The 137,858-nt window shown below is 36.1% G+C and overlaps 1 protein-coding gene across 1 annotated transcript; it reads right to left on the bottom strand.

Annotated features, from left to right (window-relative positions):
• Positions 1-17,429: 17,429 nt before the first annotated feature.
• FGF10 (fibroblast growth factor 10) lies at positions 17,430-99,052 on the bottom strand. Its single transcript, XM_082455953.1, has 3 exons — positions 98,038-99,052; positions 24,596-24,699; positions 17,430-20,369 (listed from the first exon to the last, which is right to left on the bottom strand). Exons 1-3 carry the CDS (start codon positions 98,363-98,365, stop codon positions 20,172-20,174), a joined length of 630 nt encoding a protein of 209 aa, XP_082312079.1. The 5' UTR covers positions 98,366-99,052; the 3' UTR covers positions 17,430-20,171.
• Positions 99,053-137,858: the final 38,806 nt, after the last annotated feature.

Here is a 137,858-nt window from a genome sequence, read left to right as displayed (position 1 = left end):
GTAGTGGTAAGAATATAACTGTTCCCAAATGTTAAAGTTGTGAAGAACAAACAAAAGATTCTGATGGCTACACCATTAATTTTATTTTAAAATATGTCTTTAATAATAAAAATATCTATTGGCTTCTTGGACTCTGTGGATGTTAAAACATCTGAAGATTGTTTTTAAAATATAAATTCAAAATAACAGCATCCTACATAATTTTTATGTGATCAAAGAGTAGTGAGGAAAGGTGATAAACTAGAATATGATTGCATGAAAAAGGGAAGGAGGAAGTGATTGCAAGGATCGACCACAGTGGTTTAATGTCAATATTTTAAAAATAATTTTTTGTTATGTAGAGTCTAAATGGACCCAGAACCTGAAAGATGGGTTGGGGTGGAGGAATTAATAACAGAAAGTACTGCATATTTAAAGACCTGGAGGCGACAAAGTTCATGGCACCTTCAGAAACCTGGAATAAGTTCACTATGGCTAGAACCTATGTTTGATTTAACAGAACATCAGGGGCGATTCCACGTGGATATAGAGCAGGATATTATGACTGATTTATATGCATGATTTATAAACATGTGATCTGTAACTACATATTTCTTAAATAATTAGTAAATCTAATCTTACATTGCTTATCAAAGCTTAAGAAATTTAAGGGCAAGGTAATGTTATCTGGGCATTTCTATAGTTAGAAGCAAATATTCTTATAGATCCAGTATAAGTGATAAGGAAAAATCAGAGTTAAATAAGAAACATACCGTTCTACTTTGTTCCTACTGAATCAGCTACAACCCTAAAAGATACATAGCAACATTTTCCAAACATTAGTTTGGTTTTCAAAATTCTTGGCTCCCTAGGAAAAATAGATCTTGCTGTAACACTATTCACGATTTGATAGAATTCACATAATGCTGTTTGATTCTTCATTTATTCACTAATTTAAGAAATAGTTGTTGAGGACAGACCTTATGCCAAGTATGACCTATAGACATATAAAGTGCTCATCTTTATTAATAATCATGGAAATTATTTTCCATGATTATTAATAAATGGTAACAATGAGATACCATGTCACAGGACCAGGTTGCTAAAAATATTTTTTAAAGTTCTCAAAGTTCAAGGTGTTGGTGAGGATGTGTTGTGATGGGAACACTGTGGGAGTATAACTATTACCATACTGTGAAAAACCATTTAAATAGTAAATGTTCATACCCCAGCAATTCTGCTCTTAGGTGTGTGTATACTAGAAGATGTGTCTACAGGAGCAAAAGACAGAAACAAGCAAACAAACAAAACCAAATCCTTTACTACTCGAATAAATAAATAGTGATACCTTCATAAAACTATGCAACAATGGATATGAATTAACTGCAGCCAATTTATCAACATGGATGAGTTTCAAACCCCAATTTGGGGAAAAAAAGTAACAAAGTACATACCGTTTGGTTCCTTTCATAGAGAGTTCAAAAGTAAGCTTAACTAAACAATAAATTGCTTGGGCATACATCCATATGTGGTAAAACTATTGTGAAAAATGAGGCCTTGCTTATCCCAGCATTCCCTTCCCTTAGTATCTTGCTCCTCCTTCCTTTGATGGCACTGTTTATTCTTTTTGCCTCTCCTCTTTCTTCTCCTCTAATATTCATCTGTTCAAATCTTACCTGTTTGTAATATTCTTTCACCACGATCCTCTTCCAGAATTTACCCAGTCTTTTCTGTAATATGTCTTTATTAAAGTATTTGTCACATGATACCTTTTATAAGTTTATCTTCTTGTCTATGATTTCTTTTTTATATTGCTACCATCTCAAAGACAAAGATCATAAGGCCTTAATTTTTACAGCCTCACAGCCTTTAGCAAAGAATTGAGAATAAATACAAATTCTCACACATTTTTTATTGAATTATATTTTGACTAAAAGTCACTTTATTATAAAACCCTTAAAGAAAGCCTCATAATGAAGTTATAGGAAGAAAGAACTCTTTGATGTGTATCTTCAAATTTTAAAATACAAAGAGGAGGATTGTTTTAGAGGCAAAGGTTTGAAAATTAAAATAGTGAAAATGGCATTTAGGAAAAGGATTCACAGTGTGTGTGTGTCTATGCACATGGGCACAACTTGTTAGAGTTAAGCACAGAAATTTGAAGTTTTTTTTTTTTTTTTCACACACACACACTATATTTTATTTTTACAAGAGATAAATAGACTGACACCAGGCATTGTACATAGAAGTTTTATAAGTAATAAATATATGTTTCAACATAAAATCATGTGACAATAGAAATATCTCCAAGCCTCTATTTTCTAATGATTCTTACCACATAAGAAATATATTTACTTAAAAAGCTTTACTTTTCAAGCTCATTGATAAAACTTTACTTTGAAGAGATTTAAAAAAAAATTTTTTTCAGAAACTACATGCTAGTTTACCATGTCAGATTGGATTGCACTGTCCTTGTTTTTAACCTTTTGAGGAAGCTAAAGCTTGTTCAAGAGTAGAAGTGCAAGTTCTATTTTCTAGTTGTTTGTGATTCTATTAGTAATGTTATCTTTTTTTAAATAATTAATTAATTAATTAATTTTTGGCTGTGTTGGGTCTTCGTTTCTGTGCGAGGGCTTTCTCTAGTTGTGGCGAGTGGGGGCCACTCTTCATTGCGGTGCGCGGGCCTCTCACTATCGCGGCCTCTCTTGTTGCGGAGCACAGGCTCCAGATGCGCAGGCTCAGTAGTTGTGGCTCACGGGCCTAGTTGCTCTGCGGCATGTGGGATCTTCCCAGACCAGGGCTCGAACCCGTGTTGCCTGCATTGGCAGGCGGATTCTCAGCCACTGCGCCACCAGGGAAGCCCAGTAATGTTATCTTTATTCTGAAAATTTTATAGAAATCTTTTAAAACCATTTGTCCATCTTGTTAGAGTTAGTTTAATTAAAACTAGATAATATAACCTGTAAATCTAATTAATTGGCCACATGTAAATCCCACAGTATGCTAATATTTTAAAAGCAAATACATCACTGTCCACCTTCTTTCTCTGAGGGCACCTCACCTTGTAAGTGCTCATGGCCATTGGACAAAGGGCCTATGGGAGGTCAACAGTGTCTGTGTATGTTAGGTATTAGGAAAGCTTTGTTTCCGTTTTACTTTTTCATTTAAAAGATATAATATGCAACACACAGATCATTTTGTGGCTTGTATGCCCACTTTCTAGAGCCTATGAATTAATCTAGTGACTGTCAATGGAGGGTAGGGAGATGAAGAATCACCAAAGAAACTTTTTCACAATCAACATGTACATACTATTTCTCCACTACCCCTGGTGAGGATCGTGATACTAGATTCTAATGGCCTTTTACCCATATATAAAGAAAAAGAAAGTTCCATAAATGTAAAGACAACTGGCTGTCCAGAACTGAAGGTTATAAACGACAGTAATTCCCCCAGAAGAGTATTCTTTTTTTTGTGTTTCTTCAATTCCGTTTTTTTCTTCTCCCACTTCTTAAATCATAGGCTTTCAAAAAAAACCTTGTAAAATTTTGTGTGGGCTATAATTCCAATACGTGAGAAGAAATATCCATATGAAAAGAGTTGGGAGAAATAATACCAGAAAAATGAAAGTGCTAGGTCATAGAATTATGAATTTCATTTTTTATGAACTTTTTGTTATTACTTTAAAGCCAGGCTGCCAAGGTCTGATCCCCTCCATCACTTAATTTCTCAGGGCCTCTGTTTCACTATCTCTAAAACAAATGTTTTGAACAAGTTGATCTCTAAGGTATTCCTATGTTAACATTATGTAAGTTGTATGTGTCTGAAAAATTTAGGGGGCAAACTAATTTTTCACTTGAAACAAATACTGGTAAAATAAAACCTTTTAGGTGTTCTTCTCAGAGTTCAAATGATTTTGTATTTATTGAGCATTTTCCATAATCCAGAAGCTGTGCTAGGAGCTTTACATGTATTGTTTCCAATCTTTATAGCAATATTCAAGAAAAAAATTACAATCCCTCTTTTATTATAATTCATAGCTGACACTGAATTCAGCTAATAAATGACTGAGCTGGGATTTGAATGTACGTATGGCAGACTCTAATGTTTGTATTCTCTCTACTACATTGAGATTGTTGAGGCTAGTTCTTTAATAGACCTGTGAAATAGATTATGAAAACCTGTGTATTCTCTTGCTTTATCTTGGGTGTGTGTGTTGCCGGGGGGGGCAATAATGAGAAGAGGCAAAAAATGATAATGATTTTCATCATTGTATAGTATACTCCTATATTACTGAAAGGAATGGAAGATCGTTCTTTCTCAAACTTGGCCACTAAGTTTGGTTTTAGGCTGACCTGCATAACAAGTAACATGAAAAATATTTTCTACAGGTGTTTTTTATTTTCCTGTATCTTTGTAAACTATTGTGTATGTGTGTGTACACTATCATATATATTTATTCTTGAATGTAATTCCACATAGGTGGCAACAAGTCTGTTGCATATTTCATGCTCATTTAAAAAGAAATCTTACAAGATTTCCATGTATTATGGAAAGATCGACATCTGTCCCCTATTTAATTAGGTCCATCCTGGTTATGTTAAATGTGTTCTAGCTCCCGTTAAGAAAATTCTCTAAACATACATGAAGAAGAACCTTGTTAAAAATGAATTGTCAGCAAGAAACAGGAGAGATTTAAGCAAAGAAATTCCGAGGAAAGCTTAACAGAGAAATATCTCAAACCTGAATGCTTTGACTGAATAAAATAATAACCCTTCCCCTTCACCTCTCATGACTAATCCACACCAAAATGCAAATGTAACTTGAAACCAATTGTTTTGGAGGCTTCAGAAGTTTGGTTAATTTTTCCTTCCTGTTACTTTTCACTTTGAAACACCTTTTGGCTTCTGGGATCTGACTGGAGCCAGGAGGGGAAATGCCAAAATTCTATGGGGAAGGCTTGTTCTTAGGGTAATTTAGACCTAACTTGAGGAAGTCAACTCTTGCTAAAAATTTTATGTTAAAAAACTCTGAAATTTCCAGTGGGTTGAACAAATGCAAAAATTGCAGATAATAAAACAAAATTTAGATAATAATGCAAAAGTAAGGAATTGTCAGACACTTCATGGGGGTGAGGGGTGGAGTTTAAGCTTTAGATCTTGAAGCTTGGGCTCTCCCCTTTGTTTTACCATTAATTCAGTTATTGTTTTCAAACTTTTCCTCTAAATTTCCCTACCTTAAATATATGCAGCAGTAAGATCTCTTCATGCCCAATCATTAGGGATATACAAGCCTTCTAAGGGTGTGCAAATACTTTTTTTTCATTCACTCAGCAAATATTTGCTTGCCATCTACATGCCAGGACCTAGTCTAAGTTCTGGGTATATAACAGTGGAAAAACAAGAATCTGACCTATGTACCTTAAATTCCAGTGGGGATTAAACAAATAAATATATGTTAGATTGTATTAAGTGCCATGCAGAAAAATGAATCTATGTACAAAAATATTTTATATAGAGTGGTTGGGAAAGGTCTTTCTGAAAAGTGACCTTTAAGCAGAGACCTGATGGAAATGAGTGAGTGAGCCATGTAGATACCCTAGGGGAAGCGTCCCACAAAGTAGGACTAGAAAGTCTGAAAGTCCTATGTGCTTATGGGTTTGAGAAACTGTGAGAACAATGTGCTGGGGAGGAGTGAACATGGAGGAGAATGGTAAATGACATGTTCAGGGTATGAGCAGGAAAGAGATACTCAATTTTGAGTCTAGAGTACATGCTTATACAGAAAAGAAGCAGTAACCAGCACAGTCACTGAAATTGTTGCTGTTCTCCTGTGATTTAGGAGCACAATTGAAAGCGCTCTGCTACTTGAGTTTAGAATTTCAGTCTTCCCTTCACCAAATTTGTTAGGACAATTGGCAGGAATGTAATTTAAAAGGAGGAAACCTAAATACACAAGAAGAGGTAGAAAGCTTGTTTGAACAAGAGGAGGAGACAATTGGAAAAAATTAATTCCCCCCTAATTAAGCTATGAATTTTCAACAATTGAATCAAAATCCCAAAATGATGCTTCCAATTCCTCTTTTTCTTCTCTTCCCTTCCCTAACCTCCCTCCCTTGCCCCTCCTCACTTTCTATTTCCTCCCCTTCCAAAAGGTTACATGCTGTATGATTACATTATATAGCATTCTTGAAATGACAGAATTATAGAAATAGAGAACAGATCAGTGGTTGCCAGTTGTTAAGGAAGGGGTGTAGATGAGAAAAAGTGGGCGTGGCTATAAAAGGGCAAGATGAGGGATGTATATGGCAATAAAAATGTTCTCTCATATTGACTCTTTTAATTCCAGTATCCTGGTTGTGATATTTGTCCTATAGTTTTACAAGATACTACTATTTGGGAAAATTAGGTAAAGGGACACAGGATCTGTGTGTATTATTTTTTTACAACAGCATGTGAACCTACAAGTATCTGAAAATAAAAGTTTACAAATTTAAAATAATGAGCATCATGATGCTGGAGGACAACCGACACTCTTCCCCTAGCATCTTTCTGTTAAGGCTGCTCTGACACCAAATCTTCTACAGCATGTTTATCCCTTGGTGCAGTAAAGCAACATTATCCATAATTTAAATTCACTGGTACTCTCTTAGGCAAGCAAGCTGTGATGTACCCAGTTGAGAGTAGGAAAACCACCCAGAAGAGCCAAAATAGTTTTCAGAGGAGCAAGATAATCTGAAAATTCATATAGAAAAGGGCCACAAGGTACCTTGGAACATTTTTGATGAAGAAGAAGTTAAATAGATCTCTCTTTTCCCCCCTGTTTGCCAAGAGACCAGCAGAACATGAGATTTTCCATTTCACCAACTCTTCTTCAATACTTAGTGCTATCAGAATTTCGAATTTTTCCTAATTTGATGGGTGTGAAGTGGTCTCTTTTTGTTTTATTTTCTTAGAAATTTTTAGGAGTTCTTGATATATTCTGTGTACTAATCCTTCTCAATATTATGTGCTGCACATGTTTCTCAATCTGAAAACTTGAGATTATGTGAAATAGTTTCTATACTATAGATTTTGTCTTGTTTAAAATTTTGTTAAAACTTGCCTGAAAGTATCTGGCATTATAAACCTTTAATTATTACAACTGTGTGTTGCAGCTGTAGGAATAGACAAAAATTTTAACAGAGAAAACTAATCAAGAAATATACCCACACTTTGAATTTGATTTATGATTAAAATGGCTGTATGTCCCAGTTTGCATGGGACTATCCCTGGGACTTATGCCTGTTGTCCAAGCATAATTATTAATAATGCAATTTTCAGTTTCAAACACCTTTTGGTTTAGATGAAAAATATATACAGTCATCCTATATATATGAGAGAGGTGGACCTAGAAGTAAATAGAGATATCATTGGCTATCCATATTGAAGAGAATAAAATTTTATCTCTGTTCAACACTAACAAAAATACATTCTATATGAATTGAAAATATAAATATGAAAGAAATCTTCATAACTTTTAGAAATAATTATAAGAGAAAGCTTTACAACATTAAGATGGGGAAGAATATCTTTAAAATGACATTAAATCACAAACCACATTAAAAAAAAATTATCTTTTGGAGAAACTTTGGAGAACAACTTGACAATGTGTGCAGAAATTCAAAGATGCTCAAACGCATCTCTAGATACACAATGAAGAGACCTTTTGACCTTGTACACCAAGGGACGCGTATGAGACATTTACTGCGTCAGTGGTCATAAAAATTTAGAAACAACCTGTATGTGCAACAGTTTGAGGATGGATAAATAAATTGTGGTATTTTCATAAAATGGAATGCCATGTAGCAATTAAAACAAATGTACCAAGTAAAAATTTGCACAAAATTGTATAGGAGGAGTATCTTTGCCTTTCCTCTCCTAATTGACTCGCTCACTTGTTTTCTACATCTGCATCCCAAGGTTGCTGAAGACAAATGTGCACATCTCATCAAAGATTATTTTTGTGAAAGTGAGAAAAGAGGGACATTTTATACTTTTATATTTTAAGATTTATTAGCAAACTCAGAATTAAAAAAAAAAAACCTGTGTATAGCATGTTGTATTTTAGCCACCCAGTTATATCTTAGATATAACAAAGAACAAGATCTTCAAAAAAATTCAAGGGTGCATATTAAAACTTAAAACACTTCCAAAATTTTTAGCCTATCCTATGTTAAACTCATTAAGTAATATAAAAATATAGTAGTTCATATAATATTTTAGAGCCTCCATAAAAGAAACATTGCACATATAAGGTGATTTAAATATGTACTAAGTTTTCTTGGATCAAACTGTTAGTTGTACCCCATGACTACGTGTAAGACTTGCTTTAATCTAAGTTTATTTTTACATCAAAAGTCTTGTAATCCCTGTATCTATTTCTGACCTTTGGTTATTGAAATATTTCCTCTAATCCATTAAATGAATAAATCCATTAAAATAATATTTACCCTTGTCTCATGGAGGGTTGGGTATTTCCACTGGGCTTGAGGAGTGTTTCTATTTTTCATCTTTGGTTTCACTACTGGCCACTGTAACTTTACGTCTGTGTTAAAACTGGCTAAAGGAATTTCTGTCCTGAAGCAAATCATTTGCTTCCTGAAATTGGCAATTTGATGTTGAGGAACCAATCCAAGGAACTCCAAGGTCTGGGTCATAAATAGTATCTAAGGTGAAGGGGAATGGTGGTCTTGTTCTTTGCCAGCCCTAATTTTCTTCTTCATCTCTGAGCAGAATATCTGTCTCATATGTCCCCTTATTCCTCCTTTTGCCTCTTTTCATGCCTCACAGATGATAGAGTACTTAATGGGAGGGTGTTGGGGCAGGGATGATGGCAATGAGGGTTTTAGTAGAATAATTAAGGACCTATTCCCTTCTACTTCATATTTCAACGAGAATTGGGTTATATTGCTGATACTATGAGTTGTCCTATTTGAGACCTATTTGAATAATTTATTTAAACATGTCTTTCATAGAAATACCATACTTTGCATTTTATTCTGTATTTCTTCAGAGGTATTCAGGGTGTGCTCATCACAATATAAACTGACAAATACCAACATGCTAAATAACAGTGTGGAGTGCCCTTTGACTTGTGAGAAGCGCTGTACCTCATTTCTTTGACTGGCTTTTGCTGTGTGGTAATTGTCAGGGAAACATCTGGTTACTGTCACATATTTTAGTATCCGATCTCATTGCATGACATTTTGTTCTGCGACATTTAGTTCCCACTTGGGACTTGGAACTGGAAACCTAAAATTAAGTTTCATTTCCAACATAATAATAGGGAATTGTCCTGGTTAATGATGTTTGAGGTTCCCAGTAATGGAATTTCAACATAGCACATTGGACAAAATAATAGTAAATCGTTATCTGTGATTTTCTTTACAAAAATACAAATACTTAGACAGGTCCCAGAAGCTGGGAGGGGCTACTCTGGAACTTTTCTTAGTGTTGAGAATATTATCCTTTGCTTTTTAGACTCATGATAAATAGAAACAAACTCTCTTACAGTGAAGTTCATATGCCTACATATCTCTCATTTACCCTTTACATGGACATTTTTTATTCCTGTAAGGAAACATTTAGGAATATTCAATTTGAAATGTTTGAGTATACTTTTCTAGCTTAGGTTTTCCACAACAGAATTGTGTCTATCATGCATCCTCTCTGCTGGTTCTTTCATAAAATAAAAAGGAAAGATTTTAGACAAATTTCCATTTTGCCTCTGCTTGATTTTGGCCATTAGCTTAGTGTCCATGTGCCTCTAGTTCATATCCTGGACTAAATGGGAAACCCATTCTTACTTTCCTATGCTGTTGGCTCAAGCGAGTCCTAACAACTGCTGCTTCTCTCATCAATTTGTTCCTAGGAAGTGTTGTGTGTCCTTAGGTTTCTCTATTGGACTTATTAAACTCACATGTTATTTAAGTTAAAACTGATGCGACCGTCATGCAGAAGAAGGGGTAGCTGGTTTGTTACAGTTTTGTTGAATAGTCTCCACCTTAAAAACAAACAAACTGCACTTATAGGATGTTTTAGATCTAGTTCCAGAGGAAACAGACTCTGTGATGGAGATTTGCATGTAGGAAGTTTATTGGAGAGTGCTTTTGGGACATCTTTGAGGGGTGAAGGAAGCAGGGTTAGGCAGAGGAAAAAAAGTTGATCTGGGATGAAGTCTCAACAAATGTTTCAGCTGGTCCCACAGGGCTGACCCCCATTGAATTATTGGTAATTGAACAAGAGGACAAGGGTTTTATACGTGACAGTGAGCTGTCATTGGATGTGGCTGCCATAGAGGAGGGGCGTGCAACTTACTATCAGCATCTGGGGAATGAGTGCCCAGGTCCTGAGAAGGGTATCTGGGCAGTGCACCACCTGATAACTAGGCAGGATTCTAAAAGCTGAATTGTTGTCTTGGAAACAAAGATGATAGGCACATTTCCCCTCATTTCTCAGTTTATTTACAAACATATTAAGAATTTAGCAGGAGGTAGGTGGCTGCACAGTGCAGAATACGCAAGATATTTTTATCTGTTTTGTGTGTGTGTGTGTGTGTGTGTGTGTGTGTGCGCGCGCGCTCCCTGTTCCCCGTGTGTTTAACAGCTATCACTTTCACTTTCTATGAAAATGAGGCTTTGTTGGGGGGAAAAGAGCTGAAATATTGCTAAACCATTGCTATATTAAGACATATATAACTTTTCTAGAAACTATCATGCTTATAGTGTGTACCCTTAGTTTCAAGTGAATATTTTAAAACATCAGTCCCTCTTGGTTCTTAAACCAAACTTCCCACAGTGTCATCTCCATAACTGAAGTAAGAAAGCTATGTCCATTTGTAAGTTATCTTGGCCTCCTTCGTTCTGATGCCTCAGAAAGTCCATCTTTCCAGGGGAGAAAATTGAGGTTCAAAACCAAAATACCTCCTCATGAGCTTGCCTAGGACCCAGTAATCCACAGTGCTGAGAGAAGCATGATTTTAACATACATTGATGGTGTAGTCGATGGTCAGAAAAATGTTTCCTGGGAAGAAAGAAATAATACACAAACTGAGCCTGAAATCTGTGTAATGAAGTAATCTCTTGAGTGAATGTGGAGATTTTGAAGGTGACTCAGACATTATTTTAACACATTAGGAAATTTTTTATAAATATTTACCATCGACCAGCAAGAGGGCAGAAAATCAACATGTACTGAGTACTTACTGCTTGCCGGTCATTATACAAGACAGTTAACTAATATAGTAACATTCAATCCTTACTACTGTTGCAAGTGTTATGAATTATTATCTAAGCTTTTTGTTCATTCATTTTTTAAAAAAAATAAATTTATTTATTTATTTTTGGCTGTTTTGGGTCTTCGTTTCTGTGCGAGGGCTTTCTCTAGTTGTGGCGAGCGGGGGCCACTCTTCATCGCGGTGTGCGGGCCTCTCACTGTCGTGGCCTCTCTTGCTGCGGAGCACAGGCTCCAGACGCGCAGGCTCAGTAGTTGTGGCTCACAGGCCCAGTTGCTCCACGGCATGTGGGATCTTCCCAGACGAGGGTTCGAACCCGTGTCCCCTGCATTGGCAGGCAGATTCTCAACCACTGCGCCACCAGGGAAGCCCTGTTTCTGTTCATTCATTTTTATCTCAAAAGAGGTAACTTTTCTATGTTTGCACTGCTAAAAAGTGGCAGAGCCAGGATTGAAAGATAGTCTCTCTGATTGAAAAGTATATGCCATTCCTCCCAAAAGAGTATCTATGAAGAGAAACGTGTCATTTAAAATAAAACACTTTCATTATCCTTAGAATTACATTTCTGAAAAGAATTGAAAAAAAAATGGGGTTGTAAATGGTGTGGATCTGATTTTAAAAATTAATTTTTATTTTTTATTTTGGTAGAGTGCCCATATAATAGAGAGAAGAGTGATTTTGGAATCAGGAGATCTGCATTCATTTCCTGGCAGTGAGCTCTGGGAAAGAAAATGAACTTCAACTTTATCACTTACAAAATTAGGGTGTAAAAGTAGGATGTAAAAGTAGAATTTCAACTAATTTACTGCATTTCATACTGGAGACAAATCTGAACAAATCAGAACTATGTTGTGTCCCAGAACCAAACTGTGATATTTTGAATGTCAGGTACTCCTGTGGTTACATGAAACATTGGTTTAGCATTGGGTTATCCCAGAGTGATTTTATCTCTGTAGCAGACATCTATTTTTTTGAAGGCCTGTTAGCTTTTTGCTTGTTTATTGTACAAAAGAAGATGGAAGTTCAGATGGTAAAGAAAGGAGGATAAAACACTGAACACTGTAGAAATCCTGGATATTATTGGCTTCGCCAGTAAATGATCAGAGAAGGAGAAATAAACGAGGAAAGAAGGGTTGGCAAATGTGACTATAGTTACAAAATGTCCTTGTAGTTTTTTGGTACATAACACAAGAATTCCATTGTTTTATACATCATTGGTTCTGGATGGATTTACTAAAATTTTTGGAGAGGGCCCCCATTTTACCCACCCATCTTGTAGTTGCACACAGTAGGATGACAGGAACTTATTCAGTCGTGTATTTGGATTCAAAAGTTGACTCTGCAGTTCTACTGGGACGATTAAGATTTAAAAAATGGAAGCTAGGGTTATAAATTAGTGTGTGTCCAGGTAACTATCTCTGGTGTAAACTGCTATATATGGGATGAAACGGAAAGTCACTTGGATCAAAACATGCTTGGAAGGAGGTAAGAGCTGGGTAAGAGAGCAGCTGATTTCTAAGGTGAAGAATATTATTAATAAAAATATAGTCTCCTAATGTTCTACTCTGAAGTGAGCGATATTTATTTATATATATAAATTTTGATATGTTAGCCAATTCCATTTAACAGTCATGTCTCCTTTATAGTCTAATTCCAAATATTTTTGAAATAAATATAATTATTTAGATGTTAACTCATAAAAATTGTTATAAATTACCAGGAATTAATGGAGGCTACCATAAATAGGTTTATATTTGTATGTACTAGTTTGATTTTGTTTTTTGTTGTTTCTCTAGTTAACAGAGAAGGTCAACATTTAAAATTATAAGAACTCCCAATAGAATATCTATTCATCACTAAATTTTCTGGCCTACATAGAACTCATCTAAATTGCATATTGAGACTTAAGTCAGATGTAGTTATTTGATTTCTGTCATATTTGGGGTCATTGAGAAAACTGTAAAATAAATTTTTGTAGAAAAGTGTGACATGATTCTGGGTATATTACAAAAATCTATGGGTTGATTAAGTAGAGATTTATTAAGCAAAACTGTATATTGGATTTTGTGGTGACATGGCTTAGGAGTTTGTTGAGATTGCTTGATATGAAGGTTAGTGTCAAACAATTCTGTTGTATTGACAAGAAAGCCTTATGGTTCCAGATGTGCCAGAGCACCTCCTAAACTTGAGTTCTAAGGGTCTTAAGTTACAGACTCTGTATTAGTTTTCTTGGGCTACCGTAACAAAGTACCACCATCTGGTTGTATTAAGCAACAGAATTTCATTGTCTCACTGTGCTGAAGGCTAGAAGTCTGAAATCAAGGTATTGGCAGAGTTGATTCCTTCTGAGCACTGTGAGGGGGAATGGCTTCTAGTGACTTGCTGGCGATCATTGGTGTTTCTTGGCTTGTGGACTCATCACCCCAATCTCTGCTTTCATGTTCATATGGTGTTCTCCCTGTGTACATGTCTGTGTTCAAGTTTCCTGTTTTTATTAGGACATCGGTCATATTGGGTTAGATGTTCATCCTAGTCTAGTTTGACCTCATCTCAACTAATCACATCTGCAAGGACCCTATTTCCTAATAAGGCCACATTCTAAGAGACTGGGACGTCAAACCTTACTAGGGCCTATGTTTAAATTTTGTTTTAATTTTTTCCCAGTAGTAGGAATGAATAACTTAAATGATTTGGAACCATTAATTTTATCACTAGGGAATATTCATAAGCATGGAGAAAACATAACTTAAAAAAACCCACAGGAGTGTGCAACAATAATTTCAGGTACTCAATATTGTCTCCAACAATCTCTACTAATATTACTGTGGAGTCTATACTCATTTGATACAGCTGAAGTAGGTATTAGTTTAAATAAAGCCTATATTTTTCTTGTGAGTCTAATAAGGAAATAGATTTGACATAGCTATTTAATGTCACCGGGAGTCAAAATTTAGAAAGAAAGATAAAATCTTGCAGTTGAAATATGGTGATTTGACTATTTCTTAGGAGATCTTGGAGGATGGAATGCAGAACTCTCCTAGGGTAAGATGAGGAGGAAGGATCGCAGATACTGACTTTAAAATGCTAGTATTTTTTTTTTTTTTAAGAGCGTGTTTGTTTTTTTGTTTTTGTTTTTTTAAATTTATTTAGTTTATTTATTATTTTTGGCTGCGTTGGGTCTTCGTTGCTTTCTCTGGTTGCGGCAAGCGAGGGCTACTCCTCGCCGCAGTGCGCGGGACTCTCATTGCGGTGGCCTCTCTTGCTGCGGAGCACGGGCTCCAGGCGCGCGGGCTTCAGTAGTTGTGGCTCGCGGGCTCTAGAGCGCAGGCTCAGTAGTTGTGGTGCACGGGCCTGGTTGCTCCGCGGCATGTGGGATCTTCCCGGACCAGGGCTTGAACCTATGTCCCCTGCACTGGCAGGTGGATTCCTAACCACTGCACCACCAGGGAAGTCCCAAAAATATTAGTATTTTTTAAAAAATACTACTTAGTTTCATTTGTTTCCTACATGAGGATAAGCTTGCATTGTAAAATGCATTTTACATCCAATTTTCAATTTATCAGGAAAACAAGTAAGATGTTGTTTGTATCTTATTTGCAATACCATTTGTCAGTGTTTCTCATTTTTCTCAGTTGGAAAGCTCCCTAATAAACAGATATTTTTAATATCATTTTTATAGATATTGGCTTAAATATTATTGTTTAACATATTGATAGTGTCATGGAAAAAATGGCAATTGAAAAGTCTTTTAAATACCAGGTGTTTAAATACCAGATGTTAAAATATTTTTAATGTTGAATTGATAACCCTTAACCCAAATGCCTCCTGTAACCATAACAAGTAGTCTTTTTTTGATTTATAATATCTCACAAAACACTGATTTTAATTTACTGCTCTTTGAAAGACCTCTCTGAGAATATTTGTATTGTCAGCAGCTTAAATTGACCACAGAAATGATCACTAAGTAATTTCAAAAATTGTGAGATTATTTAAGCATTTAAGATGTGTATAAAGTAATTAAAACCAAACTTTAGGAGGGTTAAGGCCTTACCATAGTTGGTTATTCTACAACTGGGGTCACTGCCTAGGTTGTACGAAGGCCTATGCTCAATTTACAGTTGTAATGAGGAACATGGGATGTCTTGATTCTTCATTTGCTGTTCTCATCTCTAGAGGATGCAATTGCCTATATTAAAACATGAACATAGGCTCTTTTGTGGAGGATAATAAAAACATGTAAGGTAATACATGCCACATGCATAGATGGTTGGCATATGGCTTTTCTCTTTGACTATGGAATTGTTGCCCTTAGCTGCTATCATGGAACAGCCACATGGAAATGTTCATTATTAGTCACTTAGGAATGAGACCAGTTCCTTTGATCTCATTAGTTTGATCATGATTATTCCATTTTAACATGGTGTTTTGTAAAGGTGCTTTCAGTAGATTATTCACTTGCAAGGGCATTTTGTGTTTTATTATTTTCTAATCATCCGAAGAAAAGAGATATTGATGTTATAAAGTTTTTTTTCTCTCATACTGAATATATACAAGACATAGTGAGAGACATAGAGCACATTTTCACTTTTTCTTTTTTATTTTCCAATTTAAAAAAAAAACAAATGGCATTTGAGTTTCAGATTTTTCTCTTCACGTTGATATATTTGAAAATACTAGTACATACTCTTGGGATAAATATAAAGAAATACTTATAATGTCATGTTGTGATATAGACTGATATTTAGTATGAGAACCACCTTTTGATTCAGTGCAAACTTGCATTCATCTCAATGACCAGTTTGCAGAATTATAGTGACCGTGCCTGTATTCAGGGCCCTATTCTTGGCTTTAATACAAAACAAAATGAATACAATCTCTCCCTTTTAAAAAATGCCTTTAAAAATCTTGATCTCTCTGATTTGAAGAAAAAGATGACGCCTAATTAGAATTAGCAAAAAATGCAAGATTGTCAGTAGTCTCATTTATATAGATGTAGCTAAGAACTGTTTTTGTTTTTACACCTGCCCCGCACCGCCCTTTCCTTGGTACACTGTTATTCACCAGTTCCAGTGGTATGGGCTGCCAAAATCCCCGCGGTGTAGCTCTGGATCATGTAACTGAAGCTTGGCCAACCATAGTGCCCATATGCCTTGTCCTGCTGTTTCCTCTGAAAGTTGGTATCTTATCCAAACTTGGCCAATAAGAGGCATACCTTGGATGTTTCCGTTTTGGAATCTTGAGAAAAGGAGGTATGAGGTTTTGGGCTTTGGAGTTGGAAGAAATGAATTGGAGGCAAGCGGTAGCCAAGCAAATAAAGCCAATCAGAGGTAAGAGTGCCGGAGAGGAAGAGGATTTTAGTTGCTTCATGTCTCAGTTCTGGTGGAACTCAGAATTGCCCTTTTCCTTCCAGTATCTTTCCAAAATACCCCTCTTTTTTTCTTACAGCTTAATTTAAGTTTAAAAAGTCCTGTCTAGTGAAATAGACAAGAATCCTTAATCAACAGGATACTTGTTTGCATGTGAATGTGTTACTTCTAATGCTCTAGATATCTTCTCTTAAATATTTCATGGCTTCCTACAAATATCTTTATTTAAACAAAGTTTGGATCAGCTAAAACATTCCCTGATAAGGCAAAGGTAATTTTTATTTTTGCTGAATAATCATAAAACCTGAATTAAGAAACATCCAAATTATTAGAACTGTGCATATTAATGATGATCTATTTAAATAGTGTCCACAACCTTGCTTGGACCCTGGACCCAACTTGCATTATTATGTATTTTTTTCTCTCTACTTTTCAAATCAAACTCATTGGCTTACTTTATCCCCTTGAAATCAGATTTTGCAGCCTCCTGGCTTTCCTCCAAAAGTCTTTCATTGTTTCACAAGCCATCCTTGTTTTTAATTCATCCTTCTTTATCCACTGTGCAAACTAGGTGGACCTGAATACTTAAGGAAAAATTGAAAGCATTTGTTTGTTATTAGAGTACGGATAGCTGACTCACACATGTAAAACATTAAAGAAACCTTACAAATGTTTGAGTGATTTTTTTTTCTGTTGTTGTTGTTTGGGCCTGTGGGGCATTTAACCACATCCTGCCAAGCACACAACGCATGAGCTTCTCTCTTTATTACCAGGTATAGTTTTAGGCTAATAAAACAAACAAGGCCAATATTTTCATTTTCTTTTCCCAGCATTTTTATTGATTCACTTAAATGTAACATACTATACACTGTTCAGCCTTTTGGGAGGTAGGAGGAGGGAGGGAATCTATATCTTTATGAGGAGTCTCCTCGAAATCAACACTCAGATGGGCAAACATTTGTGGCTGACACACCTTGACACTGTAGCCAAGGGTCACACTTCCTACAGAGACAGAACTCCCAAAATGATGATTTTCTTTTTAAACATATGACATTTAGGACTGGAGCTGCTTTTCCTTCGGTAGCACAATCCAGCTGCAAAGAGGACCAGAATTCTATCCCAATACCAAGCAAAGATGCCATTTTTAAATTCGGAGAATCTCATTACTCCTTACCAAACGGTTTCTGTCTTTCTCTCTGTCAATGTGTGTGTTTTGGGGGTGAGTCAGGGGAGAGGTGAAGGAAATGTTTTCTATTTTTGGCTTCTGCAAGCTTTGATACATTTTGCTAGAAGCTGTTTTACTGTTTTGAGTACTATAATGATGACTGTTTACACATAGTCTTTTGGTAATCTAAATGGCTATGTGAAATACGAATCCAGTGTGTGCCCTATTTGCTGTTACCATGGTCATCTAATACTGTATTTGTCTCACCAAACATTTAATTTTGGTTGTGGGTGGTCCATGTTCATGTGTCAGGTGCAATTATTATTTTAAAATAAAACATTAAAGATAATCTAGTTCTCATAGGAATGCATTACATTATAGCTCTCAGACTCAGTTACCAATTAAATTTTAACATACAGATTCCAACCACAAAATTAAACATTTTTAGAATCCCATTTGTCAAAAAGCAAGTTGGAAGCCAAGTACCATAAAATGCAACTTTAGCCATAAGGCAAAACACTCTGCCTCAAATGCATTTCCTTTGAAATCCCAACTTTTTAAGGAATGAGAAAAATATGACCTTTTATGGGATTACTTTATGGGAAAGTTTCTTAATAAAGCTAATTCTTAAATAACAGATTAACTGGAAGTGCTGGTTAAGCATTGACACAATTAAGTTATTAGAGAGGATCACAAAACACCAGCCTTTCTAGAGGTTAAACTTTAGTAAAAAGACACATTTAGTGAGTCTTTCCTTTGTACCAAAATACTGTGTCCAAACAATAAAAATAAACAGACCTTTTCAAAACAAGAAATATGAAGATAAAACTGCAGCATCAATATAATCTTATAGTTATCACTTAAAGTATTTAGAGCAAATAGTATTTTTCTACACTTTTAAAAATCACTACAGACACTGCAAATAAGGCTTATGTATTTATTTAGTGGAATACTATGTGACGATGACTGGTACGCTCTTATGTACTGTTTTCTATACCTGCTCTAACAAAGTGAATTTCAATAAGGTTACATTATGGAACCTTCCAAAGCTCTTTAAATTTACAGAAAATAAGTTTTATTGGGTTTTGTAAAGACTAGATCATACAGCTTGAACAGCTTGAACAGGTTTCAGTATATGGTTACACATATACCAGAATATATTTGCTCAGTTTAAGCCCCTTGGAGGGTTGCACTTCATACCAAATTCTTTGATAGTTCCTTTGGGGGAGATTCACTATGTGAGACTTATAAAGTGTTCTTATATATGCAGACAGCCTCTTCATCACTTACCACTGTGACATATGGCCAAAAATCATTAGTAAATAATGAGGCTAGGCTACTAAAATGTATGTAACAATTAATTTTCCTTCTTTTAATATCTTGGAGACCCACTGATGTATTGAAAGAGAAGAATTTGGCCTTCTGGTCTATTTCTTAGGAAAGGAAGCCTTAGGAGTGATGTATGCTTTTAAATGATGGCAAACATCTCTCACTCAAGCCATGCCATAGCACTGTCATATTTATTGTTGATGGTTCTTATGGCAGAAGTGCAGATTAAGCCAACTGATAGCACATGGGGCACTCACACTTTTTCCCCGATTTTATCTCCTACTCTTGAAGTGTTTGCCAAGTTTTAAAAACACTTTGCCATGAACATGCATGTGGTGTGCTAAAGAAAAAGAAAAGGTAAATCAGAGGGCAGCTGATGAGGATACTCTTTAAAACCCCAAAAGATATTTAACATCCTATTAAATAAATAACTTAGAAAGAAATAGAAAGGGATGAAGGCAGAATGCACAAGCATACCATACTATTTGTTTTGTTAGAACAGTTTTACACTACCATGTTTATATTTTTTAATCCTACCAATTCTTCCATGATGCCACGCCCAAAGCTCCTTTGGTTGTGCATATGATATGACCCAAGTGCTTTCCAGTAAATGCTTGCGTGTCTTACTGCTCATTGAATCATTAGGCTTGAATGAGCAATGAAAGTCTTTGATATGAGTTCGTATTCCATAAATAACTTTCCCGAAGATCATTCAACAGACTGTTCCTTGTCCTTTAAGTTCTATCTCAGAGGTTAAAAACAAAAACATAAACAAAAACTTAACCCAAAAACTCAGCCACAATATTGTTCACTTAGGAATAACTTCCATCCCATTTGATCTGCTTATATCTCAATTACAAAGCAGGACACAGAACTAATTAAGAGAACATCATATGTCAGCAGAGAGTACAAAAACCTTCCAAAGCCTTCCTTTCTTTCAACCAAGCAGATACTTGCACTGTGTCTTTTCCTTCTGAGCTACTATCTTCACAAAGAATACCAACTATGCCCGGTAAAAGAGCCTTTGGTTATACTGCATCCACAAACATTGCCTTCCTCTATGAGTGTACCACCATTGGAAGAAAATGAGCTGAGGTGTTTTTCCTTCGTGTTTTCTGTCCTCTCCTGGGAACTCCTTTTCCATTCAATGCCACATACATTTGCCTCCCATTGTGCTGCCAGTTAAAGGATGCATAGGTATTGTATCCGTTTTCCTCAATCCTCTCCTTCAGCTTACAGTCATTGTTAAATTCTTTCTGCAAGGGAAAAACAAAATCTTTTATTCCTATGGTGATGATACTTGATTCTATTTCACACAAACCATCCAGAGAACTCCAGTTCCTGGGCTTTATTTACTGTTGCCATTTGTACATAAGTTGTGCACTCAATACAAAACGTCAACAACAGAAGAGTAAAACTCATAAAGACAAAACAGATTCTACATTAGAAGGCATGTGATTTATTTTAATCTGTCATCATAACCACATATTAGGGCCCTTTTAAAAAGCTGATGGGCTTTGAACATGACATGTTTAAGTGCCTAGAATGATTGTTAAGAAGCAAGCATTCCAGTAACAATATTTGTGATGAGCCAATGATAAAGAATGTTGTTATAATCCTTTTTTTCAGACTAATAACTGGGATTCCATGGGAAAAACAGAATTACAGGAAAAAAGTGGGCTTATCAAGTTTGCAAATGTTATCTACCTATAAATCCACAATAAATACACACACGTTGATAAGAAAGCAGATCTTAAAGCAAAACCATAATAGCTCTAGATAACCAAGAGGCCCTGGGAGTGAGGGATGTCCCTCTCTTCCAAATACCAGATTTCTCAATTTTGTAAATTATTTACAATTTTCCGTAACTTGGAATTTTGACCAATTTTACTCTGAGGTTTAGGAATAGTTGAACAGTAGGACATGAGACAACCTTGCTTTGTGAATTTCCATGTCAAAGAAACTATAAATCTGGTGACTAGCACTGCTTATATTGTATAAGCCTGAAGACTTGGATCCTGGGAAATTCCACTTTACAGACAGTCCTTTGGCTTTGTTTCAAGTGGCCAAGTTTTTTAAGGGGATCTTTTGTGACAAAGATTGATAACTCATTCATTTTAGAAATCCAGATTCTCACTCTGGAGTTAATAACAAAGAGGAGATACCTCACTAATCTCAAAACTCTGACTTCAGAAATATCCCTTTCCCCTTATACCCAAACTAAAGCAGTTAAAAAGCTAAGGAATTGGGGCTTTTGCTCTTCTGGGTCTATCTTCTCTATGCAAACCAAGGGCATTGTAAGCATCTTTCAGCTGAAACTTCTACTAGGCAGTTCAGTTTTTCTCACCTCAGCACTTTTGGGAATTTTGACTAAATTCCCAATTCCTGAATGTGTGTATATTTAAATATCCAGGTTTCTGCAGGCTAGATCCTAATTTTGAACATTATCACAACTGTAATGAGCAGGTATATTTTATGTTAATGTTACCAGTTTAAGCTTTGTTTTCTGGAATTTATTTATCTTCTGTGCTTCTCTTCTATAAAGAATATTTAAATGTAATGTTCAAGTAACGACTTATTTGGTTGAAAGTAAGAAGAAAAGGTAAATTATTTAAGGTAATGATTTTAAAATAAAAATTACGCCTTAGAGAAGATTTGAATCCTTAATTTGAGTTTATTTTTTTTCTATTTATTCATCCTAGTCTGTCTAAAACTGTATGGTTTTCAAAGCAGAGAGGGTTTTACTTACATGAATAATTGTATTTTTTTCAATAAAGAAGGCGTATTTTAGAGACTACAGAAGGATTGAGGTTATTTTAGCTGATTTTATATTTGAAAGGGAGCTATGTATTAAAAAGGTAGGAATGGATGCTAAATTATTTTTCCCCCCAAAAATTAATTTATAGAACAATGTTTCTGAAAGTGAATTACACCTGTATCAGACTCCTCATCTCAGGTGTTTTGAATATTTAGACCACTGGTCAAATTTTTGTATCAGAATCTCTGGAGGAGACCTAGGAATCTATTGTTTACAGCATTTAGGTGAATCATAAATATTAAAGTTTAAAATAAAATCTAGGCTAGAGCAAGATCTCAAAAGTAGGGTTTTGGTAGTTTAGAAAAAGGTTTTGGATTTCCTCAGGATACCAGGGAAATTTCTTCGGTTTTTAAACCATGCCCTACAAGGGCTTGTCCTCTATACTTCAGTTTTATAATCTATTTACTTAATTCCATCTGTCAGAAGAAAACTCAGAACTCAGTATACAATAGTATACAATAGACACATTGCTCAGAGGGTGAATAATGAAAATACAAGAGAGAGAAGTTTCCCAAAAGGGAATCAAGGAAAATATTCAAGAGAATAGAATATACAGCGTTGGTTTAATCAGTCCCTCTGGGTTTTTGCCTAATTGCTATTTTCAAGAAGGCTATGGAATCAATGGAAATTATCTGAAAAAAAAATAGGAATTACAAGAGTTGTCAACTGATACACAGAATATATAGGATGTATACTCATGAATTTTTTTTTTTTTGGTATACCCTTTAAATGCAAAGTTCCTGGTCCTATTCTGCTCTAAATAGGACACTGAATTTGAGTAGATTTTTAATTTAATTTTGAACAAGCCATACTTTTTTACTCTTCCTGGTGGTAATGCAAAATTACAATAACAGTACACTATGGTTAGAGAATGAGCTTCTTTCTGAGACAGGCTGAAAGTGGAGTGCATCGGCTACGATGGGCTGAGCTACTTGGAAAGGTAGTTAGGTTAATGCATTGCGCTATTGCGTGCTGAAGAAATCATGTGGGACAAGGCAAACCCTGTCCTCTTGAAGTCCACAGTCTACTGGGAGAAGACAGTCAACAACCAACACATTATTGAGAGAAATATCTGATAAATGCCATTGTAGATCATTAAAATGGTATGATGTGATAGAAAGCAACTGAGCATCTACATAAGAAATAGAGAGAGAATGAAATAATTCGTAGGCCTTAGAGCTCAAGAAGAAGAATAGGCACAGTGTGTGAGCTATGTTGGGTTAGAAGAAAAAAGTGGGGGAATGGAAGGAAAAGTATTAAATATTTTTATGACAGTTCATTTGAGAGCTATCCATTTTCCCTTGATGTCACCTTTTTAAAGAAATATACTTTATCAATTAAAAATTATTTCAATATTTTATTGCAATTAAAACTTTTACATTTTCTCTCTCAATCTAAATTTTTATTAGATTTTACTTTAAAGCATTGGTTTTGACTATGCATCAGTATCTCTTCAAAGAATATGTGCCTGGACCTCTTACTCAGTAATTCTTATATAAGAATTAGGGAGGGAAGGGACCTCAGCATGTTTATTGAAAAGAAAAACAAAAAAATGTCTCTAAAGTGGTTATGCTGTGAACTCCCAAATGGAACCACTTTTTAAAATGGTCCATTACTCTTCTAGGCTCATTAGTAGAGCTACCTATAATGGAAAAATTTAACTAAAAATTTTCTGACCCCTTCACCCAAAAAGCATTTATCCTAGTCGAAGAGGCTCACCCAAGGTATGCCTGACTCCCCAATTATAAGTGGATCTGATATGAATGAAATACAAGGCTATTGTATGTCCAGACCAATGATGGAATCAATTTCCAGTGACTCTCAAATTGTGGGTACCATACCAGGAGCATTAGGGAAACCTGGGACCTTGTTAGAAATGCAAAGTCTTACAGATTTGACTGAATCAGAAAATCTGGGAGTGTGTTTTAACAAATCCACTGAGTGATTCTGACACTTACTTAAGTTTGAAAGCTGCTTGCCCTAGGCAGGCACTGCAATCATCCTTATATAATCAACACAATAAGTTTATTTACACATTTTAAAGTGATATTCCCTGATACTTGCTATGGAACACAGGGATGTATGTACTCAAAGCGCTGGCTGGGTACCAGCTCCGTAACTGAATTAATCATTATTGTTTAGGTAAATAAAATTCTGGAGTTGATTGAACAGCACAGAAGATGTGGAATTTCCTGACGTGTCTCCCCATTTCAGATTTTAACGGAATACAAAACACCCATGCCCTCGTTTTATCTTCAGCTATAACACATACACACAGAGTATGTGGTTTTCTACTCAATCCAAGATCTTTGTTTTCAATGATCCTTCCCCAAGTTGTCTGCAGCAACCATGACAATCTGACCAGGTGCTTCCGTGAGAGTCTGACTGGTTAGCTCAGAGCATTCAGAATATTAGCATTCAGAGCACTGACTGATGAATGCCAGCAACAGTCTGCGTGGTAGACTAATGGGTGAACAACAGAGGAGATTACAGAGTTGGAAGAGCTGCCTTGCCAGCCCTTGAAACGCTGGTGACCAGCCCTCTGTGGTTCTATTTACTAGCAATAGAATGATAACAAAACAATTTAATATCTGGGGGAAACATTGCAAAACTGTGGTAATAATTTACTGAAGTGGATTTTTCAAATAAAAGCAGAATACTTACTGAGCCATAGAGTTTCCCCTTCTTGTTCATGGCTAAATAATAGTTGCTGTTAATGGCTTTGACGGCAACAACTCCAATTTCCACTGAAGTTATCTCCAAGATACCTAAAACATACAATTTAAAAAGGCTAAACTTAAAGAGTCACATAAATTTAGTTGAAAGAAAGAAAAATCAGAAGAAATTATTGTTTATTTTTTGATGCCTCCAAAATCAAAAATTAAGATAATTGGGGGAAAAAACCCCAGCCTTTTCCACTGTGCCTAAAAACACAGCAACAATATGGAAAAAAAATAGTAAGTCTTTAAATGAATTCCCTTGCGTTTTACTCTGTGCATATAGGGAAAATATTGTTTTAATTAAAATGCTTCCTTTGCTAACTCTGCATTTTCAACCCCATAAATATTGAAACAGCTCTGCTCATCTTAGCCTAGGTTTCACAAAAACTTATCAGAGCACACATCTGTACTATGGTATTAAATTAAACCTATAGCATATGTCAATAATATGTCAGATTTACTTCAACCTGTAAAAACAGTGGTAAACTGTTTCTTCTTTGTAGGACTCTTAGATAAACTAAATCTCTTGGCTACATTTAAATTTATAAATTTATTTTTGGCAAATGTGTTGACATTCTGAAATACGGAGAGACTAATCCCAATATACACATTGTCTTTAAAATAGCAGAATCACTACTCTGGGTTGGGAGAAAATCCATTAGTATTTTTTAAAGTTTTAGTTTCTTGTTTCCTAGAAGGAATGAAAAACTAAGGGAATTAGGAACAGATAGACAAGAGATCTTTTCCCCTAATAGACAAGTTTTGGTTGGTGCATCTAAAGATAATTTTCTCTGAAAAGTTGGTAGGTAAACTATCTACTTAAAATGCCCACCTAGTTTAGGTTAAGGAGACCTCAGGTCCTAAACCTACTTCTTATTTTTAAACCCTTGGGAAAGCTTTCTCAGGGCAGAGAAGCAGCACTGTGGTTAGCAAAGGTCTCTGAATCCAGACTGAATTTGAATCCTGGCTTTGCATTTAGTAGTGAATGACCACAGAAGTCACTGAACTGCTTATGTCTCAATTTCATTTGCAAAATGAGGAGCATATTAGTATCTCCCTTATAGTTTTGTGATGATTAAATGAGATAGTACATATAAAATAATTAGAAATTGCCTAGAGCTTACTGCCTCCTTAATTATTACGAGAGGAAAGTTTTCCTCCAACAGTTACAGAGTTTGAAGCTTCTTCAACAAACTGTGTAAATCCTGAACAGAACATACAAATTCCCACTGGCTTAGCCCATAAAATCTGAAAGCCAATATACGTTATCATTTATCCTGTACTTACTATCGTAAAAAACACCATCCTAAATGTGGTCCACAAATTATGTTTATACTCTCCCTAGAGGGAAAGAGTGTCTTGTTCTTAAGACATGGACACCTTCTTTCCTTTCTTCACAGGTTGACAAGCCATGTCATGGCCAATAGAAATGCTTTCATGCCCCCAAAGCAAAGCTGACATCACTAGAGAGACTTGTGCCAGAACTACATGCCATAGAACATTCTGTTCTTATATCCTACAGCAAGCCTGTGACCTAACACAGCATACCTCCTCATTAATAGAGTGAGACAGATCTCATTTGGCAAGCTTAAACAAGGAAAGATTGTGAAGAGTGAGGGAGACAGTATCTGTATTTTTTTTTGTTTTGTTTTATTGGAGTATAGTTGATTTACAATGTTGTGTTAGTTTCAGGTATACAGCAAAGTGATTCAATTATATGTATGTCTGTGTGTCTGTGTCTGTGTATATGTTCTTTTTCAGATTCTTTTCAGTTACAGGTTATTACAAGATATTGAATCAGTATCTGTACTTTAAACATCCCTTTTCCTTATACTGGTAGTTGCCCTCAAGGTACAAACACATACACACATTTATTTGCACATTTTAAAAAGTACTTTCTTGTACTTTAGTTCTTTAATTCTCCTAACAGTCATCTAAGGAGGTATGATTATTCTCAATTACAGATGAAAAAATGGATGATACTGAGGTTTTGTAACTCACAAGGTGATAAAGTGACATAGGTCTGTAACGAGGGACCGAACACCTAAGCCTCTCACTTTCAGACTATTTTGCTCTCCATCTCTGACTATTTTGCCTCTCCATCATATCTCCCGCTTCTTTCCCATTTACACAAAGGAATTCTGCTAGAAAACCAACTGACGTAATGACTCATCGAGATAATAGTCTTTAACAAACTAATATGCTTTTCCTCCCAAGGATCTGGCAGGCCACAGAGGATGATGCCCGAGTCTCAAAGAAGGAAATCTAATATACTTTATTTATGTCACAAGCAGAGGATATAGAACAAGGTAGTGATAAGAATCTGGGGCAAAATATTTAGGCTGCTATTTGCTTTGCCTGCCAAAAAGGCAAGTAAGTACTATCAGTAAATTATAAGGTGTTCCCTATGTATGCTTTTGCAACTGGAAATTGTTAGAATGAAAAAGGTGGATTTCAGCAAAGAAAGATTTTTGAATGTGAACGAGAAGTAGTGGGATTAAGCTATAGTAACAGACTGAGTTGGCAGAAGCAAAAATGTTCTGGTGTAATAAATATTACCGAATCTTTGATTGATTATTTCTGAGAGTGCGCTGCACATGGTAGATCATATTTATGCTCAGAAACCCTTGGGTTTCTTTCTGCTTTGCACAAAATAGGAACACAATATTCAAAGAATTCATCAATCAATTAACCATTTTTCTTACTCTGCAATCAGTTAAAGCTAGCTTGGAAAAGTTCAGTATGCTTCAAAATAGAAAGAGGAAGACCTGGATGATTTAAGTCCTTTTGAGTCCTGAAGATGAACTTTTGGATACACCATATGTCAGTAAGTCATAATTTGATAATCTCGTGGGTAATGGACAATGACATGTCTTTATTGTAAATATCTGTGAATGTGTGACTTTGTAAGGAACTCAAGTCTAAAGGACTTGCCTATTTTTTCATGAAGAATCTCTCCCATATTCTCTGTTCTTCGGTGAGGATGATCAAGTTTGCCTATAAAAGTATTTTTGGAAAGTATGTTTGACAGTTGTTGGATTAATAACTTATAGTTCTATGGGTATATAATTTGATGCAAAATTGAATGCCAACTGAAGCAAAGCCTGCCAGGGGAAAGTGAGGAACAAGGCAGGAAGTTGTCAGAAGTAAGGTTGGGGAGTTGTCAGTCTCAAGTTATCAACCATCTTCTACAGACTCTAAGGATTTTGGCAAATATGAAATATTTTATCTAAAAATATATAACTTTTAAAAGAACATATTAGAAAAAGCCAATTTTCAAAGCAAATTCCTTTAATAATAGCAATATATTAAGTTTATTTTGAATTATATTTGAAATCTTAAATAATAAAGTTTGATGATCAATATAACAAAAGTGATTGTGACAAAAATCAGCTCCTGTTAATTGGCAAATTCTACCTAATGAGGTAGCATCACCATAGTAATGGGGAGGATTTTGCAAACTGATGAACTCCAAATGGAAATAACCTAGACATCACAATTTTCATGTAAATCAGTTTTTCTTTTAACTTTAGGGCAAGAGTTATGTTTTGATGAACCACTGAGTTGTCAGTCTGAGGACGTAGCCATTCAAAAGCATTTTTCTCAGTTTATGCCTCTCATCCTTCTCCAGAAGAGAAGCATCTGACCTGTTTTCTCTCCAGCAATTACATTTGACCAAGACTACTCTTTTTGGGCTATGATAATAAACAAGCTATTGGCCTAGATGGTAACTTTCTCCTTAAATACCTTTTCATGGATATAACAGGAGAAAGAAAGTAAAAGTCATTTAAGAAAATGGATATATACAGGGGGGAAGTTAGATGTAAAAAATAAATGCAAAATCCCATTATCCTCTCCTAGATAAGCAGAACAGGAATATATAAATAAATCCTGGAGATTATTTGAGTAAATTAATTCTGCTAGCATGTACCTAGCACCAATGTGCAAGGCTGTGTTAACTCTCACGATGGAGGATGAAAAAACAAACGAGACACCATCTTTACCTTCCAGGAGTTTTAAAACTGGGTAGCATAAAGACAGGAATAATTTAAGTAATTACAGCACAAAGAAAATATATTAAGTGCTCTATTAGAAATAAAATATGTTGCCATGGCTTTAAGTAGTAAAGAAGTCATCCTGAAGAAGGTGGTTGGTATTTGAGGTGAAACTTTCAGGGGGTAGGATTTTAATAGGTGGGAACTGAAAAGTCGAGGGGAACATTTTAGGTAGAGAAAAATGAAAGAGTAATGAAAGGCATGGAGGAGGGGAAAGAGCTCATTATGTGCCCGAGCCACTGTTGGCTCTCCCCACCGATTGCACTTTGTGGAGAACACTCAGTAAAAGTAAGGGTTCTGCTTCATTGAGTAGCAGTGATGCTCTCCCAGGTGAGAAATGTACTTTTTTTAAAAAAATTAATTAATTAATTTATTTATTTGGCTGCATTGGGTCTTCGTTGCTGTGCACGGGCTTTCTCTAGTTGTGGCGAGCAGGGGCTACTCTTCATTGCAGTGCGCGGGCTTCTCATTGCGGTGGCTTCTCTTGTTGCGGAGCATGGAGTCCAGGTGCGCGGGCTTCAGTAGTTGTGGCTCGTGGGCTCTAGAGTTCAGGCTCAGTAGTTGTGGCGCACGGGCTTAGTTTCTCCGCGGCATGTGGGATCTTCCCGGACCAGGGCTGGAACCCGTGTCCGCTGCATTGGCAGGCGGATTCTTAACCACTGTGCCACCAGGGAAGTCCTGAGGAATATACTTTTCAAAAAATTTATTGTGAAACTTGGAAGCATCTCAATAAATGTCAGAGCCTTATGAATTCAGAATCAGTCACATCTTACTTTTGTCTAAACATTTTAACTCAAAGTAGATATTAATGCTATATATAGTTTGATAGTTTTAGTCAATGTGCTGAAACATATCATGACTAGTATAAGATGATACACAAATCCTGTCCTCTCTAATCTAAGTCTCTTTCTCCCCCATGAATTGTTCAGTGGCCCGAATAGTTCTATTATATACTAATATAGAAAGACCTACGGAGTGCCTTGGCTTGTTGTCATATTTACACCGTATACCTCTGAGATTCTGTGGCCATACCCAATAGTGAGGGGCTAAATGGCTCCAAATATGGTATTCAGTTTAGAATCACTGTGGGTCTATCTCCTTAATTGTGTATCTTTCTCAAAGAACTGTAGTAATCATAGTGGTCTTTTTAAGAAAATTATTAGAACAGTGCATAGTTCATAATATGTGCTCAATATGTTTTTATTGAATGAACAAATGAATCGTAAGTGGTCAGTCCAATGACTGGCTGAGGAAAGAAAAACTGGGTATTCATTAAATAATTTTTTTTTCTTTTGACGGTAATCATCTTTGTAAAATCTTGAGATGAATTAGCAATTCCACATCCAAATAAAATGAAATTAAAGTTAGAGGAAATGCCAAAATGTGTGCTTCAAATGAAAAGTTGGTGAATTATAAAATATAAATGCTTATTATTCCTTTTAGGTAAATTATAACAAAGGCAATGATAAGGATTGTTTTACCTATTTAAATACTTTTCTCCAAAGTACTATTCTATTCTCAAAGTACTATACTATTCTAGCAAACACTGATTTTTAGATTTCAAAGGTATTTTAGAGAAGTATACATTTTAGTCCACACAAAGGGATTCACTTCCATACAGACTAATTTTCTAGGTAGCTAAAGTTTTTCAGCTCTCAGACTTTATTTATTAAAAAAAAAAATAACTTGGCTCCTAAATCTTCAAGTTCACTCATTTCCTTGTTCATATATGGAGATTACTAGTCACAAGTTTGTTTTTCTTGATGACATTAGCACTGATGGCTTTCTCTGCTGTGAAAGTACATTGCTCTCATGAGCTTCTACATTAAACTGCTAAATTAATATGTGATCTTGTTAAAATTGAATGAAAAATATGAGCAAGGTTTGGAGATTTTCTTTTCTGAGTACAGGACATGAGGCTTTATGTAGAAACCTTAGTATTTCTTTTTGATAGGCTCTCAGTTATATTCTGGAGAGTGGATATCTACACATGTGTAATGTTAAAATTCTGGGGTAAACATAAAATATATAGCTTTAAGTCTAGAACAAACTGCATTTGTTTCATTATAGACATAAGATTAGATATTTTTATGTCTACGATGAAACACATGTAATTTTTCTTATGTAGTGAAAATTATAACAGCTAATTCACAAATAACTTAATGGAGCATAATTTTGCTTTATAAACACTAGTGTTGAAAAAATTATACAGAAATTATTTCAGCTGGTAGTTCATTTACACCCTGGAATTTGTTGACAACTTGATTCCACTCATGGTTCTTGAGCATAAAATGCTACTTTAGATCTAGAAAGTCCAACAGAGTCTAGGTCTGTATGATCATGTCCAGAAAAAATACACGGAGGTTTTCAATAGCTAAATAATTGTCATCATATTAATTAGAAATATTTCAAATAATGTTTTCTCCTCTCTTTAATGTGAAACAGAGCTAAATTAAGTGAAGCCTCAACACATTATGTGAACTGTTGAACTCCCGCACAGCACAAAGGACTTTCCTGAGCACTGTGCTAAGATACTCAGTCAAACTTTACCCTGGCTTCCAACCTCACTAGGCTGTGTCCCTAAAGGTGACTCCAGCCACCATGCTTAAGAAAATGCAATGCTGCCAAACTGAATTGTTCCAGCCCCCCTTGCCAAACTATTTTCAGTAATTCTCCATTCCACTCCCTTCTGTAATGTTCCATTTCCACATAGCCACTAGTCTCTTTTTTGTCCCCCCTTTATCACTTCCCCATAATCCCTTTTTGTTCCCTCTCTGTTCTCCCTTAAAAACTTCAGTCATCTTTGTCTTAGTTGGAGTTGAGCTCAGTTAATACTCTAGTCTCTCTCCCTTACTGCAGTAGTCTAAATAAAATCTGTCTTGTAACCTTTAACAAGTGTCTGGTGCTGGATTTTTTTGTTTGTTAGTTGGTTGGTTTGACAGTTATGTGAGATTAAAAAAAATCTCACAAGGATTATGGAGTAGAAAACTGTCACCAAAGTCAGGGGTAGCATGTGCAAGCAAAATAGTTCACAACTGGTAAGTGTAAAAGGGAAGAAAAGTATGGTTTTTTGAAAACTGGGAGAGGAAAGCACCTAGCTGAAAGGTAACAGAACTATGTTAGTATCTCTTAGCTTAAGGGTCCACATGCTTTACACTTGTTTGGGATTGCATATTTGCTTGGAGACCCTAGCTTAACTGTACTGAAAGAATGTCAAAATGTACCTGAGTAATTGCTGTATATTGAGAGTAACTGGAACAACAGCAACATTTGTGATATTAATTTTTATCTTGTATCAGCTACTTATTTTCCCATGTCATTTCTCTCCATATACACCCCCTTCTCCCTCTCCATCCTATCCTCTCTCTGTCTCTGTCTCTCTTACACACACACACACACACACACACACACACAAACATAATAGGCAGCTAATAACCACACACACAAACACACGTTTTTAAAAGGATATAGCAAAGTCACGTTTCATGTGATGAAATTAATAGAGGAGACACAGGTGTAAATGAGAGGGAAATATTGGAAGCTCTAAAAAGCAGAAGAACTTGGCTTAATAGCTCTGCTTCTTAACTAGCTGTGTGACCTTGGATAAGTCAAGACTCAGAGTCTTGGTTTCCTCATTTGCAAGTTGGGGCTAACTGCCTACAGCTCATAGGATTGCGTAGAGTCTCAGACAGTGGATATTGAATAGATATTTACTGTCTGCTGAGTCAGAATGGTGTCAAGTTTACCAGTCTTCTACACCAGTGGTTCTAAAACTTGATCATGCACCAGAATCATCTGGAAGGCTTGTTTAAACAGATTGCTTGGATTTTTGATTTGGTAGACCTGGGGTAGGGCCAGAGAATTTAAATTTCTAGCAATTTCCTAGGCAGTGCTGATTCTGCTGGTCCAAGGACCACACAGTGTTCTATACACTACATTCAGAGACAGAGCAGGCCTTTGATATAAAAAAGCATTGACAGAAACATGTGCAAAGAAGCAAAACCACAAACTGGAATAGATGCAAATAATGGTAGCAACTTAACATCAAAGGAAAATTGTTAAAGAATGTGGAAAGAAGTACTGGGTTTTTCTTTTGCTTGTTTTTGATAGGTGTGGGATTCAACATATGCATAACTGAGATAATGTGGATTTGGAATTCATGTACAAGTATAGTACATTGTTGTCTATAGTCAGTTTTTTGAAGACTTGCAATAAGGTTATTATCAGAATCTTTATTTTCTTCTCCTCAATAAGGGTGTGGAAATGCTGGTGGAAATGTAAGTGCCTTCAGCTACCCCTAAAGAAGTATTTTATAGGCATTCTCATAGGGCTAATTGTGTTGACACTCTAAGAATTAAATGACTGTATGGCTCCCTTAAAATTATGCCGATGGCCAAGAAATTGCTACAGACCTGTAGGGATTCACTTGATCTTCCACCCTCTAGAATAATCTCACTACCTTTAAAGGGAAGATTCCAGAGTGGGCTAATCATTGATCTAGATCTGGTCCACCTTGTACTATTATAGACTCTGGCTGCCTTTTCAGCATAATGCAATAGAGCTATTTAGTTTTTCTATCAGCCACAGTTCTTTCAGATATCCTTGACATTCATTTAGAATTGCAGACAGAAACAGGACCTACATTAGCAGAAAATCTTTACCATCCCTATATAAGGAGATATATCTTTGGCAATTTGCTACAGTACAAAATGACCTTTTACATTCTCACCTGGTACTTCAAGTCATAGGATAAGCTCAGTGACTAGCTTGGTCTTATTGATGAGTATGGTGGCAAATTCTAAAACATTTCTCAATTTAAGGCTATATTTTAATTGACCAATACTGTATGTAATTTAACCATTGTCATTGACCTAACATTAAAAGTATCAGAAGCAACACAATCTTCATCTCATTATTGTATTTTTATTACAAATGAAATGTGACTCTGAGATCTTCCACGATGATCATTAGTCAATAAATATTTGCAGATGACCATCTAATGTGGCTCTTCATGACACTGTACTAGATCAATAGATTTAGTAAACTTAGTATTTTCTAAGTTTTTTCCCTCACTAGCAGAGTTTTTTTGGTTGTTCATTTAACTTTATTGCGCTGTGTCAGGACATAGACAATTACTAATATTGTGACAGTGCTGTGTTTTCAGACATTACTTCTGTGTTCTCAGGGTAGACTCACAATGAGACATAAATTACATGTTTCTAAGAATAAGAATTTATTTGAAATTCTTGAGAATTTTCCATAGTAAGTACTGATATAAATTTAATTTGAAAAATGAGAAAAAATTGTAAGCCTAATTTTGCATGAAATAAAGACCTAGAAAAGCTTGTGTGACTCTGGAGATAGGAACCCTCGCTGTACTTCCAACTAACAGTAATCCTGGAAAAAGAACACTGGAAATACTTACATGTTTGAGTCGTTTGCTGTGACCCAAGATAATTGACATTGGATCCCATTTTACAATGGAATAAATGGTGGAAAATATCATAAAACAGAAAGAGAGGCTGAAGATACCCTCAGAAAAGCCCAGCACGATGCATTTGAATGGTAGGTAATAAGGCCATAATAAGGCAGAGAGTAAATACGGAAAATATTTCTTCTTGAAAGGTAAAGTTATTTCTGTGTCAGAAAATATATTTATATATAAAGTTTTATAAAGCTATTTCCCCCCCCCCCCATTTCCTTTAGTAAACAAGTTCTTCAAAAAATTCTAAAATGTTAGAATTCCTGATTTCTTGCCTGGGCATCCAGCCACACCCCACTTTGGCCCTACTCTTATTATGTCTCCTGTATTTCACATTTGGGGAAGAAGCCTGAGGGAATCCTTATGTGGTTTATGTCTCCTCACTGAGCATTGGAGGGAAGGAAATTTTCTTTCTTTCTTTCTTTCTGCTATTCTGTGTAGAAAGGTTGGTCTAAATATCAACCATGTGAAAATAAGGGACAATCACTGCAATCTTATTGCTGCTGGAAAAATCTACAGACAATGCAAAATAATACTAGAAATGTGTTATGTACTAGAAAAAGCCAACCAACTCTCTAAATTAGATCTATCAAGATAAGGAGGCTTTGGTAAGCATATCAATTGTGATATTCCTCTTCCCCACCCCCCAAAATGAGTCATCATAGATTATTTTGAGAAATATTCTTGGTTCAAACAAAACTTCTGATCAGTCTAATTTAAAGCACAGATTTTAAAGCCTCAAAATCAACTAAAATTACAAAATAAGAAAACTTCATGTCATTTATTTTAGTGAGAAAAGTTCAGGTCATTTAAGGCTTAAGAAAAAGCTGGGTCTTAGCAAATTGTAGAGTCAGAGAAGAGCTTGATGAAATCTAGAGATTGTCTGGTTTATCTCTTTCCCTTCTGTAATAGATGACACCAGGGGACCTAGGGATATCCAGGGACTTATCCAAGCACCTCTAAAAGATTACTTAGAGCCTGAAATAAATAGTTAGTACATGTTCTTTCTACTACAACATGAGCCTCCTATAAACATTTAAAAACTGTTGGCAGCCAGGCAAAAGTTTTCTATCTACTTAATGTTTTATAGGCTAATTTATCTTGCTCGTTACACAGAAACAATTCATTCTAGTTGAGCTTGACCACTGTATATTTTATTTATAAAGGAAGAAAAAATTTAAAAGCCAACATAAAGGGTTAGAGGAATTATTTCATGACATATTTTGCTAAATGATCACCAAGTCAATATATTTACTCTAAAGTTATTCTTATAAAATGTCTATAACATTTACTAAAGTTTTAATGAATTTCTTTAATACAACTAAATGTAATATAGAATATCTTCTCTCCTCAATTTAACGAAAAGCAGAAAATGGGTCAGTAGAGCACATCTTTTTTTTTTTTGAATTTCTGAATTTTATTTTATTTATTTTTTATACAGCAGGTTCTTATTAGTTATCTATTTCATACATATTAGTGTATATATGTCAGTCCCAATCTCCCAATTCATCCCACAGTAGAGCACATCTTGATGTTGGATTTCTAATAAGAAAAAGTCTTACTTGATGCATTGAAGTGTTCACAATGTTAACTAAGCATGAACAGCCCTGAGTAGTTTAAAATACTTAATGTAGAACATATTTTAGAGTTCAAGCTCAAGGCTCACTTTGAACATGTATTTTGTAAATTTATAAAGCTTTTAGCACGATAGGGAATGGTATATAATTAGTTTCTTTACTCTTTCAAAGATTTTTCCCATAGTTACTTGGGTAGTGGATAATTATAATACTAAGATATATAAACACAACTATTTAGTAAGTGTATTTTTATTTGATTATGCACAAAGACAATTTACCTATTTATATATCCTTGTCAAATTGAAACATTTGTTCATTTGCCATACATAGAATTATATATTGCAATAAGGAATTCTGACTTCTGCTGAAAAGGCGAAGTTTAATCAAGATACTCAGGGAAGGTCATAGCTCTCTGGACACTGACCAAAAGGATGTCTTTTTTTAGTCAAACACCAAGGTAGAAGTGATTTTGTCTCCAAAGTTCATGAAAATGCCCTGCCATTTGCCACACAACTGGCAAAGAAAACAGATCTCTTAGGTTGGAAATAGAAGACAGCATCACACATTCATTTCGAGTCACTAGTAAAGCACACAGTGCAGAGTACACTGGAGGGAATACTTTCATAGAAATTAATATAAGGGATTTTCCTGGTACTTAAAAAGAGTATTTTGAGACAGCATAAAAATTAAAATTAAAACTTAGTGTAAAAGTCAGACACAACATGGGAAAAGCAACATTGGGCTAGGAAGAGATGTTTTAAGAACAGATGTGCCTTAACCATGGGCAGCAGAAGAGTATTGCTCCTTTAGTGAGATGCAACTGATGATTGATATTAGAACCCAACGTATATCCTTTATTATTCTTTGTAATTATACATGGGAAATGAAATATTATGTATGGTTTTCTAACTCTCACTGACTATTTTTGTTGTTTCACTGTCTTGAGTTGACAAGCTATAAAGAAATTACTAGACAGGATGAATTCTACCTGACACATGATTTATCTTTTCCCATGGTTGACAAAGACCAGGAATTATCTTAATATAACATCTCATTTAAAAATCAGTGCTTAAATTGGTTTAAAATAGTATACTTTTGAGAAAGAACACACACCCTTTAAGAAAAAACACAATCTATTTGACCCAAGTTTGAAAGTGAAAACTGATGGATAAGAGAACGTTATATGTAGGTGCTGGTTCCAAATAATCAACAGGACCATATAAGAGAGCTTTAAAAACTGCCGAGAGGCAAATAAGTAGAGTAATATATAATGTGTGTGTGTTTATAATATATATGTATTTCAGACAAGTGTTATTTCATACTCATCTTGATGCAAGTCTTAGTAAACTGTTATGAATAAAACATGCTGAACATTCAGCATTTGAGAGTAGAAAATAGATTATAACTACTATGTACTTGAGTTCTCATGCATATAAGACATGCTTTCTGGTATCCAGATTACAGGGGAAAAAACAGAGAGAGGAAACCAAAAACTAAAAGTTAACAGAGAAGAACCACAGAATTAAAATTATTTTACCGACTTGATTTTGTATATCTTGCATTAAAATACATATCCAAAACATGCTAATTGCAAATGGCTCACTGTATTCAATTAAATTTTATTCAAAATTATTAAAATCTTTAAAAATTTGGAAAAAATATTCAAAGAAAAGTTATCTTAAACTTCTTTGTAGTATACTTCAGTTCAGCTGGATAAAACTCCATATATTATATTTTGAAGAACTGTTTCCACTTACGTTTATTTGTCAAAATCTGAAAGCATTTCCCCTAAAAGAAAAACTCTCAATATTATTTAATTCATATACTCAATTGCAAGAAAGTATTTGAATTGATTTGCTCAATTCTGACTCGCTTGTTTTGTCAAATAATTATTAAATTCAACTGAAATAAAATAACTAATTTATAAAATTTATGATGAGTAAAATTTTAGTGCATGGATATAAGGTAGAGAAAAACAGAAGCTGAAAAGGACAATACAAATTTGAAAATAATTTGTCAAATTGTCATCAGATTGGCAAAACACATTTAGGTAAAGTGGTTGGTTGGTTTTTTTAGCAAGTCAGGTTAATAAACTACTGGAAACATCTATAAAGAAGAATGAGCAACATTCAACAGTTTCATACCATTCAATTTCTATTGTAAATGTTTCTTCTCCCACTAATTCTAGTAGGTCAGAAAAAAATTGTGATTGTAATACAATTGGATTTAGTACAAACGTTGAAATATTTCAGTGTATATTATTCTTGGGTAAAATTCAAAGTAAACCTTGTTTATTTGTTTTCATGTAAGAATCTTTACAAATAGATGTCAAATATAGTGTCATAATTTAAGAAGGGTATATATTTGATGCCTTCATATTTTACCAACACAGATTCAGAAATTCAAGACCCATGAGATGACATACATTTCATAGTTACTGTTATTAAATAGATAGATGAATAGAAACATGTACATCTATCTTACATAAACAAACCAGTGAGAAAAACAATTTTTTAAATTTCAAAAAACTAAAACAAAAATAGACATGCTCTTAAAAAGCTTGAAAAGTTTGATTAAATTATGGCAGAACATGGAAATGGAACTCAGGGTTAGAACTCTCAAGAAATTTTTACTTATGGATAAGTTACAGCTGTCATGTAGCGAACTTATTTCTTTATGCATTTTGATACAAGGACTAGGCATATTTTTATGTCAAGGAGAAGTTCAGTATGTAGATGAGAACTATGGTGAAGAAAGAGGAGAGTGCCTTTGGCTGGAGGTAGGAAGAGCCTCAAGTTGCCCTTAGTTTATTGAAAGCATGACTCTTCTATTTCTCCAAATGGGCCACATCTGTGCTGTCAGCACCTAGCCCATAGCAGGTACCAGACATATAATCATGGAACAAATTAGTAATTCATCTGAAGGAACTCATGTGCAAAGTACCAGTTTCAACTTATTTTCCTCTGGAAAGAGGAAAGGAAAGCTCTTCTCCATTGGCAGGTATTTGAGTGTGCCAACTCTACCCAGAGTACTCAGTGGGGTAAAATCAAAAGCCAGTTCATCTTCACCTTCCATGGCAGGAATATAGAGGAACATACCACCCTCTGCATCCCCCATCCTGTCCCAATTTGTCTTCTAACCTCAAACGTTATTTTATGGATATACATTCAACTCGAAGGAAAGCACAGGTATCTTGAGGGACTGATTATCAAATGCGACCCTATGAAAATCACATTGACAAATATTTGATGCTTTCTGTGTATGAAAGCCACCTACTGAGCATAAAACGAACCACTGTGACATGTGTGTTATAGGAAGAGAAAGAATAAAATGGAGTCCCAAGCCTAAATTATTCTGCTCAGTCTTTTCCTACTAAATTCTACTCGCTTCAACCACAGCAAAAGCCAAGAACCACTCTATTCCCTTTCCTTTCATAGGTGTACAATCATGGGAACCTGTTTTAAAAGGTTCAAAAAAGAAGTTTCCTAACCACAAAGTCCAGTATCTCAGTCCACAACCTGGATGTTTTTTGCCTCAGAAACTTAGTCAAGGATGTTAAGGTAATGAGGTCTGCTGCAAATGTCCAAATATAAACAATTGCTTGCTGACTCTAAAACCCTGAGTGTTTTCATCTTGAGTGCTTAACTGCTTTCTGACGTGGTGGGAGATCCTATCTTTATTCTTCTAGCCAACAAAAAGCCTTCTCATCCCTCTTTGCCTTCTCAGTCAACACTTTAAGTCTGGAGGTTTGACAAAGTCTTTATGTGGAAAGTTAAAAGCTACTGAGAAGAGTACAACCATTTCACGCCCTTCCTCTTTCATCATCATCAGCTCCTCTTTTTATTGTTTCTCTAACATGCCAGTTGACAAAAACAGCCGCTAATAATTATGTTTGCAGTACTAGGCTATGTGATCTAATTGCACAGACTTGTGCCACATGTCTTGTCCAGTTACACAAACTTGATTTCCAGAAAGACAGCTTCAGAGACACTTTCGTAGCTGTCTTCCCACTCACAAACTTCAAGGGATGTGCACACTATACTGTTAAATGGCTGTACCTGAAAACTGTTTTCATGTTTTTTTCTTTCACCTTCATTCAACCCCTCCAAGAATACTGACGTTTCTGTAGAGTGAGCAGTGTACTACTCTTTGGAATCTGATAGTTTTCTTTTTTAATTGCCCTTGCTAGCTAACTACTTTGTAAGGTAATCACATGAAAAGTCAGAGATATTTTTGACCTTTAAATTGAAGCAAAATATCAACACACTAACTTTTTTGGTAGACAAGATTTTCTGGCAAATTTAGTACAGGCAGAAAAAATATATAATAAGTTACTTGCTTTGCAAGATACTTTTTCAGATTCTTTACATTTCCCTTATTCCTTACTATAACCTGAAAATCTCACTATGTTAATAAATAATTTTTAAAATATAAGGAAAAAGCCATATAAGGAAAATTATCTCAAGTAGATTTCTACCGAGAATAACTTGACTTATTTGAAGAACTGATATTATTGATGAAGATTTTGCTCTTACTGTTGGCAAATAAGTGCACCAGATTGATTTCTTATGACTTGGACCAAGTCTAGTTTTCATTGTTTGTTGAAGCAGATCTTTTCCTAATTGGCTGACATATTTTGATCATAGGCTTTTAGCTTGACATCACTGTCTTCTACTTCGACACCACTGATCTAAACCAGCACCCATTCCACATGATAATCCAAATGAAAAATATCACAAAATGAGCATGTATCCAATATCAGAAACATTTGCTTTGACATTTATGGCTCAGACCTTCTAAGTAGTTCTGGCATGGTCTAAACTAGACCATCTAGTTTCCAACACAAAACAGCTGGTTTAGGTGGCAAAATCTTGTCAAGTTAAAGCACCCAACCCTTAAGAATGAATAATTGGCAAGATCTTGTTCCAATTCATCTTTCGTCTCTACTGAGTCTGGAAATTTGCGCCAAATTCCTCTTCCTAAAATGGGCAGCCTGGCTTCCCACGGAGACATAGAGATTCAGAGCATTAGTGTCCCCAGGGTATCTGTCAGTACAAAGCTGGTCTAGGATAAGCCACGTTAATAGCAGTTTCCTCTTGTCATTCTTAAGCTGTCTTTTTATATTTATGAGCTCATCCATATGAGTTAAATGTTTCACATTTTTTTTTGCTACTTCAATATTTATCTGGTACTTATTCAAAAGCTGTAAGTTTTTTCATCCTTTAGTAAATAGCATTTCAACATTTCCCAAAGTATTGGATTTTCAAAAGAAAGTTGGCTAAAAGAGCATTATAAACAAGGTGCAAGGAGACACTGGTAGTTGATACTTCTCTTTCTCAACATATGGCTTATGTTACAACTGAGCAGGTTCCCAGCTTTTATTTCTGGGAGCTGTGAAGTTGACTGCTTATAAGGTCTCATTGTCTAATTAATCCTTACTTAAAATTCACCTAAGTAAGTCTAACATGGATAGGAAGTTGGTTTCTGTTACTTGTTCCACCTTTCACCCTACCACACATCTGGGAAATATTCAGTTTAAGATCAGGTCCAAGCCTTTTGGCATTAACTACCTCAAAACATTAAGATATCACCAGCAATTTGCCTCTGCATCAGAAAATTAAAAGCATATTTGAGATATAAACATGAGTATGCCACTAATATTACTGGCAATAATTGAGAGCTGTTCTTTTATTATAATGTAAAAAAAAAGAATATTCTCAGATAAAATAAGTAAATTAAGTCCAAATGGTAATATTAACCTCCTAAAATAACTGCATATACGCTTTTATATGAATGCTAAAAAATAGTTTATTAAATGCTACTGTTTTTCTTTATTGTTGTACTGTTAATGGTAGAGAAAACACATATCTTATACAAATAGTATATAATTGGTTTATCCCTTAGGAAAATCAAAATTACAATTTAAGTTGTTTAAATTATAGATTATGGATTACTAGCTCAGTTGATCAGACATCATTCTTTTCCTAAGATTATTTCCTTTTTAGTTTAAAATGGGAAAGTCAAAACCTACTTCGACCTTTTACTTTAGACTCTGCTCCAATCTTAGCAGCTGTGTTTTGTATTTATATTCTTGATAATTAAAGTGAGCTTGTGGGTAACTCATTATAAACAATTATGATGTAAAATTATGACAGTGGATTAGGACATCATTTATACACTGCAGCTAAAGGTAAGAGGAGAGATGGGTAAATCAGGACTCTGAAAAATTTATTCGGGAGCTAGATTTAAATTTCTTTGTGAAGCTAGAAATTGAGCAAGATTAGATATTCCTTCAGGGAGATGAGCTCCGTGCTTTGTGACCACCTAGAAGGGTGGGATAGGGAGGGTGGGAGGGAGACGCAAGAGGGAAGAGATATGGAGATATATGTATATGTATAACTGATTCACTTTGTTATAAAGCAGAAACTAACACACCATTGTGAAGCAATTATACTCCAATAAAGATGTTAAAAAAAAAGTAGATACTCCTTAAAAAATTTATGCTCTTATTTTTGGAGCATTTTTGTTGCTGGGGTCACTCCACCAAAACTTTGCTTCACATTTTTTTATCCTGGACCTTTGCTCAAAAACTGGAGCTCTGTCTAAGAAACTGCTTGTATGATATCCATCAACATTCAAATGCTTATGCCTAACTAATTTTATGTGATTTTAGTTTTTATTAAATAATTGCATTGACAAGTTAGAGAAAGAGAAAAGGAAGAGGAAATTGAAAATGTGGCTCTTTGTGCCTTTAATTGGAGATTCAGAAATTCTTCTCATGCGATTTCCATGTTTGGCTCAATGTTTTCTAAAAAGGCATTGATATTTAAAGCATTCTTTAAAAGGTCATTTTGAAGACATGTGAACAAGTTGTACTGAGGGTGTTATATGTGCAATTAGGGTTCATTTTTCTGTAAAGCCTTTCCAGCTTCTTAGATGAATAAGGATCTGCCAGCTCAGTTTTCATTGCCTTCTGTATGTTTTGGTCTGACATAATGTTGATCTCATTTTGCATGCAAAAAACATATGGGGGTTGAGAATTAAAAGCAGTTACCAGCCAAGCTATTATAACACACATAACTAAAGACCACCAAGAGCAGAAATCATGCTAGCATCATGCTAAAAGGAATATGAAACAGTACCATGAATATTATGATTACTTAATACTTAGTGATTGGTTGATATTTACATGTGGACACTTATGGGACTGGAGCTAGAGATATCTATGCTGTGCTTTTTGTTTGTTTTTTTTTTTTTTTGATGTGGGCCATTTTTAAAGTCTTTATTGAATTTGTTACAGTATTGCTTCTGTTTTACATTTTGGCCCTTTTGGCCCCGAGGCATGTGGGAGCCTAGCTCCCCGACCAGGGATCGAACCCATACCCCCTGCATTGGAAGGTGAAATCTTAAACGCTGGACTGCCAGGGACGTCCCTATGCTGTGTTCTGACGGTAATACAACTGAGTATAAGTAAGTGAAGGAAAAAAAAGACAAATGCCTCCGTTGCTATCTCCTCCCTCTCAGGAAAAAACTAACAATATTAAACCCATCATCTGTGTAAAGCACAAGTATGAACTCCATTTACCATGAATACTACAGAGATTTGTTTAGCATCTTGTTAAAATCTTTTTACTCTTGGTAGGGAGTCTGTTGGTAGTAGTTCCAGCTTTGGCTTGGCAAACTGTGAGCTGTATGAATTTGAAAGGGGCAGTTAACCTCTCAGAGTCTCCTTCCTCATCTGTAAAATAAGGAGGTTGCCCCAGAGGTGATTATCAAAGCCTTTTCCAGCTTTACAATTCTATAGTCTATGAACAAGAGCCAACATTACAATTCAGGATTTGGCACCTGATTTTATACTATGCTAGTGCCATGGAACTGCTTATTTCATTAATCTCACATGTTGAATTTCTCTATGTAACCTGGTTTGACTTTGTTGTTTTTCCTTTAAAGGAACTAAGCATACTATCCCTTTGGCAACTGTGGGTAATTATAAGAATTTTTAATCATACTTGGGAAAAACATGCAGTGCCTAGTGGTGCACATGTCCTACTGCCCTCTAGTGGGTGAAACCATATCTTCCCTAGATTACCTACAAGACTGGCTAAGATAGAGCTGCTCAAGCTTTATTCAAATCACCTGAGGTGGGGTCCCAGTTTCTGCAACTCCCAAGTAATTTCACTGCTGCCGGTCTTAGGACTACACTTTGAGTAGCAAGAATTTAAGTGACTAGTGTTCTTTGGCACATACTTGGTTGAAGTAAGGAAGGAAGCATATTCAGCATGGGCTAAGAAGTATGTTTCTAGCTAGTAGAAGAGGAAGGAGGAGGAGAAAAAGGAGGAGGAAAGAGAAGGGCAGGAGGATAAGAAGAAAAGAGGAGGAGGAGGAGGAAATCAATCCACCAGACTGAAAGGGCTCCTGTGGCAAAGCCTCATTCCTCTTGCTCACTAGCCATCTCTAGGAAGTGTCTAAGTCTTAATACGACAGTATATGCGTTTGGACTTACATAGTCTCCTTCTAATATTTTATTATATTTTCGTTAATTAACAGATAGGCCTGCAAAATAATTAGAACTAGTTGAACCTGTCAGGATTTTATGACTATAGTTATGTAAAAACACACATTAAAGCCAATCTAGATAGAAAATATTCACCATATTTGTGTAACTTATTACATAAGTAGGCTGTATTGATGAAACAACGAGTACATACGGCCAGATGCACTGAACTCTTGCATAGTGGGATTTCTTTCCAGAAAGCAGTGGTCTAAGTTTAGCAGCAAAAAACTATCTATCTATGTTCAAAGCACCGTCCTAGGTACTAAGGGTATAGAGCTGAACAAGGAGGACAACAGTGGTCATGAGTTCATTTCACAGAAGGGAAGAGAGAAAATGAACATATAACTATGATAAAAGTTAAAACTTATAGCTCCAATTTATAGGTATCCCTATGTACTTGACCCTATGCTTAGAACACTGTGGTCATTAACATTGATGGCTGCATTATATGTCCCATTATGTACATAAGGAAGCTAAAACTGAAAGAGCTCAGCGTTAAGGTCCAAACTCTTATATGACATCAAATGTGCAGGCTCTTAAGCACTAAATGATGTTGCATTTCATTGGTTTTCAAAATGTTAACTAACCAACTCCCTCTGTGTGATTTGATTTCCATATTCTCAACAGCTGCCTCTTTAGTCTGTTAGCAATGGAAGGAGATAATGCTGAGGCTGCCAGTTTGAATAATAAAAGACGTGTGTTGGATCCCACTATCTCTGTGTTTGTATTCTATGTGTTGGGCATGTTATTGTAGGAAGAGGGAGGAGCTGGCAGGAGGAGGGAAGGCAGAGCCTGACACTCTCATCTGTATTTTAGATCTGGTTTCCTACTCCATCAGAGCTTTCCTTCTCTTACACCAAGTCTTCTGGGCCTCGCTCTTTTTTTTTTTTTTTTTTTTCAGAAACAAATGGTCACCTGGTGCAAAGGTGATTCTCATCTCTCTTGCTCCTACAACTAGCAAGGGCAACACTTCTGTTCAATAATAGTAAATGTTACTTCCAATTTTTCTTACCAGTATTCCGCTTTCAGTAAACCTCAGTTACTTGTAACTTTGTGATGCCCTAAATCATTTTTCTCAATGAGGATATAAATGCCTTATCACTTTAGTCTTTGCATCTTCTCCCGTTTTACCTTATTATCCCTGCATTCTAGAGTGAGAATCTATTTGAAAAATACTGCTTTCACTGGCCCTTTCCTCAAGTGTGTTTGGAATATTTTTAGGCCACCTCTACAAAAATTTCTTGAAACCCAAAAAGAACATAAGTTTTCTCCCAATTCACTAAAAAGAAATGCCTGTCACTGCCTCACCCCAACTACAGAGGGGAATATGGCCACTTCATACAAGAAGAACTGAATTCAGAAATGCTTTAGAAGCTTATCAATACACATGTTATTAGAAGTCATATTAAAGAATGTCAATCATTTGGATTAGGCAGAATGACAGAATGGTTAAATGAATTACTTGGCTTTATACAACTGGTGGTTCGCCCAGCTTAAATTCCAATGCAAGTTTTTTCAATCCCAGCCAAATGTTCTTTCCACTAGCTCTAGAAAAAAGGTGCTCTGCAAGGTAGTTACCATATGAGGTGGTAATGCCTGGCAAACAGGAGTGCTGATGCCTGGTATTGCTTAGTTGGTTGGAAAATAAAGATACTGGTCATAAACCCAGGGAAAGCTCAGTGGAAATTGATCATAAATGCTGGGGAGTAAATCATAACTGACCATGAGAAAAATCCCCATAAAAAGACCTTTTCTTTCTCTCTCCTAATCATTCTCACTTGCACATTCCCCCTGTTAATGCTGTAAGACTTTTAATAATATAATATTGTATTTGGTTTAATTTAATCCCTTCCACATAGTGCCAGACTCAGAATTTAACTTCAACGTAAAGAATGGTGAATAATAGCACGGGGATAAGTTAAAAATCTAAATACCTTCTATTTTTCTAACCATAAGTTATAAGAACTTATGCCTACAGGTGGGAATATGTAGATCACAACATGACAAGGATATTCATAACAATGGTCACTCACCAGGAGACACTCATGCATCTTAATGATGAGAGGAGATGACCTACTCCACTTTCCCTTAAGCAAGTGCTATTTGATTGGAAAAGTCTCCAGATTTCTTTTTTGTATCAAGAAATGTTGATAATTTTGATAATTGAAAAGCTTCCATTTTGGCTGTGTCTCCAATCCTGTTCATATCTAGTGTTCTACTTAGTACATATCTTAGTATATAATAAAAACTCTCTTTTTATATTAAGGACACTTTATCAAAATAAAAGAATATTTAAACGAAAGTCTTCTTGGGAATTCTACTGGGAAGAAACATTTAGATTTTATGATCCCAAAGCTACAGGCCACATACAACTTTTGGCATGCTAAATTTATTCAGTGATTTACATCTTGAACATCGTTAATGGAGATCAATGAAGTTCTATTTAGGTCACTATTTTAATTCATTTTGTAATACAAGCTAATCATAGAAAACAAGTCCTCTATACAAATTCACATAGTAGTTAAGTTATATGCTTAGACTTTTCTTGTATGTTTAGCTTTAATTTACTGTTTTCTTCCCTATTGACTATACATATCAGAAGAGTACAAGTTGTGAAAATGGAAAAAAAATTCTGTAAACAAACTCTAGAGAATATTCTATATTACATATGCATACCCATTTTAAGAACTCATATAACTATTCATATTCTTGAATATTAAAAGCAACAGAATATAATTAATGAATGTTAATAATGATAATGACTTCAACACCAAAGGTGACCCTCAAACATCCTTAGAACCTATATTCTTCATTACTTGATTCAAACTGAGAAAAAGGTCTCCTTTTAATGAGATAAAATACTACCATTACTACCACTACTATTGTAAAACAATTTCTCCAATCCTAAAAATGGCTCTAGGAACCAGTGGTTATACTTGTGAAAGTTATTATATATTCTAAAACAGGTGAACCCATGCTGTGTTAATAATTCCAATTTATTTTGCCAAAAAGCATACCTCTGACACTGAAATATGATATAGTACAAAGAAACCTACCATTGAATCCTAAATAAACTACTAATTAGTTGATTTCAATAGCACAGTATAGGAAGATGCCATTATGATCAAGTGAGATTTATCCAGCAATTCAAATATAGTTTGATATTAGGTAAACTACACCCATTGACAGAACTAGTATTTAACATTAACCAAGAAGTTCAGGTCAATGCAATACAGCAAAATTAGACGAAGATTAGAAGAATATGTATTGAAAAGAATAAGCAACACAGTTATTACCTTTGAGTGATAGGATTAGCTACCTTAAATGGCAAAATAATCTACTGAAAACCTTAATAGTTCCTTACTTTGGACAATTATAGGATATTTAAAATTAATAGCTTTTTAAAAATATGCCAACCACCATCAGAAAAGAAAATGAAAATAATCCCCTTGTAAAATCATGAGAAAAAAAGCAAGAAATAATCATAAGAGAAATATGGAGCACTTATAAGAAGAAACATAAAATTTTGAGAGATATAGAAGAAAGATGAGTATAAAGAGATAAAATATTGTAAACATTTCAGTTTTTCATTTATTATGTGCTTAATACAATTTCAATCACAATTTCAACATTTTAATTTGGCAAAGTGGTCTTATACTTCATTAGGAAAAATAGTTAAAAATAGTCAAATTTTCCTTTAAAATATGTAATTTTGATAACATTTTACTTTCAGATAATAAAATATATTTTATAGATACAATAATTTAATCAATGTGAGAAAAGTACAGTGAGATTGATGGATGGAATAAATGGCTCAGACACTAATTATCCTATGTATAAAAATTTCCTCCAAGCAGAGGATGAGTGGACTTCCATTCAGAAACTTGACATGACCTTTTGACACTCTTCTATTTGCTCAAGAAGATGTCAGTTCTACCCTAACTCTTCAAATTGTTAATACTTGTTCTGCCCTCAGCTGGCTGCATTCATTAGTGGCCCCCCTGAGGTTGAATATTCTTGAATTTATGCCTACTCAATATCTTTCAAAAGCTTGTATAAGAGTAACAGTAATTATGAGGGATATGCAATACATTCTTAGGAATATTTTTAAAACTATACTTGAATTAAACTCATCAGAAAACTAAAGCCATGGGCTTGAAAATAGCAGGTTAATACAATGGAATTTTTAGTGTTGTTCTGTTTGTCATAAAGATATAGTAAAAAATATATTTCACCATAGTACATAGTGTTCTTCTTTATGGTTTCACTGGGCAGAAAATTTGTGATTTTTTAAAATTTGTGATTTTTAAGAGCATTAGCTTTTTATATCTGTGAATTCTGAATCCCATAACACACTAAACTTGCCTTTTCTCCCTAACTTTTTGAAAACCTAAGGGGCACTATTTATGGCCTATTCTTTGCATAGGTATAACATTTGAAGGCAGAAAATTTGTGTTAACTCATTCTTGACTCTATCTACAATTTCAATTATTATTTTTTCTTTGCTTCGTTTTACTTATTTTGCCTTTGTTTTATCCTTTATATGTTTTCTTAAGTAATTTGGAACTAGACATAGTGTAAATAAATGATAAATAATAACAGTATGTCAAATATAGTTTACAATTAAGATAGCATAAAAATTAGAAATAGAGTCACTATAGGGTGCTGGATAATTACCTATTTGGGCAAAAAGGGGAGTTATTGGATCCTTTTCTCAAGTCAATAATAAACTCCAAGTTAATGAAAACATTACCAAGAAAAACAATACCATAATATGATCAGAAGTAAAAATATAGGGAAGTAGTCTAATCTCAGGGTATGAAAAACATAAAACACATTGACAAACTGTCAAAGTGAAAATTATGGATTTGAATATTAAAAAAGTTAATGATTCTGTACATCAAAATACATAATAAAAAGAAAAGGTTTTAAAAAAGAGAATATTCTCTACCACAAATTTGACAAGGGAACTAACCTAAGTCTTTAAGAGCTCACAAAAATTGATAAAAAAATGGTAAACTAAAACTCGAGAAAATTGAGCAAATAATATAAATATATAATTCAAAAGAAGAAAAATACAGGTTTTAAGCATATAAAATATTTAGTCCTCTAGTTAGTAAAATAAATCCAGGTTAAAACAAGGTAAAATATTTTGCTTATCAAATTAGCTAAGATGAAAAAAATATAATAGCCAGTGTTGGTATTGGTTTGGTGAATTGCCGATAGGCCTGTAAACTGGAACATTTTTAAAGCAATTAAGCACTTGCTAGAATAGCCTTCAAACTGTTATGACCTTAACCAAATAATTTCAGTTTTAGAAATCTATGCCGAAGAAATGGTTACAATTGCCAAAACCAGATTTATGTATTAAATGTACATTGAAATTATTACGTAATACTGACAAAACAATCTAAAGTCCAACTAAAAGTGTTAGATAAATCATTCTTCTAACTTATGATTACATATTTTATTTCCACTAGCAATCATAGAAAATGCCAGAAACATGTTAGAAATAACATTATTTAATGATCTGAGGAATTGCTAATAATGTAAGCTTTAAACATGGTACTGTATGATCACAATTCCATAAAAATGACAATTCGACATATATAGTTATATATCAGAAAGGAGGAAGATAATCTAAAATAACAGTGATTATTTCTGAGTGTTGGCTTTATTGGTGATTTTTATTTTTCTTTATAATCTTCTGTATTTTCTACAACCAGTATTTAGAACCTTTTTCCCAAGCATAGAATTGACTTTTGGAAAAGATGACTTAACAAAGTTGAGTGATACTAAAAGAAACAGAAATTATGAACTTCCATGTAGACCTTGTAGAGTCCCTGCAGTGACAGGACCTCCTGTCTGCCATTTAGAGGAGATAAATGCTATATCTCCATAGGAAGATGGGGCACAGATAATTCAGATTGACAAAAGCATCTGTCCAGCATGCTTAGCTTCCTAAGGCTTTGATGTGTTTAAAAGATCAGCAAAGCTTTCCCTTTGCCTTCCCTCACTACAGCACAAGTTCAAAGAAACATTTATTATGAAGAGGCTAAATTGTTACAGAAGCTTCTCTCTAGCTTTGAATTACAATGTAAACTTTATCTATAACTTTATATCAGAAATGCCCCAACAGCTGAGTTAAAGTACTCTATTAATTTTCATTAGCGGTTTGTGATTTATATGTTCTGTTTCAAGTATCAAAGACAAATAATAGAGACATTTTATTGTTCTTCAGTGAGGAATGCAAGAAGATAACATAGAGAATTAATGTAGAAAAGCAAGCTATATTTAGGTTGAGATTGTCTAACCATCTACTTAATAATAAATTTAAAGCATGTTAAGAATGTCAATTAGAATTTGGATAGCTGTTCATGTAAAGCCAAATCAATGAATCTAATTTCCTGTTCTTTTAGGGCCAAATATATTTAATTTTAAAAAGCCCCTTTCTGTTTACTATTTTCCTTTCTAAAAGTGACCAAAGAAAACAATGAATATGATTTAAATATGGTATTTTTGAAAATTTCCAAAATATCTAAAGTCTCAAAACAGAGATTAAAATCCAAGCACAAAGAACATTTAAAAAATCTGATTATTTTTATTTGAAGCCTGTACATCTAAGGTTCTAAATGTTGTAAAGTGATGGTCGGAATAGATAAATCATTTTAGAATTCAGTAATACAAGTAAATGTAGATTAACCCACCCCTCAAATATGTTACACATAATTTAAGTAGGGTTTAACTTCTAAATGTACAAGTGATTCTGCCCTTAAAATATATTGAAGAAATGTGAGGTTGGGGAAAATAGAAAAACAAAACACAAAATAAAAATTTAGTATAAAGTATTCTATTATGGAAATTATCTTTTTTTTTATACAAATGGCTTGTGCTCTGCTCTAGCAAGAGAATTTTCCATGTCGTGTATTTGCAAATTATCTAAAATGCAGTGATAACCTCCTATCAACACTCTATATGTGAAACTGTAACCTATTCGGCCCATGCTGAGAAATTCCACTTATTTCTTCCTTTTTCACTTTGAAATTCTTTGAAAGGTGTCCTCTTATCTGAAAGGTCTCCTCTGGCCATTTGACCCCTATCTTTAATATCTTGCTTTCTGCTCTTTGTTCTTCAGCACCTCACTTTCTCACTTTTGACTGCATTCTCCCCCTCTTACAGACTCCTTATTATTTTGAACAAAGGATACCACTTCAGGCCATCTGCCCCCATTCTTTTTACTCTCCTATCAACACCCACCTTTTGCCTCTGAAGACTCAGGTCTCCACCTCTTTAAAATAAGGTACAACCTTGCTCATTTCCCTCAACTTTACAGGTCTTTCTCCACTATTTGGTTAAGAGGACAGAAAATGGTAAGAAATAAGAATTCATGGGAGACTGGGAGTGAGAGATTTTAGAATGCAGTCATATCTTTGCCCCACTCACCAATTGCTGGTCTTGCCAAAGTGACCATGAAATTTTCCACTTCACACACATCTACCACTTTGGACAATTAAGGAGGAGTGGCAATAAAGATGAGAAGGATATATTAAAAATGACATTAGCAGTTGAGACCAAAAGAGTAGGTGCAGGGAAAAAGCAGAACTATGCACCAACACAGAACTGGAAGGTGAAATGAGAGTGGCCCAAAGAACAGGAGTGACATGCCTTAGATTTGCTTCTTTTCCAATTTCCTCAAGGATTGCCTGAGAGTTATAAACTTGAGTGAGAGTCATTAACCTTTGAAATCTACCCTCTACCCATACAGTTCTCAGCTCTTAGGTTTTTGGTAATCCCCTTTAACTCTTTAAAAAAACACACCCCACTGACATAATATTAAAATATTATGAAACAATAAAATATTGAAAGTTTAAGAACATGGCATATACAGGCATTAAGACAAGGAGTGTTAACCCCAGGACACAGTTAAATGTTTCTTTATCATGATGGCTATAGGTATTATCTTTTGTCAAAGAGATAGTTTTTCTTTTCATTATTCCAACAATAGTAATATATAGATTGCTAGCCTGTAGTGTTCACTTTATCACTGGAGAGTGTTACCAAACATGAAATTCATTTGGGCTCCAATGGAATAGCTGTCCTATTTCTAGGATTTTGGATCTACCACCTTGAATAAATTCAGAAATACAGAAAAGAAAATAGAATTAGGATTTTATGTATTCTCCCTTACCCAAAAGGGAAAAAAAAAGACATGGAAGTCAAAGGTAGAATCAGCCCAGGAAGAAGAAAATGCACTTCTCTATATAAATCCTAGAAGTTAACATGAGAACCATCCAAATGGGTTTACACGATGATCTGAAATATATCTTCTATCTAATACGAGAAAAATTTATTCTAATCAGTTCTTCCTTTGTTCTTATTTTTCAGCATCTCTGGGGTCTGTCTGATCTATAAGGTTCCAGAGTAAAAGGTTGCACATGAGTTCTAGGTGAAATAAATGGCATTAAATGTTTGTTAATATAATAACTATTATAGTACAATGTTTTATAATGGAATTTACTTTTTTCCTATTTATATTATACAGATTCATTGAACATGTGTTCTTGGAAATTTAATATATGTAGTAAATACTGGGCTAGATAAAAATTGGTTGGATTTAGCTTTTAAGGAATTCTTAGAAAGAAGAATTTAAAAAAAATAGAACTACATCACTCAATTCTACTTCATTAGGTTATGGATCTGATTTACTGAATAAGTGAAAGACCAACAACATAGTCCATTATTTTACATATGCAGGTAGGTATATGAATTATAGATAGCTAGTCTCAGCTACTCATCATTAGAAAACAATGGCACAACATTTATCAGAGTTTACAAGTAAGTGAGTTATTTTAAAACTCAAGACATTGGACGAAACAATGCAAGTTCGATAATGTCCACATTATAGACCACCCCCACTATAAGGGAGTCATCTTGGAAGGGATTTTACACCATTATTTGAAGACCTAAATCAACTAGGGAACCGTTAGTGTTGCTCAGTACAGTCAGCAGCATGGTGGATCGGCTCCAGGAACCGTTGTAGATACTGGAATCTGTGGGTGATCAAGTCACATAGTTGGCCCTGACAGTTGGTTGGAGCTGACTGTCCTGCTATTATAGGACCCAAATGTAAGAACAGAAACATTTGTGAATATGAGCTGCAGTGACTGGGGGGAAATCATGGGACAGTGGATTGAGCACAGAATTTAAAACCAGATAGACCTGTCTGCCTTCTATTATTATTTGGGGTGATATTAAACAACCCTACTTCATAGGGTTTATATAAGAGAATAAATTATTTAATGCATGGAAAGTGTTCAACAAATAATGGATATTCTTATTTCTATATTCTAACTGATCCAGCAGGCTTTGCAAAAATACCTTTGGTGATGACGAAGGCAGAGCTGGGAAGGCAGCATTGTCTAACATAAGCTTTAAAAACTAGGCACGTATTCCTTAATAACCCCATTATACCTTTAATATTTGTGAATTTAATCCTATTTGGAAGTTAGTGAACTTATACTTTCAGTGGATACCATCTCTTGTTAGTTATGCCTTAGTTAACTGTCTCCTCTATAAAGTTATATTATTTTAGTCTTAAATTTGATATTCATAAGCATCACAGACAAATCAATGACCACTTGTGAAGTACCACATATGTATTATTTACTACAGGATACAAGGAAGTGGAAGTCACACTCTAGCATCTAGATCTTACTTTTAATTAAGCCACTCAAATTCACTGAACCCTGTATTAGGCACATTCTATCAAGGGGCAAAAGAATGTTTGAAAAGTTAATAAATATTAGATACAGATGTCCATATGTAATATATATGATGCCAAGTAAATTGCATAAAGAAGAACTTCAACAGGAGTTCAAGAGAACAAGGATTTTGGATTAGGAAGGTTATGGAAGGTTTTATGGGAAAAACAGAATCCATTATTCAGAGTATTTACTGACTGCCAGCTTTAGGTCAAGCACTCTAGTAAAACACAGGCAGAAGGAGGGAGGCAAGGGACCCTTATGGTAAAGGAAATGAAAATATGATGACATTCTTTATAACCTCGCCCATGTTAAAGTTCATCTACATTTTAAGCAAATCAATTACATACTTTGAGATATTTCAAGAATTTTAGGTTGGGGAATGTTTCTCCTTAGAGGAGTTCAGTGATGTCTGCAGACTGAATGACGTCACTCTTTACTCTCCAAGAGTAAAAATGCTGCTGCGTGCAGACAGATCAAGGCAAGGCTATGACCAAGGAATCATGGAGGTGGAAAGATATAAATCCAGACATAGGACCAAGAGGACAAGCTAAGTTGGATGGTCAGAAATCTGGACAGAGAGCAAAGGGACATCTAAAGAGAACAATGAGAGAGGTGAACATGACAGCACAGAACAGGTATCAGCTCTGAGGCTGAGGGAAGCTGCTTTCTCAGCCTAAGTACTTCAATGCATTCCACTGTCATAGTCCAGTTTTGAGGCTTAACCCAACTTCATCCCTGCGTGGTGATAAATTCAGGTAGATAATTACACCATGTGCAATTAAAGACTAACCATTAGCAGAATAGCATTTGGAAAAATTGTACTTCACACTAGGTTTGCTATAAAACCAAAGGATATATGATTTGAAATTGTTTTAAATATTCAATGAATGGTTTTTGTTTCCTAAATTTAAAACACTGTAAAAATGACAGATTTAAGCTGAGTGATATCTTGGGTAAAAGTTCATTTTTTTCTTTTTAGCAAAATTAGGGTTTTATAGTTTTGTTTTGTTTTTTAAACAACTCCCTGACTGATTTCTTCCTGGGACAAATATTTTGTATTTTCAATACTTAGGATTGAGAGATTACAAATTTTCTTTTAAGATGACTTTCTTTGAAACATTTGCTAATAATAACAGTAAGTTTCAGCATTGTTCTAATTTTATGGTATGTGCTGGGTCAGTGGTTTTTAGGGGTCAGTAGAGGAAAGGATGTGTTTGGACTTTCAAAGGATTTCATTTGAAAAATAACTTTTTGAATTTGGATAAAAGCACTCATATATTCCTAGTAACTTTCCGGATTCAGGCTACAGTAGTATATACAATTATTTGTTGGCTTCTTTTCATATTGTATATGGACCTCCCTCCAATCTGCATGCCTAAAGGATCTCAGTTATTATGATCAATGGTCCCCTTGCTCATTGTCTGTAACCTGAATAAGCATCGTATCTAATGAATATACACTATTTCTCAATAATTGTGGAAATTTTGTAGTGATACAATTGATTTTAAAGCATTTTGTAGTGATGAAATTTATTTTAAAGCATACCTACTAGCCTTCCATCATTAGGTAGTTATAAGATTTCATATGGGAGTCTAAAAATATATTAACCTTAAACAGAGTCTGCAAATGTTAAAAGGTTGTGAATTACAGTATATTATTTGATTATAGAAAAATAATAAATGATAGAATGAGAAAATTTGATTTGAGAATACTTTTGGGAAAAATAAGCAAAGTTAAACTGAACTAAGATTATAGTGCCTGAGAATATCAGATTTCAACCAGATTTTTTTTAGTCTTCTGTTTATAAGAATATTAATACATTAAAATTTTGCATTATCAAAAATTTTTGCATTATCTTTGAACTTCTGTTCATCTTAGCTCAAGCAAATGACCATTACCATCATCAGTGTCTGCCCCAGTACAGGATCATTCTCTACAGTATGTCTGGGTATTGCTAATCTTCAAACATTCCTTTGACCTCAAGCTTTTCTCCAATTTTTCTCCATTTTTTTCTCCCCTTCTCAGCAAAGCATAAGTTGTCTACACATACCCATTTTTCACTTTTCATTCTCTTCCTCAGCTCAGTGAAACTGGGCTTCATCTTGGCACCCTTTCATCAGGCACCAACAAATTCCATGCTGCTAAGTTCTGGTGGTCTCTTCTAGTCTTACCCCAACTCCCGTGGCATTTGAAATCACTGTTCTTCCACACTTCTAGAAACAATTTTCACACTTGCCTTCTGAGAATTCGCTCTTTGGATTGTTCTCCTATCTCTTTGGTACTCTTTCTAAGTCATTCTTCTATCCTCTCCCCTTGCTCTACTGAATATGGAGATAATTGGGTTGACTTTGGACTCAGACCCAGCCAGGTATTCTACACTGTCTCCACAAGGATCTCTCAGTTTCATGACTTTAAATTCCATACATATGATGATGATACCCAAACATACATCTCCAGCCCTGACTTCTTTCCTAAACTCATAAACCTCTAACTACTTGCCAGCTGCTCTTAAATTTTAATAGTGATCTTAATATCTCCAAAATTAAACAACTGATTTTTCCTCCCAAAGCTGTTCCTTGCCCCCGCAGATTTCTTCATCTCAGTACAAAGCAATATCATTCACTCTTTTTCTCATCTCTTCACCTCCCACCCCCATTTACTGTCAAACATAAAGATTTGTTTGTTCTGCCTCCAAATTGTGTCTGGACCCTACTATTTCTCTACAGCTCTGTTGTTAGTGCAATCCAAAGCACTAACATTTTTTTCTACCAGCATAATGCTTTCATTTTCCCTCCAACTATCTCTTGTCCACAAATAAAGTGATTAAAAAAAAAAACAAAACATAAATCCCATGATGTCATTCATATATATTAATTCCTTCATTGGCTTCCTATTAAGTTAGAATAATTGTCAGACTCCCGAGTATGGGCCTCGGGAACCACAATCTGCTTTTTAAACTTCTCCCACCATTCTCTCCTTCACACACCATTCTCCAGCCCCTCTGGCTTTCTCTCTCTTTCTTGAAAATATTGATTTCATTCTTCAGGACTCTTGCACTTGTGTCCTCTGCCTGAGCTTTATTTCCCCTGATGTTGACATGGCTGACTCTATCCCATCATTCAGGTTTCAGTACAAGTATCATTTCCTCATAGATAAATACTTTTATATAAAGAATCTATCTTAAAGTAGCTCCATCCTGAATTTCTGCAGTGACAGAAATGTTTGATAATCTGTGTTGTCCAATATATAATTACTGAGCACTTAACATGGGGCTGGTGATAATCAGAAACTGAATAATTTAATTTTCATTAATTAAATTAATCTAAATTAAAATAGCTACTTGTGGTTAGCAGCCACCGTATTGATTAGTGCAGTTCTAGCACAGCACTTCATTCTGTTTCTTAAAAATATAATTTAAAATCATAGTATCATTTTTAAATTTGTTGATATACTTTTGAAAAAATATTTTTCTTCTCTACAGTATAAGCTTCATAGAATAGGAACATTTTTGTCTGTTTGCTTCTATGTACTCAGAACCCAGAAGAGGGCCTAGCACATAGTAGGTACTCAATAAATATTTGCAGAAAAAATAGATAAATGAATGAATGGATGAACCCATCCCCTCTGTTTCTGGCTGAAGTCAGGCTGGTGTTGTAGTATCTTTAGTTCAGACTATTGATAATAGTTTCCTCCCTGGATGACCTCATCCTACTTCTGCCTCACTCAAATCTCTCCTTCATGTCACTAAGTGAAGATTTTGAGTTACTTCTGTGATCAAGTGACACACTCCTGCTTAAAACACTTTGGTGTAGGTCACTATCATGAGCATCCCTAAATGATATGGTGACTTCTGCATAGATGGCTCTCCCCACCTCTCATCTTACACTCAAGCAATACTGAGGTACTAGCAGTTTTCACACATCTTAGGCTGGTGGGAACAACCCTTCCTCTTCATGTTTGGCAAATCCTCATGTATCCTTCAAAAACCCAAAGAAATGTTTTGTATGATGATTCACCCACAGCAAATCTTCCTTCTCTTGCTGAGGATAGCCCCTTTGTGTGTGTACATTTAATACCTTATTCATACTTTGATGGCCACATGAATATATTGTACTTGGTTTCAGGGACTGTGGTTTACTTTTATAACCTTAGCACAGAGCAAAATTCTAGATGTAGCACTTAGTAAGTGCTCCGTTGATAATTGTTAATTAAATTCAGCTCATGTCCTTATAGCAGGGTTCCATTGTACTGATGGATGGGACCCAGTGGGTCTGGCTCAAGGCTTTTATTTTTCTTACAGAAAAGTAATTATTTTCTTCCATTTTTACTACATAGAACAATTGTTTTTAGTGTCTGAGTAATATGATTTTTATTTATGTTGGGGCCATATTATACTTCTATTGAATTTAGAAGGTAAATATAGGAGTCCTCCATACAACCATTCTGCAATATGTCATTTTTCTTAAGACTGTCAGATTTTGGTGTAAAATGTGTATAGAACCTGTCAAAGTGAAAATATTTTACAACTATGAGGATAGTTAGAAGATCTCAAGGATTCTACTTGCCTTCTAGCTATACCATGGATGAGGTGGTTAGTAAGGCATAGCTAGTCTTGCAACATTTCTTTAAGGAAATGGGTGAACTATTCCAAAGAGTTGTGCATTTAAAGGCGGGCCAGCAGTGAGCTATTAAAAATGTAATTTTCTTATATGAAACCACTGATGATAGTAGGATGAAATATTCTATAAGTATTAAACAAAGCTAATGCTAATAAAACGTACTAATGGAATAATCCTACCACAACAGGAGCAGAACTAGAGACAGAAAAAAGGACACTGTTTTATTCTAGCCGGGCTGCTAACAAAACACTACAGACCAGATGGCATATAAACAGCAGAAATTTGCTGCTCACAGTTCTGGAAGCTGTATATCTGAGATCCGGGTGCTAGTGTGGCCAGATGAGGGCCCTCTTTTCAGGTCACAAACTTCTCATGTCCTAACAGCGCACAAGGAGCTAGGGAGTTTCTTAGGATCTCTTCTATAAGAGCACTAATCACATTTATGAGGGTGCCGCCCTCATGACCCAGTCACCTCCCAAAGACCCCACCTACTAATACCATCACCTTAGGGGCTTAGGATTTCAACATATGAATTTTGAGGAGATACATTCAGATCATAGCAAGCACTTAACATGGGATCTGTACTTCATAATAATTCTGACACTAACTATGCATATTTGTTTTTGCCCTATCCTCTAAATTGTAAAGAAAATTCAGCACAAATTTCTATCACTCCTGTCCCAGATAAGGCGGAACCTGTCATCCTTCCTGTTATCTCTGGAGGTTATTAGGAGTAAGTTGCAGATTTAGTAAATAAAAATACAGAATGCGTAATTAAATTTGAATTTCAGATAAACAATGAATGACTTTTTTAGTGTAAACATATCCCATGCAATATTTAAGACACATTACCTATGGCTCTAAATTCTTGTTTGCACTAAACTCTCAATCTTATGTGCCCACTAAAAGTTCAACCACACTTTCCATGAATCTTCTCTTCTTTATGCTCACACTGCTTGTGTGAGCTGTTTCGCACTGTGAAACAGGGCTTCTTTTCTGTAATGTTCCTCTAAACTCATTCAAGGCCTTTGTGTATATAGTGGGCTTCACTTAACATTTACGTTTGAAACTAGGGAGAGGATACAGGTCATAGCGGTTTAAATAATTTAAGATTAAATAAAAGATGTGTTTATTTTCTAGCATACTTTAATCACACTCCCTACCCCCTTCCTACTTTTCACTATGACCAGTTGCTCACTACCCACTTGTCACCATAGTCTTTTGTCTCCTATTTTGTTTCACCTCCTCTTTTTTTTTTTTTAATTTTAAAAAATTTTATTTATTTATTTATTTATTTATTTATGGTTGTGTTGGGTCTTCGTTTCTGTGCGTGGGCTTTCTCTAGTTGCGGCAAGTGGGGGCCACTCTTCATCGCGGTGCGCGGGCCTCTCACTATCGTGGCCTCTCTTGTTGCGGAGCACAGGCTCCAGACGCGCAGGCTCAGTAATTGTGGCTCACGGGCCCAGTTGCTCTGCGGCATGTGGGATCTTCCCAGACCAGCGCTCGAATCCGTGTCTCCTGCATTAGCAGGCAGATTCTCAACCACTGCGCCACCAGGGAAGCCCTCACCTCCACTTTAATTTCTTCAACCTTCTCTCCTGTCTTGCTACTCAGCCCAGTAGCGGTTTCTAAGTTCACATGCAATGCAATTTCGCCATCTTATCTTCTTCACCATCACTTTATAGATCACTTCTTCATGGCCTTAATTTTTTAACAAATAGCAGTTCTTCCCTAAGAGCTACCATACACACACACACACACACACAAACACACACACGCACCTTTGGCAAAAATCACTTTATTTCCCTTGCTGGAATGTAGTCTCTTTATTTTGAAATCAAATTAGACTTGGCCTAGGTGTATATGTCATACCAGTTTGACTCATACTAGGTTTTGAAAATAGTTTAATATTCTAATTTTACTCAGGTTAAATATCTTGAGAAAAAACTGAAAAGCTGTTTGGGAATATGTGTTGGTAACTTTAAAAATTTGAATACTCCTTGACCTAAAAAGTTGGCTTCTACGAAATCATTTGAAGACAGTGAAGCTGAGTGGCTAAGAGCATTGTGTTTTGAATCATACGGACAATCCTTGTTTTGTCATCTACTAGCTATGGAAAATCTAAGTCATGTTTATCTGAGAGATTGGGATAACAAGAATATTAAACTAATCAGATTATTTTGAATATTTTAACTATTGACATATATATTTCCTAAATATATATCTAATAAATATATATTATATGTAAATAGGTAAACTATGATATAGATATGTCAGAATCTTATAGGAGTCTTAAACTAATATTTATGAATATTTTTAATAATATGAAAAAGTGTCCAAGAAGAAACAAAGTTATAACCAGGATAAAATATAGTATGTACAGTATGATATCCACTAGGAATATCTGCATAATATAGAATTATATAATCATAGATACAGAGAAAGGAATGAAAGGAAATTGACCAAAATAAAACAGCAGTCACCTCTGGGTAGTGAAATTATGAGGAATTATTATTTTAATAACTCCTTATCTTATATATTTCTAACAATGGACATGCAATAATAATAGCAATAAGAAAATCATATATGTGTATATATAAACACATGCATAACACATACATATGTAACATGAGTATATATAATATATATGCTCTTAAATTATATATAAGAAATATATTCAGTTTAAAATCATCAATAATAATTTTTGAAAGAAGATTATTTTTATTCTATCCATGGTTCATTACTTGAAAAAAAAATCAGTATCTATGTTTAGCAAATAGCTTATTAAATAACTATATTAATTCTTGGTTTTGATTCATGCTTTAGATGGCAATGCAGTTATATATATTTTTTTTTTAGGAGAACGTTTTTAGTAGCTTACATGTTGAGAAAACTTGTTTATATTTGCATCATTAGGTAGCTTAGAAAATAATGCTAAATGAAAACTGTTATATGTATTACATTGCCCCTAAGAATTTTAAAAGTACCTAAGTAAATATTGAAATTAATATTGAAAATTAATCTTCTCAGGTCAGATTGCTTACTCTGGTTGTTAAATTAATAAAAAATAAGCTAATTCAATTTAGCCCATGTTGAAATTTGAATTCTCTTGGATTTTAAGTACTCCTATTCTATCTTGAGAGAAGATAATCCATGATATGAGTTTCTTATTTACTGACTCCAAATACACTAATCAGCTGCACAAGGCATGCTTTAAAGACATGACAGTGTCTATGAATATTCTTACATAAAAGACTGGCTTAAATTATCATCCAATGATAGACAGATTAGATAGAGAGATAGAGAGATGGATAACAGATAAAATGAGTTAGGGATTTGTTCTTATATTTGTAATGCTTAGAGTCTATGCTCAATGAAAGATAGTCTCTGATTTATTCCATTTGATATGATCTAACTTGTTTGTAAAGTTAAGTGGTTTTCCAAGTATTTAAAAACAAAAATCTTTTAAGAATTGAGACCTATAGTTAAAATTTGAATTAGAGAATCACAAATACCGTGTGCACTTAATTAAACAGAGATAACATGCTACAATGTATGCTTCCCTTCTGAAAACCAGAAGTATGTAATTTCCAGGCCAGCTCATCGTTGGAATCTCATCTTCTCGAGGAAAGATGGCTTCCAGGTTACCAATGGCTAAATTTCTATACCATTTCTATTGATATTTTGCTACTACCAATAGTTTGGTATTTTGCAGATACTAGACTGAATTGTGTAAATTTCCATTTTTTTACATAAGATTTGGAAGAATATAGTCAATAATACATGATTCAACCTAACAATCTGTGCCAAAAGATGCACAATGGGTGTATTGCTTTCTTCAAATTAAAAGACACACACCATTCACACACATACATAATCTAGAGTTAAATATTTATTGATTTATGTCATTTTTTTTTTTTTTTTACTTTAAGGTGTGAATTTTCCAATAACTAGGAAACTGTGTTTTAATATTAATTCAGTGGTAAAAATTTAGAAGCTAGTGGATATTTGTAGAATCAATCAATTATTTTATTATTACTGATGCCATCTCAGGCTAAGGAGGGCCAGAACTTATAGTCCACATAAGAGGAGCACATTTGGGGTACACTGACATGTGGGAGGGTAACTGTCATTCAGCCCTGGCCACAACATCGGGCTTGATGAACAAAAAGAACACCATGCTACTGACCCACTTAGCAGGTGAGGGCTTTGGCTTTTAGGAGCTTTTCTGAAGTTTCTGATGCACAAGTGCAGGATGTGTTGGAATCTACTGTCGGAACTCAAGGGTTCAGTAAAAGAACTACCTGTATACAATGCAAAACCTGCCACAGAGGAAACTCATGCCTGACACTCCATGCCCCCATGCAGCAACAATGCAGAGGTGGCATGGCCCTTACCTGGGCCAGGGTACAAGCCAGGCTCTTTGGTTTTGGAAACAAAGTATCAACTGTAGGAACTCTACCTGACTCCTACCAAGCTCCTATCAGAACTTTGATTGAGATAACTGATTTTTGAAATCGGTAGTCTGAAGTCCAGGAGTATCTATCAAGGTATTCTAAGACCCATCCCTGCATTAATTCAGATCACCAGGAGTATATGATTTGGACATTACCCAGGAAAGTTCTAGGTTCTGTAATTATGGGAACCTAGGCCAGTTGATCCCTCTGTGACTCCTTTTCCTCATCCGTAAAATAGGGATATTAATAGTATCTAACACAAGGATTTTTCTCAGGTTCAAATGAGTTAATGTATAGTATGTGCTCAATAAATGCTTGCATAAGTTGTTACTATTAAAAATAAATTCTCAGACTTCTTACTTAGGCTTGTTACAAGAATGGATAAGAGAAACTTTCTTAGCAAAAACGTTTTGGAGTTAAAAAAATTTACCCTTAATATGACATAGTGCCATGTGTAGGTAGAATGAAACTGCATAACTCAGTGTTTTCATTTTTCTCATGGAGATAATACTAACTCACCTCCTAGAGATCTTGTGATGATTATAAATTAGATTATGTGGATACAGTATCTAGAACAGTGTCTGGTCAATAGTCTTTTCTCGGTTAACATTAGTTTCCATATCTGTAATCCATCCTCCCTCTTCAGTATCCACAAAAGAATCCAATGCCAAGAAATATTTTTATTGTCCAGATGACCTCTCTGTTATTGTTGTTGTGGTAGTGGTTGTTCATTTTTGCTCTGTTCATTTTACTTTGGCTTTTTGTTGAGAACTATGTGCTTTGTTCTGTGTTTTCTTTTTTCTTTACATTTTAATAAGTTTAGAGCTAAATGTTATGCTCAATAGCAAGCCCAAACATAGTTTCTAATAAAACTATTGCAACTAAGCCCTTATTATATAATCCCTATATATTCTTATTTCCTTATTTTAATGGTTTTGTTTTGCATTTGTATTTTATTTTAAATTGCTTTGAATCCTTTGGCAATTAGGTAGAAATAATAAAAGAATTCCTGAGGGTACTTTTCAAATATCATAATGAGAGCTTCTCAGATACCTTCTAAATTGGAAGATTCTGTTCGTAAAATTGGATGTATCTGGAAAATTTTTCTTTGGTAGAAGAAGCTGAGGGGTAAGGAATTTGTGGAGGCTCTACAATCTCATCCTATTAGCTTTAGGATTAAGTGAACTGTCTTCTAAGTCATCATTGGGGGAGGAAACTCAGTAATTTATCATGAAGAAAAAGGCTCTTATTTTCCTTGCTAGAATGCAGCTAAGCTTGAAAGGGTACTTTTCAAGTTTATCCAGCTAACTCATATGTTTCCATTTCTAAAATGAAATGAAATTGTAACAAATGCACTTATTCCATAAATAATTTGAGGATTTTTCCCTCTATCTTTGTCTCTCATACTAGAGCAGTACAACTAAGTAATAAAATAAAGAATAAAATAAGATGGTGAATAACAAGCTATAACTCTCTGGGATTCTTTTCTTAGTTTAGGTGGATTAGAGTATGTTGGATCTACCTTACTTATTAAATGTTAGAAAGTTCCCTTTTCTTAGGGGAATACAAAAAAAAAAAAAAAAGAAAAGAAACAGACTGCTTAACAAAGAACATACAAGATTCTTAAATTGCATCTCTAGTAACATTTAAATCTTTTCAAGTAAACCTCGTAAAGGGTGATGTGTTAAATGTCTGTGTTCTCAGTTCTTACATGTTTTTGTCTAGCATGCATGTTACCTTAATATTGTAATGAATGGCATTTCTCAGAATGGCTGAGGAAGGTACACTTTTAATTAGAAGTGCTTATTAAATATAAATTTAATGTAATCTGTACTATATTATATTTAATATATCTTCCCTGACTCCAACTACCTCACACTAAAGTGCAATTACATTGACTTTTATAAGTCAAATAATTAATTTGCTCTTAAGTCTAATTGTATCTGAAGACCTTAAGAGCCCTCAAATTTTGTTCATTGTCCTTGCAGAGCTGTAAACATCACCTAATGGATGGATGTATCTAAACTTTTCATTCCTTTCAGAAGGTATCCAAGTAGACCCCGGTCTTCATATAATATTAAAATCTCTAACAGTGGTAGTATGTTTGGTTATAGCACCAGGTTGTGTATGGGGATCTGTTGCATTAGAAAAGTTATATGCAGCTGGTGTTTTAATACTAAATCTGTGATGGATAAAACCCAGGGCTACTGGTTTGGCTACTGCCTGCCCTGAGTCACACTATCTCCTCTCCAAAACACATGTAACACATTAACAATCTGATAATTAGTGCACATTCCTGCCTGCTCCTTAAAACCTCACTCCCAGATGCAGCTTTGGTCGGATCTTGTTTTTATTAGCTTTCATGATTCACTACTGTTGTAATACTAGTTCCCTTTTCCATTCATTAGGTTTTCTATCTGGCTAGGCAGTGTTGATGTAAACTCAGGTCTTAAAAAGGCAATGACTTCATCTTCTTTGCATGTACCCAGTCTCCACATTATGTGTCCATATAGTGTGGAACTATGGTCTGTCTCAATGGCATGAAAAGGAAAATAGGACTTACAAGAACATTTATTTCACTTGTATTTAGAGTTGGAAAAATGGTGTAGGGAAGGAGACAATTGATTCAAGAAGAACAGCCATTGTCTACTGGACTCTTCAGCATGTGTAAAGCCTCATCCTACCAAAACACTCTCATGTATGTGGCCCCAACCTAATATTACAAATGATCTTCTATGGGGGCATTTATAGAAAAGTCAAAGTATATTCCCTTTCTACATGGGATAATAATGTATTTGTTGTAGACATACTAAAAGGTTGAACAGAAAGAGAAAACAACTTACAAGGATCTGACATGAATAGAATCAAGTAGAACAGGAAACTTGCTAAGGACTCAAAAGTGTGGGATATTCTGGTATATATTTACAATCTACATTAAAGTGGTACCATTTACTAAGAAAGAGAGAACTAACAAGCATCTCAGATTCCTGAGCTCAAAACAAAGAATGACTTATTAGGTATTAGTGCACAAAGGTATCATAAAAACAAGGAGAGTCCAATGGCCCATATTTTTCTGCAATACTTTAGCAACACTAAAATGATAACAGTAAGTACAACATAGCATAGAAGAGAAAACTTCTTATATATGCCTCCATGTGGCTATTTTGAGATTAGGGTGTGCTTATATTTAAAGCATCATGATTCTGTTTTCCTAATCTGAATTTTATAAGTAGGATAAATTGAGATAAATTATCTTAAGTGGTACTTCGGGCCAAATATGCAAAGCACATCACTGCTTCTCCCAGGAGGCTTGAACCACTAATGCTTTAACAAGGGAATGCTGATCATACAACTCTCGGCGTCAGAAAAGGGTGGGAGGTGAAGCTGTTACAATCTCCCTTAGGAAATCAATGATTGGAATCTAAGGATTTAATTTCATCTCCATTCCCTAACTTTTACCAACTCCTTTCTAGCTCAGAGTCCATAGGTCAGCCAACGGGACAATAAAGAATATTTTTTGCCAACTTCATTTTAACAAATTTGAGAATCAAAATCAATTAGATAGATGACCATCAGCAATTCAGTTGAGATTGGCTAATTTCTCCCACTGCAAAGGAGTGTTTCTCATGGGCAACATCTAGGTAAGAGATCTCACCGTCTATTATCAACAAAAAGTTGAGTATGTTTCAGTTTATTGAAAAATCAACTCTCTTTGTCCCCTTTGGGGGAGAGAATTAGACCCAAATTCAACTCTGATTTAAGTCTAAAGTAATTTTATTAGCTGATCTACCTAACACTTTATTACACTATGCATTCAGTGTTGTAAACATGATTTTTGGCAATCTCTTACTTTAGCTCAAGAACTGAGTTGGAAAACACTGGACAACATTTGGATAATGACAATCTCATCTTGTCTTCTTTGGAGAGTAATAATGTAAACAAAATGAGCTTTTCGCTGGCAGCCAAATGCAGTGGAGCTTGTGTCTGTTCCTTTTCTAATATCAATGTCTCAGGGATATTTTCTGAGCATGTTTCTGGAGACAGAAATGTTCCATGTCTTTATTCAGTAAGGGGATCTTATATGGCATTATCAACTGTTTCTCAGTCAGACTCTTCTAGTGAAAAGAATTTCTCAAGAAAATCATTAATATATCTGCTATTTTTAAAAGCAGTTCTAAAGTTCTCTGATACTTTAATGGAGGGAGTGTCCATGAAAAGGTGTCCAGGATGGTTTTAGTTGTTAGGAAGGGCAAGAGAGCCTTATCAAACTGATGCAATATTACTCAACTGCTACTCTGAAGAAGCAAGAATGAGGTGAGAGAGAAAAGAATTACACACTTCAGACTAACCGGGTGACCTTATAACCCTTTCCCTGCAATATACTTTGCTTTCAAAAATCTAATGTTTCACTTCTTCCTGCTCCAACTGCCAAAACTTTTAGAAAAAGGATTGTTACAAAGAAAAAAATGTATGTGCGTGTAGGTGAGGGATGCCATTTAGATCACTAACACTTATCTGTAATTTCCTAAGATTTTATGAAAAAACAAACATTCTGATGCAATTTGGAAACATGATGAGTTATTTTGGCTGGACAACAACAAATCTCTTGAGTTGGAGTAATTGGATGTTAGACCTGAAAGGGGCTATAGACGTAATCTACTTCAACCTCCTCATTTTACAGCTGAGGAAACCTGAACCTCAAAAGACCAAGTAATTGCATAGTCACACAGCGCGCCAGTGCTGGGATAGGGCAAAAACTTCTACATCTTGTCATCTGTGTGTGTTTCTTTTCTCACTAGTTTACAGATGTAAAAATTGATCTATATGTGAATTCTAACAGTGAACTTGATATCAGAGAAGTGGATGAAATTAAAAATTTCCAGTTGCAATTCTGTTTAAAGCGTACCAGGTAATACAGATCAAGTCATTTAACCATCTAACAGCCCTATGAGAGAGATACTATTAGTATCCTATTTTACTGAAAGATAACAGGCACCTGAGGTTCAGTAACGTGCCTGAGGTCACATACCTCATTAAGGTGAAGCCAGGATTCAAACTCAACATCAAATCCAGTGTCCTTGCTCTTAATCTTATGGTATTTCACCTCTCTTTATAAGGTGTTTAAGTAGCTTAATGACAAAGATGCCAATTTGGGACAAAATTCTCCTGCTTTCTCAACATCTTGGTGAATATAGGTTTCTTTTTATAGCTAAGTACAGTCTCTTTTTCCTCACAAGCTACCCAATTTTTTTTTTCTGCCATGGAGGTTCTTAGGAAGACCTGTAGGAATTATATATTTCCCTCTATTGCCTTCAGAACTTATCATACCCACCAAATTATAAGATAATGAAACAGGCCATGCAAGGAAAAGTGGAACTGGTGTACCCCAGAGTCTGAGTGACTTCAAAAACAGGAGGCTTGATGGAAGACAATTGTATTTCCAGGTCAAATTAGACTATTGGGTCCCCAGGTTTTCTTTGTTTGTTTGTTTGTTTTTTTACCCTTCCTTTGTTTAAGAACTGAAAGAGTGTTACAGATAAGAGGATTGTGACTCACTGAGAATTAGGAAGCTTCTACATGGCAGAAATTCCAATAGATAAGGCAGAACATACTCAAGGGAGAAGATCTTTAACTTATGCTTGTTGGCTAACTTCTTTATAAAACTCCTGCAGGTAAGGAAGGCTCTCAGCACTACACTATGTACTTTCAAGTTTTGGGTCAACACTGGAATTCTTTCCCTGTGGTGCAGTGGACTGCTGTCCTGGGGCACATAATCTTAAATTAACAACTGTTCCTTGAGATAGAGAATTTATATTCAAGGTTTTGATCCTCTTGGCTCTTCATTATTTGGCTTAATAAAGCATACATTAAGCAAACAGAAAGGCTATTTGAGTCAGAAGCTCTGAAAAACAAAAGGACATTATAGAACACAGACAGCTAGCTGCTTTCTTGCTCTGTTAATAAAGGACTCCGTCCAGATTGTTTATTTAGTGAGCACAGAGTGTCAACTGATGTGAATTGTCCTGGAAACTTTCAGATGTAATTAACCTCAGTAGCCTCATAATGCAGTTTCACCTATAATCCACAGCCCAGTATGTACCCCAGAAGAATCTCACAGCTAACTCACCCCAGGATTGCAACATTTCATGAAGAATTTGTGATTAAAGCCAGACATATAGACAGTAAGAAACCATGTGGTGCATATTATCTCCACACATCAATTTTAATGGTACATGCTCTACCCATGACAACACTAAAAGTTAGTACATTGTATCTTAAATTGATGTATCTATTTTTAAAGCCATGAAAAATGGAAATTATATAATTAATAGATTTAGCTCCCCAAAATAGAAAATTTCAGAATGATATTCTCCAAGAGCAACTCTGTTTTTGCATACATTTGTTTTTCGTGTGATGCAATACACACAACCCCAAATGTCCAAACCTCAGTGTGCACAAAGGCTCAAGCCTTTCACCAGTTGATTATATGCAGTCTTATTATATCCCAATGAGAGCCTCCTACTAAGATTTGAAATCTTGTAAAGGTCGGGGTGGGGGGCGTGGTACCATCTTACACTGCTTTTGAACCATCCACAGTACCTTGCAGAGTGCTTATATCTAGTTTATGTGCTAGTAGAGTCTTGAGATTTTCTCCCTGCTATTAGGTATGTTCTGAACCTGCACATTTTTACATAAAGGATCTTGCAAGGAAAAATTATATTGAAATACATTGGCAAGATAGTATTAAAAATCAGATGCATATTCAAAGACAATGACATATGATATTCTGGATCTCCTAGGGAAAATAATCCTTAATTATTCTACGTGGCATTGTGCAGCTTTCCAAGGAAATCACAAAACCTTCCACATTACCTGGGAGAGGGGAATTCCATATTAGATAAGCCTCTTTTGGGCCAGTCCTGCAGACTGAATCAAAGCGAGGGTGTTGTTCATTGGACTTTTCAGTAGAGACCTATCCAACAGCACATGTAATCATTTGCATATGGCAGATACTCTTTAATCGTTGGTTACTTTGCCCCTTGGTTCCCAAGGTAGCTTGTGCTGGCTAAGTAATGGTGGTCTAATTTGACTAGACTGGAAAACCTAACTCCATCTTGAAAATTTGTGATCTGTGTTTAAACCTGTGATTGTTTAGAAAGTGCCACCTTCCTGGACTGAATCCCCTTCTTGGAATACCTGCACCCTTCTATGAACCCTAAGAATTTCCCCTTTCAAATCATCCCAATCCTCACAGTCCTGAAAACCACAAAAAGGCTTTGCATTGACAAGTGTTCATTTGATGCTTTGGCTCATAGTGACATATAAAACTTCATGGGATGATGTTTGTCAAGACACATTTGGAGAATTTTGAAGTCCAAATGTTACAATTCATTGTTCCACTATAAAATGACATAATCTTAATCACATAAGGATCATCTTTAAAACAGATTCCATATAATTGTTTAAAATTCTCCATCAAGAAGTTTTGAAGGGTAAGACATTTAGTGTGTTGATTGAACTTTCCTACTTAACCTTACATTTGAGTTTCTCTAATGGCTCTTGACATGCCCATTTAGCTTTTCCTGCCAATCTCCCACACTCTCTTCCCTGTGGCAACCATTCATTCTCCTACAAGCGTCTGTCCTTGATCCCTGAGCATACTTGGCCACATTTCTCATTTAGGCCATGGCCACCACCTTGAGTTCCTTGCCATCTCAGACACTTGTCTAGATCGCATATTTCCTTCAAAGAGCACCTCTCAAGTGTCTGCCTCTATGGCTTCTTCATGCCTGCCTCTCTATTGATTTTATATACCATTCCTTTTGTACTCAGTAATTAGGAATTTTTATAGGTACTTATTACATTACCAACTTCAATCTTATAAACTAGATTGAAGACTTAAGCTTGGGGGCTGGAATATTATGCCTGTTTATGTTATGCCTGCAATCATTATTATCACTGCCATTAAAAGTAGCAAGACACCTCTAGCAACCCTATCACCAATTGACTGATTGTCAAAGAATATTAAGGGTATGACTTTCTCTGGAAAATATACTATCTTAATGATATTTCAAGATTTGGGTCTTCTAAGGAGGCCTGGCACTGATGAAAACATAGGTGAATTCCTAATTTTTTTCTAGTTTAAACTTCCAACTCTTTCTGAATAAATGTCCTCCTAGTTATCTCAGTGGCCCAGTATAGAACACAAACCCAAGTGCCCTGAAATATCTATATTAAAAGGTATTCTATGGACTTACGAGCAATAATAAAAATTTTAAATGGGAAGACTTGCCTTGCAGAGGCAACTCTGTGTCAAGATTATTCTTCAGTGTTGAAATCTTGACTGGAATGATGACAATCAGAGTTTGCTAGTTCAGCTAAAAACAGCTTCTGCTGTCCCACAGAAGCTCTATGGGCCTTCTTAGCTTGTAGTTTATTGCTTTCTGAGTTCAAAATTTTTTTTTAATTTGGAGAAATAACAGCTGAGATTTTTCAGACACTCACAAGAGACTTCTATTTTAATACTGAGGCATTTGAAGGCCACTCAAGGGGTCCACCCAACCCTATCCTCCCCAGAGGCAGTGTCATAGATTTGAGAATCTGACAGTCTCCAAGAACTACTGGGTGCATGGAGATGACCCATAGTGTTAATTAGGAGAGTAGAGCTTGGTGCATCACTCTGAAAACCCAATGAAGAGTAAGAGTTCCACTCCAGATGACTGTTCATCAAATAAGAATTTGGAAGGGGTCAAAGCATCTGGAATTATCTCTCCAGATAATAGCTCTGTTTAGGAGCTGAGCCAGGGAGGAGAGAGAAGTCTGTCTTGCATAGTCTGGCAAGACTTAGAAATGTTGGGCTTCTACAGATTCTTTGTGCCTTACAAACTCATTATTATGTAGCACTTAATAAATCTGCATTTGATATTTTCTGTAAGTTTACTTGAAAATTTTCACTGATTTTGGTTTGTCTGCTCAGCAGTTTTGTAATTTCCATTTCCGAAGCACCTAGATACAATTTCTCATTCCCTTTCATCTGCATTTGCAAAAAGTGTCTCAAATATACCTACACACAAAGCCACCTCCTACCACTCTCTCAGTTGCTCCCTTTACCAGAAAGGTGATCTGTATTTATTTTGTCCAAACAAATCCTATGCTTTTATACCTTCTGCTTCCATTTATTTTAGGTCCCTTGAGAAGGCTATAATCTCTAAAAAATCTTACTAAATCAGGTAACGCACATAGAAGAAGGACAGTATTCCATAGTGGTTGGATTCATGCAGATCCGGCTTGACATCATGGCTCTGCTACTCATTGTCCTCATCAACTTTCACAAGTGATCCTTTAATTCTTCTGAAAAATGGGAAAATATCAACTGTTCCATGTATTTTTTTATAGAATTAACCTAGACATATGTAGAGTTCCTGTAACCCAGCATACAGCATAGCAGCTCTTCTTATATTTCCTCATATTTGATAACATTAATATTATTCACAGTAGCCGATCCTGTAAACTTTTTGTCATATCCTCTGTCCTACGTAGAGATATCAGAGTATCAATGGATGCTATGTGCTAGAGGATAAATATTGGTAATAAGTAAGGCATTTTTAATTTTCCTAAATATGACGAATTGTTTCAATCCTATCTGCCCTTATATGTGCTATTCTCCCTCTATTTACAATGCTCCTAATATCTTGGAGATATTCTATATATGCTTTATCCTCTGCTGAAGAGTTTCTCCCTGGAGAAACTTGAATTGACATTACTCATTTCTGAGTGTTCCCGCCCAAAACGCTCTGAGGCAAAGTTAACTCTTCCCTCTTTTTGTGCCTCCACTGCACTGTTCTTTTGCACTAACTGTATTATATGATTATGTGTTTATGTGTCTATCCCTGGTTCTAGACTGTGAGTTCCATGTGGGAGACAGCAGTGACTAATTTTGTTGTCCCCAAAATATTTCACAGGACTTGGAATGTAATAGGTAGTCAATAAATGTTTGTTGAATAATGAATGTATTCCTGAATAAGTGTGCTCTGTGACTTTTCCAATTGTCCATGACAATATTAATTTTCCTGGACTTCATTTTGGGGAAAAACAACAGATGAATATAATTTACCTAAAAATTACATGTTATAAAAAAATATGTAATTTTGTTTCACTTGCCTCAGATCTCTAAATGCCCATCATTTAATGCACTATTAATACAGTTTTAACTTGCAATACAAAAGATAATGGCTCTTCAAGTGAAAACTTGCATTAAAATAACTGGTGTATCTCAGTTAAACATAATTCTCATTTAATAGCTAATTGTGAATGTCATCAGGACACTTAGATAAGTAGAAGTAATGAAATCGGTATTTAACCTTTCATAAGGATGTAAATTATTACTTACAGTGAACCAGCAAGACTTAGCCGTTAGGCATTCTTGAAATCAATAGCAAGTTAAAAAATATAGATTGGAAGCTTTTTAAGACATCTCAAATAAAGCTTGACCACTCTAAATTTTCTGTGAGAACCTTGGACCAAGCACGTTTCACAGAGCTTGGACTTTCACACCAATGATCTTATACACCCAAGGAGCACCAAAAAAAGATGTTTGTTGAAAAGTGAAAAATGAACATAAAGGGTTTGTGACTTTCCAATGAGGTTATTGACAATATCTTTCCAATGAGGTTATTGACAGTATCTTTCTTCATTGATTAATGAGACCCTCTTTACAATATAAAGGAAATAATTTTTGGCAACCTGGTATTCGTTCTTTATAATTAGAAAATTTGTTATTAACTTAGAAGGTAGAGTGTCACTGACTACATATTCACTTGAAATCACTCATAATTTATATACACTTGTGGTCTATGGGAAATCTTAATTATTCTTTTTGCTTTCATTAGTTATTTTCTAGGTCACCCCAGATAAATTTTTCCTTCGTAGTTTGTCTCTTCAGCTCTTTCATATGCCCCCACTTACACAAGTAAGATAGCCCTGGATCACATAGTAATGAGGCAACAAATTAGCAACTGGTAATAAACACAACTTCTTTATATTTGAATTGAGCTGTAGAATTCACTATACATGTCAGAAACTGATAGCTTCAGAGAGTACTGCAAAAAGGAAAGAACACTTCAGGGCTCAGATCTTGGCTATAGACTGAGAACTTGGGCTTTGGAGGCTAAGAGACTTCCAAACTCATCTGAGTTACATCTCCTTCTTTTGTAGTTTAAACTTCTTTTAAGAAAAAAAAAAAAAACCTTTTTGAAGAAAAAATAGTTTACTGTGACTCTTTCCAAAGTAAAGATGGAAAATTGTGACGGGAAGCTAAAAGCTTTATAAGTATTAAGGGAAGGTACTAGATTATATCCTCTGTGAGTGGACAGGCACTCATTAACAAAAGATGACAACACAACAATCCTATGAATATTAATAGAAAGATACACATCTTATATTTGGGGAATTTAATGATATCTAACAGTAATTGAATACAGTTATTCTCCAGATAGGATCAGACTGTCAGTCTCCCAGCCCATGGACTATGGCAATGACAATTTCTGGTTGTCACAAGTGGGAGAGGACTGTTACTAGCGTCCAATGGGAAGAGGTCATGGGTACTGCTATACATCCTACAACTCATCGGGCAGCCTAGCACAGCAAAGAATTATCCCACCCAAAATGTCAGAAGTGCTGTGGCTAGGAAACCCTATTCCAGGAGAAATATAATAGTACAGTGGAAAGATTATTAATTAGTAACCAAAGGAAGAGAATTCTAGCTTAAGTGCAATATGATTAGTTTTTTCACATATATAATGAAGATATTACCACCTACCCTGCCTAATTCAAAGAGCTATTGTGAAAACCAAATAAGATTATATATATGAAAGAGTCCTGTAAAACAAATAAAGTATCTGAATGAATTCAGCCACAGTATAACTCCTTTTGATTCAAGGAAATCAAGATAGAAATGTGGCAAAATAATCTTTGTGGATGGTCTCCTATGGATGGTTTTTACAATGAAAATGTAAAGGTACAGGATACAAAACCAACATACAAAAATCAGTTGCATTTCTATACACTATCAACCAACTATCTGAAAAAGAAATAAAACGATCCCATTAACAATAGTATCAAAAACAATAAAATGCTTAAGAATAAATTTAACCAAGGAGATGATAGACCTGTACACTGACAATGATAAAACATTAATGAAAGAATTGAAGACACAAATAAATGGAAAATGTAAAGATTTTAAGTAGGTCATTATAAAGATATTAAGTAGGTTACTCAGTTATCTCTCATGCTCACTGAGAAACCAAGACATAATGAGCTAAAATTAGAGAACCAGAGCTTTAAGATAAATTTTTAATATACATCCAGATATTGTATCCAAACACTAGAATTGGCTATTAATGAGTGTCGTAGATTCTCCGATTATGATGATTATTGTCAAATACCAGTATGGGCTTGATATGTCTAAAACGACATAGAGTGGGTTTTGTGGAGGGAGAGTGGAGGTGATGTAAATGGCCTCTGAAAGCTTCTTCCATACCTCCAACCTTCACTCAGACTTTATACCCCAAGATTAGCTGTCAGCAGGCTCTAGCATATTGTCCTGTAGGATTCCAGACATTGCCACATTAAGGAGCTCTTCAATCAATTGCCTCCTTTTCGCCTCTTCATGCTCCTTTCCTGGTGGTCAATCCAGTTCTCAAATTATTGGCCAAAAGAAAAAGCTTTCTTCTTGTTATTGTCTTCCTTTCTTCATAAATCATGATTCTGTAATGTTATTTTAAAAATACATTTGGAAGGAAACTCAAAACCTTCTTTTTGCACCTCCCCCTTCTTGCTCCATGAAATTCCCACTCCTCTGAGCCATGACTAACATGTACAGCATGCTTGCAATGAAAATTGTTTTTTCCCCCTAAATGTCCTAACTCCAGATTTTTATTCTTATGACTCTAAGCCTTGATTAAGACATATGTTAAAAGTAAAACTCTGTTTCATCCTAGGAAGTTTTCATCCCATTCCTAGGTTCCTTCCTTTGTCACTAGGTACTTGATAGGAAGGTCTAACCTAACTAAACGTTGCAGATAATTTCAGCATGGAGAACCACAAACAGATAATGCTATTAAAGTGGAAAAATACACAAGGTTAGAAGGGGGAAATTAACTACAGACATAATTAGCCAAAAATGTGTGGGTTGTGTGTATCTGGGCAATAAGAGAGAACATTTGACTGTCCCTCCAAAGTACAGAAATAAATGAGAAATGTTAAAAATAATATAGCTTGGGCATAATTGCCCACAGTTGGACAATTTCTGGATGCAAAGAATCAATATAAAGTCTTTCCCTCCCTCCTCTTACTATTATAGCAATCATCTTTGATTTGATCCTTTTGAAAACTGCTCTTCTATCACTCCGGCCATAATATTTCCAGATTTTAGCCAATCTACTGTAAAAGTTCACTCTCACACCTCTGTAACAATTATTTCCTATTTTGTACTACTTTATTTTTTTTCTCCCTCCCCCTAATGGAAGCCAATTAGGATAATGAGGGCAAAAGGTTATATATACATCTGGTTCCCCCATTTAACATCTTGGTTTATCTTTTATGCTTTGTTGAGAACAATAGAGAGAAGTGGGCAGAAACACCTCCTTGTATATATTTTCAATGCCCCCCCCCCAAAAAAAGGATTCTACATTTTGTACATATGTGACATCTGAAATAACTCAGACATGGCAACATTAAGGAAATCATTGCTTCTTAGTTTCATGTTTAATTGTCAGAGCCAGGAAAGAAGGAGGTGAAGAAAGAAGGCAGGACTTGCATGGGCTGACACTCTTTGAGGGACCGAGCTGGAGCAGGCATGGCTTTCGTTATATTTAAGTGAATTAGTCTGTTTCCTTTAAACAGGAGAGATTAACAAGCCACCAAGGGCCTGCTGTGGGATTTTGACACTTTTAGTGGCTTGTGACATATGATTTGTGAATATCAATTCACCTTCAAAAGCAGAAAGCAAATCTGCCATTAGCATGAGGTATGTCAAAAGGTGATTTTAGGTTAGTTTGGTTGCAGTTCATTAGGATAAGATGAGAAAATAAATATTTTATTTGATTCACTATTTGGATCATTTTTAAGTTCTCCTTTGAGCTTAAAAAATGGCTACATGTAGATGTAGGAGTCTAATATGGATGACTTTCTTTGATAAGGAGAATACTTCAAGTCTTGAACTTGGAAACTATTGAGACATTAAGTAAAAGGGAAAAGATCAGCAATTCCAAGTAAACTTGTCTTAATATTTTGCTTTCTTAGTGAAAGAGTATGTCTTTGGGCAGTTTGGCATCCAGACAACTATTTCCCAGACTGCAAGAAAACAGAATAAATATTTTCTTTTCATATGTGATTAGATTAAAAGTATCATCTTTGATATTAAATGAATGATATAAAGAATTTTAAGCTGAAAGAATTGGTAGAAAAATGAACTCATACTATAAAATTTATTTTTGAAACATTTCCAGTTTGTCATTCTTTAAAAAGGTTACTACTGGAAAGGTTCATATATTTTTTGATCTGTTTCTTATTTTAGTCATTGTGAAGACAAAAGTGATCGGGGCCAGATTTTTTCAGCTGCAGGTACAAATCTGTAGATGGCAAGAAGAGATATTCTTTGGTCTTTATGTAGACAAAGTTGAGTCAAGAAGCGTAGAATACTATATAAGGCTCCTCCAGCTATAAAATTTAATTTGCTGTTGTACCACAATGCCGTTTGCCTCTGCTTGACTAAAGGATTTCAAATTGGACTAGTTACAGGTTGTATCTTATTGAAGGGTGCAGTATTATGGTGTTTAAGTATATGTGCACTATAGCCGCTCTACTATGGTTCAAATCCTAGTTCCACCACTTATTAAGTATAATACTTCAGTGAAGTTACTCAGTCTCTTAGTGGCTTCAGATTTTCCCATCTGTAAATTGGGATGACACTAGTATCCACACCCTAGGGTTGCTTGAAGATTAAATGAGTACACGTGTGAAGTATTTAAGACTAGGTATTCAGTATCATTAGCTGTTATTATTATTTTATCTCATTCTAAAAACAGCTGAAACAATATCTAAAACCATGGCACTTGATATCAGTAGTTGAGAATAGTCACCCAGTTTGCATCAATCATTCAATGCTGACTAATAAAATCCCTGTTACCTTAAAAACAAAACAAAACAAAACAAAAACCCCTTTACCTGTTTAGTCAATGGATTCTGCTGATGTCCAAAATGAGTTTTTTAAAAAAGCACAACAATGTCGCATGAAGAACCCATATGTTAATTAAAACTGAACTGCCTCACAACATTTTCCATGATCAACATAGAAAAACAAAAAATTTTTATGTAGTCAGTCTAAGAGATTTTAGAATATTACTGAATGCTTCATTTATTTTTAATGTAAAATAAGAATGAAATTAATAATAAATTTATTCCAAGTTCTAATTTTTCTTTCTAGTATCCGGCTCTGCTCCATCAAAAAATTTCACTGTTACTAGTTGAAAACATTGTTAGTTCAATTAAAGTGTTAGTCACTGAATAAGGACATGGGACGGTAAGAAGGTCTAGAACAAGGAGCTTTTATTCTATAATCATTGTCACCAAAAAAGTAAATAATATGGCAATTGATGGTGAATAAAATCAGCAGTGTTCAATTTCAGATTCTTTAATAGTTGAAATAATTTGATGCCTTCTTTGGAGCACAAAACATTAGGGCAAAAACGCCTTGGGCCAGTTGCTTCATATAGCACCACAGGATATAACAAATAATTTCAAACTCCAGGAAGTCTTTTTGGATTGTGAAAAGCCCAACCACACTAGTTTAGGTTGCTCAGTACAATAATGATCTCAGACTAATAAATTATGGCCAGTGTCAGTGCTTATACACTGCTAAGCTCAGCTGAACATATTCTGATTAATCTTATTAAATGATTTTGAAGCCTTCAATACAAAGAAAAAATATATAAAAAGAAAAAAAAATACACGGAGGAAAAAAAAGATGCCTCCAAGGTGTGCTAAGTGTTTTCAATTTTATTAACATTTCCAGATTCATATTCCCTGTGACTTAGCAGTAGACATTCCATTTACATTCCATATGGACTGTAAATCTGGTCCAAGGTGTCTTTTGTAAGTATAAAGAAATGTCACTGACACCTGGAGAAAACCTATAGTTTGCATACTCTGGAACATCCAAGGTGGACATAGTCACAGCTTTTACTGTAGTGCCAGTCTCAGTCATATGAAGAGAGGGTCATACACAGGAACTGAAACAAAGGTACTTTCCACAGCTGAAAGAAAAAATTCCTCATGATAAAGAGAAATTCCTCTCAATAACGCATAAGACATTAAGGAGCTGTGTAAGTTTGAAAGATCTTTCCCGAGGAAACTATAGAATCTCACCAATATTCCTTTTTCACTTTTTCAGCTTTGGAAGCTGTACTACAAACTCAAGTGATTACTTTGAAGGCTAGGTTTCTGCCAACACTCTTAGGATTAGAGGCGCTTATGAACAAATTCCTGTGGCTTAAAAAAGAAAAACAAGTGAGAAGGATCCCTGAATCTCTAAAAGTTTTTTTACGCAATTGTCATTTGGTGTAGCACCCCCAGCTCTTCCTCATATATAGTAGTGGCAGAGTATTCTGACATGGTGAGTACACAGCCAGTTTTAGATGGGTACTGTCTCTTCTTGCCCATCACCCCAGATGTAGCGTACACACAACTCATACACTTACTGTAGTGAGCTGAAAACTGACTAATCTCAGATTTATCAGAAAATCTTCCACCAACCAAGGGGTATTTAACTTTAGCATATGTCTTAACTTTAAAAATTACTTTCTCTTTACAGAATATACTATCGCTTTCTTCTTTCACAGAATATGTGCAAAAATGGAATATGTCCATGAAATTCATTCTGCCAAATTTTTCAGATTATCCCAAACTCAAAACACCTTTGGCCTTTCATTCCTCACCACTACACTTAACTTAGTGTCACCCTTAATTTTATTGTTTCTTAGAGGTTCATTGGCATTAAGAATTGCTTGGGGTGTTTAATAAAGTTCAAATTCCTGTGTGTCCCGTCTTATCCGTCTCCTCTTCCCTTGTGCAGTACTTCTGGAATAGGACTCCTAATGTGCATTTTGAGCAAGCACCTGGTTCGTTCTCATCATGTGGTCCATAGGCCCAACTTTGAAAACTACCTAGCATTACCTATTATTATTAGCTGTTTCAAATCTGGCCTCTCCTTTTGCTTCAAATCTCTTTTCTAATGACTTATTAAAAGGAATCTTATTTTAATTAAGATAAATGGGTAGGGGACTTCCCTGGTGGTCCAGTGGTAAATAATCCGCCTTATAATGCAGGGGTCGTGGGTTCGATCCCTGGTCAGGGAACTAAGATCCCACATGCAGTGGGGCAACTAAGCCTGAGCACCACAACTAGGGAGCCCAAGTGCCTCAACAAGAGAGCCTGCATGCCACAAACTACAGAGCCCATGCGCCCTGGAGCCTGCACGCCACAACTAGAGAGAGAAAACCCACACGCCACAACTAGAGAGAAGCCCATGCGCCACAACGAAAGATCCCACGTGCCGCAATGAAAGATCCCACATGCCTCAATGAAGATCCCATGTGCCGCAACTAAGACCCGACGCAGCCAAAAAATAAAATAAATAAATAAATAAATAAACAAATAAATAGATCTTTAAAGAAAAGAAAAAGAGAAATGGGTAGGGGCTAGATCTCAAACCATAACTCGCAACTGTCTCTCTGTCCATTCTACTGCTAAGAAAGTTTCAGAAGCCTGCTGTAGATCTGTATGTACCTATATTATTTGCCTGGTTTCAGAGACTATAAGTACCACCAGGGCTGGTAGGATTGATCCTTCCCGTTAGCATGCTCACTGTGCTTGAGAAAGTCCTGGATCAGATCTTATACCCAGTTTCCATGTACCAGAGCCCTATTCCTAATTGCACTCACCTTTCCCATTTCACCACCATTACTTCTCTTCTCAAAATTACTGTAACCCCAGCACTCAGTTAACAATGAGTGTTAAGGATAAAAAGGAGTACGCTCCATAACACTCTAAATTAGGAGATGCCACCGTCAGCCTCAGCTTGGAAAAAGCCGCGTTACCCTAAGACATGACAATAAAACATTTATCTATTGTCTGCCACTTCATAGCTTCTATTACTGTGAGAGAAATTAATTTTCTGGAAGAGGAGATGCCAGTTTTAGAATCCCGCTTTTCCAGGCCTTACCTTAAAATTTCAAGATACAGAAACAGTCATGATAATAAACTTTAAGAGAGTTATACTAGCATGGAAACATTTTGAGATGTGAGAGGCTTAAACATGGGATGTTGCATGAATTCTATCCATAGTGAAAGAGGATAGATGATGCAGGGTATAGTTTCAATGAGAGCACAAGTATAGTAACTTCAACATATTTAAACATGAAATATTTCAGAAAGTACCACTTGCTTACATTTTAATTATACTAATTATCCATTTATAAAATAGATCTTTTATCATCCTTAACTGTAAGTTGGAAAGGTTCCCATGGTTTAGCATGCATCTTCTGGACAGTGGCTTTTGGACCAGTGAAGAGGAAGAGAACAAATATTCTTTAATCCACATTGAATTCACAACCCAATGGAAAAACAGACCACCTTTATAGCTAGGTTCTATGTCAAACAATCAGAGCTCTTCCTTTGGTCCTGTAGTGCCCAGCAGTCAAAGTACTAGGTGCAAATAAACTATATTTTTAGAACAATGTTTTACAGATATATAGTCATTTAAACTTGTCATCAATTTAGATTCAACTAAAATATGGGGTTCCGTTATGAGCCTAGTACTTTTCTAGATATTTTTAGATAAATTATTTTAATCTTCATTGGTCAGATGAAGAATCAGAAGCTCTGAGACCTATCTCAGTCACACAAGTAGTAAGTGGTGGATAAAGTGTTAGAACTTAAATCTATTTGATTTAAGAAATCAAGAGAGCACTAAGAAAGCTTAGTGCTTTCTATTATAAGATACAGTTTTTGTCAAATCGCCATTAATTTGGGCCACATAAATCTGTCATAGGCTACTGTATTATTTTCCTAGGGCTACTGTAACAAATTAACACAAAGTTGGTGGCTTAAAACAACGGAAAGTTATTCTCTCACAGTTCTGGGAGCCAGAAATCCATTATCAGTTTCATCGGGCTGAAATCAAGATGTTGGTGGAGTCATATTCCCTCTGAAGGCTCTCTCAGAGAGAAACTCTTCCTTGCCTCTTCAAGGAAGGCACATTTCTTGAGGCACATTTCTTGGCTCATGGCCTTTCCTCTATCTTCATAGGCAACGGTATAGTATCTTCAAATCTCTCTCTGCTTCCATCATCAAATCACCCCTACCTTCTGTGTGTATGTCAAATCTCCCTTTGCTTCTATCTTATGAAGACATTTGTGATGGTATTTAGGGCTCACTTGGATAATCCAGGATAATCTCAATCTCTTCATCTCAAGATTTTTAATCTAATCATATCTGCAAAACTTTACTACATAAGATAACATTCACACATTTCAGTGATTAGGACCTGATATCTTTGTTTTTGTTTGTTTGTTTGTTTTTTAAATTTTTATTTTATATGAGAGTATAGTTGATTAACAATGTGTTAGTTTCAGGTGTACAACAAAGTGATCCAGTTATACATTTTCATGTATCTATTCTTTTTCAGATTCTTTTCCCAGTTAGGTAGTTACACAATACTGAGCAGAGTTCCCTGTGCTATACAGTAGGTCCTTCTTGGTTATCCATTTTAAATATAGCAGTGTGTACATGTCAATCCCAAACTCCCTAACTATCCCTCCCCCCCACCACCCTTCCCCCTGGTAACCATAAGTTTGTTCTCTAAGTCTGTGAGTCTGTTTCTGTTTTATAAATAAGTTCATTTGTATCATTTTTTTTTTTTTTAGATTCTGCATATAAGTGATATCATACGATATTTCTCTTTCTCTGTCTGACTTACTTCACTCAGTATGACAGTCTCTAGAGGACCTGATATCTTTGAATGGTCATTATTCAGCATACTACAGTCCACCTTCTGGACTGCCAAAATTTATATCCGTTCCATACATAAAGTATATTCACTCCACCCCAACATCCCCCCAAATTTCCACACATCATAGCATGAATTTCAGTCCAAAATCTCATTTAAATATCATGAGCTCAAAAATCCCAAGTCTCATCACCTAACCTAAATTAAGTATGGGTGAAACTCTAGGTATGATCCATATTGGGGCAAAAGTCCTCTATATCTCTGGTTCTGTAAAACTTGAAAATAAAGTATCTATTCCCAAAATACAACAGTCGGAAAGGCATAGTACTAGTGTTACAGACATTCCCATTACAAAAAAAGGGAAAGGGAAAAATGAAGGAAGAAAAGGGTCACTAGTCCCAACTAATTTCAAAAGCCAGCAGGACAAACTCCATTAGGTTTCAAGACTTGGGATTAGTCCTTTGTGGCTGGAGCGTCCTGCTTCTGCATCTGTGGTTCTGCCTTCTCTGCCCAAGGCTCTGCCCTCACCGTGACCCTTCCTTTTCTTGAAAGCTAGTATGTGTTTGCAGCTGAATGGTTTTGTCAGCCTGTTTCCTGCTTGTAGAATTTGGGGAGTCTGACGGTTTTCCTTCATTTTGTCCTATCTCAGTTTCTTTCAGTCCAAGCAGGCAGTGTTTCTGCTGATACAACATTCTCAAAAACTTTGTGGGTCTCCTGTGTATATCACAGGCATTCATGTCAGTAGGCAAGATGGTGCTCCCCAGATCTTTGATAATTTCTCTTTCTGGCTTCTGTTGAGGTGGCTGAGGGAACCCGTCAGTCACATGCAGTAGCATAAGCTGTTCAGTCACACCATTGGCCTTTTCTTTAGAGCATACTTTCCGAATAGTGAATCTTTTAATTTAGCATCTTTTGCAGTCTGGATAAGTTGAGAAGTTCCCAATCAAGTGCTGGTTCCATTTTACTTAACAGTTCTTTCTTCACTTTATCTCTTTCCTCTCATGTTTTACTGTAAGCAGCAAGAAGAAACCAGACTTCACCTTCAACACTTTCCTTAGAAACTTCCTCATTTAAATTTCCAAGTTCACCACTTACTGCTTTCCACACAACTATAAGACACAGTTCACCTAAGTATCTGCCACTGTGTAACATGAATTTCCTTTCCTCCAGTTTCTAATAACGTGCTCCCTATTTCCCCTATGTCTCATCAGCAGCATTTTTAATATTTCTATTTCTACCAACATTCTCTCTATGAAGATACAGGTATTCTCTAAGATGACACAGGCTTTCTCTACTGTGCTCTTCACTTCCTTCTGAGCCTCACCAAAGGGCCTTTAATATCTATATTTCTCCCAAAAGTACATTTAAGGCAATCTAGGCTTTTTCTATCATGCGCTCCAAAATACTTCCAGCCCATACTCATTACTTAGTTCCAAAGTCATTTCCACAGTTTTAGGTATATGCTACAGCAGCACCCCACTCTGAGGTATCAAAATCTGTTCTGGTTTCCTGCGTCTGCTGTAACAAATTATCACAAATTTGGTGTCTTAAAACAATAGAAATTTATTCCTTCACAGTTCTGGAGGCTGGAAGCCTAATATTAGTTTCACTGGGCCCAATTCAAGGTATCAGTAGGGCCAAGCTCCCTCCATGGGCTCTAGGGAGAAAATCTGTTTTTCTCCTCTTCCAGCTTCTATAGCCACATTCCTTGGCTCTTGCCTCCTTCATTTGTCTTCACAGCCAGAGCTTTGCATCTTTATGTCTCTCTTTGTCTGCTTCCATCATCAAAGTGTCTTCTGCTATCTAATCTCCCTGTGTGTCTAATCTCCCTGTCTCTCTTTTATAATAAGAACAAGTGATAGCATTTAGGACTGACCTTGATAATGCAGGATAATTTCCTCATCTCAAGATCCTTAACTTTATTACATCTGCAAAAATTTTATCATATAAATGTAACATTCACATACTCTGGGGATTAGGACCTGATATCTTTGGGTGACTGTTTTTCAGCATACTATAGTTATTATCTCCTAAAATAGGTATGCTCCTAGAATCTAGTCCTTAACCTTGGAAACGATTGAACAAAAATATTTTAATAATTGTATTTGGTTTAATATAGTCATTTCATAGATTAAGTTTCTGAGGCCAAGATAAAGTAAATGATGTGCCTGATTGCACAGCAAATGTTTTGACACAGCCAAGACTATGAACCATATCTCTTTACTCCCACTCTTTTGCAGTATGTTCTTCTCTAAATGAATCACCAAGAATTGCTCATTTCTTAATTGTCACCAAATTACCCCAGAACCCAAATACAACTCTGAAGCTATAAATAACTATCCCACAGTCAGCATCAATTTTAAAAGAGAGTAAATTCATCATGTATCTCTATTGAACAGTCAGTAGTAACCTGAGGCAAACTGGAGAAATATGGGAAACAACCCATTTCAAGGATTACACAAACTTTCATTCGGAAGTTAGTATGAATGCAAGTATTTAGCATTTAGTTAAGTAATGAGGCCTGATTTATTTTTCTAAGTTCTCAGAATTGTAGAACTTAGAACTCAATGGAATTTTAAAAGATAATTTACTTCAACCGCATTTTTCAGGTGGGTAATATGTTAATCACACTTTCCAGACCAGGTGACGAGACCAAGGAAAGTCTTAAGTGTCTTGGCTCAAGGACACGCGGTTAAAAAGAGAAATTTATCTAATAAACATATAGAGAGGACCCATTATATTCCAGACAATATATTAAGGGCTGGCAGGCAAAGGTCAGTGTGACGCATACAGTGCTCACCCCCAACAAGCTTTCTGTGTGTGAGGAAACTAGGTGGGTAAATTAATCAAGTGTGAGATTGTGTTAAAATACTAGATACTGAGTGTTGGGTTCTGTGGAGACAATAGAGTGGTCAGGAAGGTTTCCTAGAGATGACATCTAACTGGGACCTGAAAGAAAGGGGACAAGGGGCAGGAACATCACTCCAGCTGGACCTAGGAGAGTGTGCAAAGGCTGCATGTGAAGGAACAAGGTATGTTCGGGAGCTAAAATCAACTCAGTATGTCTACGATGGGGAGTACAGTAAGAAAGGAGGTGGGGGTGAGGGCTTAGGAGGAGCAAATCCTGAGGGCTTTACATGACATGCAAAGAGATGAAGTTATTATTCTGAGGGTACTGGGAAGAAACTGAAGTATTTCATAGAGAACAGGCTTGTGTAGATTTGTGCCTTACACAAATCAGAATTGCTAAGACTAGGGTGATTTTGTAATGCGGTACTTTGAGAGTGAATAGGGTGCTACTGATAACATGCCAGAACAAGAGGCACATCTGAGACTGCTCCGGGCAAACCAGGACGGGAGGTCACCCTAGCCAAGGCTGTCCTAGGTTTGAATCCTGCCTCACTTACGGTAACTATATAACTTCAGTCTGGCACCATAACTTTTAGACTCAATCTTCTCACCTAAAGATAGTATGGGGGGAACAGTGACTCTTTTACCCATTTCACAGAATTTTTCTGAGATCCAACTGATGAAAACATTAGAATTCTTTATAAACTATAAAATAAAGTAAGGTGGTATATGATATCGCTTTTCTGTTTAATTTTTTATTATCTTATGACTTAGGGGTCTTTTCAGAAAATGGGATAATTAAAAACAACACAGTAGTCACAGCATAAAACAGTAATAAGAGCTAACATTTTTGAGCTCTTAAAATGTGACAGACCCTATATTGAGAAATTTACATTTGTATATTTACAAACTCATCCTTCTAACAGTGATGAGGTAGGTGATATTATTATCCTCACTTAACAGTTGCACAGATCAAGTCCCTGGGAGTCGTTTGTCCAAGGCCACACAACTGTGCAGTTTTAGAACCCAGATTCTACATCAAGAAGTTTGTCTGCAAAGCTCATGGTCTTAATAGTGGGTGCAGTTGCATATATGCTGTCAGCAGCCTACTCCCTTGAAAGACTTAAGTATACTCTTTCGCAAGAAAAAGAGCTGTAGTCGATTTTTTTTTTTCCTAATCACCTAAACCAAGTAAATCTGAGACAATTTAGAACGGCAATGACAAGAAAAAATATACAAGTGGAGCAAGTAATATTGATGCCTCAGTAGTTCCCTTTGGGAATCTGCTGTGAAATTGTAAAACCCCTTCCCAGTGATATGTGTAAGTTAAGAACTTCTGCAGGAGGAGCTATTTTAAAATTTTAAGTAGTGATCATTTAGCAAATCAGGAATGCTAAAGATGATGCCATTTGGTATAGATCACAGGAACTACTTTTTCATGTCCCTAGTATGAAAGTAGTTCTGGGTTTTTTTGTCAGATCAAGCTACAGTTTTCATATTTTTAGGTTATGTCAATTATACTATAATTTATACCCTTTTCAAGTATCTCTCTGCCTTCTCTTTTTTCTTTACTTCAAAAAGTAAAACAAATATATAATAGAGAAGGCCGATTTTAAATGCAAACTATATAAGTGTAATATTTTAGCGGGGAACTTAAGTCCTCAAATCTAAGTATATTTACATACTTCCCTCTCACATGATGGTACATTCTAGTGTATTTTGCTTTGTATTTCATAAGATACCCACCAATTTGTAAATTCTGCTCCACCCCAGTGGCCTGCCTGTTGTTTCCTGAAAACTTCATGTAAGGTTCTGTGCCTTCTTTTAGAATATTCTTACTCCTTTCTTCTTATCTAATTCTATCTGGAGTCCCTTATCCTCAGTGTGATACTCCCCTTGTCATTCATCCCTCCCTCAGTTACAGGTTGCTGTTTACTTAAATTCCATCCTGCTTCTTTGGAATTTAGTATAAACTGCCTTATATTACCTTCCAGCCGCCTGGGAAGATCTGTCTCTACCTCTACATTGCAAACCCTTTGAGGGTATGGGCCAAAAAGTTCACAGTCATGGGATGAGAAACAAGAAGTTTAACTACAGAATATCCTGAAAGCTGAGCACCTGTGATAATTCTGGTTCAAAACCATATCATAACTTGAAATATAAGATTTATTTTGAAATATTTAAAAATTGAGTCACTTTTATTTTTTCCTTTAATGCAGTAATCTGTCTTCTTCTAATCTTCATGGTTACCTGTTTTGTCCTTATATTGTTGTTGTTGTTGTTGTTTTTCTTCTTTTGTTCTATTTTATTTTTGTGTCCTTGAACACATTTGTTACCTTCTATTCTTTATTTTTAGTTCTTCACTCTCTCCTCGTCTTCAGTTTTCAAATGTCTGCTACTAGTCTCTTAATGAACCAGACCTCTGTGCTTCCCCCAAACTGCAGAACATTATGGATACTACAATTCCAAATCTTAAATTATTTCAGATATTCTAATATTTCTGTTTTTTAAAAATGTCAAGTGCATTCCTCATTCCTTCTTCTTTTTTCTAATATTTATAGTTTCCACTTCATCAAGTAATCTGCTGGTTGCTTTCTTGATACTTTCCCTTGAAAAAAGAGAAGCATCACATTTACTTTTCCTTTATATAATACCCATTTGATGAGGGCACCATTAAGCTACTACAAACACTAACTTCAACTTCTCCAAACTTCTCACCAAACCCCAGGCTCAGTGTGCCTTTTCTGTACTTCTTGGAGGAGGCACCAAACTCTCCCCATGCTGTTCTCTTCCTCCTACCTCCCATCTTCAGAAGGCTTCTCTAGCCTAGAATAGTTCCCAATTGTTTTCTGTTAGAGTACCCTGCTTGTTTTCCATACAGTTACCCCAATTTTTCGTCACATATCTCTTTATTTGTTTGTTTGTTTTGATATTGTCTGTAGAGTGAAGCTCTGAGAGAGCAAAACCAGCATCTTTGTTCAGCATGTATTTAAGTGTCAGACAGTATCTGACACAAAGCAGGCACTTAATATATTTCTGTTGAATGAATAAATGATCTCGTTTAATCTCTACCATGTAGAAAAGAGATAGGTATTGTTAATATCCTTGTTTTACTGATGACAACTTGCCCAAGTGATACACTATTGTCTGGCAGTTTGGAGCCTCAAATGCACCCACTTCTGTGTCTACAAAGCTTACTTTTGATCCAGGCCCATAATTGTAATCACTTTTAATCAAAGCCCACACTTTTAACCCCTCTACCCTTCTGCCTCTTTAGCAGGAACTCAGATTTAGCCTTCCTTACTCTGATACCGTGGCTGCGATTACTTCTGTGGGATTCCTTTTAGATCACAGGTTCTCATTTCAGTTAATTTAACATCCAGTTGAATGCCAGGGATTGGGTTATATTTCCCTCACACCTTTCTTGTCATGTCAGCCCTTTTGCAGCGCTACTCATTAGCTTGATCTCCTTCCTGAGAGTTCAAAACCCTTGTCTTCATCACTCCAGCAAAGCATCTCCTCCTCCTTTCACAGTCTATGTCTAAATGCTCTATGGCCTCTTCTGCTTTTCCTCTGGCTTCTAACATTCTAATTATATGTTCTTTACCATCTCTCTTGCTTCAGCTTTAAAGCATTTATGTAGTTTCATTCACCAGCTTTTTATACCATAATCTGATTAATATCCCTAGCACTTTTTCTCTTCATCTTTGTGGAATCACATCCTTCTATGGAGACATTCCGAAAAATGCCCTAGAAATCTGGCTTACTACATTGCTAACTACTGTTATTAATAACATTATAAATATATCTCACTTCAGACCATAAATAGTATAAAAATTAGTGTCATGTTTCCTCATGTTGCAGAATATTAATTTTTCTTTTAATAATTCTATCAATAAATCAAAGCTATCCCTATAGATAGATGGAAATCCATCTGTCTATATCTGTATCGATCTATCTGTATAATTTGAAACAAACTGTAAAAAGAAGTTGGCTTTTAATTATTATTAGAGTAACAAACCAATCTAACATACGTAAATAGTCAGATTCTGCATATAATAAAAATAAATCTAATTCAGCAATCAGTGCCAAAAGGTTCTTTCTTGAGAGAAGTATGTGAATACACATATGCTATGAATTTAAATTTTAACTCCTGTCAGTGTCTCAATGTTTTCTAATAAAGCTATGTGCATTTCTATATTTGGTCAGCCTGAAATACACATGCATGTACGTTTTACATTTTTCCCCTTTGATAACCAGTATTAAAATGAGAACATTCGTTTCATTTTAAAGAGCTACAGTTGGCAGGGGTGTACAGAGAAGCTTTATAATCTAAGTGAGGTTCTGGAAGTTGGAAATATTAAAGACCTCCAAATTAGTGTTCATCTTTTTGAGGTAAATGATGACTTCAAAAAGAAGCAAAATAATTATGTGATTTCCTAAATCATCTTCACTTTCTTCCTCTTATAGGAGTCCAGACAAATGCAAAAAGATCAGAAAATTGACATAGTAATTAGTAAGTGTTGCATATACTGAAACAACTTTTAGAAGAAAGGTGAAATGAATGTGTAGGGAGAGTTACTGGGAACAGAATATTTAACCTGAAGGGAAAATGCAGATTGATGATTTAGTAGCTAGACAATCAGCATCCATTCTCAGAAGATGCTTATTCGTGGTTTGCCCACTTCACTAAAGGCAAAGCTTTAAGAAATTGGTCTGAGTGCTGGGATAATGGGACTTCATTGGAGATTCAAAATGAGAAGAGGCACCTGATGGAAGAGGCACCTGATGGAGTATGTGGAATTTGCATTGCTGAAGACTTTTTTGCATAGAAAATAAACTACATGTTTTGGTTGCTGATGTGCCCAAGTGATACATCCAAAAACAGCTAGGCTACTGGTTCTAAATGTAACGTGGGATGCTGAGGCATGATAATGGATGACTTTCCCTTGCTTCCGCGGTATGTAAGGGGTTTAGACATGAGGGGAAAGGAAAAGAGAAAAAAAAGAAAAGAAAAGGAGGAGAAAATAATGAAGTGGTGAAGGGGTGATAAAATATCAGGGATTCACAATGCCTCAGATGGCTGATATTTCAGATGTATAACTGCCTCAAGATAGAACTATTAGAAAGCAGTTGATGGGTCTTGAATTGTAGATTCTATGAACATGTCAGGTTATCCTCAAACAGGGGCAGTGCCTCAAAAAAGGTTAAGGATGAACTAACACATATGTTTATCAGTAAAACATGTTAACCTAAGATCCTTGAAAGAAAATAATGATGATGATAGAAAATAATAATTATTATGGAAAAATGCCTGTTTAAAAGAATTCTTAATTTTGCAGTTAGGATTAATTAATTAGAATTATTGAAGTTAATAATATTTTTAAAGTTCTTAATTTTGCTCTTTAGAATTAAGTTCCAGTTAACCCCCACTATTCATAATTAAGTTATCATTGTAGTGAAATTATTAGGTTATACTTAGTTGACAGTTACATGAAGTTGGGGATATATTGACTTAATATTTTACCTCATCTATTATGGTTAATTAAATGATTCATTAATATCTTAATGTCATTGCTCATTGTAGGAAGCATGCCAAACATTTGAAACTTCCTCATTAATGATAACACACATACTGACAGATTAGATATAGGTAAAGGTAGACAGGTTTAGGCTGAAGAATTATTAGGTGAAGTATAAAATGAGGCAATACTTTACTGCCAGCACCATGAATCTATCACATGGTAATTGGATGCACGTGTTAGCAGCAGTAAAACGTCACTGTCCAGTGGTCCACCTTACATGGGAATCTACTCTGAGCGTCATCTTTGATTTATTGTTCCAATTAGGACATAGCGTTCAAAGAAAGAATACAACTGACCTGATTTAAAAGCAAGGAAATCTTTAAGGCCATTATTTTGTGGGTGACCCAGCTCCCTTTTAGATATCTTGAAATTTTCTATTTGTGCAAAATCTGTACTAAATAAATACTTGGTTTTAAACGAATTCTGTAAAACGTTGACACATTTTATTCATTAATTCGATACCAGAGTGTCGCTGGTGGCTTCCCAAGATGCAGGTATATTTTCTTACACTAATTTTAAAGGCATGTTTCTAGGTTATCGCTTGTTATACCAACTGACCAGCACAGGTAGAGGTAATAGGCACTGAAAAAACAAGTCCCAATTATGAAAAGTAAATATTTTTAATCTGCAAAACCAAGTAACAAAGACCATTTGTCAAATGGCAAAGGTAAATGATCTTAAAACATTGCAATATATCAATACATGAAAAATTAAGATACTTCTGCATAAAAAGCTTGAGACAAAATGAGTTTCATTACTCTGCTAGATTGTAATAAAACTGTATTAAAATTAACATAAATCTTACGCCCAATTTTACTGGAAAGTTAAAGGAAAACTTTAACTTCTGGGAGGGAAATGCTAATGTTTTACTTACACTAAGCAAACATCAACTATTAATGCTGACAAATGTTGGAACAGTAATACTAAAAATGTCATCTGAATTACTCTTCATTGCAAAGTTCACAGAATTAATGTTAAGATAGATTAAAATCACTTTGAACTAATACGCATGTATTATTCTTCCTTCTGAAGCATAATAAAGACATATCATTTGTACTGCAATTTTGGATAAGTGTACAGACATTTAAGGCTTAGGAAAGATGGAGATATTCATAGGCAGCCCATAAATGTGAGGAACATTAGCTCCATTTCAAATGAGCCGTCAACTTTTTTCCAACATTTTGGCTTGTGGAAAGTCAGACGTTTGGATAATAAACGGGGTTTGCCTCTGAACATTAAGGTAATTGTGTAGGAATTTAAAGTGCTCATTCAGGTTCTACCATAAGTTCATTAAAAAATGAAGAAATGAACTGGAGTAAGGCTTTTCGCTCTAAACTGGGTAGTAAAAATGTAGAGGAAAAATGCATGCAGTGGAGTTTCCTTCATTGTATAAGGCACAATTCTTCTTCTTTTAAGTTCTGTGCTTAAACATCATTTTGAAAACACCTGCTTTTAAAGAATGGTGCATGCCTTTCGGTAATAGATTACTAAAATACTCAAGACCTAGAGATTGGTGTCTCTGAATTCTCATACTCCAGTATTGGCATGTGATTTCTGCCAACTGTTTTCTTGAGTTTCTTCTAGTAGATGGTTATAAATCAGGTTTATAAAGAGGAAACTCTCTGTAATTGTGCATTTTTAATGGATTTATGATAAATCCATCAAAGTGGAGGGTCCATATGGTAGGAATGCAGTAAAGGTAACAGGACAGTGTCATGTAAACATTAAATAGTGCCTTCCACCTTCATAAATCCTCAATCCTCATGATTAAATGCTGCCAGTTATAAATTATGCAACCAAACTCTAGAAACAACCACAACTTACATAAGACACCAGTGGAAGCCATAAGTTGTATATAGGTTTTCTTCCCAGAAAACTGTTGTATATTTATTAGGAGATAATATTCAAGTCCTTATTTTCCTCAAAAATGATTTTCTTATTTAACTTCCTAAAATAAGCTCTAGTCCTGATTAAAAAGTAATAATGTAAACCTTATTTACAAGACAATAATCAGTCATTTCTATGTGGTGAAATACCTTTTTGATTTGCGGAGTCATTTTAAAGCTTTAGGTCTCTAAGATTTGCTCCTTTTAGAGTCATACATCAGAAGTTTCTTCAACAGCCCAGTTTCACACTTGTACTTACAATCAAATTGTTTTATTACATGTGGGAACAATTAAACATTTGGCCCTCAGCTGTAAACAATTACTATATACAACGATATTCATGGATTTTTCTTAGTCATGTATTCCTACTGCCTTCTGTGAGATGGATGTATGTGTACATTGTGTGTCCATGAGCAGTTACATTCTCAAATATAATATCAAAAGAGAGATTTCACCTAGAGAATGCACTAACATTGTCTGATACCATGTAGACACCTGCAATGATAACTTTAACATACTCACTCTGTTCCACTGTCATTTTACTGCTCTTCCAATTTCCTTCTGATGAACAGTTGGTGTGCATAGCAAAAAGCAATTAAGGATCTGGATAATTTGTTTTTTAGAGTTTTGTGGTGTCTACTTCTGATATATTGACATCAATGTTGTCAGTAGTAGCGAGGTAGAAGAAATAAGTAATGATAAAACCAAATCGACTTGGGCATGAATCTGGCTCTGTCAATTTCTAGTTGAATGACCTTGGGTAATTTACTTTTTTTCAGGGTTAGTTTTCATATTTGAAAAATGTGGATAGTCCTATCTAAATCACAGAACTATTATGAGTGTTAAATGAGGTATACATTTAAAGAAATAGGGCACATACTGCATACTCAGTGCACACTGATTTCTCTAATGTCTCACATACTCCTTTCCTGAAAAGACTCATAAGCACTGTGGCTTTCCATTTTGAGAATATCTATCCTTGGCTCTCTCAAGTTTAGGGATGCATTTTCTTTTCACTAGACTCCCCTTTTCTATAAGTGACAATCAGGGGAGTAGCCCACAGCTGTTTTACTCACATGGACAGAAATAAGTCCACCGGTCCCAGTTGCAAGGGTACCTAACAGCTGTATCCAGCCTTTCTAGTAGGCCAGAACTGGAGCCGAGTGGTAACGTTTCAAGGGCAAAGCTCTAGATGTAAAGAATGATATAACAAACCTAAATGAGCCCAAGCATATCTAGTGACAGATATGCCACGGCTATTCTAAATTATTCAAGCTTTCTCAGACTTCTAGCAGGAGAAACATAATTCATCACTGTTCCCTTTATTCTACTCTCATATAATGGCAAAGGAGCAAACAAAAAATACTCCACCCCTAAAAATTTATAATAATCACTCAAAATGGAGAAGAGTTTCTCTAGCACATGTAATATTTTTAGAACCATCCAATTTCTGGGAACCAACTTTGGAGGTAGAAGTTAAAAATGATTTTTCAGTGCTCATGGGTGATTTCCTTACTTCTCTTTTGTTAGCATTTTGCTGGCAAAAAGCCAGTAAAACAGTTGTTTAATTACCCAGGACATCACAAACATGTAACCTCTTAGATAAGCTGTTACTGTATTTTAGCAGCAGTAATACTAGGGTCAAAAGTAACAAAGAAAATTAAACTTCAAATAAGCAAACCTTAAAAGAACAGCTTTGTGTATTGAGAATAATTAATAACTCTTTTAGGAAAATGTTACTGAAATGTGGTTTTTGGACAAGGAACTGACACTCTTCAGAGGTTAGATACCCTAATATTTAACAGGCTACCATTTGGTGGGCTGGCTGGCTGGTTACCCTGTAGGCATAGCAAAAGTTTGTTCTCATGTAATTATGCAACATTTAGACAATATCTTAATGATACCATGTAGTTCAGCTGAATCAGTCCAGCTGGAAATTGTAGGAGCATTCTGATTACCCAGCCACATGTGAAATTAAAGCTGTTTCAACCTCTACTATTCACTTGCTATGTCTTGATACAGATGTTCTTGGAAAACCTAAATTATTTATGGTTTGACATTATTTAACATAGCAAGCTCCACCCCCTTCATTTTCAACCATTGATTAGGATTGCATTACTATATAAGATATTATAATTTTAACAGGGACTATTAGTTATCATTTATCACATGGGAGACGTATTAGTATATTTTAGGCAGGGTGAATATTTTCCACACTTGTTTTTACACGATAAAAATCATATACTTTTCTCTTTGCAGATAATTCTTACTGTAAAAGATATTTGCATGTGTACACTGGAAACCATTTACTAAATGGTTCATCACACAGTGATCATTATTTTAGAAAATAGTAATTTAAGTTGCATAAATAAACTACTATAGATTGCTCCTTACATCACATCATAAAGACACTTAAAATACAGCAATAGCAAAGTCAATTTAGTGTAAAACAAAATTTGCTCAAGGTTAACACTCTGAAATTTTATTATATTTCTTTGAGTTATTTCCATGAACTAAAAATACAAAGAATTTCAGTCCCTGTGAATTTTTTTTTTTTAAACTCCCAGCTCACTCTTCAGTAAGTGTTCGGGCCACTTCTTCCCCATCGTCCTACCTGGATGATATCACAACTATTTTGTTTTAGAAGTGAATAAAAGTATTAAAATTTTAAATTAATAACCATAACATCTATACATCATATCTAATAAATTCATGTAACAAATTACTTTGGAGCAAAAAAAAAAAAAAAGACATTATTTCAGCCACTTCTTATGAATAAGAATGGAAAAAATATAGTTAATGGACTATAGGTACATCTCTGGTAGTAAACATCAAATGGAATACTTTAAAACACTTACACAAATCTTGTTTATTACTTGTAAACATATTGTTAATTTTAGTAAATGGAAATAGCAGCTGAGGAGGAACAGAAGTTAATGTTGAAGGTATGTGAGTCCCCAAATAAGCAAAATGTCTTATTTCTTGTAAATCTTTATTTTAAAAAGATAATGCTAGGTTCTGGTTAACTGTCTTTCCCATTAATACCAGATACTTTCTAGGCTAAGGAATCATGAAGTATATGACTCATGTATTTAAGTTAGCTAGCAAATATATGCTTGGAATTCCCAAACAACTGACACAAAAAAATCCTTTGAAAAGGTGACTTGGAACTACCATTGAGATAATGCTAAATGGTCATTAAAGATGTTTAAATGTTATTGTCTACTGTCTTCAGTGTGCCATTACATAGCCTCAGGATCCTTTCAAATTGCAATCAATAGAGGATGAATAAGTCTCACCACTTGAAAGTAAGCAGGAAAGGAAGCCAACAGAGTAATCTGGCTTTGCTGGACTGATTCAGGAAGAGACACAATGTTCACTCCTCCTCTTCTAGTTCTCCCTCCCCCTACCCAACCCACATCCCTGCAAGAAAGAAAGAAGAGAAAGAGCTAAAGAAGGAAAGAAAAGAGGGAGGGAGAAAGGAAAAAAGCAAGAAGTCCAAGGATGGGGCATAATTTGCACTGAGGTGAAAACCTCATCCTATGGGATAAACCAACACCATGGAAACAGACTTACGACTTTTACTTTGAAAATAAAAGAATGACAATGAAATTTGTGTGAGGTCTGTGTGACTCCAGTCCCAGATGTTTACAGTGCTGTAGTACTATGGCTCTGCAATATGAGAGGTTTCAGAAGAAACGAGTACAACAGGACACCACAAAGCAGCGCATATGCTATTGACAATGCAGACATGAGCATCATGTTACCAAGAGAGAAGGCAGGCAGAAGACAAATAGCAGCGGTGGTGCCTGAAAAGCTAACTTCATGGACTGCAATCACTCAAACCAACATGAGGGACCAAAAAAAAAAAAAAAAAAAAAAAAAAAAATCAAAACCAGAAAAATGCTTTTGCTCCTATCTAGAGGGGTGGTAGGGTAAAGGGATGGGGGTGGGGGAGAGTGAAATTGACTTTTCTTTCTTAAATAAAGTTCCCATAAAGTCCCTATAATTGACAGCGGATAATTATTTTCAGCTTGAGGAAACTGTCCTGAAACTCTTAATAAGATTGCCAGCCAAAAGAACAAAATGTGTTTACTTGAGCCATTTCCAGAAGGGAGGGAAAGGAGACCTTGGGATGAGGTGGGGAAGGGCGATGGAGACAGAGAGGGGCATCTATGTACTGCAACAACTCTTGGGCGCCCTGCGTGGTCCCGCGAGTGACAAGCCAGAGAGAGACGGGGCGGGTAGGGTGGCGAAGAGCCTGGGGGTGGGGAGGGAGCGCGCTGCGGGGAGGGGGTGAGGCGGCGCAATGTATACACCCGGGGTGGGGGGGGGGTGATTTAGTGTGAAAGTATTCCACTTAATCATTTTACAGGAGTTGGGGACGTAAATATTTAGCTGGCCACATCTGGAACAGATTCCCCCCCCCCCCCGCCCCGGGGTGGGGTGGGGTGGATAATTGGAAGGAGGGGAGCGCGCATTTGTTACTTACTGTACGGGCAGTTCTCCTTCTTGGTACCGCTGACCTTCCCGTTCTCAATCTTGAGAAAGTACTTGGTGAAAGAGAAGAGCTTTCTCCAGCGGACATCTCCTTGGAGGTGATTGTAGCTCCGCACATGCCTCCCCGCACTGGAAGGAGAGGAGAAAGACGAGGAGGACGAGGAAGAAGAGTTGGTGGCCTCTGGTGACACCATGCCCTGACCAAGGGCTTGGCAGGTGACAGGGACGGAAGACACTAAGAACAGCAACCAGAAGCAGCAGCAGCAGCCGGGCAGCTGGGGAAAGGCTGAGGCACAATGTGTCAATATCCATTTCCACATTGTACTGAAACTCTCGGCACTGGGAATTGTCTCATCAGAAGGAACATACTGGAACGGTAAGAGCCGGTGCGAGGCAAGGAGACAGCTGGAGGTGGCGGCCGCTGGTTAGCTCCCTCTGGGCTCGGATCTGGCCAGAAGTGAAAGCACCAACATCCATAACTCCTCGGAAGGGCCGGCTGCCTCTTCTCGCTCCTTTCTCGGATCCGCTGCCGCGCGCCCCTCGGTCTCCCGGTGAATGTGGACGTGGGTGGCCGCGGTGGCAGGAGCTGGTGGTGGCCGTCGTGGTGCGGGTAACCCTCGATCTTCGCTCCCCCGGGAGTTACTTTGTTCTCCTCTTCACTCCTTTCTTCACCATGTTAGATGCAGAAAAAGGTCTGAAAAACAGATGACAGCACGGTGAACAAAACCCAAAGGGGCTGGGGTGGGAGGCTGGGGGAGGTATCTGCGCCCTTCTGCGGTTGGCACCTTGTGGTCCCCTCTCCGCACAGCCCCAGCTTGCTGGCCAGTTCTAAAAGTGAGTCCCTTTGGGTTGTCAGAACTGGAGTCAGGGGCCCGGTCGCCGTTGTTCTCTTCCCCCTCTTGCTTTCTCTTTTTGGTGGTGCCTGTTGATTTGAAGCCTCCAGAAAGTCACTTCTTGTTTGGAGGGGATGGCGGTTGGTGTTTTGTTTGGCCCTATTTCCCTCCCCCCGCCCCCCCCACCCCTTCCTTTGGAAAGCCCGCTTGTAAACAGGTTGAAGCCTGGAGTCTAAATGTCAGTGATTCTAAGCCAGAGGTGGGCTCTGCCTCTGCTGGCCAAACCTCATTTGCAGGGGTGGAGAAGCGGGGGGCGGGCGGGGGGAAAGGGGGTCAAACGGCGGTGGGACATCTGAAACCCTCGGCTGCTGGGAACGCCGAGGAGAGGGAGGGGGAGGGGGCAGGGAGGGGGGAGAGCAGGGGAGCGAGGAGAAGGGAGCGCGATGCCTCTGCCTGGAGCTCGGGGGCTGCAGGTCCCTTCCTCGCCACCCGGGCCGCCGCCGCCTGCAGCCTCCGCCAGCGCCTCCAGCTTGGGCTAATTGCTGCGGAAGCGTCCTTGTGCTGCAGCGCTGGTCACCGGAGCGAGCAGTATCCTCACGCTTTCCCAATTTTGCTGTCTTCCAGTCTGAACCAATCCCCTCTGGGGAGCCCCTTTCTCACTTGTTTTCCAGTATAGGATTTAAAATTTTTTTTTCCTTTTGGCAGTGAAGTACTTGAGAGCCACCTGGAGCCTGGGGCTTGGCTGACTTTTTTTTTCCCCCCTCGCTCGCAGAAGCAGGGGAGGGCTGAGGGAGAAAACAGAAGATGCTGAGGATAAACCCTCCAAGGCAGTGGATTATAAACTGGTGGGAGCGAGCAAAGAAAAGGAAGACATAGTTAGCTTCCTTTCCTCCTCTTCTGCCAGCTTCCAAGGAGGTCTCTGCTTTAATGAATCACTGATTTCTCGCTTCCTTTGCTGAAGTAAAAAGTTCACACTTTGGCCCTCTCTGACTTTTAAGCTCAGGGAGATTTATCACCACCCTTAAAAGTCGCCTCTCTCGGCGCAAATGAAATCAGGGACCGAAATGACCGATTTCTGATTGCTAACAAGGGTCGTTTACAGAATAACGCGTGCACTTCAAAGCGAACTCACTTTATTGAGATTGCGAAGATTTAACCATACAATTTTGCCGAATATTCTGCTGTTTTCTAGGCAATTTCCTTTGCACTTTGCCATCAAGGGAGATGGCCCTTTCTTCTGTCTTCGAATTTTAATGTTTAAAGGGCTCTATTTTACAATATAACTGTACCACCAGTCTCCCTCTCTTTTTCGCATTCACCACCCTGAAACTCCTTCATTGCTAATAAACTTGCTCATGTCTCAGGTACAGACAGAATCAAGTCCCTGGCTAGGCAGCCTTTGCCAAGGATTCAGAGGCACAAAGAAGGAGATACTGTGATAATCCGTTCCAACCTGAGTAAGAATTCCTAGAGAATCTCTTTAAGAATTACTCTAAACTAGGGACAGCCTGACTGGAAGAAGTGACTGAAGATGTATTGAAATAAAGTATTTATGTTCTGTAAGGCAGTTGGACCTTTGTGTTATGTTGAAGCATGTGAAATTGCCAATATTTTATGGTTTTTGACCTTCAAAAGTGGCAGTTTCATATGGTTCAACCTAATTTTTAGGCAGCTATCCTAAGAGGGTGAATCACTTCAAGGTGAACTTGGGAGTTTGACCTCTGCAGCTGTAATTCGGAGGGAACTAATCGGGCGAGCTTGTGTATATACTACAAGCCAGAATCCCTGCAATGTGCATTTGGTCTCAATCTTAATTGAACAGGAGAAAAGACAAAGAAATTTAAAAATCTAGCTTTGGAAATGGGCTTTAGGAATATTGCCTAATTATGTTGTTTGGTGACTTGAAAAATGACTTTACACACGTGCTCTTATAGTTTCCTGTGCATTCAGAGCCTTTGAAACAGAACATCTTAATACTAGAATCAGGATTTTAACTGCATTATTTATAAACCATTGCAATGCTTATTCAGAAGACTTTGACAATGTGGTGAACACAGTAGATTTTTATATTTAACGTAATTAGCTCTGATTTCTGTAGCTATTAATTGGAGAGTTAAGCAAATAAAGAGCATATGTCAAACAAGTCTGGCTCTTTCATTAAAGCATGGATATTTAAAAATAAACTCACAGTGCTAATTTCAATTTTCTAGTTCACAGTTTTACACCTGAGCTGAAAAATGCCTAAAAAAGAGTGTAGTGTTTCTAAGGAAATAGAGTTTCAGCCCAGTTGTTCAGCAGAATGCAAATGTTTGAATTGACAAGTAATTAAACCTACATGTTTTTTGGGGAAAAAAAATATATTTGATGAAACCGTACAATAAAAATCCTGCCATGAAAAGTTACAAAACACAGGAAGTTATTATTTTGAGGTTTCTCTGCACCGGGCATCAACAGTATTGGTGCCAACTTGAGATCCTTTCAATTCTTTTAACTCACAATAGACAACCCCCTACCCCAAACCTCGAAAGTAGTCTCTCTGTCTCTCTGCCTCTGTCTCTCTCTCTCTCACACATTCACTCTCTCTGTCTCTCTTTCACACACACACACATCTACCAACTTTCTTCTCCAGTAGAAGAAGCTGTTCAGACATTTAAGTTAGAGGTTTTGTGTTTTTATTCTGTCCTAAATGGGAAAGATACATCTTTAAAACTGCCATACTAAAATCTGGTTGCAGCAGGTGCAGTGTTTAAAAGTTCTAGAGCCCTTTCGCCTCTCTTCTGTACAGCGTGATGACAGGAAGGGCATTTACAAAACAGCCCAAAGGAAAAGCTGACATAGCTTTTTAGATTATATCTCATTCTTCTTTCTCCTTTCTGTACAGCCTTTCTTTTATAGCACAGTTGAATCCCTAAATACTCCACTGCTTTGCATTGTTAGGTCACCTCTTAGGTTAGCCCGAGAAAGCCTGAGAAAAGTTCCCCAGGAAAGATGCACTATTTAACGGAATTCAATCTCTCCCAATAGATTTGAATCACTAACATAAATGTATGAATGTAGATTATATCTCTGTAATGAGGCCTGAATCATTCTCAGTTACTTCAAAGGACTGAAATTCTACCTTCCTTTTTTAGCAGCAATAATCAGGTCTTAATGGATTCCTTTATTAATTGTTTCTCTGCAACGATTGAAAAGGACAGTACAAGCTTCAGATTAGAATGGTACCTACTAATTCTAAAAGGCAGTTTTTCTCTTTTTTCCAACCTCTGGAAGGCATGCTTTATTTCTATGCCCTAAACATATCCAGTACTGTTAGGCTAAATCTTTACTGGGGGAAATAGATGTGGCCTTTCGTTAAACACGATGTCTTGAGAAATTATTGAGGCTTTTAAAAGCAAGACTATGGCAGCAGCCATTGCAGAATCCTAAAATGTGGTTATTTGACCTTAGAGAAGCAGTTTGTGTATTTGCTTCCAGATCCTTCAGTAGCTATTCTGTTGAAGCAGTTTACGTTTTAAGTGTGTATTTCCTGGATTCTTTATGTTGCCTGGCACTATCTGTGGTTCACTTACAAGATGTGTGTTCTATTATGTGCGATGTTATTGGCAGTGTCAGTAAGCTGCTTTAAATAATACTAAGTCAGGTCAAAAGTCAGCCAGGCTGTTCTACAAAGTAGACATGTGCAGGCCTCATTTTTGAAGTTTGCAATGCAGCCTTTATGAGTATGTACTCCAGCTCATTTTTTCTTTTGGATATGGAAGATGCCAGTTTTAAGGCTTTGTTGGGGCTTGTGATCTTACTAGGATGCAGCTAGAGATGATGCTAATAGTCATAATATCTGGGGGAAAATAAAATAGTGGTATCTTATTTGTTTTTAACTAGGGGTTTCAAATGAAAGGAAAAGAGGTCTTACCTCATGGAGAGTAGTGTAATACTGCAGAGCCAGTGGGACTCTTAGCAATAATTGAATCTAACTCATTCATTTCATAGGTGAATGAACAACTGATGCCCAAGTCACTCAGTGGTAGAACAGAGTTTGGAACTCAGGTACTAGGTTATGGGCTATTGTCCTAATTTTTTTTTTTTTTTAATAAATTTATTTATTTATTTTTGGCTGTGTTGGGTCTGCGTTTCTGTGCGAGGGCTTTCTCTAGTTGCGGCAAGCGGGGGCCACTCTTCATCGCGGTGCGCGGGCCTCTCACTATCGTGGCCTCTCCTGTTGCGGAGCACAGGCTCCAGACGCACAGGCTCAGTAGTTGTGGCTCATGGGCCCAGTTGCTCCGCGGCATGTGGGATCTTCCCAGACCAGGGCTCGAACCCATGTCCCCTGCATTGGCAGGCAGATTCTCAACCACTGCGCCACCAGGGAAGCCCTATTGTCCTAATTTTTTGGTAACACCTGTCTTGTCTATTTTCTCTTTTCCCCTCTCTGCTCCTCTTCTCTTTATCATTGACCACTCATCACTCTAATGTCTGAGATGCCAGTGGGGAAATGATAAAAAGGGTTCGGAGGCTTTACTTATGGAAAACCAATATTTCTTTGTTACAGTAGATTAGCCAGAGAAAAGTAATAAAATAGTTTAGTGTTGAATTATTAAGTACCAGTTGACTAGCCAAATAAATATTGATATTTATTTGGCAAAGGGGGCTATTTTATCGAAGCCTGTGAAATGAACACAATTGGAAAGCAATGTATATACATATTTCCAGAATATTCAAGGATTTTTTAAAATATATAATCTGAATTTATAAGTTATCCTCCAGAAAATTTATGGCAACTTCTAGAAAAGTAGACATAATTTGATTCTGCTTTCTGTATTCTACTATTAAGTTTCCATAAAGCGGTATGATATTTCAGAGCACAGGTATTGGCTTAAACAATTTTTTTCAAAGTTTGAAACTAATGTAAATTTCCTATTCCCTAGCTTTCAAACAGACTTAATGATCTCTTATTGAGAAGGAAAAATGGCCAAGATGGTGAAAAGGACCTTTTGAAGGAAAAAATATTCTATATAAGGATGTTTAAATCATATAATAAATCGCCAAAAATTCCTGGAAACTGAACTCTGCATCTTGGCACCAAACACAACAAACATATTTCCACAAAGCTGCTGTTTGTCTCCTTCCAGCTGATGGTAAACAGAACCTTCCCTTGACAAAGCTGTGAAGTCTCTGAAGAGTTCTGTTTGTTTTCTGTGTTCTCAGCTGTCCCTTTGTCAAACTGTGCCTCCTTTCACTTCAAGCTCTCTAGGTTTCTTAGTCCTGTATCCTAGATCAAAATTTTAAACATTTTGATCTCAGTCATTTATGTTTGTGAATTGATTGGCAGGTCGTAGTGTTTTCTTTAAAGTTGCAGTGTTTTATAACAACAGACATTTATGGTATCTTCATTTCTCCATCCATTCACGAATTGGTTTTTATTCGACTAATGTTTATTGATACCTATTGTGTGCCAGCTGGGCATTGTACATTTTGCAGGATTTTACCAATAAGTTAGAGCAATTTACCTTGCAAAGAGCATGAATGAATGAATGAATGAATGAACAAATGAATGACTTTAGGCACTTTATTATTGATGGACAAAACAGGGTTATCTTAGGACCCAGACAGCAAATGGAGAGATTGAGAAGAGAAAGAAGAGCCCCTGAAATTTCTTTCTGGTTGTTCTACTCCTTACAGGAAGAGCTGAAGGAAACCCTGAACTCTATTCTCAGCTTCATGAAGGAGCAAGCCTCGATCTCTGGCGGCTTTACGGCCCTGGCACAATCCCTCACAGTTTCTCCTGCACTCTGGGGACTTTGACTATGTCCTTTCTGCTAACTAAACCTGACTCGGTTTCTTTTCCTTCTGTTCTCAGACTCCTGGATGCACATTTTGTGTTTTCTAGCTCATTATTTTAATTATTTCCCGCTAAGAGTTCCCTAATCTATCTGCTGCCGTGTGCTTCCCATTAAAACATACATATCATCAAATATAATTTGACCTAACATCCATTCTCCCTATTTGACAAATTTTTCTCTGATAAACAGACTTTGACAAAGATTTATTATCAATGAATTAGTATTCATAGAATACTGCAAATTAGTATTAACAGAAATATTATTGTTTTGGAGGAATGCAATATGCACGGTGCTGGTTTTTCTTGGGTTAGTCCCCAGACCGATTTTCTGCCCTTTTCTGCTCAGCTCTATTCTGACATCTGTGCATCAAGAGTGTCCCTTGGACGGATGACTTGCAGTTGGTTTTGGCAGTGGGAGAATGGGATCTTCATAAGATTAGAGAACTTCTGGGTATTTCTTCCTCTCCTCCTCTTTGTTTCAGTGTCACTTTTCTAGTAGTGGCTGTGTCCCTCCAGATCCTCTCCTCCAGGGCTCCAGCTACCACTGGAGTTCCTACAATTATATTTCCTCCCCTCACCCCTTAAGTGCAAGGAGTGGTAACAGTTCCTCTCTATTGCTGATCTGCATCCTCCTTTGCTCTTTCCTTTCACATACATACACCTCTGTAACTAGTAATTTTGTTCAAGTCTCTTCACATGAAGCAATGAGGGTAAATTTTGTGTCCTAGTCGGGACACCAACTACGGTATATATATTCTGATAACCAGCGTATAATAATATACATTTTGTATATATGCAAAACTCCACAGGGGAGTGTAATTTAATACAAAGTACCTTGGGGACCATCTAGTGGTTGCTTGACGTGCTATATTCCTTGAGCTGTACGAAAGATAACGACACATGCCATTTGCCCTCAAGAAGTGTAGAATCTAGTATTAAGTTTTGATTGATTATCGTGGAAGTTTTTTGATTTGGTGAATGATTCTGAAGTACAAAATTAAAGAGTAGAACATTTTGGTTACCAAATGTGCAATAGAACACTTTTACATAAATAAATTTAGGAAAGGAATTCAGTAAAGTAGAAATTGTGTTCATAAAAAGGATATGTATTTGTGGAAAGCTGTAAAAAGCTCTATATTAAAATTAGCTTTCTTCTTTTTAGTTTGGTATGAAAATTTAACTGTTTCCTAATTTAAATCTTTACTAATCTTTAAAAATCATTGATTTTTTGTGAGTAAATTTGTTGTACTAACTGACCTTTGCTTATAGTTTAGTAAAGAAAGGAAGGAGGGGAATTAATAGTATTATTTTCTATTTTTGTTTTTATATGAAGACAGATCTTTAAAAACAGAGATGTAGGCAGCCTTGAAATATACAGTTGGGCATAAAAGCTGGTTATGGTACCAAAACTCCCCAAATTAAATACATATACAGATAATTTTGTGGGCTGACCACCTTTCAGACAATTCCACAAATTTGACAGAAGTATAATTTCTTATAGAAATCAGTATAGCCTAGAGTATATGGCTCTCAGATCAAGGATTTCACTTTTATCCTCTCACTTTATCACCCTGAATGAAGATAAAGCTTTATAGCTGGAAAAGACTTTTAACTTCCTTAGTTCTTTATAGGTGAAAAAAGAAGAAGAAGAAGAGAAAAGGCCTGGGAAGATGAAGCAAACTGTTCAGGATGACAGTGATGGGCCAGTACGTATGCACTAAAACAGCAAATTGCAAGAATTTCAGCTTTCACGTACTTAATGGATGTAATCTCCTTGCAAGAACAACAGTGGCCCCTGCTGAGGCTGTGGGACAGGGAGGGAGAAAAGGAACATTTCAGAATCTCCAGGGCATTTAACATGCTGTTTGGAGAATTCTCAGGGTTTATTCCAATGCGTGCCTTTAGAAGAGCAAGTCCCTGTGGTTAACATATGAAGTTACCCCTGAATTAGGAGATCATCTACATAAATCCTAGCTAAGGGGTAAAGAGATTGCTCTTGGAATAATAGTTCAAAATATGTCATTTAAAAATTAATCAAGAATCTATAAGGGCTTCTTCTTGTCTCTGCTATTCTGGCTTTTATGTTCCTATTTCAGTTATCAGTGGAGGTTTAGATATTTTGGTTTGATATATTTAAATTTTATGGGCAGAGAGAAAAAGGACTTAGAAATATTTCTTTGGCTAACTTGTGAGAAAGAAATATTATTTTGTCTTTAATCCAAATTATACTCATTTGTGCATGGATTAGGGTATGCTCTTCCTACTTTATAGCATTACATTTTCTGGATTTATGTATTTATCTAGTATTGTTTTTACTGTTTTACCTATATTTGCCATGGTTAAAAAATAGGAAAATATATATGAGAAATATTTTAATCTCATATTTTCTGCAATTAGAAACTTAATTATGGGAAATCACCTTACCCATTCCCTCATTCCTATCATTACACACACACACACACACACACACACACATCTTTAAGCACTTCTTGTTAGCTATCTAGTTTTGTTTTGAATTATTGAAAAATAAAGCCTGTCAGATCATTTAGAATTGATTGAAAAATAATTTTTTTAACTCCAAAGCTTGAATTAGGAAGATGGCCAAAAATTACAGTGGCTCATTTTCATTATTTTCTCTTTTATTCCAGTTTTATTGAGAAATAATTGACACACATCTCTGTATAAATTTAAGATATACAGCATGATGATTTGGTCTACATATATTGTGAAATGATTACCACAACAGGTTTAGTTAACATCCATCATATCATATAGGTAAAACAAAAAGAAAAGAAAAAGAAAAAAAATTTCTTCTTGGGATGAGAACTCTTAGGATCTACTCTCTTATCAACTTCCCTGTATATTATACAGTGTTAGCTATAGTCATCATGTTGTGCATTACATCCCTACTACTTATTTATTTTGTAAACCTTTTGACCACCTTCCTCCAAATACATAAACAACTTTTGCACTAGTTCAACATTTACCTATAACAGATTTTTGTTATTTATACAAATTAGTACTGGATGCTCTCTGTTTTAGAGGTCAACTTCTAGATTGACAGAAATAAAACTAGCAAAAGAATTGCTTAGTGGAACAGAGAAAGTAGTCTATTGTAATTGGAAGGCAACTATGAACATTTGGTTTATCAAAGAAAGTTAAATGTTACAGTAATAGAAACTGTAGACAAACTGTGAGTTCTTTGTCATCAATGAATAAGATAGCGGAGGAAGTAGAAAGGAGCATTGACCTTAGAAGTACACGTTGAAGTCCAGGGAGGTGGAGTAACCTGCCCAAATGGCAGGATTCCCACACAATCCTGTGAATAGAAAAGCACTGGGTACGCAGATTGAGTACTTTGAACCTCAGAAATGCCAGTTAGCAATGTTTGGGGTTATCTGTTGGGAGGATCTAAGGGGTAACAACAGTGGTACTTTGTAATGATGTCTTTTTGTATATTTCTTTTTTAGATACCTCATTTTATTATTTCTTCCAGAAAGTTCAGGGTTCTGAATGTAGGCTCAAATGAAAGCATGTCCTCTGCTTCTTTATTCCTTTTCTAAGTGCAGACATTTGTTCTGCACAACTGCTTCTTCTGCTTCATTATTGATATTGCAGCAGTTAACAGTAAAGAGAGCCTTTTCCCGTAACTTGGGGGCTGTGCTTTATGTGTTAAGTTGCCCTTCTCCTTTTATCCCTTGGGGGCAGAGACCTGACTCCTGAGCTAATTTTGTGCCAAGATAAAAAATAATTTGGTTATTTTGCTTAGGAATTGAAGGCTGATGGCTGCACATAGATTCAATATAATTAGTGGAGAAAAAAAATTTCAGACTATTTGAGGACATTCCTAGTGAGCAACTGGAACTTCCTTTGGTGAGGATTCTTAACACAAGACCCCAATGTGACCATTAAAACCTGAGGCATGATGCCAAATCATTTTTTCAGAGAACAAAGGGGGCCATGGGGGTAAAAAATCCCTATTTACTCATTGCTTAAGAGTTAGAATTTAGGTAACAAACTGCTGCCATTTTCAACTTTGCTTCTGTATTTTGAGTTTGTCAGTTGAATTTTTGTTAATGTACTTTTAAATTAAGTAAAACTTTAAATTAGAACAACCATGGAAAACCTAAGGACAGGATCTCCCATTATCAAAATCCAAAATAAAATTGACTGTGATGTTAAAAAAAATTATAACTAAGCAAAGCAAGTGGGAAATAGTGACTAGTTTATCTTTTGGTAAGTAAGCAAGGGAAAAGAAATACAGACAGCAAGGAAGCCACATATTTGGTAAAGAGAGAAACCTCAGATTTTTTAAAAAATAAAGCAGTTTTCAGATTTAGCAATATAAAGTATAATTAGTTTTGGTACGTAAGAACATTTTATTGATAAACACTACCCTTTTAGGCCTACTGAAAATACACAAGGCTATATCCACATGACAGCAGATAGATGTTTTAGGAAGAAATTAATTGCTGTATAAAGTTTTGGGAGCCAGTTTCATTTACATCATTTTTTGTCTTAAAGATATTTGCTTCTGTCATTTGGAAGGAATTCTTTTTTTCCTGTTTGAATTGTCTTTATTACCAAGTAGATTTTCCAAAGCTATTCTGCTGAGTGACTATTAGGGAATATTGGAAATCTGTGCCTGACATTATGTTGGTAGATGGAGCAAGAAAAAGCTCTGTACCCTCTAACTTCCATCAGGAAAGAGCAGAAGCTGGAAGTAAATTACTATTAAGAAGGGATGAAGGGAAGGTGAAATATTTTGTCACACAGGCTGTTCCCTCCTAGGGCCCAGTGATGGGGGATGGAGAGAGCCCAGCCACTCTGCTGGCATGCACATGGAGGGGGTTCTGATCCAGATCCCTGCCTTTCATCAAAGCAGCTGTAAGACCAAGAGCCTGAGCCTTGGCATTTTCCTCTTTTGGTGGAGAGAAGTAGATGAGGCACTGTTCTCAATTCTAAAGGTGTGTGAGGTTCAGTGGAGGAGTCTGGAAGGTTAGGTAGGAGCATGACGGGAGGGAGTGGTTGCTCCTTTGGTGCACATGTTTTAAAAGCAAAACCACTTTAAGAATCCTAACATAAGTCATCACTCTTTTCTTGTAATGTTTTACTTTCAGCACTATCGTATGGATATTATCAAAGTTAGTAATAGTAACATGCTTTTGTTTAAAAGGAAGAGAATCTTTTATAGAATGAGAAAGTAATGTGTTTGAAACTGGGCAATATATGGAAACTCAAATCAGTCTTTGCCTCAGCAGATGTTGTGTATGCTATGTGCTGTTGAACATTATTTCGCGTTTATTTTCTGACAGAGGTGTATTTCCTGGAACTGTCTCTTATAGGAAAATATGCAGTTTCTCAGCCTTCACTTTCTATACTTTCACATTGCTGGAGACTGCCCAAGTCTGTCCAGATGCAAGTTAGATGTAGAATGGCAAATGCTTGTTAATCTGTGTTTTAATTATCTCTTCTAATAGTATCTTCTACAGTTGTTCATATGTGGGGAAAGAATAACTCAGAATATTTGTCAGGCTTTTGTATATTATTATATTTATAAGTGTAATCATTATAATTATTACATTTGCAGGTGAATAGGAAAAGAGGGAAGGGCACTAGCCCTGGAAGTTAGGAAATCTGGATTATATTTCTAGTTCTAATACTAATAGTTTTGAGGCCTAGGACTAATATTTAGGTAAAAGAGTAGATACCCTTTGGCTCTAAAATTCTCTAACATGTGAGACCCAGAATAATGAAGGATGTATTTTACCAGTACTGCATATGGCACTAGTAGGAACAAATAGCATTTAACATTGAAAGTCTGATCTTGTCACTTGAATTATTTGTGGAATCATGGAATGATAGAACTGAATGCCCATTTACTATCATACTCTATTTTCATTTTTTTCCCTACAGTTGCACAGGAGGCAACTATGGTCCAGAAAGGAAAAATTACTTGCCCAAGATTATCCAGCTAATTAGTGACAGAACCTGTAGAAGCTGTGTGCCCCAACTTTCCAATATTCTTTTCTCTATACCCATCTTTTGAAGCAAATGGAATGTAAAATTTTTGTTTTTAGAAAGATAACAAGTAATAGAGTGAGAAATGTAGTGAGTAAATGCAAATGTAGATAAAGGGGAACTCTGACTAAATGGGTTTTTAAAAAATATCTTATGCAAGTTACTATGAAAAAGACTTTGGCATAAATCTAGCTACTTAGGATGAGAAGGGGTTGGAAGTCAAGTCCATGGTACTTGATTAAAGATAAGAAATCAAGAATAACCATAGGTGACCCTGATGGGATAAGACAATTCTGTTTGATTACTTATTTATAATTATATTTTAGAGTCCTCAATGATACTGAAATAATCTGCAGTTGAACGTTCTCAGCCAATAGAAATTAATTGAAAAGAAATTATCAAAAAACTACATGAATGAGCAGAAAAATGATAAGCTCTTTCATCAGGTGATTTCTAGGAATTTACCTCAAGAAAATAATCCTTGGCCTTCCCTGTCATCTGTGGAAAGATAACTTAAGTTTTAGTACCTATCTCACCCTTGCACTAACTGGACTTCAACCCTCCATTTTTTGGTCCTGTCTCCTCTAGGATACTTTTTTTTAAAAAAATTATTTATTTATTTATTTATGGCTGTGCTGGGTCTTCGTTTCTGTGTGAGGGCTTTCTCTAGTTGCGGCAAGTGGGGGCCACTCTTCATCGCGGTGCGCGGGCCTCTCACTATCGCGGCCTCTCTTGTTGCGGAGCACAGACTCCAGATGCACAGGCTCAGTAATTGTGGCTCATGGGCCCAGCCGCTGTGCGGCATGTGGGATCTTCCCAGACCAGGGCTCGAACCCGTGTCCCCTGCATTGGCAGGCAGATTCTCAACCACTGCGCCACCAGGGAAGCCCTAGGATACTTCTTTAAACACAGAATTTTGCTTTTATCATCACTTTGTGGTTTTTGTTTTTAATATGCTTTTGTTTTGCTTTATTTATTTTGAGAAAACTTAGACTTTGTATAAAATCTTAGTCTAATGATTTCTCTTTATCCATATATTTTCTCAGTATGATTCCATACTACTCTGTATACTTTCCCCTTAGAATGCTCTCCTTATTTCTTATATATCCATGCTTAAGGGGTTCATACATTGAATTCTTAATCAACACTAATCTCACTTCCATTTAAGTGGCTCTTCCATTAGCTGGAAATAAAACTGATTTTCACTTTATGAATTTCCCAATCCCATTTTCATAAAATTATCTAGTAATTAATTTTAACAGCACCACATTGCACAATTCTGGGGTCCATCATTCCTGTGTTAGTCTATGTGAAAAATGTCTCCTGGTATTTTGCAATGCATTCGCAATGCTGAGACACTACTGGCTGCCGATCCGAGAACAATTGCCAGCCTTTCTCTTTGTGACATAGTTGCTAATTTATTTGGTAAATCCACCCTCCTCTTCAGGACTATATAACTCACTGAATCAAACATAATATACTATTGTTTTTGTTGGTGATTGGTTTTAGGATGGACATGTGACATAGTTCTGGAATAAGGGAAGACTTCTGGCAACCTTACTGGTAAATAAAGAGATGCCTTTTTTCATACCAGCCATTGTCTTATGTAGATGAGGTCTCTGGAACAATGGCAATTTGTGTCTATGAAGGGAGGTGTAGACTACAGTAAGCAGCCATCTGCGATAACTGAAACTCTGATGGAAAACCACAGGCTTTCTAGTCTGAAACGCCAAAATACAGAGTGATGACCTTAACCATTGGAAAGTGAAGGGCAGTTCTGGAAAGTGAAGAGTCAGAGAATGGTAGTCCCAAGTATTCTTTACAAGTTCTGAATAATTATCTGGCTAACCACTGAAACATGCATGTGTGGAACAGACCCTAGCTAAAGATAAAATAACTGAGCTGAGATCTGAGCTACTGGAGAATTTGTACTTTGAATCAAATCAAATTAATTAGCCAGAGAAATATAATAGAATCCACAGCATATCATTTCCAATGTCCAGTATATAACCCCAAATCACTCAACATATGAAAAATCAGGAAAATATGACCCTTTCTCAAGAGAAAGGACAATTAGCAGATACCAATACCAAGATAACCCAAATGTTGAAATTAGCATAGAAGGACTTTAAGGAGTTACTCAATGAGGCAAATTAAGGTAAAGAAAAATATGCTCACAATGACTAAAAAGGTAAGAAATCAAATCATAGAGATAAAAACATTCAAAAGAAAAAACAAATAGAAATTCTGGAGCTGAAAAATACAACATCCTCAATAAAAATGTCACTTAATAATATAATGGATATTTCAAGGAAAATAATCAGTGAAACTCAACTGGGTGAAGGCAATTATCTAAAGAATATAGAGAAAAAGATTTTAAAAACATAAAAGAGAGTCTGGGGCTTATAGAATAATATTATTAGTTCTAATATATGTGTAATTGGTATCCCTAAGGAGAGAAAGGAGAAAATATGGCAGGAAGAAGGAGGAGGCAGAAGAGGAGGACAGAGAAATAGTGGCTGAAATTGTGAAAGACACAAATTTATAGATTCACAGCAGCTCGGTGACTTATATGAACAATATCCCTAGATCTCTTAAGTAGATTGAATTATTATAGAAAATTTTATCATGGAATAAACTGCAGGCCCAGAGGGTTTCACTGATAAATTCTAAGAAACATTAATGTAGAAATAACCCAATATTACACTAAACATTTCATGAAAAAGAGGAAAAATTTTTCCCAAATTATGATGAGACTAATAGAAATTCTGATTAAGGCACTGCAAGGGAAAAAAAAGAAGAAAGAAACTAAAGAACAATATCCCTTGTGAATATAGACACAAAAATAACGAAGTATTAGCATAACAAAACATTAACATAAAAAGCACATTAAATCTTGACTAAGCCGTTTATCTTAGGAATGCCCATTTTAACATTTAAAATCTATTTTATTAACTATATTAACAAATTACTATATTAACAAAATAAAGAAAAATTATTTCAATAAATGCAGAGAAAACATTAGAGAAAATTCATCACCAATTTATGATAAACATTCCCAGCAAAGTAGGAATAAAAGGGGATTTCCTTAATCTGATAGAGGACATATGTAAAAATATACAGCTAATATACACACTGGCAAAATATTGAACATTTTCTCCCAAATATTGGAAACAAGGCAAAAATACCCACAGTCACCCTTTGTATTCAACATTGGTTGGAAGTCCTAGTCATTGGAATAAGACAAGAAATAAAAATTTTAAGATGTAAAGATCAGATAGGAAGAAATAAAATTGCCTTTAATTCACAGGTGATATGATTATTTGTATAGAATATCCTAAGGAATCTACAAAAAATACCAGATATAATAGTTATATTTGAGAGTGATGCAGGATACAAGCCTGATAGGGAAAAAAGGACAAACAACAACAACAAAAACAACCTATTGTATTTTTACATACTAGCAGTAAACAGTTGGAAAATAAAATATTAAAAAATTGCAATCATGTCATAATACACATAATACTTAAGGATGAATTAAACAGTAAATGTATGAGATCTCTGCAGTGAAAACAACAAAACATTCTTGAGAGAAATTAAGAAGACCTATATAAAGAGATACCCCATGTTCATGAATTGGAAGGCTCAGTATTTTTAAGATGTTAATTCTCCCGAAATTGATGTATAGATTCAATGCAATCCCAACCATAATCTTAGCAGATTTATTTGTAAAATCTACAAATGATTCTGAAATATATATAACAATGCAAAACAATTTAATATACTTAAGGCACTCTTCAAGAAGAACAAAATTGGATGATTTAAAGCCTTACTATAATTCTGCATATCAAGACAGCATGGGACAGACAAAAAGACTGATAATGGAACAGAATAGAAATCTCAGAAATAGACCCATATTTGTATGGTGATTTGATTTTCAGCAAAGTGACTTAAGCAATCCAGTGGTAAAGGAAAATATTTTCAACAAATGATGTAATAACTGGATATGCAGATTAAAAATAAAAAGAAACTTAGTTGAGATTGAGGGTTTGGAAACCAGCGTGTAAGCTGTTTAGAAGTTACCACTCCATCCTAACAACAAGTAAAAAGCTGAACAAACTGAAAAATCAACAATTCTTCTTAGATCTGTTAGAGATTCCGAGATCACAGTCCAAACCACTACCCCAAATATTGAAGAGACAGACAGGTAGATAGAGCGTCACAACTTATGGAAGCAGAAATCCATCAGCAGAAATCTCCACAGGAACAAGTGCCAGGGTAGAAAAATGTAAACTGTAATTGACAAATTGCTGGATGATCAATGTGTATGACTTTGAGAGTTAAAAACTCCATGGGGACCCAGTCATAGGAGTGCTCCCACACTTCTGGAAGGAGTTTTACTTCCAGGAGCTCTACCAGATCCTCAGAGTACATTTTGGAGAAAAATCTTATGCTTCTGCAAGGGGAGGAAAAAGGAACCATTTTGAAATATGCCAGAGTATTCTGGTCTTATTAATGAGGACTTCTCTCAGGAAAAACTATTTTATCAGAGCCTAACCTTCTGGGTTTTATCAGAACCTAATCTACCCAGGGGAAAGGAAATATCCAACTCTGGCCAGCTCTAGCCTTCCAGGTAGGAGAAGGGAAATACCCAAATCAATTTTCCTCTACGCATTCTGTCCCACCTAAGGGCAGGGGGATGTAGAATTTAGAAGTAATGATGAAGTTCACAGTACAGCAGATAGATTCACCAAAAGACTGAGACATAATCATAGAACTATAGAATGCTTCTTCTCCCCTCCACACACAGAGGGAACTTCCAAATTTTGATAAAGAACAATTACCAAAAACCTATAGCTAACATCATTCTTAATGATGAAAAACTTGAAGTTTTCCCATTAAGATCAGGAACAGGGGAAGAATGTCCCCTATTACCTCCTGCTTTTCAACATTGTACTATCAGTCCTAGCTAGTATAATAAGACAAATAAAATAAAATAAAATACATACAGATTAGGAAGGAAGAAATAAAACTGTCTTTGTTTGCAGATGACAATTGTCTATGTAGAAAATCTGAAGAAAAAAAAATCAACGACAACAAAAAAACACCTCATGGAGATTATAAACATTTATAACAAGGTTGCAGGATAAAAGATTAATATACAAAAGTCAATTGCTTTCCTATATATCAGTAATGAACAAGTGAAATTTGAAATTAAAAGCACATTTATATAAGCATCCCCCAAATAAAATACTTAGCTATAAGTCTAACAAAATACGTACAACATCTATATGAGGAAATCTACAAAATGATGGTGAATGAAATCAAAGAAAAACTTAATAAATGGAGAAATATTCTATGTTCATGGATAGAAAGACTCAACATTGACAAGATGGCAGTTTCCCCCACTTGATCTATAGATTCCATGCAATTTCAATCAAAATCTGAGCAAACTATTTTGTGGATGCTAACAAGTAGTTGTAAAGTTTATATTTATATAAAGAGGCAAAAGACCCAGAAGAGCCAACACAATATTGAAGGATAAAACAAAGTTGGAAGACTGACACTACCTGACTTCAAGACTTTTTATAAAGCTACCAGTAATCAAGACAGTGTAGTATTGGTGAAAGAATAGTTAATATATCAATGGAACAGCCTAGAAATAGACCCACATAAAATAAATATAGTCAACTAATCTTTGACAAATAAGCAAAGACAGTAAAATGGAGTAAAGATAGTCTTTCCAACAAATGGTGCTGAAACAGCTGGACAGCCACATGCAAAAAAGTTAATCTAGATATAAACCTCACACCTTCCCCAAAATTAACTCAAAATGAATCATAGACCTAAATGTAAAACACAAAACTATAAAACTCCTAGGAGATAACATAGGAGAAAACTTAGATGACCTTGGGTATCGCAATGACTTTTTAGAAACAACACCAAAGGCATGATCCATGAAAATAAACTATAGATAAGCTGGACTTCATGAAAAGTATAAACTTCTGCTCTGCAAAAGACAATGTCAAGAGAATGAGTAGGTAAGAATAGACTTTGCAAAAATATTTGAAAAAGACATATGATTAAGTACTGTTATACAAAATATACAAAGAACTCTTAGAACTCAACAATAAGAACATGAACAATCTGTTTTAAAGATGGGCAAAAGACTTTAACAGACACCTCACCAAAGAAGATATAACAGAGAGTAAGTAAAATATAAAGAGTTGTTCAATATCATATGCTACTAGTAAATTGCAAATTAAAATCCAGAATGCTGACAAAATCCAGAATGCTAACAACACCAAATGCTGATGAGAATGTGAAGCAACAGGAACTCTCATTCATTGCTGGTAGGCAGCCACTTTGGAAGACAGTTTGGCGGTTTCTAACAAAACTGACCATATTCTTAACATATAATCCAGCAGTCATGCTCCTTAGTATTTACTCAAATCAATGGAAAACTCATGTCCACACAAAAACCTGCTAATGGATGTTTATGACAGCTTTGTTCATAACTACCAAAACTTTGGAGCAACCAAGATATACTTCAGTAGTAAGTGGACAGATATACTGTGGTACATCTAGACAATGAAATATTATTCATCACTAAAAAGAAATGATCTAAATCAAGCCATGAAAAAACATGGAAGAACCTTAAATGCATATTACTAAGTGAAAGAAGCCAATCCAAAATGGCTACATACTGTATGATTCCAACTATATGACACCTTGGAAAAGGCAAAACTATGGAGACAGTAAAAAAGTTAGTGGTAACCAGGCTTTAGGGGGAGGGAGAGATGAATAGATAGAGCACAGAGGATATTTATGGTAGTACTGTACAATACCGTAATGGTGGGCATATGTCATACATTTGTCAGATGCCATAGAATGTGCAACACCAAGAGGGAACCCTAATGTTAGCTATGAAGTTTGGGTGATAATAATGTGTCAATGTAGATTCATGGATTGTAATAAAAGTACTCTGGTGCAAGATATTGATAGTAGGAGGAGGTTATGCATATGTGGGGATAGGTTGTAAAATGGAATTATTGAGAAATGCAGACTCATGCATTCAGTCTTTTGACCCCTCACTCAGTCACCAAAAGTGGGCCTTGGTCCTAGAATTCTTCCTTACCAACCAGTAAAGGGCCCACACAGCTCGTGCAGGGCTTATAGCTTTGTGTGGAACTATCTTTCCCTTTCAGGAGCAATGAGCATTCCTTTATGCTGCTTAAGCATAGGAGTCAGTTGCCCTCAGGTATTCCCCCAACTTTCAGTATTTCATATTCCACAGGAGAGGGGTCAGGGTTTCTTCCACCAAGGCTAGAGAAGGATGTGAGTAAGCAAATTGTTCTACATTGGCTGCCAGGAGAGACCTGTTGGTTATGGGATACCCACACCAAATATTGAAACTGATCTTGCTCTGTCTCTTCTCTATTTAAATGAAGTATCATTCTATCCAGTGCTCGGCTGTATTGTGTTTCCCCTGGTGACTCTGATACAAAGATGCAATGGGCAGACGTGTTTGCAGTCTTGCCCTGTGATTGGTAATTGGTGGTACAGAGTACTTTGACCAACAGGAACTCTCTCTACTTTCTGCTCAATTTTGCTGTGAACCTAAAACTGCTCTAAAAAATAAAATGTATTACTTTAAAAAAGCAGCTTAATCTCTACCTCACCCTACACACAATAATTAATTGAAGATGGGTTATTGATCTAAATGCAAAAGCTTAAATCATCAAACTTTTAGAAACAATATATAAGAATTTTCTCATGATGTGTGTATAAGCAAAAGGCAAAAGTTTCTAAGGTTAAAGAAGGCAGTAACTATAAAATTGATACATTATACTTTATCAAAAGTTAAAAATTATGCTTATCGAAATACACAGTTAAGGAAATGAATAGTCAAACCACAGATGGGGAGAAAATATACACAAACGTATGTCTGACAAAGAAGTGGTGTCTAGGATATACAAAGAAAATCTGTAACTCAATAAGCAGAAAAGGAAACAGCACAATTAAAAATCAGCAAAATATTCTAATAGACATTTTACCAAACAAGATATACGAAAGGACAGTAAGCACATGAAAAGGTGTTCAACATCGTCAGGCATCAGTAAGATAAAAATTAAACCTGATTTCTGAAATTTACTGTGAAATGTATCAAAAATAAGATAGCTGATTGGCTGGATGGAATGAGGAAAGAGATGGAGACATGTGATAAAGCAAGTAAAGTAAAATATTAATGGTAAAATGTAGGTGATGAGTACTGAATGTTTACTGCAAAATTCTTGCCACTTTGTTGTATGTTAAAATTTTTCATAATGAAACCTTGGAAAATGTAAGGACAAAAAATGCAATGATAAGAATTGAGCATAAAAAATGATTTTCATTCAATTATAAGATATCCAAAGTGATCTGGAATATGTAAATTATACATTTTATTTAAATGTGATAAATGCTATAAACGAATAAAGCAGGAAAGAATATAGGGATTGGGATGTGAAAGGTGATTAACAATTTTAAATAGGGTTGTTATAGAGTTCATTCTGATCACTTGATCTGTCTTAAGTTAAAAAGAATTACTCTTGCTATGTGTTGAGAATAGATTGTAAAGTAACAAAGGTAAAATAGACCATTTTGGCAGATATGGCCATGATCTGGAAAAATAAATAATAGCTTGGACCAAAAGTTGTAATATTAAAGGTAGTGAGTGAGAAGTGGTTATATCCTGGATACATATTAAACTATAATCAACCTGATTTGCAGATTTATTGTATGTGTAACATGAAAGAAAGAGAATAGTCAAGGATGGTGCTAAGTTTTTTGTCTTGAGCAAATAGAAAAGTTGAGGAGAGGGAGAAAGAGGGGAGCATTGCTAGAGTAACAATGTCCTTGAGTAGGACATGAGATTCAGTGCATGAACAGAGAGATCAGATTTAGAGAGGAGAATGAATACATCATTTATGATGGGAAAGGAGGACATGGTATATGATACAGATCCTGGCCAGTTGTAAATCTTAAATCTCTTTGAAGCAGTTTGTGAAGTTTCACCTCTGATTGCTTCTATTTTCTCAGTAAAATGGGAGGAAAGGTCATCAACTGAATTTCTTTTTAACTTTTAATATTAGAAATCAGCATATGGACTTCGCTGGTGGCGCAGTGGTTAAGAATCTGCCTGCCAATGCAGGGGACACAAGTTCGAGCCCTGGTCCGGGAAGATCCCACATGCCGCTGAGCAACTAAGCCTGTGCACCACAACTACTGAGCCTGTGCTGTAGAGCCCACGAGCCACAACTACTGAAGCCCGCGTGCCTAGAGCACATGCTCCGCAACAAGAGAAGCCACCGCAATAAGACTGCGCACTGCAACAAAGAGTAGCCCCAGCTCACCCCAACTAGAGAAAGCCTGCACGCAGCAGCAAAGACCCAACGCAGCCAAAAATAAATAAATTTATAATAAAAAAAAAACCCTACCCGTGACACTAAAAGAACTCAAAACCTCCACACTGTTTAAAAAAAATAAAAAAGAGAGAAGAAATCAACATACTCTTTGACCCAGAAATCCCACTTTTAGGTATCTATTTACAGAAATAAAACACTGGCATATAACGACACATGTACAAAATATTTTAGGGTAGTATTATTTATAGAAACATCTTTAATGTTAATCATTCATAGAAAAATAATTTAATACATTCTGGGTTATCCATGTTACCGAATATTTTCTCTTGGTCTGGTGCGATGCAAGGGTATGAAAGGCAGCTTTCTCGCCCTGGAGCAGGATAACTCTGAGGGATAGCCTGTAGGGGCAGGGTCTTTGCTGAAACTGTGTTCATGCTTGGCTTTCCTCCTCCCTGTCCTGCTTCTCCCACTCCCTTACTGGTTTTCCTGGGAGTACTTTCTTCATACATCACTTGCCCATGTATTCTTGTAGCTGTGTCTATTTCAAGGAAATTTGATCTAAGAAAGATATACTCAAAAAATATGCTTTTAAATTCTCACCCTGTTATAATCAAATCTTCACTCTTTAGTCTTCTGTCCTGATAGCCAACAACTAATTAAACTGTTCCAAAAGGGGCTTGATGACTTCGGGTTCTTTTAAGTTTCTCAGATTTTATATAAATTTGCTTTTAATAATTGCTTGTTGTCCAGCAGTGACTTCAGTGTTGAAAATTCAAAGCTCTATTTGAAAATTGAGGCAATAAAGCACATGTTTAGGAAGAGCCAAGTCTATCAGCTTTTTTCAAGTGAAGTTACATTTGTTACCACTTATTTCACATTCCTAGAAATCTTCTCTGGTAGAATTAATTTCTATACTAGATAGTTTTTAAAGCCAATTTGCTTGCTGTCTGCTATGTCCTAGGTCCTTTAAATATACTGGTTTGTCCACCTTATGCCCCACCTAGAACAAGGATAGCCAAAGGCATTAATCCTAGTCATTACCTCCTAGTTCCTAATTCTGTCCTGTTGTTTCTTGGTGTAGCCTTGCCTGGCTTCTTGGCTGTCTTAGCTTTGACTATCAGGCTTTTTTGGTCTGACAGCACAATTGGACACATTTCTGCAAATTGACCCTTGGCATCTCTTCTTGGAACACAAGTGGTATTTGGACTCTGGTGCCATGCACCACAGATGCAAGCAAAGGCACTTCTACCTTCTGAGGCGGCCCCTCAAACTCCAGCCAGCTGGGCCAGGCCTGTCTACACTGTCCTTCAGGAGGAGGATTGGAGAGTTGCTGCTTACTGACTTTCCCAAATGTCATTGCTTAACCGGTGTTCTGAAGACTGAGTTTCATGAACCTTGGACTGTTGTCTATGGTTATAATTCTAAAATATATTATCCTTATTTTTAGTTGTTTGTTTCCTGAATCTTGAAAACACCTATAATCTATTTACATTTGTTCTAATCTTACTTCTGATCTTGATTTTAAGAGAAAATCTAATATCTAAGATCTATAAAATCCCCAAGTGTTATTTTTGAGTTCTAAGATGTACTTTTAAATTTTTAGTGAAAAAGGCTTTGTAATCAATTCTCTGGAGATTACCGAGAAGACAATAGTTAGCACCTACCATAACGTAGTTTGCAGTCTATATAAAGAATATTATATCTGGTTTATAAAGTGACAAGTCATTTTATTTTTCTGAGCCTCAGAGCTATATATATTTGATGAATAAATGATTTCTTCTCAGTCTTTGTTCAAATTTTACCTCTCACCTAGAATTATTTCTTCAGCCCCTATGCCTACATAAGTTCCAATTAATATTCAGGTTCATCTCAAATTTCTAGCAAAGGTTCCAGAAAAGTTGGAGTTGAGGTATAAGGTAGGATTGGCAGGTATTTTTTAGCAACACGATTACCAGAACACATGTATTTGCTCCAAGTGATTTTTTTTTTTTTTGAGGGTTGAGAAGTTTCCTTGTGGGGTGAAAAACTGTACTTTATCCAAAATGTTAAACATACAGGTGTAATTAATGGTTCAGTAGAAAGCTCCAAAAGCCAAGGTACATGGAGAACCTTGAACCCTTGCAAAAGTTTTTAGATTCAGCAGCATGGACTGAAGAGCAGAATGGAATGGCAGTTCTCAGTTTGGTGTGGTGCTCAGTCCTAAAACCAGTCCCAATCTAACTACCCTAGAAGCATGTGTAGAGCCTGAGGACATGAAGCGCTGCTTGTGTGGATTGGAAGAGCTATTCCACCACCTTCTGAAACACTGTGAGCTGTGGCAGGCATAGTCAATTATCCTTCAAAATTTCATGAGTTGTTACTGGAAAGTGACGTCTAGCATAACATTTCCCAGCTCTCCGTGTCTTTAGGTATTAGCATGTGACTGAGTTCTATCCCACTGCGTATGATAGGAAGTGATAGTGCTACCTCCAGGCCTGGATCATAAAACTCCCTATGGTGCTCCTCTGTGCTCTTTTCTCTTTCCTACCACCTATAATGGACTTCCCAGGAAACTTTGGAAACCACGTGCTGAAGATGGCAGAGCCTTCATCAGTCTGGGTCCCTGAATGACTATATGGGAGATGGCTGCCCTGCCAACCTGTTGTCCCACCTAGTACTGTCACATGATCAGAAAACACACTTCTATTGTTTTGAGCATTTTACAATGTTGAATCTACATGGTATAATTGTGAGTCTACTCTTACTAGTACAAATGCCCAACCCATCCTGCTGTGGAACCCCATCTCTTCCAATTGACCTTAATATAGTGGGATGGAACATTGCAAAGGCTGTTGACATATTGCAGTACTGTTAGGGTTGAGAGCATTAATGTTGGAAATGAAAAGGTAAGGATATGCACCTTTCTGAGATTAGAGGTTTATGTGAGATAATCAGCAGTGAAGGTGAATGTGGAGCTTGGAGTAGCAGAGAATAGTGGGGAGTTACAGTTCAAACTGATGTTGGAGCGTATAGAAGACCCTTCTTATTGCCATAGCAGTGGGGAGGGTCAAAGCATTTGAGTTCCTGAATGAGCAGATGGGATGTTGGAAATAGCAATATCCAAGCACTAATATTAATGTGACCTAAGATCTGTCGTAGATTGGTATCATGCTGTCCTATAATCAGGCACAAAGCAGGCATTCAACAAATGCTTGAATCAAAAGATGAATGAGTGCTGTGTTGATGACAACTGAAGACATATATTGAGAGTTTTCTAGTTACATAGACCTGTACTCTGCAATAGAATCTATGCTCTTAGCAAAACCTAGGCATTCAGATCATTCTATTATTTATAGACATAGTAACATGTCAGAACCTAACTACTCATTCATTCACTCAGGTGTTTAAAAATATTCATTGAACATTTGTCCTGTGTATGACATGGTGCTAGGCACTGGTGATACAGGGAGGATTGGCACAGTCAAGATCTCTGTCTCTGCCTGGGGGGAGCTTATTTGCTAGTAGGGAAAATAGCATAAACATTATTAAGTGAGATGATAAATGTTGACATTGGTATTATGAGGGAAATAAAAATGACTCTTTAATAGAGAATATCAGGAAATGTGAAAATAAGAAGGTATCAGACATGAGAAGAATGTTCTAGACAACAGCAAGCACAAAACCACTATGACCGGAAAAAGTTTGGCATGTCCAAGGAACTTGGAAAATGCTGGTGTGGGTGGAACATGGTATATAAATGCTGGTCAATATAAAATCGCAAATGTTGCTGGGACCAGATCAGTAAAGACCATAAGTCATGGTGAGGATATTGAGTTTTATTCTAAAGAAAATGAAAGTTTTAAGCAGAGCAGTGAAATGATCTGAGAGTAAAGTAAGCAGTTAGGAGTCTATTGCCAAAAATAAAACAAGAAATGATGGTGACCTGAAGTGGTAGTAGTAGAGATGCAGAGAAGTGGATGAACTTGAGGAATGTGTTAGAGGTAGACTCAGTAGGATTTACCATGCTGGTTAAAGGAAAGAGGGAAGTCTAGGATTCCTCTGAATTTCCTGCATTGTAGCTGGGTGGATAGATGACTGGGGATGGATCAGGTGTAGGACAGAAAATCAAGTTGTCTTTGACATGTATTTTCCGAAGTGTCTCCCAGCAGAACACAATGATGTTATCATCACACCTGTGCTGTCTTTACAGAGAAGGTTTAGCCTTATGATAGACTGTATCTATTAACTCCATTTAAGTTTGTTCACGCATTTAACTCAAGAGGAAAGATAGATGCAATACACATACACACACACACACACACACACACACACACACACACACTCACTCTATTGATTCTGTTCCCCTTGAGAAACTTTACTACCATACATAGCTACAGGTGAGGTGGCTGTCTGTATCTCCAACCTCAGCTAACTATCTAACAAATTAATGTGCGACTGAAGATGGTGTAGGGAAAACTCCCACTGGCATTTGAAAAACAACTCAGTGAATTGGCTGTATCGTAAATACGTAAATTACCAGCCCATTCCTGTAAGAATTAACATCTCAGCAGAAAAACATAAATATTCTCCATGTGATACAATAAAATTTATTTATTCGATCTCAAATCTACCACTGAGACCAGAGTGTTCTCAACTTCGGCAGACATTAGCATCGTCTAGGGAACTTGTTAGAAGACTCCATTCTCTGATCCCTACCCCAGACGAATTGATCCATCTTTCTGGAGGAGAGGCCTAGGCACATATAGTTCTGTTTTGCTTTCACTCATGCAGTGACTCTAATGTGCAACTAGTCTTTAGTACCACGGATTTAGACTAAAAGTTGTGACATGGTAGTCATTAGGCTTAACCAAGCCTGTTAACCTGTCTTGCTGAGCTAGCTCTGCGTTTTTAAAAAATAATAATTTGAATGCTTTGCAGTATGTATCTATTTTGCAGTTCACCATAGGTCCTGCTCCTCTCTGTACCTTACACCTGCCGGTTTACAAATTAACATTACCTTCCATGTCTCTGATGGCTTTTGAGTTCACGATCCTCGAACTCAAGACCAAAAATTATATCATTCACAAATAAATGTCTCAGTTGAAATTTACTAAAATATAAAGGATTGCAAGATAATTTAAAGTAATTGTTTAGCATGCTTACATTAATACCATAAAGATCTTGGTTTTCTGATGATGATGCAGGAGGAGGGGATGAATGTTCTAAAACAGGATTGTGTTGGCTATTAGTTTACTCCCTGTTTATTATATAAATTAAATCTGATGGAGTTGTAATAATGTGTCAATTCTATGGTCTAATAAAAAATACATTTTTGTTAGGAATGTGTGTTTAAAAATCTTTCTTAGTGTTTAAAGAGACTCAGAGGTGACATTGATAAGATGGCTTAACAAAAAAGATGCAAAATCTGGGGTAGTTACAAATCTCACAGCTTTGTCATTTGACCATTCTTTGCCATTTTGGCAATAAAATCTATCCAAAAACCTTACAAAATTCAAAACTGAATTAATGACAGCTTTTAGCTGGACTTCCCAGGCGGTCCAGCGGTTAAGACTCCGCTTTCCAGTGCAGGGGGTGTTGGGTTGATCACAGGTCAGGGAACTAAGATCTCACATGCTGCGCGGTGCAGACAAAAAAAGAAAGAAAGAAAGAAAAAAAGATAGCTTTTAGCTGAATGTTGTTCACAGAAATTTTAGTTATATAGCATTTCCCTAAATCAGGTTGGTACCTGTCATTAACAACATTTACCCATAGCACTGCTTTATATCTATAAAGCAACAAATTATATTATAATGATAGTTAGTAGGGGCTGTAGTTAGTGGTTTGGTCATGAGTTTTGATAATATGAGAAGAATTTCTCAAATTTTAGAAACCTATTTTGACACCAAGTTCAAAATTATCTATTGTATAATGAGTTAAATCCTGTTACTTATACTGCATTTTAATTAATGGGGAAGGGCCAAATAAAATGCTCTTTGTTTAGGAAAACTTAAGACTTTGGTGGGCTCAGTGTAGCTGACCCCAGTCAATGGCCAGAGCTTTGGTTTAATTTTCTAATGGTATCAAATAAAAGTCGAGGCTATAGTTCGTGATATCAGTCCTTTTCCTAGATCTAATGTTTGCAAAATTATCTGTTGCATTTCATTTCAAACTAAAAGCATGTGGGGGATTCTTGGACAATTCATTTTATGCAGTTGCTCGTTTATCCATATAGAATGAGTCTGAAATTCTGAAGCATTTTGCTTAGTCTGTTCATTCAATTAATAGCTATTTGCTTTGGTAATCAGTGCCTCCCTTCCATGCTTAAATATCTCGTGAGCATTATCATCAAGTTCTGGAGCTTTAATATTGTCTTGGCCCTGACAGCTATAACAATCTTTTCAAAACAAAGGAAATAAATAATTCATAAACTGGAAAATAGGCCCCTGGATAATTGAGTTCATAACATATTTGAATAGGTATTAGGAATCAACAGACCACATTCTGTTTTAAAGTCTCATTATGGTACATAGATATTAATGTACACTGTATGACTCAGAGACCAAGACAGTTATTTTAACTTAGAAGTATAACTTTTCCAAGAAAGGATACTTCCCCCCTACTAAGATTCTTCTGAGTTTGGCTCTAAAACTAATTGGGAATTTATCTGTTTAATCATGATGTATATTGATTAACAAATTCTCTGAATTTTTATTAAGATTCAAATGGATAATTGAAGCATCATGATATGGTATCTTCTGTCTAGCATTATTTAAAATGTATGCAATATGTTTGGGATTAAGAAAAAGATTCTAAAGTACAGTTATATATTCTATTTTCCTTTAAATTGCAAATTATTTTAAAAGTATACAAATAAAAACTGATCATTAAAATTCAAATGAATACATCTTTTCATCACATTGCAAATTATTACTAATAATTAGCTGAAAGAACTTTATTTACATAATGTGACTGTGCATTGGTTGTCCTTTTTCATCAAGCAGAATACTTATGCCAAAAAAAAAAAAAGGCATTTGAAGAGCAAAGAACTCTAATATCATTCATGTAGAGGATATTTAAAAGGTATGACAAGCAATTTTCCAATGTCACCATCTTTTGCCAGAAACCAAGAGTTTCCAAGAACAAGGTGTTCCCAATTATAAGATGATATGCTAAGATATAAAGGAATAAAGCTGGTAATGACTCTTTCTCATTTCAAGATTTTGGCTTTACTTTTTATTATCTTATTGTTATTATCTTTATTATTTCCATCTGTAAATTATAATAATAATACTAATTTGTTTAATTATTTCTCAATTAGGATGAAATGGGAAGAATCTCATGGCTGATGATCGTAATGTCTTATAAAGTTTATATAAAAAATATATTGTCTGTATTCAACTCATAAGAATTTTCATTCAGTTTTCTGGGAATCCGACAGAACATCTCTATTTTTAAAATCTTTCACAGCCAAGGTTGAGAGCCATTGGATTAGATTATCTAGAGTATGGATAATGAAAAAGAGGGAAGAGATACAGTTACATAAAAAATGAAAATTTTATTAGCTGAAAAATACTTTTAAAAGTTGATTACGTATGTTTACATATTCAGAGATAATACTATGAGAAACAAATTAAAGGGTAAGTGAAGTAAGCCAAGGTGACCAGTTGAGGGTCGCTCACCACCCCTGGATTCCAGGAAGCAGCAAGGAGGAAACTGAACATTGGTTTCTGGCAGATTTGGAACGTGATCGCATTAGAAATGTGAAATGTGTGTTTCTATGGCAAGAAAGCCCAACAAAAATCGTCTTATATCTTTAACCATTACACAAGACGATTCAGGAGGGTAATTTTGGCAGTATGTTGGGAGAGAGATTTTCGAACTGTATACAACAACCTCAGATTAATGCTGCTAAGCAGAGTTTTATGCTAATTACATTTATTAACATAACTCTGTTCTAAGAGAACTTGAGAAATATTGCCTATATAGAAAGAACATTTACTAGCTTAGTATACTAGATATTTTAAGCCATAACATATACTAAACATTTAATCTGGGTCTGTTACTCTGGGTCTATTCAAGCAGTTGATGATAGGGAGTCCTAATATAACTGTTAAACAACCAATGTTGTATAAAACATGCTATTCTGTGTTAAACAGATCTGGACTGTTTAATAGATCCAGAATGAGTGGATCAGTCTCCATTTTCAATTGATATAGTCTGATTAAAAGCAGCTGAGACAGTGATATCACAATAGTCTTTTAGAATAAAAGGGAAAAATTGGAGGGGTGAGGCAGCACAGTTAAACAGAGTTAAACTATTATAATCAACATTCTGGAGAGGATTCTGAAGAAGCAGGTTGGGCGGGGGAATAAACAATCAAACATAGAGAGGAGATATTGCTTTTCAAGGAAACTTCTTGGGCTAGGCTCTTCCAGAAGGGATGATGTTTCTTTTAAAACCAGAGTAGTCTATCCAGCACAAGACCAGGCTTCTAACAAGAGGAGTAACCAGAAGGACAAAAAGCTCACTGGATAAAGACCCAGCTATGAATAATGCTGCTGCTAATGATGATGATGATGATGATGATGATGATTATGATGATGATAATGATGATGATGGAGGATAACATTTACTTTGTGCTAGGCACTATTCCAAGCTCTTTACCTATATTAACTCATTCAACCTTCATAACAGCACTATGGCATTAGGCACATTATTATCCCCGTTTTACAGAAAAAAAAAAACCTGAGGCATTATTTCATTATTTTATTCATTAAATGAATATTAAGAATGTATGAGGGAATAGAAAAACATTCTGATGAGAAGTTAACTAAAAAAGATAGAAAAGATGGTGACACTACTATTTACATTTCATTTTGTCCTAAAATTTGTTTCATTCAATGAATAATTGAGTACTTAATGTATACCAGAATCCAATCACGCAAGAGGTACACGATTCAGATATGGTTCCTAAAACTCCTGGAATTTATGATATTTTTAGGAAGACATGTCATTTCACAAATAATTAATATTTGTTCACTTTTTTCATTGCTAAACTGAGCCTCAAAAGATCAGGAAGAGTCGCCAGCCTAGGAGATCAGGGGTTTGCTTAATATTTAGAAAACTGTCAGGTGTATAGTTCTCAGTGTCAGTGAATTAAAGAATTCTGTTTGATGTTTTGACACTGTGAATTGATATTTATTTATTTTTAATTTAAAAAAAATTTTATTTTTTATTTATATTTGGTTGCATTGGGTCTTTGTTGCTGTGCGCGGGCTTTCTCTAGTTGCGGCGAGCGGGGGTCACTCCTCGTTGCGGTGCATGGGCCTCTCACTGTGGTGCCTTCTCCTGTTGTGGAGCACGGGCTCCAGGCACATGGGCTTCAGCAGTTGTGGTGCGTGGGCTCAGTAGTTGTAGCTCGCGGACTCTAGAGCGCAGGCTCAGTAGTTGTGGTGCACAGGCCTTGTTGCTCCACAGCATGTGGGATCCTCCTGGACCAGGGCTCAAACCTGTGTCCCCCGCATTGGCAGGCGGATTCCCAACCACTGCGCCACCAGGGAAGCCTGATATTTATTTTTAATGTAATAATTTGTTAAGACTCCATATGAAACCCAAGTGTAAGGCCATGCTTGCAACCAATAGCAACAACTCATCCCTAATGGCCTCCAAGTAGAGAAGGACAAAGTATAGAAAACACTTAAAATCTGTTTTAGGGTTTATCCCGAAACACACCCACATATACACATGATAGGATCAGTAATAACATCTTTGAGTCTAGCAAGATTTTAAAAAAACAAACTGTGCTTTTTTTTTTTTTTTAACATCTTTAGAGTATAATTGCATTAGAGTGGTGTGTCATTTTCTGCTTTATAACAAAGTGAATCAGTTATACATATACATATGTCCCCATATCTCTTCCCTCTTGCATCTCCCTCCCTCCCACACTCCCTATCCCACCCCTCTAAGTGGTCACAAAGCACCGAGCTGATCTCCCTGTGCTATGTGGCTGCTTCCCACTAGCTATCTATTTTACATTTGGTAGTGTATATATGTCCATGCCACTCTCTCACTTTGTCCCAGCTTACCCTTGCCCCTCCCCGTATCCACAAATCCATTCTCTAGTAGGTCTGCATCTTTATTCCCGTCTTGCCCCTAGGTTCTTCCGACCATTTTCTTTTCTTTTTTTTTTTTTAGACTCCATATATATGTGTTAACATATGGTATTTGTTTTTCTCTTTCTGACTTACTTCATTCTGTAGGACAGTTTCTAGGTCCATCCACCTCACTACATATAACTCAGTTTCATTCCTTTTTGTGGCTGAGTAATATTCCATTGTATATATGTGCCCCAATTTCTTTATCCATTCATCTGTTGATGGACACTTAGGTTGCTTCCATGTCCTGGCTATTGTAAATAGAGCTGCAGTGAACATTTTGGTACATGACTCTTTTTGAATTATGGTTTTCTCAGGGTATATGCTTAGCAGTGGGATTGCTGGGTCATATGGTAGTTCTATTTTTAGTTTTTTAAGGAACCTCCGTACTGTTCTCCATAGTGGCTGTATCAATTTACATTCCCACCAACAGTGCAAGAGGGTTTCCTTTTCTCCACACCCTCTCCACCATTTATTGTTTGTAGATTTTCTGATGATGGCCATTCTGACTGGTGTGAGGTGATACCTCATTGTAGTTTTGATTTGCATTTCTCTAATGATTAATGATGTTGAGCATTATTTCATGTGTTTGTTGGCAATCTGTATATCTTCTTTGGAGAAATGTCTATTTAGGTCTTCTGCCCATTTTTGGATTGGCTTGTTTGTTTTTTTGATATTGAGCTGCATGAGTTGCTTGTATGTTTTGGAAATTAATCCTTTGTCAGTTGCTTCATTTGCAAATATTTTCTCCCATTCTGAGGGTTGTCTTTTCATCTTGCTTATGGTTTCCTTTGCTATGCAAAAGCTTTTAAGTTTCATTAGGTCCCATTTGTTTATTTTTGTTTTTATTTCCATTTCTCTAAGAAGTGGTTCGAAAAGGATCTTGTTGTGATTTATGTCATAGAATGTTCTGCCTGTGTTTTCCTCTAAGAGGTTGATGGTGTCTGGCCTTACATTTAGGTCTTTAATCCAGTTTGAGTTTATTTTTGTGTATGGTGTTAGGGAGTGTTCTAATTTCATTCTTTTACATGTCGCTGTCCAGTTTTCCCAGCACCACTTATTGAAGAGGCTGTCTTTTCTCCATCGTATATTCTAGCCTCCTTTATCAAAGATAAGGTGACCATATGTGCATGGGTTTATCTCTGGGCTTTCTATCCTGTTCCATTGATCTAAATTTCTGCTTTTGTGCCAGTACCGTACTGTCTTGACTACTGTAGCTTTGTAGTATAGTCTGAAGTCAGGGAGGCTGATTCCTCCAGCTCCGTTTTTCTTTCTCAAGATTGCTTTGGCTATTCAGGGTATTTTGTGTTTCCATACAAATTGTGAAATTTTTTGTTGTAGTTCTGTGAAAAATGCCAGTGGTACTTTGATAGGGATTGCACTGAATCTGTAGATTGCTTTGGGTAGTATAGTCATTTTCACAATGTTGATTCTTCCAATCCAAGAGCATGGTATATCTCTCCATCTATTTGTATCATCTTTAATTTCTTTCATCAGTGTCTTATAGTTTTCTGTATACAGGTCTTTTGTCTCCTTAGGTAGGTTTATTCCTAGATAGTTTATTCTCATTGTTGCAATGGTAAATGGGAGTGTTTTCTTAATTTCACTTTCAGATTTTTCATCATTAGTGTATAGGAATGCAAGAGATTTCTGTGCATTAATTTTTTATCCTGCTACTTTACCAAATTCATTGATTAGCTCTAGTAGCTTTCTGGTAGCATCTTTAGGATTCTCTATGTATAGTATTATGTCATCTGCAAACACTGACAGCTTTACTTCTTCTTTTCCAATGTGGATTCCTTTTATTTCTTTTCCTTCTCTGATTGCTGTGACAAAAACTTCCAAAACTATGTTGAATAATAGTGGTGAGAGTGGGCAACCTTCTCTTGTTCCTGATCTTAGTGGAAATGATTTCAGTTTTTCACCATTGAGGATGATGTTGGCTGTGGGTTTGTCATATATGGCCTTTATTATGTTGAGGAAAGTTCCCTCTATGCCTAATTTCTGGAGGATTTTTATCATAAATGGGTGTTGAATTTTGTCAAAAACTTCCTCTGCATCTATTGAGATGATCATATGGTTTTTCTCCTTCAGTTTGTTAATATGGTGTATCACGTTAATTGATTTGTGTGTATTGAAGAATCCTTGCATTCCTGGGATAAACCCCACTTGATCATGGTGTATGATCCTTTTAATGTGCTGTTGGATTCTGTTTGCTAGTATTTTGTTGAGGATTTCTGCATCTATGTTCATCAGTTATATTGGCCTGCAGTTTTCTTTCTTTGTGACATCTTTGTCTGGTTTTGGTATCAGAGTAATGGTGGCCTCGTAGAATGAGTTTGGGAGTGTTCCTCCCTCTGCTGTATTTTGGAAGAGTTTTAGAAGGATAGGTGTTAGCGCTTCTCTAAATGTTTGATAGAATTCGCCTGTGAAGCCATCTGGTCCTGGGCTTTTGTTTGTTGGAAGATTTTTAATCACAGTTTCTATTTCAGTGCTTGTGATTGGTCTGTTCATATTTTCCATTTCTTCCTGGTTCAGTCTCAGAAGGTTGTGCATTTCTAAGAATTTGTCCATTTCTTTCAGGTTGTCCATTTTACTGGCATAGAGTTGCTTGTAGTAATCTCTCATGATCCGTTGTATTTCTGCAGTGTCAGTTGTTACTTCTCCATTTTCATTTCTAACTCTATTGATTTCAGTCTTCTCCCTTTTTTTCTTGATAAGTCTGGCTAATGGTTTATCAATTTTGTTTATCTTCTCAAAGAACCAGCTTTTAGTTTTATCGATCTTTGCTACTGTCTCCTTCATTTCTTTTTCATTTATTTCTGATCTGATCTTTATGATTTCTTTCCTTCTGCTAAAATTGGGGTATTTTTGTTCTTCTTTCTCTAATTGCTTTAGGTTTAAGGTTAGGTTGTTTATTTGAGATGTTTCTTGTTTCTTAAGGTAGGCTTGAGTAGCTATAAACTTCTCTCTTAGAACTGCTTTTGCTGCATCCCGTAGGTCTTGGGTCGTCGTGTTTTCGTTGTCATTTTTTTCTAGGTATTTTTTGATTTCCTCTTTCATTTCTTTAGTGATCTCTTGGTTATTAAGTAGTGTGTTGTTTAGCCTCCATGTGTTTGTATTTCTTACAGATTTTTTCCTGTAATTGATATCTAGTCTCATAGCATTGTGGTCAGAAAATATACTTGATACGATTTCAATTTTCTTAAATTTACCAAGGCTTGATTTGTGACCCAAGATATGATCTCTCCTGGAGAATGTTCCATGAGCACTTGAAAAGAAAGTGTATTCTGTTGCTTTTGGATGGAATGTCCTATAAATATCAGTTAAGTCCATCTTGTTTAATGTATCATTTAAAGCTTGTGTTTCCTTATTTATTTTCATTTTGGATGATCTGTCCATTGGTGAAAGTGGGGTGTTAAAGTCCCCTACTATGATTGTGTTACTGTCCATTTCCCATTTTATGGCTGTTAGTATTTGCCTTATGTATTGAGGTGCTCCTCTGTTGGGTGCATAAATATTTACAAATGTTATATCTTCTTCTTGGATTGATCCATTGATCATTATGTAGTGTCCTTCTTTGTCTCTTGTAATAGTCTTTGTTTTAAAGTCTATTTTGTCTGATATGAGAATTGCTACTCCAGCTTTCTTTTGATTTCCATTTGCATGGAATATCTTTTTCCATCCCCTCACCTTCAGTCTGTATGTGTCTCTAGGTCTGAAGTGGGTCTCTTGTAGACAGCATATATATGGGTCTTGTTTTTGTATGCATTCATCCAGTCTACATCTTTTGGTGGGAGCATTTAATCCATTTTCATTTAAGGTAATTATCGATATGTATGTTCCTATTCCCATTTTCTTAATTGTTTTGGGTTTATTATTGTAGGTGTTTTCCTTCTCTTGTGTTTCCTGCCTAGAGAAGTTCCTTTAGCATTTGTTGTAAAGCTGGTTTGGTGGTGCTCTGAATTCTCTTAGCTTTTGCTTGTCTGTAAAGCTTTTAATTTCTCCATCAAATCTGCATGAGATCCTTGCTGGACAGAGTAATCTTGGTTGTAGGTTTTTCTCTTTCATCACTTTAAATATGTCCTGCCACTCCCTTCTGGCTTGCAGAGTTTCTGCTGAAAGATCAGTTGTTAACCTTATGGGGATTCTCTTATGTGTTACTTGTTGTTTTTCCTTTGCTGCTTTTAATATTTGTTCTTTGTATTTAATTTTTGATAGTTTGATTAATATGTGTCTTGGCGTGTTTCTCCTTGGATTTATCCTGTATGGGACTCTCTGTGCTTCCTGGACTTGATTGACTATTTCCTTTCCCATATTAGGGAAGTTTTCAACTATAATCTCCTCAAATATTTTCTCAGTCCCTTTCTTTTTCTCTTCTTCTTCTGGGACCCGTATAATTCGAATGTTGGTGCGTTTAATGTTGTCCCAGAGGTCTCTGAGACTGTCCTCAATTCTTTTCATTCTTTTTTCTTTAATCTGCTCTGCAATAGTTATTTCCACTACTTTATCTTCCAGGTCACTTATCCATTCTTCTGCCTCAGTTATTCTGCTATTGATCCCTTCTAGAGTATTTTTAATTTCATTTGTGCTGTTCATCTCTGTTTGTTTGCTTTTTTAGTTCTTCTAGGTTCTTGTGAAACGTTTCTTGTATTTTCTCCATTCCATTTCCAGTATTTTGGATCATCTTTACTATCATTATTCTGAATTCTTTTTCAGGTAGACTGCCTATTTCCTCTTCATTTGTTAGGTCTGGTGGGTTTTTGCCTTGCTCCTTCATCTGCTGTGTGTTTCTCTGTCTTCTCATTTTGCTTAACTTACTGTGTTTGGGGTCTCCTTTTCCCAGGCTGCACGTTCATAGTTTCCGTTGTTTTTGGTGTCTGTCCCCAGTGGGTAAGGTTGGTTCAGTGGGTTGTGTAGGCTTCCTGGTGGAGGGGACTAGTGCCTGAGCTCTGGTGGATGAGGTTGGATCTTGTCTTTCTGGTGGGCAGGTCCACGTCTGGTGGTGTGTTCTGGAGTATCTGTGGCCTTATGATTTTAAGCAGCCTCTGTGCTAATGGATGGGGCCTGTCTTGTTCCTGTCTTGCTAATTGTTTGGCATAGGGTATCCTGCACTGTAGCTTGCTGGTCATTGAGTGGAGCTGGGTCTTGGTGTTGAGATGGAGATCTCTGGGAGATTTTCGCCATTTGATATTACGTGGAGCTGGGAGGTCTCTTGTGGACCAGTGTCCTGAACTTGGCTCTCCCACCTCAGTGGCACAGCCCTGACGCCTGGCTGGAGCACCAACAGCCTGTCCTCCACACGGCTCAGAATAAGAGGGAGAAAAAAAAGAAAGAAAGAAAGAAGAAGATAAAATAAAATAAAATAAAGTAAAATAAAACAAAATAAAGTTATTAAAATAAAAAAATATTAAGAAAAAAAAATTTTTTAATAAAAACAACAAAAAAATGGACAGACAGTACCCTAGGACAAATGGTAAAAGCAAGGCTATACAGACAAAATCACACACAGAAGCATACACATACACACTCACAAAAAGAGAAAAAGGGGAAAAAAAATATATATCTTTGCTCCCAATGTCCACCTCCTCAATTTGGGATGATTCATTGTCTATTGCGGTATTCCACAGAGGCAGGCACATCAAGTTGATTGTGGAGATTTAATCCGCTGCTCCTGAGGCTGCTGGGCGAAATTTCCCTTTCTCTTCTTTGTTTGCACAGCTCCTGGGGTTCAGCTTTGGATTGGCCCCGCCGCTGCGTGTAGGTCGCCTGAGGGCGTCTGTTCCCCACCCAGACAGAACGGGGTTAAAGGAGCAGCTGATTCGGGGGCTCTGGTTCACTCAGGCCGAGGGGAGGGAGGGGTACGGATGCGGGGCGAGCCTGCGGCGGCAGAGGCCGGCGTGACGTTGCAACAGCCTGAGGCGTGCCGTGTGTTCTCCCGAGTAAGTTGTCCCTGGGTCACGGGACCCTGGCAGTGGCGGGCTGCACCGGCTCCCGGGAGGGGCGGTGTGGAGGGTGACCTGTGCTCGCACACAGGCTTCTTGGTGGCGGCAGCAGCAGCCTTAGCGCCTCATGCCCGTCTCTGGGGTCCGTGCTGACAGCCGCGGCTCGCGCCCGTCTCTGGAGCTCCTTTAAGCAGCGCTCTGAATCCCCTCTCCTCGCGCACCAGGAAACAAAGAGGCAAGAAAAAGTCTCTTGCCTCTTCAGCAGCTCCAGACTTTTTCCAGGACTCCCTCCCGGCTAGCTGTGGTGCACTAACCCCTTCAGGCTGTGTTCACGCCGCCAACCCCCCGTCCTCTCCCTGTGATCCGACCGAAGCCCAAGCCTCAGCTCCCAGCCCCGCCCGCCCCGGCGGGTGAGCAGACAAGCCTCTTGGGCTGGTGAGTGCTGCTCGGCGCCGAGCGTCTGTGCGGGAATCTCTCTGCTTTGCCCTCCGCACCCCTGTGGCTGCGCTCTCCTCCGTGACTCCGAAGCTTCCCCCCTCCGCCACCCGCAGTCTCCGCCCGCGAAGGGGCTTCCTAGTGTGTGGAAACCTTTCCTCCTTCACAGCTCCCTCCCACTGGTGCAGGTCCCATCCCTATTCTTTTGTCTCTGTTTTTTCTTTTTTCTTTTGCCCTACCCAGGTAATGGGGAGTTTCTTGCCTTTTGGGGAGTCTGAGGCCTTCTGGCAGCGTTCAGTAGGTGTTCTGTAGGAGTTGTTCCACATGTAGATGTATTTCTGAGGTATTTGTGGGGAGGAAGGTAATCTCCGGGGGTCTTAGTCTTCCGCCATCTTGACGCTTCTCCCAGACTGTGCTTTTAAAGGGGCTTTGCCTTTATCTCTTTTTGATTAAAGTTTTATTTTATTTTTTTAAACATATATATTGTGGTTTCTTTATATCTAGTAACATAGTCTTGGAAAAAGTTTATTTCTTCCTTTATCATAGGTAAATATTGATTTCACATACTCTTGCCATTAGTGTTTTTTCTTTTTTCTTTTCTAAATGTAGAGTTGCCAGATATAACACAGGTTGGTTGGTTACATTTGAATTTCAGATAAATTATGATTTATTTTCATTATTATAAGAAGATTTTTAATTTGTTAAATCTGGCAAACTTAAGTTGGCTTTCATAAGCTATCTTTCCACTATCATTTGTTAATTCATTCTCTTTTTTATTCATGTATTTAGTATTTATTGAATATCAATAACATATCAAGTACTCTAAGCACGTGGGGATATATCAGTGAAAACATAGAGATTTTGCTGTCATGAGGCATATATTCTTATGAAAGGAAAGACAAAGGAGAGGATTCATAATACTGAACAGTTTGAGAAATTAGAGGATAAGGATAATTTCTAAAACATTCTTATCTTTCCCACAGTGAGCAGAGTATCTTCTAATTACAAAACTTACATGGAATATACAGTTTATTGCCCACTTAAGATTTGTTAATTATTTTATCCCTAATAAAGTTGGAATATCTAATGTGTTATCAATCAACCCATTAATCAATATTTTATTTTATTCTTCATATAATCGATGCCTGAAAAAGTAGAATAAACTCTTCTATAAACCAATTAGGTTTCATGTGAAGGAAATTC

Source organism: Balaenoptera physalus (assembly GCF_965194825.1).
Source record: "Balaenoptera physalus genome assembly, chromosome: 3".
In the NCBI taxonomy this organism is placed as follows: domain Eukaryota; kingdom Metazoa; phylum Chordata; class Mammalia; order Artiodactyla; family Balaenopteridae; genus Balaenoptera; species Balaenoptera physalus.
The sequence above is the reverse complement of the archived record's forward strand: the minus strand, read 5'-3'. Positions and strand labels throughout refer to the sequence as shown.

Coding starts and splice junctions, on each gene's coding strand:
- FGF10 (XM_082455953.1), bottom strand. CDS start 98,365: ATGTGGAAATGGATATTGACACATTGTGCCTCAGCCTTTCCCCAGCTG. Junction 24,700..98,037: donor GAAGGAGAACTGCCCGTACA/GTAAGTAACAAA, acceptor TGTATGTTTTAG/GTATCTTGGAGATAACTTCA. Junction 20,370..24,595: donor AGGGGAAACTCTATGGCTCA/GTAAGTATTCTG, acceptor TTTCCCTTGCAG/AAAGAATTTAACAATGACTG.